At 46.0% G+C, this 114,469-nt stretch overlaps 6 protein-coding genes across 10 annotated transcripts in view; 5 read left to right on the forward strand and 1 right to left on the reverse strand.

Moving 5' to 3' along the window:
* The first annotated feature begins 17,864 nt into the window (after window positions 1-17,864).
* On the forward strand, window positions 17,865-19,989 carry RPP25 (ribonuclease P and MRP subunit p25). Its single transcript, XM_058156452.1, has one exon. It carries the CDS (start codon window positions 18,169-18,171, stop codon window positions 18,811-18,813), a length of 645 nt encoding a protein of 214 aa, XP_058012435.1. The 5' UTR covers window positions 17,865-18,168; the 3' UTR covers window positions 18,814-19,989.
* Window positions 19,990-31,898: 11,909 nt separating this feature from the next.
* LOC131184883 (cytochrome c oxidase subunit 5A, mitochondrial) lies at window positions 31,899-39,179 on the forward strand. Its single transcript, XM_058156704.1, has 5 exons — window positions 31,899-32,161; window positions 35,835-35,948; window positions 36,867-36,988; window positions 37,929-38,050; window positions 39,020-39,179. The coding sequence occupies exons 1-4, from the start codon at window positions 32,080-32,082 to the stop codon at window positions 38,040-38,042; spliced, it is 432 nt and encodes a 143-aa protein (XP_058012687.1). The 5' UTR covers window positions 31,899-32,079; the 3' UTR covers window positions 38,043-38,050; window positions 39,020-39,179.
* Window positions 39,180-40,496: 1,317 nt separating this feature from the next.
* Window positions 40,497-49,436, forward strand: FAM219B (family with sequence similarity 219 member B). Its single transcript, XM_058156310.1, has 6 exons — window positions 40,497-40,610; window positions 41,859-41,955; window positions 42,280-42,370; window positions 43,023-43,100; window positions 43,764-43,809; window positions 45,669-49,436. Exons 1-6 carry the CDS (start codon window positions 40,530-40,532, stop codon window positions 45,822-45,824), a joined length of 549 nt encoding a protein of 182 aa, XP_058012293.1. The 5' UTR covers window positions 40,497-40,529; the 3' UTR covers window positions 45,825-49,436.
* MPI (mannose phosphate isomerase) lies at window positions 49,293-58,527 on the reverse strand. 2 transcript variants are annotated; one of them, XM_058156308.1, is made up of 6 exons: window positions 58,299-58,527; window positions 57,746-57,887; window positions 56,712-56,894; window positions 54,757-54,930; window positions 53,930-54,138; window positions 49,293-52,471 (listed from the first exon to the last, which is right to left on the reverse strand). In XM_058156308.1, exons 1-6 carry the CDS (start codon window positions 58,491-58,493, stop codon window positions 52,253-52,255), a joined length of 1,122 nt encoding a protein of 373 aa, XP_058012291.1. In that variant the 5' UTR covers window positions 58,494-58,527; the 3' UTR covers window positions 49,293-52,252. The 2 variants fall into 2 exon arrangements, with proteins under 2 accessions (XP_058012291.1, XP_058012292.1); XM_058156309.1 differs by lacking the exon at window positions 56,712-56,894.
* Window positions 58,528-67,139: 8,612 nt separating this feature from the next.
* On the forward strand, window positions 67,140-93,634 carry SCAMP2 (secretory carrier membrane protein 2). The gene is made up of 9 exons (XM_058156399.1): window positions 67,140-67,293; window positions 78,142-78,222; window positions 78,907-78,996; window positions 82,297-82,414; window positions 83,847-83,975; window positions 85,662-85,821; window positions 86,726-86,827; window positions 90,365-90,479; window positions 91,700-93,634. Exons 1-9 carry the CDS (start codon window positions 67,237-67,239, stop codon window positions 91,844-91,846), a joined length of 999 nt encoding a protein of 332 aa, XP_058012382.1. The 5' UTR covers window positions 67,140-67,236; the 3' UTR covers window positions 91,847-93,634.
* Window positions 93,635-95,544: 1,910 nt separating this feature from the next.
* Window positions 95,545-114,469, forward strand: part of ULK3 (unc-51 like kinase 3) — a 24,571-nt gene continuing 5,646 nt past the window's right edge. The window contains exons 1-11 of one of the 4 annotated variants that reach the window (XM_058156611.1): window positions 95,546-95,779; window positions 97,506-97,646; window positions 99,122-99,242; window positions 99,545-99,652; window positions 100,791-100,934; window positions 103,256-103,338; window positions 104,456-104,611; window positions 106,969-107,074; window positions 108,162-108,202; window positions 109,214-109,316; window positions 112,446-112,510. In XM_058156611.1, the coding sequence (XP_058012594.1) occupies window positions 95,678-95,779; window positions 97,506-97,646; window positions 99,122-99,242; window positions 99,545-99,652; window positions 100,791-100,934; window positions 103,256-103,338; window positions 104,456-104,611; window positions 106,969-107,074; window positions 108,162-108,202; window positions 109,214-109,316; window positions 112,446-112,510 (1,170 nt within the window). In that variant the 5' untranslated portion in view covers window positions 95,546-95,677. Of the gene's footprint in view, window positions 95,780-97,505; window positions 97,647-99,121; window positions 99,243-99,544; window positions 99,653-100,790; window positions 100,935-103,255; window positions 103,339-104,455; window positions 104,612-106,968; window positions 107,075-108,161; window positions 108,203-109,213; window positions 109,317-112,445; window positions 112,511-114,469 lie in introns of all 4 variants that reach the window. The other 3 variants (XM_058156612.1, XM_058156613.1, XM_058156615.1) reach the window with 3 other exon arrangements.

Below are 114,469 nucleotides of genomic sequence, written 5' to 3' on the forward strand. Positions count from 1 at the left end.
ACAATGTGTGAGCCCAGGGCAGGAGTCAGCAACCTGCAGCTCTGGAGCCGCATGTAGCTCTTTTACCCCTCTGCAGTGGCTCCCTGTCGCTCAAAATAGGCGTCACAATCACCAATGTGCGACACCCGCCAGCACACAATTTATTGAGCTCTTCAACCCCCAATAGGCCAACCATGGATAAATCCAAGGAAAGAAAAGTTTCAGAAGAAAACAGAACGTTTAATTCAACTACATATGCTAGTTTTGTGGCCGCTCAAGAAACAGTCAGGCACAGGAAGGGTTTTGTGGCTCCCGGTGTTTTCTTTTCTGTGGGAAACAGGGTCCAAATGGCTCTTGAAGTGTTTAAGGTTGCAGACCCCTGGCCCAGGGAATGTAGCTTGCCTATTAGCAGTTGAAGTGGACCCTGGCAACCATGGCATATTTCAAATCAAACTTTTACTGCAGTCTTAAATCGTGAGTTATTTCACTCCCTTTTTACAACCCTGTGGTCCTTTAATTTGGTGTGGAGTCAGGGCAATAGGTTGGAGATACTCAATAGCTTAGGATGATCTCTAAACAGAGCCAAAGGCAGCTTTAGGCAGCTCTCACCCAACGTCATCCTGCATGGTTCATTTTCAACTGTGTTCTGCGCACTGTTTTGAAGGTCGGCTGCCCTATTCTCTGGAACAGGGGTCTCCAACCGTGGCAACTTTAAGACTTGTGGACTTCAACTTCCAGAATTCTGGGAGTTGAAGTCCACAAGTCTTAAAGTTGCCAAGGTTGAAGACCCCCGCTCTGGAAAACATCTAACAGGAGAGTCTCTGCACCGAAAATAACATATTTACACCCCTTCTTCACCAGCACTCTAAATTTAAATCTAAATATCTCAGGGAACTACATCCTCCCACCCTCCCCGGAGTTTACTAAATGCAGGTGATAAACACGCCATTGCCTGGGAGTAAAAAGGTGAGGCCAGCCAGGAGTGGAGCTCAACAGCACCTGCTGGCTAGGACGGTTCCCAATTTTACTCAGGCGTCCAAGGTGGGTTTGTGAGCATCCTTAGGTTCAGGAGCCTCCAATCTTGGCAACTCTTAAGACGGGTGGACTTCAACTCCGCTGGCAGAGAGGAATTCTGGGAGTTGAAGCCCCACCAGCCTTTTCAAGTTGCCAAGGTTGGAGACCCCCCCCCACCCTCCCTGTCCTAGGTGAAACCAGGCCTTCCTGAAGGAAATTGGCCCTTGGCTCTTCTCCGGCAGAGCCCAGTTAACCACCACCCCCGATGGGTGGTCTTTAGCAAGAGGTGAGACTCTGACGTTTTGGTTTCGCCACCTTTGCACCCACCAGCGAGGAAAATGGCAGAGAAGGAAGAGAGAAGAAAGGAGAGCTCCCCTTAATCCCGCTAGCCAGCCAGCCGAATCTTCTGCTTGCTAGTCTCTTCCGCTTCTGAATGAATGAATGAATGATCTTAGATCCTATCAGGGCTAAAAACTGCAGGGAGGAGGAGGAGGAGGAGGAGGAGGGAGCCTCCATCAACAATTTGCGGTTGTCGGGAAGGATAAAGGGGGGGGAATTCATCCCAGGGTTCCTAGGGAAGATGAGCCGATCTGCCGATCCGATGAGCCACTGGATCACTTCTGCTGGGGAGAGGATGCGGAGAGTGGGGGTGGGGAGAGGAGGGGAAAGACCCCTTTCCAAAGGCCCCTTCCCAAAGGCCTCTCTCCCAAAAGCCGGCCAGCAAAGGCTCCGCGATGCTCCCATCCTCCCCAGCCGCCTCCCGGCTCTCCAGTGCGGAGGAGGGCTGCTCTTCCCTGTCTCCCCCCCACCCTCCTCACCCAGCCGGCCCTATAAAAGACTCACCGCTGATGGCCGCTCTTGGATCCCGGTGTCCGCAGCCCTCGCCTGCCTGCCTCCCTCGCCCGCCCGTCCGCCCGCCCGCCGGCGCCTGCCCGCTACTGCACCGCCGTGGCTCTCGCGAGGAACGGCCGTTTTGCTTCCCCGCGCCGGCGGGCGGCTGTCTCCGGCGGCGGGGCGAGCGCAGGCGGAGCGGAGCGGAGCGATCGGCGCTGTCCAGGGTGCTGACGCGCTCTTGGAGGGGGGGGCTCGGAGGGGAGGGGCTTGCCAGGGGAAAGGGGCGGGGCTTGTGGGTTTGTTTACCGGATTTCCAATAACAAGGACAGGAGCAGGCTTGGGGGGTTGAGGTGGGGGGCGAGGGGTCGTCAAGTAGAAAGCTGGGGGAGGAATAAATGATCTATTTCCCAGCCTCCTGATTTCTCCCCCGCAAAAGCTTGAAGTCTTGGTTCTGCCGGTTGGCTTGGGTCCCTAGTGGGGGAATATCACCTCGGAGATATGCTATGCAATTTGGGATGAGCACCCTCTGAATAGAATAGAATAGAATAGAATAGAATAGAAGGGAATGAGAAGGGAATGAGAATAGAATAGAATAGAATAGAATAGAATAGAATAGAATAGAATAGAATAGAATAGAATAGAATAGAACTCTTTATTGGCCAAGTGTGATTGGACACACAAGGAATTTGTCTTTGGTGCACAGGCTCTCAGTGTACATAAAAAGATAAGATTCATTCCTCAAGAATCATAACGTACAACACTTAATGATAGTCATAGAATAGAATAGAATAGAATAGAATAGAATAGAATAGAATAGAATAGAATAGAATAGAATAGAATAGAATAGAATAGAACTCTTTATTGGCCAAGTGTGGTTGGACACACAAGGAATTTGTCTTTGGTGCACAGGCTCTCAGTGTACATAAAAAGATAAGATTCATTCCTCAAGAATCATAACGTACAACACTTAATGATAGTCATAGAATAGAATAGAATAGAATAGAATAGAATAGAATAGAATAGAATAGAACTCTTTATTGGCCAAGTGTGGTTGGACACACAAGGAATTTGTCTTTGGTGCACAGGCTCTCAGTGTACATAAAAAGACAAGGTTCATTCCTCAAGAATCATAAGGTACAACACTTAATGATAGTCATAGAATAGAATAGAATAGAATAGAATAGAATAGAATAGAATAGAATAGAATAGAATAGAATTCTTTATTGGCCAAGTGTGATTGGACAGACAAGGAATTTGTCTTCGGTGTACATAAGGAGAATAAAACACATTAATCAAGAATAAAAAGATACAACACTTAGTGATAGTCAAGCTTATTAATAAGCTATCAAATTGTACTAGGAAACAAATAAAAACAATATAAACTGAAAGATACAAGCAACACAGTTATAGTAATAAGTGGGAAGAGATAGATACCGGTAAGGAAGAGAAGAAACATAGTAATACAGTCTTAGTAAATTATTTGACAGTGTTGTGGGAATTAGTTGTTAAGTGAGAATAGGAATGGATTTCCAGAGGGAAAAAAATTGCAGACTACAGGAACCATTTGCACCACTCAGGTGACTCTGAGGACACAGATAAACCTCCAAGGGCTTCAAAGACCCTCTAAAAGGATGCAAATGACCAGCTGTCTGCAAGGAATATAAATCCTTCCATTCCCCACCTTCCAGTCAGATCTGAAGAAGCTTCTTAGATGAGAAGCGAAACATCTTCAAAAGAAAAACAAGGCAGTCCAGTTGCCTCTTGCAAAAAGTACCTTTGGGGCACATCAGAGGTGGCTTGTCAACTACCCCCTCCCCTAAATATTCTGCTTCCTTTTCTTCCCATCTTTAGCTATAGCATGTATTTTATGGCAATTTTAAGGTGATTCTATATATAGGGAGTCCTCGACTTACAACCACAATGGAGCCCCATGTGTCTGTCACTAACCGAGACATTCATTGAGTTTCCCCTAATTTTAAGGGCCTTTTCTTACCTACGGGGGTTAAGCGAATCACCAGCATTGTTAAATTGGTAACATGGTTGTTAAGAGAATCGGGCTTCCCGAAGGACTTTGCTCATCGGAAGGTCGCAAAAAGGGATCAAGTTACCCTCCACCCCCACCCGGGACTCTGCAACCGTCATGAGTCCGTTTCCAAGAGTTTGAATTTTGATCATGTGACCAGGGGGATGCTGCAAGTAAGTGTGAAAAAACGGGACATAAGTCACTTTTTTTCAGTGCAGTGGTAACTTGGGTCATTAAATGAACTGTTGTAAGTTAAGGATTACCTGTATGTATGTGTGTGTGTGTGTGTGTGTGTGTGTGTGTGTGTGTGTGTTTATGTGTAGGAGAGAGAGAGATGATAGATAGATAGATAGATAGATAGATAGATAGATAGATAGATAGACAGACAGACAGACAGACAGACAGACAGACAGACAGACAGACAGAGAGAGATTGGGATAAATCGATGCTTGATTAAGAGAGAGAGAGATGGTATATGGGATAGAGAGAGACAGACAGACAAACAGAGACAGAGACAGAGACAGACAGAGATAAGGATAGATCAATGATTGATTGATTAATTGAGAGAGAGATGGTATATAGATATATGGGATAGATAGACAGATAAGATAGATAGATAGATATAGACATAGACATAGACAGACAGAGATAGGGATAGATCGATGAGAGACAGAGAGAGAGGGAGGGAGGGAGGGATGGTATATATTTTATTTATTTTATTTATTTAATTTTGTCATAACAGTATACATAAACATTGTCATAAGTAAAAAACATATCATGAAATATATATATATATATATATATGTAAAGAATATGCATTAGCTATATTAATTAGATATAATAAATTTATTATTTATTTATTTATTTATTTATTTATTTATTTATTTATTATTCGAATTTATATACCGCCCTATCTCCCAAAGGACTCAGGGCGGTTCACAGGCATATAAAACATCAATATACAAATTAAAATAATCATTAAAAATCTTATTCTAATGCCCAATATTAAAATGGAAATATAAATATTAAAACCAATTTAAAACCCCTATAAATTTAAAATCTAAGCCAGTCCTGCACAGATGAATAAATGTGTCTTGAGCTCGCGACGGAAGGTTCGGAGGTCCGGAAGTTGACGGAGTCCTGGGGGGAGTTCGTGCCAGAGGGCGGGAGCCCCCACAGAGAAGGCCCTTCCCCTGGGCGTCGCCAGACGACACTGCCTAGCTGACGGCACCCTGAGGAGTCCCTCTCTGTGAGAGCGCACGGGTCGGTGAGAGGTATCTGGTCGCAGTAGGCGGTCCCGTAGATAAAGGGAACAATAGGACAGGAATGGTAGGCACTTTTGTGCTCTTATGCACGCCCCTTATAGTCCTCTTAGGAATGGGGTGAGGTCAATAGAAGACAGTTTTTGGTTGAAGATTTTGGGATTTTGAGTAGAGACTATGGAGTCAGGTAATGAGTTCCAAGCATTAACAACTCTGTTGAATATATGGGATAGATAGACAGACAGACAGACAGACAGACAGACAGACAGACAGACAGAGATAGTATATATAGATATAGACAGACAGATATAGGTATAGATATAGATAGATATGTTTATTGTAATGTCGTAAGGAGCCAGAGTTGCCTGATGAAGGTCTCCTTATGACCACTAGGTGGCAGATGTTACTTTCCGCGTTCACTTTCTTACTCTTTATTTTTATTTATTTATTTATTTATTTTGTCACAACAGTATATATAAGCATTAGCATGAAATAACTATATAATATATAAGCATATATATGAGCATAAGTATGTAATAACTATATTAATTGGAGATAATGAAGAGGAACAATAGGACAGGGAACGGTAGGCACGTTTGTGCTCTTATGCATGCCCCTTACAGGCCTCTTAGGAATGGGGTGAGGTCAATAGGGAAAGGTTCCCCTCGCACAGTTCCCGACTCTAGGGGGCGGTGCTCATCTCCGTTTCAAAGCCGAAGAGCCAGCGCTGTCCGAAGACGTCTCCGTGGTCATGTGGCCAGCATGACTCAATGCCAAAGGCGCACGGAACGCTGTTACCTTCCCACCAAAGGTGGTCCCTATTTTTTCTACTTGCATTTTTTACTTGCTTTCGAAACTGCTAGGTTGGGAGAAGCTGGGACAAGTCATGGGAGCTCACCCCGTTACGCGGCAGCACTAGGGATTCGAACCGCTGAGCTGCCGACCTTTTGATCGACAAGCTCAACGTCCTAGCCCCTGAGCCACCGCGTCAATAGTAGATAGTTTTTGGTAAAAGATTTGGGGATTTTGAGAAGAGACCACAGAGTCAGGTAATGTGTTGCAAGTGTTAATAACTCCGTTGCAGAAGTCATATTTTCTGCAATCAAGATTAAAGCGGTTAACATTAAGTTTAAATCTGTTGTTTGCTCTTGTATTGTTGTGATTGAAGCTGAAGAAGTTTTCAACAGGAAGAACATTGCAATAGATAATTCTGCATTAGTGTTACTCAATTATATATTCAAGAGGGAGAACATATAGTCCTCGACCAGAATTTCCATTGCTAAGCAAGGTAATGAGTTGCACTCAATTTTACAACCCTTTTCGCCACCGTTGTCAACCGAATCACATGATCGTCAGCCAATCCAGATTCTCCCATGGACTTTGCTGGTTGGAAACTGGCTGGGAAAATTGGAAAATAGGCAGGGGTGAAACCCAGCAGGTTCTGACAGGTTCTGGAAAACCGGTAGCGGAAATATTGAGTAGTTCAGAGAACTGGCAAATACCACTTCTGGCTGGCCCCAGAGTGGGGTGGGAATGGGGATTTTGCAGTATCCTTCCCCTGGAGTGGTCTCCTCCCCTACTTGCAGTGTGTTTTATAACACCGTTCTCAGTGGGGTTGGAACATAATTTCTCACATGCAAAATTTAGTATTGATGGCCTTTGGTGGGGTCTCCAAACTACAGCAATAGTTGATTCTCGGTGATTTCAGGCCAGGGTTGGCCTCGAAACTGCCCTAGATTATGTGGATGAAATTGTGCAACAGGATAGCAGCACCTCTGCTGCCAAGTTTTACACACAAATACACACACACACCAAAGAGACAGACACCGTTTATTTTTAAGACGGAAGCAGGAGGAACTTTGAGGCAAGCTTACTGCTCCCAATCTTAAAAGGGACTAAACTCATGAACTGAGATTCAGATATTTCAGACTGTTTTAACAAATTCCGTCACATCACTTAATAAATTTCATGGAATAGCAGTGTTTTCTTTTTATCTTTCTTATATTTAGAGGGGTTTTTAAACTTTTTCTTGCTGTGATCCTTTCCTTTCCTCCCCTCCCTTCCTCTCCTCCCCTCCCCTCCTTTGCTTTCCTCTTCTCTCCTCTTCTCCCCTCCCCCCCTCCTTTCCTTTCCTTTCCTCTCTTCTCCTCTCTTCTTTTCTCCTCCCCTCCCCTCCCCTCCTCCCGTCCCCTCCTTCCTTTCCTTTCCTTTCCTTTCCTCTCGTCCCTCCCTCCCTCCTTTGCTTTCCTCTCTCCTCTTCTCCCTCCCCTCCTTTCCTTTCCTTTCCTCTTCTCCTCTCTTCTTTCTCCTCCCTCCCTCCCTCCTCCCGTCCCTCCTTCCTTTCCTTTCCTCTCCTCTCCTCCCTCCCTCCTTTGCTTTCCTCTTCTCTCCTATCCTCCGCCCCTCCCTTCTCTCCTCTCCTCCTCCTCTCCTCCCTCCTTTCCTTTCCTTTCCTCTCCTCTCCTCTCCTTCCCTCCCTCCCTCCTCCTCTCCTCTCCTCCCTCCTCTCCTCTCCTCTCCTCTCCTCTCCTCCCTCCTCCTCCCTTCCTTTCCTTTCCTTTCCTTCCTCTTCCCTTCCCTTCCTTCCCTTCCCTTCCTCCCACCCTCCCTTCCCTGTTGCTATAATAACTAAGATTTTGCAGTATCCTTCCCCTGGAGTGGGGAGGGAATGGGGATTTTGCAGTATCCTTCCCCCAGGAGTGGAGCAGGAATGGGGATTTTGCAGTATCCTTCCCCTGGAGTGGGGCAGGAATGGGGATTTTGCAGTATCCTTCCCTTGGAGTTGGGAGGGAATGGGGATTTTGCAGTATCCTTCCCACAGGAGTGGGGCAGGAATGGGGATTTTGCAGTATCCTTCCCCCAGGAGTGGGGCAGGAATGGGGATTTTGCAGTATCCTTCCCCTGGAGTGGGGTGGGAATGGAGATTTTGCAGTATTCTTCCCCTGGAGTGAGGTGGGAATGAAGATCTTTCAGTATCCTTCCCCTGGAGTGGGGAGGGAATGGAGATCTTGCAGTATCCTTCCCTGAAGTGGGGAGGGAATGGGGATTGTGCAGTATCCTTCCCCTGGAGTGGGGAGGGAATGGAGATTTTGCAGTATCCTTCCCTGAAGTGGGGAGGGAATGGGGATTTTGCAGTATCCTTCCCCTGGAGTGGGGTGGGAATGGAGATTTTGCAGTATCCTTCCCCTGGAGTGGGGTGGGAATGGGGATTTTGCAGTATCCTTCCCCTGGAATGGGGTGGGAATGAAGATCTTGCAGTATCCTTCCCTGAAGTGGGGAGGGAATGGGGATTTTGCAGTATCCTTCCCCTGGAGTGGAGAGGGAATGGGGATTTTGCAGTATCCTTCCCCTGGAGTGGGGCAGGAATGGGGATTTTGCAGTATCCTTCCCCTGGAGTGGGGTGGGAATTGAGATTTTGCAGTATTCTTCCCCTGGAGTGGGGTGAGAATGGAGATCTTGCAGTATCCTTCCCCTGGAGTGGGGAGGGAATGGAGATCTTGCAGTATCCTTCCCCTGGAGTGGGGTGGGAATGGAGATTTTGCAATATCCTTCCCCTGCCATGCCCACTAAGCCATGGCCACAGAACCGGTAGTAAAAAAAATTAGATTTCACTACTGGTCCTGGAGCAGCTGGGCATATGGAGTGGAGTGTGAGGGTTATTTATACCCTCTCTTTTGCCTTGCTCTTGAGCTTCCTGTTCCTGTGGCAAGGACATGTATTCTACTGTTTGCTGTCAGAATCCCATGGGGCTATGCTGGGGTCGTAGCTAACTTTGTAGGTTTTCCTGAGTCAAGCTTGGTTGAACCTTGGGGCTGTGGCAATGCAGTTCCTATTGTGGCCGAATGGCTTTGCCCTGAAGGATAAACCCATCAACCCTTCAGCTGAAGGCCTTTTGTCTTGTAGATAGGTTGGCCCAGTCCTGCTGAGGCTATTAAGAAAGGCAGGAGGGGGGCTGCTTTCCAAGAGCATGTTCCTCCTTTAGGGCCTCTGGTGGCTCAGATTGCTGTTATTAACACAGCTGTTTGCAATTACTGCAAGTTCAAGTCTCACCAGGCCAAGGTTGACTCAGCCTTCCATCCTTTATAAGGTAGGTAAAATGAGGACCCAGATTGTTGGGGGCAATAAGTTGACTTTGTATATAATATACAAATGGATGAAGACTATTGCTTAACATAGTGTAAGCCGCCCTGAGTCTTCGGAGAAGAGCGGGATATAAATGCAAATTTTTAAAAAATCATATTTTATCATATTTCCCAAAATATTTCATTCTTCTAGGAGAGGGCTGGGTGCGAACTTTCTACAATACCATACAGCTTTTTAATTTTCTTTTAAAGCAAAGGTTCAACAAAGCTTAGGCAGGGGGTCAGGAAAGAAAATGTTGGAGAGCCAGATCGCTGAACCAAGAGAAAAATAAAAAAACCAAATTGTTCTCCATCCTCCATTTTAATCCCTCCCGTTTTTTTCCCTCCAGCCTCTCCTTGTTTAAATCAATCCAGCCATTCCCCCCATCTCCATTACTCCCCCCTTCCCTTGTCTGCCCATTTGCATCGCCCCAAATCCATCCCATTCCCCAATCTTGTCTAAGGTTTGGGGGATATTATTTTATTTTATTGTATGTTTGCTTGAGCTTCATTACGGCCTTTTTTTTGTTCAGTCTGGCGGATCAGGGAACCCTGGCTGTTGTCCTCCATCCAATAAGCTGACAGAGTAATGAATGGCTCCGGATGGCAATTAGAAGATGGCAAGGCTAATAATGAAATTCATTTACATTTTAAGCGCTGCTGCGGAGAGATAGAAGGGGAAGCAGACTGGAAAGCCAGGGCTGGGGGTCATTAGCGGCCCACCCCCCCCTTCTCCTCCTCCTCCTCCTCTTTCCTAAATTGCTGGCCTTATGGAGGGAAAAGCACCCAACCAATGGACTTCAGTGAGGTGGAAACTGTTTAACATGATTGCAGACAGTTGTTCTTGTTTAGCAGGCTGCAAAAAAGAAAGTGAGGTGGGGGGAAGAGAGAGTTTGTTAACCCAGGTGATGAAATGCCATCGTTGCCGTGGATTTGTGTATAGCCAATCAAGCCCCCTTGTTGGGGAAGAGAGTAGGTGGGAATTGCTATCCCGACAGCAGGGGGGGGCGGGCAACATGGGGATGAGAGTGAGTAGATTGCACCTGGCCGTGGGGGAGTGGGCGGAAGGTTAGGCACGGGGCCAACGGATTGGCTCGCCCGATGCTGGAATCAGGGAAACAATATTTTTCTCTGTGTCATATGATCTATTGTGGGTCAGCGCATAATTTTGTATTTATTTATTTTGTCAGGGTTATGTAGTGGATATTGGAGGGGATGACCCTTTGAGAGCGGTATGCAATGAAATTTCATTTTAATGTGTGCAGATTAGTGTACATTCAAGGTGACAACAAAGTTATTCTATCTATCTATCTATCTATCTATCTATCTATCTATTCATCCATCCATCCATCTATTTATCTATTCATCCATCTATCTATCTATCTATTCATCCATCCATCTATATTCATCTATCTATCTATCTATCTATCTATCTATCTATCTATCTATTCATCCATCCATCCATCTATCCATCTATCATTTATCTATATCCATCTAGATCTATTCATCTATCTATCTATCTATCTATCTATCTATCTATCTATCTATCTGTATCTATCTATCCATCTATCATTTATCTATATCTATATCCATCTAGATCTATTCATCCATCCATCCATCTATCTATCTATCTCTATATCTATCCATCCATCTATTTATCCATCCATCCATCCATCGGCTGAAGGGGTTGTAGAAAAAATGCTTTTAAAAGTAAACAAAAAAAGACGAATAACTTGGAAATTACTTCTTCTTTCAAAAGCAATTGCTTTATACATTCCTTTCTGCTATCACCCACCTAGCAATTTATTTCCATCAGCAGCACGGATGGAAACCACTTTACATTTCTTATTTAAGCTGACAGCTTCACGCTCTCCTTCCTCCCTCCCTCCCTCCCTCCTTCCCTCCCTTTTCTTTCTTTCCTTCCTTCCTTCCTTCCTTCCTTCCTTGATTGCGATGTATCAATGAGTTCATGATCTTCCTTTTATGTGAGCTCTGCATAATTATTTATTTAGCAAATTTAGAGAGCTCCCCTTTCCCAAGAAGGGATGCCCGGTGACTGGCAAGCACAATAACAATTAAAAGCAGAGTGCAATCAAGAAGCATCCAGCATACATGTGATCTATATTATTACAGTTTCTCTTTGCTCATTATCTCAACACGGACCGAAGGAGCATCTTTAAGGAAGAATGCACTAGCTGTGCATAAACTCCGCTCAGCTTAACAGCCGAGAAGCTGAGCCAATTTGCTGGCAACCGTACAAGACAATGGTATTGGCTAGTCTTAAAAATGGGGGATTAGCGGTAGCATTAGTAGTAGTAGTAAAATTTAGCAGTATCCCAAATAGATAGCTTAGAATACACACATACATAAAGACCCATTGGAGATGTTTAGTAAACAGCCATTCAGACGGATCCAAATGAAGCCAGAGATTCAGCTGCTAACTGAAATATAGGTCAAGCATATGATATAATTATGCTTTATCAAAACAAGCACTATGCCATTTTTATTTATTTGGATTGCCAATGCCTTGCATTGAAAGCTATTTCCATTGCAATTTGTTTACTCTTTGGATGGCATCGTACACTTTTGTTTGTTCTCTAATCCTGGGGTCACCAACCTTTCGGACCTCAGGGACCACTAAATTCATAATTTTAAATCCTGCGGACCACTAATATGATATGCCTAATGACCGGCTGGGTGGGCATGGCTGGGTGGGGGTGTGACTGGATGGGCATGGCCAACTCGATGGTCAACTTGATGTCACTCGTATCGAGGGGCGCACCTTGCTGGCCTCTACTTGCCCCTCCCCTCCCAGCCCCCACTTGCCTGCCCGCCCAGGCTCCTTAGTGCCCCAACAGGAAGCAGTTGTTGAAGCTAAGCAGCCACCAGGAGAAAGAGTTGGCAAAACAGCTCAGTTCAAATTGGATCTGACCGAGAAGGAGGCTCAGCAGAAGCACCTCACTGAGGACTAGCAGCATAGGCTTTCCAAGCAGAGGGAAGACCTGGGGGAGTGCAAGGCCAAGTACAGGCGCCTGAAGGCTCAGCGGGCTGAGATGGTCAGCCGGTTCCAGGCCATGATGCAGTCCTACTGGAACGAGGCCCTCTGGCTCTTTGCCACCAGCAGCGCTTCCCTCCAGCCTTCGCCCAAAGCCCTGCACAAGGAGGCTGAAGCAGACCCCGAGTCAGAATTTCTGCCCCCCTCCAACCCACACAAAAAGACCCCAAAGGGGGAGACTCTCTGCAGCAACACAAGCGTTCATTGCAAATATCAGGCCCAGGGGCTGTTGTTTGAGGACCCCTGATTTAGCGCAGTATAAAAAAACGCAAATAATTTTTCTGCAGACCACCAAAATTTTCTCATGGACCACCAAGTTGGTGACCGCTGCTCTAATCCATGTGCAATCCATCTTATAAGGTAAAGGTTCCCCTCTCACATACATGCTAGTCGTTGCCGACTCTAGGGGGCGGTGCTCATCTCCGTTTCAAAGCCGAAGAGCCAGCGCTGTCCGAAGACGTCTCCGTGGTCATGTGGCCGGTATGACTCAATGCCAAAGGCGCACGGAACGCTGTTACCTTCCCACCAAAGGTGGTCCCTATTTTTTCTACTTGCATTTTTACGTGCTTTCGAAACTGCTAGGTTGGCAGAAGCTGGGACAAGTAACAGGAGCTCACCCCGTTATACGGCAGCACTAGGGATTCGAACCGCCGAGCTGCCGACCTTTCGATGGACAAGCTCAACGTCCTAGCCCCTGAGCCACCGCGTCCCTAATCTTATACTTACTAGGGTATAAATGTATTTGTGTGTTCAAAAGGTTGATCAAACTGCCCAAATGGCATAACTGCATAATCACAAGTCTAGGCCATGTTCATGATAGTGGTCAAATTCTTCTCCAAAGCACCGGAGGGCAGGACAAGAAACAATGGTTGGAAACTAATCAAGGAGAGAAGCAACCTGGAATTAAGGAGAAACTTCCTGACAGTAAGGACAATTAACCAGGGGAACAGCCTGCCACCAGAAGTTGTGGGTGCTCCATCACTGGAGGTTTTTAAGAAGAGACTAGACAGCCACATGTTCGAGATGGTATAGGTGCACGATGGTGAACCTATGCCACAGGTGGCACATTGAGCCATATCTGTGGGCATGCAAGCCGTTGCCCTAGCTTAGCTCCAGCACACATGCGCACACTGGCCGGCTGATTTTCAGCTGGCCCCTCCCCTCCCAAGAGTCTCCACACAGCCCGTTTTGGATGCCAGGTAAGTACAGGGCTCACACGGAGGTTCTGGGAGGGCGTTTCCAGCCTCCGGAGGGCCTCCGGGTAGATGGGGGGGCTGTTTTCACCTTCCCCAGGCTCCAGGAAAGCTTCTAGAGGCTGGGGAGGGTGAGAAATGGGCCTACCGGGCCTGCCAGAAGTCTGGAAATGGGCCATTTCTGGCCTCTGGAGGCTTCAGGTAGGCCTGCTGGCGTGGGGAGGGGGGGAGGGGCATGGGGGGCATTGAAATATGGGTGTGGGCCCGCTCATGTGCAACCCTCCCCCACTCCTCCCACTTTTGGCACACGACAGCAAAAAGGTTAGACATCACTGGCATAGGTTCTCCAGCTTGAGCAGGGGACTGGACTAGCAGACCTCTAAGGTCCCTTCCAGCTCTTATTCGATTCAATTTGATTCAGTTCAATTCTTTATTCTATTCCATTCTATTCTATTCTATAAAGAATTCTATTTTGTAAAGAATTCTGTTCTATTCTATTCTATTCTATAAAGAATTCTATTCTATTCTATAAAGAATTCTATTCTGTAAATAATTCTGTTCTATTCTATTCTACTCTACTCTACTCTACTCTACTCTACTCTACTCTACTCCTATTCTATTCTATTCTATAAAGAATTCTATTCTATTCTATTCTATAAAGAATTCTATTCTGTAAAGAATTCTGTTCTATTCTATTCTGTAAAGAATTCTATTCTATTCTATTCTACTCTACTCTACTCTACTCTACTCTACTCCTATTCTATTCTATTCTATTGAGAATTCAATTCAATTCGATTCGATTCTTTATTCTATTCTATTCTAGTCTACTCTATTCTACTCTTCTCCTATTCTATTCTTTATTCTATTCCTCTATTCTATTCTATTCTTAATTCTATTCTATTCTGTTCTATTTTCATATATTCCATTCCATTCACAGTTCTGCTTGCTATATACAATGGGAGTTGTGAGCCATCATATTTCTCAAGCATCAGATTAGAGAAGGCCGTGGATAACAGAATAACAGAGTCAGAAGGGACATCAGAGGTCTTCTAGTCCAACCCCCCTGCACCATTTCAGACAAGTGGCTGTCCAGTCGCTTCTTAAAAACTTCCACTGCTGGAGCATTCACAACTTCTGGAGGCAAGTTGTTCCACTGATTAATTGTTCTCACTGTCAGGAAATTTCTCCTTAGTTCCAGGTTGCTTCTCTCCTTGATTTCTTGTTAGTTGTAAAGTCGTGTCCGGCCCATCGGGACCCCATGGACAATGTTCCTCCAGGCCTTCCTGTCCTCTATCATCCTCTGGAGTCCCTCTCCTTGATTAGTTGTGGTTAATCACGATTTACTGAATAAATCAGAACCCAACCAGAAACCGATTGCTTGCAAGGCTGAAAACTCAGAAAAATGCTAACCCAACAATTAAACCAAATCACATTACGGAGATGAAAGAAAGCATTGGGTTGCTTTGACGCTTATCTGAAAATTCCATCCAGGTTCTTGGCAGTCAAAGGGGGAGAGATTGACAATCTCCGAGAGAGGCATAAAAACAGTCCCGAGGGCTCCAGGCAGCTGATATCTCAATTGCAAATCAATAATCCTGCACAGTTTATCCATCTTTCAACTGTTTCTTCTTAGCCTGGAGTGCAGCAACATCCTCCAAGAAGCCTTAGATAAATTAAGTCACAGGAATGAATTTTGTTTCTTTCTTCTGGGATAGGAACCACCATGATAACCTTGCACAAATCTCTCAGTTGCCCAGGGAGAAGATAGATACCTTTGACAAAATGTTTATCACCATTTGCCTGGAACTTCACCATTACTATTTTGGCCTTTAGAAGTTTGGGATAGAAAAGAAAATATTTGTAGCTCAGGATGGAACTGTGGGAGTCCTGCGTGCTTTATGAGATGGGTTGTTTTTTTGCAAACATTTCACCCCCCAACTGGAGAACTTCATCAGCAGGGGTGAAATCCAGCAGGTTCTGACAGGTTCTGGAGAACTGGTAGTGGAAATTTTGAGTAGTTTGGAGAACCGGCAAATATTACCTCTGGCTGGTCTCACCCCAGAGTGGGACTGGGAATGGGGATTTTGCAGTATTCTTCCCCCAGGAGTGGGGAGGGAATGGGAATTTTGCAGTATCCTTCCCCCAGGAGTGGGATGGGAATGAGGATTTTGCAATATCTTTCCCCCAGGAGTGGGATGGGAATGAGGATTTTGCAATATCTTTCCCGCAGGAGTGGGAAGTGAATGGGGATTTTGCAATATCCTTCCCCCCAGGAGTGGGATGGGAATGGGGATTTTGCAGTATCCTTCCCCCAGGAGTGGGATGGGAATGGGGATTTTGCAGTATCCTTCCCCCAGGAGTGGGATGGGAATGGGGATTTTGCAGTATCCTTCCCCCAGGAGTGGGAAGGGAATGGAGATGTTGCAATATCCTTCCCGCAGGAGTGGGATGGGAATGGGGATTTTGCAGTATCCTTCCCCCAGGAGTGGGATGGGAATGGGGATTTTGCAGTATCCTTCCCCCAGGAGTGGGATGGGAATGGGGATTTTGCAATATCCTTCCCCCCAGGAGTGGGAAGGGAATGGAGGTTGCAATATCCTTCCCCCAGGAGTGGCAGGGGAATGGAGATTTCCCCTGCCATGCCCAAGCCCTGCCCACCAAGCCACACCACACCCACCAAGCCACACCCACAAAACCAGTAGTAAAAAAAAATTGGATTTCACCATTGCTCATCAGGGCTAGAAGAGAAAGGGGTTTGCAGAGGGGAGGAGGAGGAAAATGGGGTTCGTGGTTCCTTGTGATCTGGGTTGTTTTCTTGCAAACATTTCATGACCCAACTAGGTAACCTCATCAGGGCTAGAAAGGAGTGAAGTTTGTGGAGAGGAGGAGGAGGGGGAGGAGGATGAGGATGAGGATGAGGAGGATGATAACAACTCTGGGGGTCCTTGATGCTCCCTGAGCTTGTTTCTTTTCTTACAGACGTTTCATGACCAATCTAGGTAACATCATGAGTCTAGAAGGAGGTGATTTTTGTGGACAAGGAGAAATGAAGCAGGAGGAGGAGAGAAAAAGGAGGCAGAGGGATGGTGGAGAAGGAGGAGGAGTGAAGAGGAGGAGGAGGAGTGAATAGGAGGAGAGGAGGAGGATTGAAAAAGGAGGCAGAGGGGTGGTGGAGAAGGAGGAGGAGGAGGAGGAGGAGGAGGAGGAGGAGGAGGAGGAGGAGGAGGAGGAGGAGGAGGAAGAGAAGGAGTGGTGGAAAAGGAGAAGGAGTGAATAGGAGGAGAAGGGGAAGGGGAAGGAGTGATGGAGAAGGAGTGAATAGGAGGAGAAGTGGAGGGAAGGAGTGATGGAGGAGGAGGAGGAGGAGAAGGAGGAGGAGGAGGAGGAGGAGGATTGAAAAAGGAGGAGGAGGGGTGGTGAAAGGGTAGAAGGAGTGCTGGAGAAGGAGAAGGAATGCAGAGGAGAAGGAGGAGGAATATAGGAAGAAGAATTTTCTGTCAGTTGACCTCAGACGGTGAGAAGCTCTTGGCCCTACAGGGAACTCACTCAGCTCTTGGAGAGGGCCACCAAGACAGAGGACAAGTCCCACCTCCAAGCCCGAAGCAGAAGAAGGACTTCTCCTAAGGGCAGAAGATCCGACTTTCCAGACTCGGAGGGAAGGGCTCCAAAACGAGGGTTGGGCGGGGGGGGGTGTCCCCAAGGCTAAACAGGCACACACACACACACACACACACACACACACACCCTCGCCAAGCCCACAGCCCCTCTCCCCAAAGAACCAGGCACTTCCAGCCTTCCTGCCAGGTAGGTCATCAACGTCCACACACACACCCTGCCGCCTCTTCGCACCCGGCCCTCGTCCTACCCTGCCGGGCCGTCCGCTGGTAGGAAAGGTGCCTTTCTGGAGCGCTCACACACACACACACACCAGGCAGGGCTCGCTCTCTCTCTCTCTCCCGGGAGAGGCGGGGAGAGCGCGGCGGCGACGCCTCCGAGGCAGGGACCGCGGCCGCCTGCACTTTGCTGACACGGGCGATTCCCAGTTGCGCACACAGCCAGCCTGCCTGCACCCAGCTCAGCCCCAGCGCTCGTCCTTGAGCCGCTGAAAGACTCGGGCGCCGCCGAGCGAAGCGGCGAGAGCGCGCCGGGACTGTTTGCAGGGCACCGGACTCCGTGGAAGGGAGGGAAGGAAGGAAGCAAAGGAAGGAAAGGAAAGGAAAGGAAAGGAAAGGAAAGGAAAGGAAGGTTTGGCCGGGACCCCAGTCCTGGCGCTCAGCCGCGCCTCGACGGAGGCAGAGAAGTCGGACGGGCGGTGGTCGGACGGGCTCTGCCCTCCCCCCCCCCGGCCAGGAAAAGCTGAGCGGGACGTTGGAAGAGCTGGAAGATTGGCACTTCAAGTCGCGCGCTCTCTCCCTGGCTTCATCCGCGATCCCTTGCTTCTGTTCGTCGTCGGACGGTTCGAGAAACCCGAGGTCGGTCCCAGGATGAAGGCGAGAGGGCTGCGGAAGGCGCAACCGGCCGGGGAGACGCAGCGGGCGGAAAGTCGGGCTCCCCACCACCTTCCAGCCGGAGGAAAGCCGTGGAGATCTTCAGGGCTTCGGGACAATTGCCGGTGAGTCTCTCCCTCCAGAAGTCTTGGGTGGGTTGGGTCCTTAGCGAGACTGTCTTCTTCTCCCTGGGGTCTGAGATGCAGCTGGGAGACTCCGAGCCGGGGGGGACCTCGACCCTGACCGAGGGTCCTCCGACGACACAGAGGATGAGTTCTGAAGCAGCCGAGGCCGCCTCTGCCCTCCTCCCCGCTGGACCCCCAGCAGCCGTCGTCCAGTCCAGGATGGAGAACTTCAGGAAGGTGAAGACCTCCGAGCAAGGCAGCCCCTTGCCTTTCTCCGACTTGCAGCCCCACGTGGTGGAGATGAAGGTGAAGGAAGGCAGCAAAATCCGGAACTTGATGGGCTTCGCCATGGCCAGGATGGAGAAGGAGGAGATCCGTCAGATTGTCTTCAGTGGCTGCGGGCGGGCGGTGACCAAAACCATCACCTGCGTGGAGATCATGAAGAGGAAGCTGGGAGGTCTCCACCAGGTCACCAAGCTCCAATACCGGACCTTGGTGGAAGTGTGGGAGAACCAAGGACCCAGGTCGGAAGGACCTCCTGAACATCTCACGGTCCACAAGAACGTGCCCTCCATCTATATCCTCTTGTCCAAGGACTTGGTGGACCCCAACCAAATGGGCTACCAAGCTCCCAGCCCTCCTGGCAGCCTCTGGGCTGAGAGCAGGATCTCCCCGAAGGCAACCAAGAGAAGGTTGCTTGCGCCCCACGAAGAGGACTAGCCCAACCAAACAGCCCCAAAACCAAGAACTCTTGGTGGGGGGGGACGTGACTTGTGGATTTTGACTTGGTTGTAATACCTGTGAGGCCCTTCAGCCTTCGGGAAATGTGAAAAAATGTGAAAAAAATAATAATCCGAGCCATATGCCAGCCTTACCAGGACGATTGCTTGCGTTTGCAATTTGCCTTTAGAGACGCTTTTCAAAGAGAAGGTGGGCTGCTTGCAGTAGGGTTGATGTCACTTGTGTTTAACCCCTTCAGCTTGCACTGAGCTCACATACAGAATAACCCAGCTGGAAGGGACCTTGGAGGTTTTCCAGCCCATCTCCAAGTTCAAGGAAAACAGAGCTTGAGCCAGGGGTGAAATCCAGCAGGTTCTGACAGGTTCTGGAGAACCGGTAGTGGAAAAACCGGTTGAGTAGTTTGGAGAACCGGCCAATACCGCCCTTGGCTTGCCCCAGAGTGGGGTTGGAATGGAGATTTTGCAGCATCCTTCCCCTGGAGTGGGGTGGGAATGGAGATTTTGCAATATCCTTCCCCTGGAGTGGAGTGGGAATGGGGATTTTGCAGTATCCTTCCCCTGGAGTGGGGTGGGAATGGAGATTTTGCAGCATCCTTCCCCTGGAGTGGGGTGGGAATGGAGATTTTGCAGTATCCTTCCCCTGGAGTGGAGTGGGAATGGGGATTTTGCAGTATCCTTCCCCTGGAGTGGAGTGGGAATGGGGATTTTGCAGTATCCTTCCCCTGGAGTGGGGTGGGAATGGGGATTTTGCAGTATCCTTCCCCTGGAGTGGGGTGGGAATGGGGATTTTGCAGTATCCTTCCCCTGGAGTCGGGTGGGAATGGAAATTTTGCAATATCCTTCCCCTGGAGTGGGGTGGGAATGGAGATTTTGCAGTATCCGTCCCTTGCAGTGGGGTTGGAATGGAGGTTTTGCAGTATCCTTACACTGCCATGCTCACCAAGCCACACCCACCAAGCCACACCACGCCCACCAAGCCACGCCCACAGAACCGGTAGTGAAAAAAAATTGGATTTCACCGCTGGCTTGAGCCCAACTGTTATGTTTTCCCTTATGTTGACGTGGTGGCCTGAGTGATTTAGAAGCACATGGGACTTATACTACTTTGATTTGGATGGTGAAGAAAGCCAAGTGTAGGTGGACCTTGGATGTGAGATCGAATTGAGGTGAAGGGCGGGATAGGGGGGGATGGGTCGGGGGGGGAAACTATATTTTGTAGGTGCCCCCAGCAGAATGACAAACCGACTAAAGAAGGAGGCACTGGAGTTACCAGCTGCTCAAGAGCCATAGTAGCACATCTCCTAAGAGCTTATGCAGAGGAGCTTATTTTAATCGCACAGCTGTAAGAGGAGAAAACATTTTGCAGAATACGTGGAAATGCATTGCTTTTTTGTTCCAATGGAGAGTTGCATGAACACATTGTACTTGACGCAATACGATATATTGAACATGAATACAATGCTGTCTGAAGGACTTATTGGGTGTTTATCAGTAGTGGGAGGGGAGGGGGAAAAAACTCCTGGTTGACCCAAGAGTAGATTCACACATGGTGAGAAGTGGCTGTGTTTTCTTTGATTTCGGGCTCAGCGGGGTCTGTAAACCCTGGTTTGTAAAACAGGGCTTCAGATTTGAACTGTTTTGCACCCCCCACCAGTTGTGGTTGGTTCAATGAACTTTGATCGAACAAGCCATAGTTGAATGTAACTTATCAACGTTAATTGTTTTGGGGGGGCTATTTCCTTGTTTGGGGGATGGCTAAAGGATGAAAAGGGCCTGATCATTATGTCAGTTGTAGCGGAAACGATCAGGGAGGTTCCCCATCCGTTTTTTTTCATCGTGCAGTTCCATCTTCTTTAGATGTTTACTGTAGTTTCCATTAAACCTTCCCGTTGATGGTCGTGGCGTGTTTATCCTGGAAGAGCTTTCCCAGACGTCAAATCTTCTAGAGATGTTGGACGTTCAAGCAGAGCTCAGTGAAGGACGAATCTCCAGGTCACTTAATGATGATGGTGTTATCCATTCAGCCGTGTCCGACTCCTGATAACACTATGGACCACAGCTTCCGATCTTGCACTGCTTCTTTGAGTTGTTCTATGCTCTGGCTGAGATAGCAAGAGCACTTAGACTTCTATACCGCTTCACAGTGCTTTATAGCCCTCTCTAAGTGGTTTACAGAGTCAGCATATTTGCCCCCAACAATCTGGGTCCTCATTTTATTCACCTCGGGAGGATGGAAGGCTGAGTCAACCTTGAGCCGGTCAGGATCAAACTCCAGACTGTGGGCACAGTTAGCCTGTAATACTGCACTCTAACTGCAGGGAAGGGAAGGGAAGGGAAGGGAAGGGAAGGGAAGGGAAGGAAGGAAGGAAGGAAGGAAGGAAGGAAGGAAGGAAGGAAGGAAGGAAGGAAGGAAGGAAGGAAGGAAAATAGCAATAGCATTTAGACTTGTATACCACTTCCTGGTGTTTTGCAGCCCTCTCTAAGCAGTTTACAGAGTCAGCCTATTGCCCCCAACAATCTGGGTCCTCATTTTATTCACCTTGGGAGGATGGATGGAAGGCTGAGTCAACCTTGAGCTGGTCAGGATCAAACTCCTGGCTTTGGGCAGAATTAACCTGCAATTCTGCACTCTAACCACAGGGAAGGGAAGGGAAGGGAAGGGAAGGGAAGGGAAGGGAAGGGAAGGGAAGGGAGGAAGGAAGGAAGGAAGGAAGGAAGGAAGGAAGGAAGGAAGGAAGGAAGGAAGGAAGGAAAATAGCAATAGCACTTAGACTTGTATACCACTTCCTGGTGTTTTACAGCCCTCTCTAAGCAGTTTACAGAGTCAGCCTCTTGCCCCCAACAATCTGGGTCTTCCTTTTACCCACCTCAGAAAGATGGAAGGCTGAGTCAACCTTGAGCTTGGTTGAGCTCAGCTTTGATGGGGTCCACCCAGCCATTGTCCTTTGATGTCACTTAATACCTGACCCCAAAATGCAGGCAGGAAACCTCCCCAAAGTCCCCCCCCCTCCACCACCACCCCTGTTGAAGGCCAGTTCTCAGCCTGCAGAGTGATAGGGAGCTGAGAATCCTACATTAAGATGTTTGGGTTGTCAGTAAGAGCAGAGGTCCTGTTGAAGTCACACGCCTCCATTACCAGCTGTCGGGTTTATTAATGGCCAGCTCCAAGGCTACAGCCCAATGATTTTTCTTTTGAGTGAAGTCCAGAAAGAGACAGATGGACCTGTTTTGCTCTTCTCTGCCATCTGAGGCCTCGGATTAGAAAGATGCAAATCAGGGACAGGAAGCTATTAAATATTTGAAGCTTTTGAGCTATTCGTAGGTTCCATCCCTGCGCCTAGGGGGGGCTTGTTTGATTGTAGGACTGCAGCTTAGCTTTGCGCGGTGCAAAGGAGTCCTACTAGATCAGAGGTCTTCAGACTTGGCAGCTTTAAGGCGTGTGGTCTTCAACTCCCAGAATTCCTCAGCCAGCAAAACTCTGGGAGTTGAAATCCATAAATCTTAAAGTTGCCAAGGTTGGAGACCCCTGGTGTAGGAGGATCAACCTGGACTTGTGTTCCTGAAATCACCATTCTTGATAGCTCCGGTCAATCTGACCTAAATCCTAAGCTAAAGAAAGCTGAGTTATATAGTCACCTCTGGGCGTTTCAGTGGTTCCAAGTTTGGTGTCAGGGTTCTGACCGATGCCCTAATTAAATCATGAGCCTCACGCCAAACTTCAAAAGAAATCCAGTTATTTATTAGGAAGCTTCATATCGGCCCGATCCAAGCAAAGCCAACTCTGACCTCAACTTAATTCGTGCCTTGGCTATGACCCTGTTCCCCCGCCCCCAAGGAGTGTCATCAGTCACATTCCCCAACAAAGCAATTTCACGGGTTGTAGAAGTCACTCCCTCCGGCCACTGCGGGTCTGCATGGAGATGACCTTGACATTGCCGGCTGGAATGCTATTAGCCATAATCATTTGTGTGTCCCAGGATGGGAACTTAGCTTAGAGGAGAGCTCTCCAAACTTGCTGGCTGGAGAATTCTGGGATTTGAAGTCCACAAGTCTTAAAGCTGCCAAGTTTGAAGACCCCTGTACTAGATGGTCAAAATGATTAATGGTGTGCCACTGATGGGCTGATTTTGCAAACAGATGCTCTCCTTAGGAGCTCCGTAGGGTACAAAGATATGGATACTGTGAAACCATCGATCAGGAATGACTTGGGAGCTGATGGGTTGAAGAAACTCCTCCATTTCTCTCTCCTTTTTTTCCTTCTTTTTGTTTTTAAAACAAAATGTGAAATGGGCACCCAAAGTGTCTTGGTCTATGGAATGAGTTATTTTGACTTATTGGGCCCTTCCACAACACCAGGAGAAAACCATGCCGGTATTATTAGCGTTTTCACTCTTTACGTTTAGCAAAGTAACCCTAAGACAATGATGGCTTATCTTTTGGCCCTCACGTGCCAAAAGCGGGGGAAGTGCGAGGAGGTCGTGCGCATGTGTGCCCACACCCATAATTTAATGCATCCCACCCCCCACACATACATGTGCCCCTGCGCTTCCCCTGTTTTTGGCACACGATGGCACGGTATGCTCGTTTTTCACCCTCCTCAGGCTCCGGAGCCTTTCTAGGAGCCTGGGGAGGGTGAAAACAGCCTTTCCCACTCCTACCCCCCTCGGAGGCCCTCCGGAGGCTAGAAGTAGCTTGTTTCCTGACCTCCAGTGGACTCTGATGGCCCAGATATCAGCTGGCTGGCATGCACATGCGCGCTGGAGCTGAGCTAGGGCAATGCTCGCATGCCCACAGATATGGCTCCGCATGCGTGCCATAGGTTCGCCATCACAGTCCTAGGGATTGGGTAGCGGGCCAGGGTTATCTCCTCGGGCCCCGAACCTAAAGGAGAGGAGAGATCTGATTCTGCTTTATTCCTTAAATCTTGTTTTTATTCAAAAGTCTTTATTTTTCTTTTGGTGGGGGTTTCTCTCCCTCTTCCTGATGTGTTGACGGTGCTTCTGTTTTAAAAAGCTTTTAAAGCTATCCAGACCTTGAGCGAATCTTATAAAGGTGACACAATACCAGAGGACCAAGACTTTTCTAAGGTTATGTGAGCATTTCAGAAGCGGATGAAGGAAGGGGAAAAAAAAGCCATCAAAAGCCATCTTTCTGGGAGACAAATAATGTGTCAGTTGGGATATTAAAAATGTGCTGGGTTCACCGCTTACAGAAATGAGAAGAAATATTTACTCGCTCCAGAGAAGAGGGTGGCCTTTGAAAGACTCCATACACCGGCTGGGTCTGTACAAATAGAATAGAATAGAATAGAATAGAATAGAATAGAATAGAATAGAATAGAATAGAATAGAATAGAATAGAATTCTTTATTGGCCAAGTGTGATTGGATACACAAGGAATTTGTCTTCATGCATATGTTCTCAGTGTACATAAAAGAAAAGATACCTTCATCAAGGTACAACACTTACAACACTTAATGATAGTCATAGGGTACAAATTTAACACTTAATGATACAACACTTAATGATTGTCATAAAGTACAAATAAGCAATCAGGAAACAATATCAGTATAAATCGTAAGGATACAAGCAACAAAGTTACAGTCATACAGTCATAAGTGGAAGGAGATGGGTGATGGGAACGATGAGAAGATTAATAGTAGTGCAGATTTAGTAAATAGTTTGACAGTGTTGAGGGAATAGAATAGAATGGAATAGAATAGAATAGAATTCTTTATTGGCCAAGTTTGATTGGGTGCAGAAGGAATTTGTCTTTGGTATATATGCTCTCAGCGTACATAAGGAGAATAAAATACATTCATCCAGAATAAAAAGATACAACACTTAGTGATAGTCAAGGTTACTAATAAGCTACCAAATCATACTAGGAAACAAATAAAACAATATCAATTGTAAAGATACAAGCAACAAGCTTATAGTCATAAGTGGGAGGAGATAGGTAATAGGAAGGATGAGAAGATTAATAGTAATACAATCTTAGTAAATAGATTGACAGTGTTGAGGGAATTATTTGTTTAGCAGAGTGATGGCCTTCGGGAAAAAACTGTTCTTGTGTCTAGTTGTTCTGGTGTGCAGTGCTCTATAGCGTTGTTTTGAGGGTAGGAGTTGAAACAATTTATGTCCAGGATGTGAGTGGTTTGTAGATATTTTCACAACCCTCTTTTTGACTCTTATTTTTTATTTTAAATAAAAAAATATTTTATTTATTTTATTTTAACTTTTTGACATTATTTTTGACAAATAATGGGACTTGCTGGCTTTTGCCTTATTCTCAGGTACAAATGCAGTCAACGGTAGATTATTTTGCAGATCTTGGTTGAATCAAACCATGGATTATAGTCTTACATAAACTTCAATCACAGAAGAAATGAACGATGCCCTGAAGGGTTTGGTATAATCCTGACCACAGTTGAGTTTAAATAGTTGTGTGAAGCCAGACATTTTTTTATTACTTATTTATTATTTATATCCCACCCTTATTTTTATAAGTAACTCAAGGCAGTGAGCATACCTAATGCTCCTTCATCCTCCTATTTTCCCCATAATGACAAGGTGAGATGGGTTGGGCTGAGGGGGATTACTGGCCCAAGGTCACCCAGCCAGCTTTCATATCTAAGGCAGGATTAGAACTCACCGTCTCCTGGTGATTGATCCAAAGTCACCCGGTCAGCTTTCATACCTAAGGCAGGATTAGAACTCACCGTCTCCTGGTCATTGGTTCAAAGTCACCCAGTCAGCTTTCATACCTAAGGCAGGACTAGAAGTCACTGTCTCCTGGTCATTGGTCCGAAGTCACCTAGTCAGCTTTCATACCTAAGGCAGGACTAGAACTCACCGTCTCCTGGTCATTGGTCCAAAGTCACCCGGTCAGCTTTCATACCTAAGGCAGGACTAGAACTCACCATCTCCTGGTCATTGGTCCAAAGTCACCCGGTCAGCTTTCATACCTAAGGCAGGACTAGAACTCACCGTCTCCTGGTCATTGGTCCAAAGTCACCCGGTCAGCTTTCATACCTAAGGCAGGACTAGAACTCACCATCTCCTGGTCATTGGTCCAAAGTCACCCGGTCAGCTTTCATACCTAAGGCAGGACTAGAACTCACCGTCTCCTGGTCATTGGTCCAAAGTCACCCATTCAGTTTTCATAGCTAAGGCAGGACTAGAACTCACCATCTCCTGGTCATTGATCCAAAGTCACCCGGTCAGCTTTCATACCTAAGGCAGGACTAGAACTCACCGTCTCCTGGTCATTGATCCAAAGTCACCCATTCAGTTTTCATACCTAAGGCAGGACAAGAATTCACCGTCTCCTGGTCATTGATCCAAAGTCACCCGGTCAGCTTTCATACCTAAGGCAGGACTAGAACTCACCGTCTCCTGGTCATTGATCCAAAGTCACCCATTCAGTTTTCATAGCTAAGGCAGGACTAGAACTCACCATCCGCCCTCTCCCCAAATCCTTTTTTTTTTTAACGCTTTTTTGAACACTGTTCTGGGCTCGAATCAGAGGGATGGAGGCTTTTCACAAATGTACGAATTACCCAGACCAGATCATTACTAGCTTTAAAAGATGCCTTAATGCCCAATTTATTTGTTCCATTTCCATAAAATGTAGTTCGGCTGTAATTGCCTCTGATGTGAGTATTGTGGTTGGAATTTTAATGTTGGTGATCAATGGGCTGTGATCACGTTTGATTATAATGTGGTTTAATTGCGTGCACCTGATTGCTGAGGGCTACTTTTGAGGGAAGGGGGGCGATTAGCTTGAAAGTTGGCTGGAAACATACCGTGTGTTTAAAATCAACGCCTTAATATTTACACAGCAAAAAAAATATATATGCTGTAATTAAAACTGAGTGGTTTTTAGCACCATGGAGAGCGCCTATAAGGTAGCTCACTCCAAGGCTGGATTTGACCTTCCGGGAATGAGACTCGCAGCTGGGTTAACCCAGATTTGTAGTCGTGCTTTTTTGGAGTAAGACACAACGCACAAGCCAGCATGCTTTAGTGGTTATGGCACCAGGCTAGAGAGCAGATGATGGAGAGTTCTAGTCCCGGTTTAGGTATGAAAGAGGACTGAGAGACTTTGGACCAATTACCGGGAGACTGGGAGTTCTAGTACCACCTTAGGCATGAAAGCCAACTGGGGGACTTTGAACCAATCACCAGGAGACTGGGAGTTCTAGTCCCACCTTAGGCATGAAAGCCAACTGGGGGACTTTGAGCCAATCACCAGGAGACAGGGAGTTCTAGTCCCACCTTGGGCATGAAAGCCAGCAGACTGGGGAATTCTGGGAGTTGAAGTCCAATCATCTTAAAGTTGCCCAAGTTGGAAAACCTTGACCTTATGAATAATGTTCTCCCCTTGACCAACACCACAAAGACATAGGCATTGTTGTCCATCAGGAAGCTTGCAAAATTTCTGAGATATGCAGAGGGTCTGCTCTTCAAGCCAAGCATCGGTTTTCTATTCATCTGCAGCCACGTTCTTATCCTTCGTCTCTTGCTCTTCAGAAAGAGAGTAATGCCGTTTACCATGACCCTCTACAAAAGGTTGGCAAAGGTGGGGGGGGAGACACCCACCTTGGCTTTTGACAGACAGCATTTTGCATTCCCACCAGCTCCCATCGGCCACTGCAAGCTGTCAAACATGGGTCGTGGTTTCTCTAAGCCTCCAACCAATTTCTCTGTATCTTTCTGTTCATCAAGCCAACTTTGGATTCGAATCTGATGCCAGAGCAGCTGGGGGGGGGTTTTGCCAAAAATGAGAAATCTGGATATAAAAAAAAAATGACCCAAACCTTTGAAGTTTGGAGAGGGACCAAAAAAAATGACCTTCCCATTCTGGAATTCCACCATAGCTCTGTCTCCTATTGTTAAGGGCCATTTTCTTTGAAAACACCACCCCTGTTTTAATGCAGACAGGAATGAAAATAAGGAAAATAAGGCAGGATGTGCTGTAAAATCTACAAAAGAGAGAGAGAGAGAGAGGCAGGGAGGCTCCTAATAGGATCTGCTGTTAAACTGCCTTCTTATCTCCCAGCAAACAGCTGCTTCCTTGGAGCTATCGGTGGATGCTTATCTCTTTGCCGCACAGATCAATTCATTTTGCTCATCTTCCTGCTGCATGATTGAATATTAATTTTTCACTGTTGTCCTCCTTCGCTCCTTTTGTTGACTTTCTTCTCCCACGTCCTTCCCAATAAAACTGGGATCATATGTGGATGGTGTGGAGGGACTCAAACCACCAAGTCAGGTTGAACCTTGGGAATCATGGAATCGTAGGATAACAGAGTTGGAAGGGACCTTGGAGGTCTTCTAGTCCAACCCCCTGCTCAGGCAGGAAACTCTATACCATTTCAGACAAATGGTTATCCAATCTCTTCTTCTTAAAACTTCCAGTGTTGGAGCATTCAAAATTTCTGGAGGCAAGATGTTCCACTGATTAATTGTTCTCATTGCAAAGGGGATAGATAGATAGATAGATAGATAGATAGATAGATAGATAGATAGATAGATAGATAGATAGATAGATAGATAGATAGATAGATAGATAGATAGATAGATAGGCAGGCAGGCAGGCAGGCAGGCAGACAGACAGACAGACAGACAGAGTGATGCCCCTACTGGAGTCTGCATCTGAAGGGGAAGAGGAAGAGGAACAGCTTAGAGAGAGCGAGAGAGTGGATCCGTTGGCTGTGGAAGAAACTGGGGAAAAGCAAAGTTAAGCTGGGCAGAGCAGGGGAGAGGTAGAACAAGGCAGAGGGCCCCAGTATTCTTTTTTCAAAAAATTCCTTTCCCAACAAACCTCTTTTGATCGTGCTGTTGAAATTAGATGGCCAATCATCAGCCTGAAGTGTGAGATTGGTAAGGATGGGTTGTTTTTTTTTTTTTAAGGAAACGTGGAGCAAAATGGATGCGTTTAATTCCACTCAATGTAATTGGCATTAATTAATTAATAATTGGTTTTTGTTTCAGGCAGCCTTGCGGATGAAAAGCACCAGGCCCATGACGCAGACTGGGGGCGGATCAGTCATTCTTTTTTTTTTTTACTTTAGAGGAACGGTGGGCAGGAACTGCTTACATTAATTCTACCAGCAATGTTTAAAATGTTATATATCCTCCCAGGACATTGCTCCACAGTGTCTCATCTGTCAGATTGTTACAGGCACTAAGAGCTTCAGCATTTCTTCTGGCACCTATAAAAGGTCTCCCCCCTGCCCCCCCCCCCCGAGCACCAGAAGATTCATGCATCGTGCCAAGGTGGCCCATGGCAGAACTGTCTGGTGAATTTTACCCTGTGATGGAGCTTTTAAAATGAACAAGGTGGCACCTTGAGCCCAATAAAACTGCTTGACACTCGGAATGGAATGGAATGGAAAGGAATGGAGTGGAATGGAGTAGAGTAGAGTAGGGTAGGGTAGGGTAGGGTAGGGTAGGGTAGGGTAGGGTAGGGTAGAATAGAATAGAATAGAATAGAATAGAATAGAATAGAATAGAATAGAATAGAATAGAATAGAATAGAATAGAATAGAATAGAAATATGGAATAGAAATACGGAATAGAAATACGGAATAGAATGGAATGGAAAGGAGTGGAGTGGAATGGAGTAGAGTAGGGAAGGGTAGGGTAGGGTAGGGTAGGGTAGGGTAGGGTAGGGTAGGGTAGGGTAGGGTAGAGTAGAGTAGAGTAGAGTAGAATAAAATAGAATAGAATAGAAATATGGAATGGAATGGAAAGGAGTGGAGTGGAATGGAGTAGAGTAGAGTAGGGTAGCATAGGGTAGGGTAGGGTAGAGTAGAGTAGAATAGAATAGAATAGAATAGAATAGAATAGAATAGAATAGAATAGAATAGAATAGAATAGAATAGAACAGAACAGAACAGAACAGAACAGAACAGAATAGAATAGAATAGAATAGAATAGAATAGAAAAATGGAATGGAATGGAATGGAATGGAATGGAATGGAGTAGAGTAGGGTAGGGTAGTGTAGGGTAGGGTAGGGTAGGGTAGGGTAGGGTAGGGTAGGGTAGAATAGAATAGAATAGAATAGAATAGAATAGAATAGAATAGAATAGAATAGAATAGAATAGAAATATGGAATAGAAATACGGAATAGAAATACGGAATAGAATGGAATGGAAAGGAGTGGAGTGGAATGGAGTAGAGTAGTGAAGGGTAGGGTAGGGTAGGGTAGGGTAGGGTAGGGTAGGGTAGAGTAGAGTAGAGTAGAGTAGAGTAGAGTAGAATAGAATAGAATAGAATAGAATAGAAATATGGAATGGAATGGAATGGAAAGGAGTGGAGTGGAATGGAGTAGAGTAGAGTAGGGTAGCATAGGGTAGGGTAGGGTAGAATAGAATAGAATAGAATAGAATAGAATAGAAAAGAATAGAATAGAACAGAACAGAACAGAACAGAACAGAACAGAATAGAATAGAAATATGGAATGGAATGGAAAGGAGTGGAGTGGAATGGAGTAGAGTAGGGTAGGGTAGAGTAGAGTAGAGTAGAACAGAACAGAACAGAACAGAACAGAACAGAACAGAACAGAACAGAATAGAATAGAATAGAATTATGGAATAGAAATAGGAAATAGAAATACGGAATGGAATGGAATGGAATGGAATGGAAAGGAGTGGAGTAGAATGGAGTAGAGTAGAGTAGGGTAGGGTAGGGTAGAATAGAATAGAATAGAATAGAATAGAATAGAATAGAATAGAATAGAATAGAATAGAATAGAATAGAATAGAATAGAATAGAAATACGGAATAGAAATACAGACTAGAAATAGGGAATAGAAATATGGAATGGAATGGAGTAGAATAGGGTAGGGTAGGGTAGGGTAGGGTAGAGTACAGTAGAGTAGAATAGAAGAATAGAATAGAATAGAATAGAATAGAATAGAATAGAATAGAATAGAATAGAATAGAATTTTATTGTCTCTTTAAATATACACTAATCAGTACACATTAAAATGAAATTTCGTTGCATTCAGCTCTCAAAAGATAACCATTATGCACCATAGGCTGTGATTCCTATCTGGTTTATTCCGCAGGCTGACAGAACTGCAGTGGTGCAAATCTATAACGGAGTGTTTTTAATGTGCTGCCACAAGCCAAGCCAACCATCCATCCATCGCAAAACCTAATTTATGACTCAAGGTTGAGGAGTAGAGAGGCGGCCTTGAAGAAGGCGGGCAAGCGAGATTACTTAAAACAGCAGTGTAGGCTTGGAAGGAAAGAAAGAGAGAGGAGGAAAAGGCCCGATTGCAGGGCAGAAGGCAGCCAGTTTGGGACATCAGCCACCCTCATCCCTAAATGTTTGAAAGTTTAGGAAAATCTCCAGGTGGACAGCAAAGCAGTAGATCTCACAACAGGGAGACAGCTAGGCAGCCAAGCCATGCTAAATAAATAAATAAATAAATTAAATTAAATTAAATAAATAAAACAAAATAAATAAATAAATAAATAATAAAACAAAACAAATAAATAATAAAACAAAATAAATAAATAAAACAAAACAAATAAAACAAAACAAATAAATAAATAAAACAAAATAAATAAATAAATAGATAAAATAAAACAAATAAAACAAAATAAATAAATAAATAAATAAATCCCACCATAACTTGATCTATTCATCATCCACCTTTCTGGTTTTATTACAATTAAAATTGCAGAATTGAACATTCCTGCAATCTGCCACTTTTATTTTATTTTCTTTCTTATAATTCTGCTCTGGAATTACTCCTCGCCCTCCTCTGATTGGCTGCCAGAGAGCCAGCCAGCAAGGCAGCCGGCCAAGTACAAGCCCCGCCCCGGTGCGCAAGCGGAAAACCCCGCCCTTCCTTTTTCCCCCCACCCCTTTGGAACGCTCCGCCCCGCGAGGCCGCCTGCGCGCGCATCCGCCCGCCCGCCTTGCTCCCTTCCCTCCTTGCCCCGCCCCCACGCGTGCCTGCGCGCGCATCCGCCCGCCTGCCTGGATCCTTTCCCGCCTATGCCCCGCCCTCCCGCGTGCCTGCGTAGGTGCGTGGCGTGGCGTGGCGTGCCGCCGCTTGTCCCTCGCGCGCCGCCGTAGCCCGGCTCGTCCCATTTTTGTCCTCCGCGCGCCGAAGGGTGACCGGGGTGGTGGGGGCCGCGCGAGGAGCCTCAGTCGCGCGCTCAACCGCCCGTCTCCTTCGCCTCCCTTCCGTCCGTCCGTCCGTTTTATTTTCTTTCCCGCCATGCTGGCCGCCGCCCGGCTCCTCCGCAGCTGCGCCGCTCCCGCCCTGCGCGGCCTGGCCCTGAGGACGCCCGCTGCGGCAGGTGAGCCCCCCGCCTCAGAATCCCCTCAGAGCCCCCTGACAGGAAAAGCGGCTTTCTCTTCTCCACAAGAGGGGGGGGACTACAACTCCCATCTTCCCCTGCGACCCTTTCATCCCCCTTTCCCCCCCACTCACATGTCTCCTGTCAAATTTGACGCTGGGGGGGGGGAGAAGAGGAAATCATCCTGCAAGGCGGTTACACACACACACACACACACATATGAGTGAGGGGGGAGGGGGTGTTGTCCCGGGTTGTCTCCCCCGCTTCCCTCCTCTTGAGTCCCCGGGCGAGAAGGTGACATTGAACCGGTTGGCCTGGCTGAGGAGAGAAGGCGAGGCCTGAGGGCGGAAGGGGGAGGCCCGTCGCTCTCTTTCTCTCCCCCAGGAGAGGAAACCGAGCTCGCTCCAGGAGAGGCTTTAAAGACAAAAGGGGGGTGGGTGGGGTTTTTTTTGTGGTGGTGGGGGAGGACTGTCCCAGTGAGTCTTTATCCCCCTCAAAGGTGGATTCCACACACACCCCTTTACACACAAACACACACACACACACACACTTCCTCTCTCCCCCAGGAGGAGATCCAGGCTCTCTGGGGTTAAAAGGCAAAAGGGTTGTGTGTTGGGGGGAGAGGACTGCCCCAGTGAGTCTTTATCCTCCTCAAAGGTGGATTCCCCCCACACACACACAAAAACACACACACACTTCCTCTCCCCCCCCCCCAGGAGATCCAGGCTCTCTGGGGTTAAAAGGCAAAAGGGTTGCGTGGGGAGGGGTTGTGGGTGGAGAGGGGAGAGGACTGCCCCAGTGAGACTTTATCCCCTCAAAGGTGGATTTCCCTCCCCGCCCCTTACACACACTTCCCCTCTCCCCCAGGAGGAGATCTGGCGCTCTCTGGGGTTAAAAGGCAAAAGGGTTGTGTGGGGGGGGGGAGAGGGGAGAGGATTGCCCCAGTGACCTTTTATCCCCTCAAAGGCGGATTGTCACCCACCCCCAAGGTCCCCTGCCTGGTGCTGGACAGCAAAAGGGCCTTTGAGTGCAAAGGGCTGCCCAGAAGGGTTTGTGTTGAGTGACACCCAAGGGAAGTGGTGGGGGGGGAGGGGTGGACTATTAGCTCAGGGAGTCTTGATTAGATTGTTTTTGATGGAATAAATGTTGGGGAGCATCTTTATGAAGGGGTCAATGAGATGAAGGTTGTGGGGACACCTGCTTTAAGGCCTTTTTAAAAGGCAGCAGGGTTAGAGCTGTATGGCCTTCCTTCCTTCCTTCCTTCCTTCCTTTCTTTTGTTATCACTTTTTATTTATTTATTTATTTAATCAAATTTTTATACCGCCCTATCTCCCGAAGGACTCAGGGCGGTTTACAGCCCGATAAAATACAAATATCATACAACTTTCCTTCCCCCCTCCCTCCATTTTTCATCTTCCTTCCTTCTTTCTTTCTCATTTTCCTTCCTCTTCCTCCCTTCTTTCTCATCTTCCTTCCTTACTCTTTTCCTTCCTTCCTTCCTTCTTTCCTTCCTTCCTTTTTCTCATTTTCCTTCCTTCATCTTTTTCTTTTTTTCTTCCTTTCTACCTTTCTTCCTCTTTCTCGTCTCCTTCCTTCCTTCCTTCCTTCCATCCATCCATCCATCCTTCCTTCCTTCCTTCCTCTTTCTCATCTCTCTCCCTCCCGCCCAGCTGTGACCTGGGCTTCTCTACCTCTGCATATACTGTATAATACTATATAATATGAACAAATATTACAGTAAATAGTGACATGGATGAGGTTATTTATCTAAAGTCCATCTATTTTTAACCCTATGTGATCGTATCTGGAGTTGGGTGTGTGTTTTTTTTGTTTGTTTCTTTGGAAGGCAATATATTCTCTCGCTATGAAAATGTATATTATGCTCTTGTTCTGCTCTGCTTGGGTGGATTAAAGCATAATCTCCCTTTTTCTCTGGTGTCATGATTGAAGACAATCATATGTGTTGCCTTTGGCTCTCCTGAAATGAGATTCAAACATCTGTCAGTGACATACGTTCTGATTTATACCTATTAATGACATTATTTAAAATGTAAGGTATAGCTTCTATTCTGAATAGGCCACATCCAGCAATGTACAGTGCAAGAAAAGTTTAATAACTTAAAAGGAAGTTGAAACGATATTCCTTTGTGTTTTTACTCCCTTTTATCAACAAGCTTTAGTTGAAGAGCCTGTTGGTTGTAGCCTCCCGGCCTCCCTTCCTCTCTCCTCATGGACTTTGTACCTTTAGGTCCACAGCCTTGTGTGACTGAATTTTACTTTAGATTTTACAGTGGTATTCCTTTTCAGCTTTTTTCCTATTTCAGAGTAGGAACAGGTCTTGGAGGCTGCTGCCTCAAGAATACGTTACTCCTATTTGCTGCGCTCAAGATTTTATTTCACGCAGTTCTGCCTTAAAGTTCTTTATATACCTAGCATCAAGGCACATTGGTATATGCTGAATAAATAATCAGGGCACATAAGATATTATTTTCAGAATTGCTATATTACGTTGATGATATTTTAATATCTCCAAAGGCCCATTTGCTTAACAGATGTTGAAAGTTTAATTCCTCAGTGTTGGGAGAATTGGGCAGATGAGGGAAATGAAACTGCACTTTAAATATTTAAGCAGTTTATATATGCTCATGAAGGCATGCGCCTTTTAATACGAATTTGTTACCAGGCACTTTTGTGTAAATAAGAATCGGCATTAATCAATCAACATTACAAGGAAGCGGGGGGGGGGGGGGAAGGGGTGTTTTTTTTTGGGGAGGGAGGGGGGAAAAGGGGGGAAAATGTTTTTGTTTTTTAAAACTCTTTCAATAAAAAAAAAAAAAACATTACAAGGTTTCCTCATTCACTCCTTAAAAGATTGTAATACTAAGATTAGCGAAGTGAAATTCCAAAAACGTCAAATAATTTCCCAACTTCTTTATTATTTATTAAATTTATATGCCACCCATTTCCCCGATAAGGCTACTCTGGGTGGCTTACAGATCACAAAAAGATAAATTAAAAAAGTAGTTAAAAATTAAAACTACCCAGAAGCCAACAACCAGGAGATGGACAGTACAGAGTTGAGGTCTTCTTATCCCATCAGCCACCTCCAGCAGTGAGCATCCCCTTTGGGCCCCCAAGCCAGAGGGCTAAACCAAGCTTTAATATTTTTCCAGAAGGCCAAAGGGTGAAAGAAGGTCTCGCCTCCAATGCTAAGAGTGTTCTACAGGATTTAAACCACAGACTTGTCTCCTATATTATTTCTCCTATATTATTACTATATATTATACTAATATACTATATTAATATAATATAGACTTAGGCTGTTCTCATGTTAGTATTTTCTTTCTATACCTTGAATAATCAACATTCTGAAGTAATCCAGTATTAAATGTCCCTAGTAACTTAGTATCTTTATGCTTATACGATATTTAATTGTTATACTGAGTTGAATTATTTAGAACAAGGAAACAAATATTCTCTGTGGAAGAATTCGAAAGACTCTGATGTCCAATGCTGGACTCATTTTACATCCATCACGGTTACAACCATGATGGAGCAGACTCATTACGGTCATAGCTCCAGGACCACCTGTCCTTGTAGTCTTGTAGCTTCACCCTTGAATGTTTCACATCTTTGTCTTCTGCTCCTTCCCATTTTTGTTCCCAAAATCAGCACTACCTCTGCGTTGCTATGGTCACAAAGCAGAGATCACAGATGAAGAACTGGACGCTCGCTGGGTGATGTTCTTCAACAAACCTGATATTGATGACTGGGAACTCAGGAAAGGTAACACATGTAGGAAACATCAGGGTGGGTAGGGGGCGGAGGCATTAGAGAAATTATATTTTCTAAAGGTTCGATTGATTTGTGCAATCCAATAGGAATTTTATAGTTAATTATATTAACTGCAGCCAGAATTGTGTTTGCACAAACAATTGAAGAATGAAGAGATCCCAACAGATGAGAGTGTAATTAAGAAAATATTACAATGTGCGGAAAAGGATAGACTAAAGCTTACTATTAAGGACAAAGAATAAAAAAAATATTCATTTTTTTATATGGGACTTATCAATGGTTAGATAACAGAAACAAATTATAAATGGAGAAACATAAAGAGGAAATGTTAAAATTGAGAGTTGTTAAAGTAGGTAATGTTAATATTATATTACCAACATTATTGTGATGAATACTATTGCAAACATTTGGATTATGACTGCTTAAAAATAATTGTACCCAGATCACACAGTGTTTGATGGAAATTGAATTTTTATATGTTATATAAATAAAATATATAAAACATAAGGGAAATAATGGAATTATATAGGTCCCTTTCCTGGAGCGAACACGATGATCTCAGAGCAAAAATCACAAAGATTTCCAGTTTATTTTTTCCCACTTTGAACAACTACATTGGAACTAACTATAGTATGTTATGATTAACAGTGTTAGACTTTGAGATTGAAATAAAGGTTAGAGAATTGAGATTTTAACCTGAAATTTTGTCTTAGATTTTGTATCTGGAGATAAGCAGAGTTACTACACTTGATATGCTCCAGGGCAAAATCCAAGATGATAGAATAGAGACACAGAGGGAGAAAAGAATTAAATTTTATGTTACAATTTTGTTAAGCACATCGCAAACGTGAGAAGGGGTGGACTAGAATAAATGGAGCACTCTCCTACAATGCTCGCTTCTTTTGATAGGTATTAACACCTTAGTCGATGCAGACATGGTTCCTGAACCAAAAATCGTTGATGCAGCTTTGAGGGCGTGCAGGCGGCTAAATGACTTTGCTACCACAATCCGCATCTTGGAAATGGTAAAGGTGAGTGAAGGCATCCTTCCGTTTACAATATAAAGCGTGGTGGTGAAATGTTCCCTTCCACACCTCAGTGGCATTCACTAACAAACCTCTGAGATTCTTCTCCACCCCACCCCTCCCCCAGTCCTTACATGGGAACGGCTTAAAGCGAAGCATTCGCCTCAATCAGAATGGACCTCGAGTGGGAGAGGCGGAAGAATCAGGCAGGAACCAGTGGACAGATCGTTTATATTCACTGACCTTGTCTCAGAGATAGGATAGGTAGCATGCTGGTTTAATATAAGGGGTTAAAGTGTCTACTTCTACATGTGCAGACTGCTCCGTCTAGTTCATTAACACTCATCCAGTGCCAAGAAAGCCAGTTTGGTCTAGTGCAGGGGTCTGCAAACTTGGCTCTTTTAAGACTTGTGGACTTCAACTCCCAGCTTTGCTGCCTGAGGAACTCTGGGAGTTGAAGTCCACAAGTCTTAAAGAGCCAAGTTTGCAGACCCCTGGTCTAGTGGTTAAGGCACCAGGCTAAAAACCAGAGGATGGTGGATCCTAGTCTCATTTTAGGCATAAAAGCTAGCTAGGTGATCTTGGGCCAGGATTGTTGTTCTAGGGAATGTATGTTCACTGCCTTGAGTTATCTATAAAATACTAATTTAAAAGGCAATTCAAGACGCTGAATGTAATAAGCATATGCTTCACCTATGTTTTATAGCTTCTCTGGACATGAACTTTTCAGAAATAAGATCAGTGGTCAGAAATAATGTTCAGTGAAACCACACAAGTGACAATTAATCGCAGCTTTCTGGCGGTTGAGATATTGGTTGCTTTTGAGTTATGCATATTTCTTGGATAAATTCAGGGCCATAGAAAAGTTAAGCTCTTGGGCTTAAGTATGTTTGTCTTGCCAAATCTACTTTTTAAATTCTGAAGTCTTGTGTTCTCTTTGAATTAGTACAAATCAGGCAGATACAAGGATATATATCCATACGTTATCCAGGAACTTAGACCAACTTTGAATGAATTGGGAATTTCAACTCCAGAAGAACTTGATATGGACAAAGCGTAAACTTAACAGTAAGAAAACAGATCTTTAATTTTTGCCTTGTGCACATGTTCTATTCTGTTTCATGTTAGAGAAGATAGAGAAGAAGAAAAAACATTGCTGTCTCTTTGCAGAAAATGTAGTATACTTGGTATGTTCTCAATAACTGGAATCCAATTTTCTGTAGAATACTTGGGCTCTAATACCTGTGAGATTTAAAGTATATTAAAAATGAAGAGATACCTCAGTCATCTTGTCATTTTACTCTTTTGTGTGGAGGGGCACTAGTTCAAAATGCAGCAATCCCTCAAATACAAAAAAAATTAAGCTCTGTATTTCTAAATAGCATTAACAATTAACACAAGCAAATTTATACTAAAATAAAACAGTTCTACGGAGACCGCATTCATAGTGGAAGCACATGTAGTGGAAATGCAGGAAAAACTCCCCATGTTACAGGACAAGAGGAGACTGGGGGGGGGGTCTCTTAACCTCTTATTGTTTGTGGGGCACATTGGGTGTCTTGAGAATACATTGCAGGCACTCCCGCAGAATGGATTGGGGCTTCCCCATTCATAAAATGGCTGTGATGTCAAGGTAAATACATATTTGCAAAGCCCCAGCCAATTAGAATGCTACGCTGCCCTTTCTATCTCTCTTCTTCCTCCATCCCTCCCTCTCCTGCCTACCATCTCTGTTTGTCTTTTCTACATCAGTTTTTCTCAGATCTATTTTTTAAAATGTAAAAAGAGCATGGAGCACAACAGAAATCAGGAGAGCTGTTTTTGTATACAAGTAGCAGCATCCAAAGGGTAGATAAGTGGCAATTAAATGCTACAAGTTCCTTAAATTGCTCTATGCAACCACCTATTCATCTGCTGCTAGTATTGAACATCTTTTCTTAAACTTTCTATCCACTTTCTCCTCAAGGGGCTTATGAATAAATACGGAACTTGAAAAGAGTACATCCAAACTAATTCCAGCTATCTGTTCTTTTCCAGATGGACTTCCCATGAGTATACTTCTAAGGTTCTGTGACTGTACAACAATTACCTGGATATAGACATTATAATTACTTATTTGAAATCACTTCTTCCTTTTATTGAGTCCTGGATATGTGTTGTGAAGTTGACCTAATAAAGAGGAAATGGTTTGAATTGACTTTAGTGCTTATAGCCTGTGATTATGGATTACATACATACATACATACATATTCATTCCAAGGCAAGGTTAAACAAACTTGGGATGCTATTCAGACATTGAATTCTGTACATTTCTGCACAAAAAATAGTTCTTCAGATTTCAAAAAATGAAAGAATCCAGCATTTTAACATGCTAAACCCAGTTACAAAATTATAATTTCATAAATATTAATTCATGTTAAGAACAGCATAGAATCTTACGTTGCTTTCATGGAATATAAATTGGACAAGAAGCTTGATTGACTTCAGCCGCTTACACAGATATTAGCATTTACTACATAAAAAGAAAAAGCTCCAGTCTCCACATTAAACAACGTAATATGTCAGATATATCACTTAAAAAACAAAGACGTTCCTAATCCTAATAGTTATAGAAGCTTTTGAAAATAAGTGGTAGTGCTTGATGAGATCTGTTACTTGCTGGCTGTAATTTCCTTTGATCCGATAAATGTTTCTTAAATCATTGAGTAAATACTAAAATGGAGACATATAAGAGAACATATATCAAGCTTTGATAATTCATAGTGGTAAATCTGAACGTATTTTGATAGGATAAGCACAGAGATGCACTACATCTTGACGTGAAACAGTTGTATCCCTGTGATCCAGGAAGGATGACTAAGATAGTTTAGGAAAAGCAGCTCATACGTTGTAAATTCAATTTACGTACTTTACAGAGGCAATTGCAGCTGCCCTTCATAGAAATTGGTTGATCTAATCCCTTGCCTCAATATTTATTAAATGTGTTAAATTTATATCTCATCAAGCAATGTTATGTAATTTACAACAAGATTTAAAACCACCATATAAAACAAAACAAAATATTGACATTAAAATTAACAAAAATAGCAATGGACGATGGCAGTATGATGGGAGTTGTAGTCCATCTGGACAGACTTGGAGAAAATCTTTTTTCACACAAATGAGATAAAATTCCACTTGGGTTTTTTTCTGCTTGTCCGTTTAACAAAATTTCAGCAATTGGAGGGCTGGTGACAGACGCCACGGAGCGCAAGTCCGCCAGCATCCTAGAGCGCCCCTTCTATTCGTCTGCTCTTCCCCAAAACAAACGAAGAGGCCGCTTCCCATTGGTCAGCTCCCTACCTCTTAACCCCGCCCAAAGGCGTTGCTCGCGCGCGAGAGAAAGAGCAAGGGCGGGGCTTTACAGAAGAGCGACCAATCCGGGAGAGCGTCGGAGGCTAATTTTGAACAAGGGGCGGCGCCGTCGCGTTTCCTATTGGCGGAGTGGCGCGATGACGGGGGAGGGCGTGGCTTCGGGGGAGGGGACCCCTCTCCGCCAGAAGCGGCGATGGCGACGGGAGATGGAGGCGAGGAGGAGCCGCCGCGGGGAAAGGAAGCCGGGCCGCACCTCGGGCCCAGCGGCGACCTGGTGAGGCTGGGCAAGCGAACGGCGGGGGCGAGGCTCTTCCTGGCCGGCCTGGTGATTCTGGGGCAGCCCGAGGAGCTCGGCTGGATCAGGCCTTGAGTGGGTGGGTGGGTGGGGTCTGGATGGGTTGGGGGGGGTCCCTGAATTCGGCCCTTCATGCCTCTGAGGAAGCTCCACCCCCCCGCCACCCCCAAAAAACCCCCCAGCTCCTCCTTCTGGTCTTCCTATTGGAGGAGACGGTGGGGGGGTAGAGTGCTCCTGGCTGGGGAGGCTCCATTCACAAGGGCCAAGATGTCAAAGCGAAGAGGGAGATCCAGGCTTTCCCAGCCTGGCCCAGTAACTCTATACCCGACCCTAATCCCCCCACCCCGTCCCACCCCTCAAGACTGGATGGGTTCGGGGGGGGGGTCCCTGAGTTCGGCCCTTCATGCCTCTGAGGAAGCTCCACCCCCCCCCCCCGCCACTCCCAAAAAATCCCCCAGCTCCTCCTTCTGGTCTTCCTATTGGAGGAGACGGTGGAGGGGGGGGTAGAGTGGTCCTGGCTGGGGAGGCTCCATTCACAAGGGCCAAGATGTCAAAGCGAAGAGGGAGATCCAGGCTTTCCCAGCCTGGCCCAGTAGGGGAGAGTAAACGCTATACCCGACCCTAACCCCCCCACCCCATCCCACCCCTCAAGATTGGTGTTTTGATGGGGAGAGGCTTCCTAACTCTTTGGAAAGTGGGCAGGGTGGGGGACGGGGTTGGGGAGGGGTCAGTAGTGTTTTACTCTGCTTTTCAGTACTCTGCTAAACAAATAATTCCCTCAACACTGTCAAACTATTCACTAAGTCTGCACTACTATTAATCTTCTCCTCGTTCCCATCACCCATCAATTGAAACAATCAATCACTTATGACTGTATGACTGTGTTGCTGGTATCCTTACGATTTACATTGATACTGATTGGTTCCTGATTGCTTATTTGTACCCTATGACTATCATTAAGTGTTGAACCTTATGATTCTTGATGAACGCATCTTTTCTTTTATGTACACTGAGAGCATATGCACCAAAGACAAATTCCTTGTGTGTCCAGTCACACTTGGCCAATAAAGAATTCTATTCTGTTCTGTTCTATTTTACTCTACTCTACTCTACTATCTACCAAAGAGATGTGATTGGATTTAGCATGTGTTTGGATTTAGTATTTCTTTGGTCAATGTCCAATGCAACGGCTCTTTCAACTTCTCACTCCCCTCTTTCCCTTTTCAGGGGCAAATGGACAAACGAAGGTTATGCCGAGACCCCCCGGTAGAGAAAAGAGGTCCCTACATTATGCACAAACCGTCTTCTATTCAGGATAAGCTACGTAAGTAAAAGAACATACGGCTTTTCTCCACCTCCCCAGAAATGTGCTAGTTTATAGCTAGTCCTCAACGACTGTAATGGAGCCTGCCCATTTTAAGATCATAAGTCATGACGGCCATAACGTGGATCACCTATGTGACCATTAGGTGAACCAGTTGTTCACAATGGGCCTGTTGTACCCAGAACCAAAAGGTCGATTTGGGGCAAACAGGTGAGATGCTACAAACAGCTGTAAAAGTTGGATATTTTACAGAAGCCCAAAGAGTACAAGCCAGTTGCTGAATTTCTCTTCATGTTTTTTTGTTTTTTTGGGGGGGTTTTGCAGAAAAACATCGCGAGATGGCGAAGGCAATGCTGCGGAAAAAGGGGGTGCTTTCAGGAGCTGTCCGGCAACAGCCCAAAGTAGGAGGCGTGAGGTCAGAGTTCGTGTCCTTGTTGAATGGCGGTGATAATTCTGGTTTTTCAGGATCTGCCAGGGATGTATGGTATCCCGGCTTGACAGCCACGGATAGAAAGACATTACAGAGGGTGGTGAGCACGGCACAAAATATTGTGGGCTGTCCCCCAATACCACTAGACCAGTGGTTCGTTTCAACTTTTTTTACTACTGGATCTGTGGGCGTGGCTTGGTGGGCGTGGCCTGGTGGGCGTGGCAGGGGAAGGATACTGTAAAATCTCCATTCCCTCCCCAATCCCGGGGAAGGTTACTGCAAAATCCCGATTTCCTCCCGATCAGCTGGGACTCGGGAGGCAGAGAATAGATGGGAGGGCGGGGCCAGTCAGAATTTTTACTACCGGTTCCCCGAACTACTCAAAATTTTTGCTACCGGTTCTCCAGAACTGGTCAGAACCTGCTGAAACCCACCTCTGCACTAGACGAGATCACCAGGACCGGCTTCGGGAAGGAGATATTAGAAGCATACAAACAGCCGTACAAACAGGCTGAAGAACAGTTTTTATCCGTGCGTTGTCAGACTCCTGAACGCAAAATAACATCGTAACTATGTAATATGATGGATTGCAGGGCTGGCGCAACGTGTAACATGTTCACATTTCTTCTTTTACCAGGACGGTGAAATTCAACAAGGGCTACACTGCGCTCAGCCAGACCTCAGATGAAACTTTGGTGGCCCTTGATTCCGACAGGTGAGAGGCATGTAAGCACTGTGTGACTTTTTGGGTCTGAAAAACCAAGGTTTGAGAGTCCTGTCCCTCAATTGAGTTAGCTCTACGGAGGTGGTCCTCCACTGAACGACTGATCGTTTACGACCCAAGCGCCAGCTGTATGACAAAAGAAGGAAATAATTTTCTCTGATTGTGACTAGAAGAGGGGGAAAGTTGGTTAGCTCTCAGCTCCAAGAATAAATACTTCCCCTAAGCAGCCTCTCCCAAATGTTTTGTTTTTTTTAATTTGCATTTATATCCCGCCCTTCTCCGAAGACTCAGGGCGGCTTACACTATGTCAAGCAATAGTCTTCATCCATTTGTATATTATATACAAAGTCAACTTATTGTCCCCAACAATCTGGGTCCTCATTTTACCTACCTTGTAAAGAATGGAAGGCTGAGTCAACCTTGGGCCTGGTGGGACTTGAACTGGCAGTAATTGCAAGCAGCTGCTGTTAATAACAGACTACATTAGTCTGTTGAGCCACCAGAGGCCCCTTATGTTGAGTGAAAAATGCGGATCAATCGCAGGGCAGTTTCTTACAATCTTGTGGGAGACCCGTTGATTTTTGCAGATGGGTTGGCGACTGAAAATGGGGCTTGCTGTATCCTTTCAACTTGTCCTTCATTTTTTTCTCTTAGTGATGACCTGGAATCAAGATGTTCTTCCGGTTACTCCTCAGCCGAGGTAAGTCTGCTATTTTATAATTTTATAATTGAATTTTAAGCAATTCAATAATTGTTTCCTGGGTTAGCTCCCCTATGAGCTTCTTTAAGACAGGCAAGTGTTTGTGTTGTGACCCAGCCCCAATTGGTGATGACTAAACGGTTCTCAACAAACTTATTTTATTAAAACAGCTGAGAATTCATTCATTCTCAGCTTCGTCCAAAAGAAATTCTTCATAACCAGTCTGTAGGCCTTATCACCAACCTTTAATGTCTTTGGCAACCTGACAAAGGCTTTTCTTGGCAAACCCCCCACAAAGTTCAAGAGATGCTGACAAGAAGCAATGGAATCAACGTTGCTTTTCCACAAAGAACCCAGCAGCTCGTTGCTGTTCTTTTAAGCCTTATGGGAGTGGCCAATCATCTTCTGGCCTTACTCCCAAGTCGTCCTTTCTTCTTCAGCTGCTCTTGCCTTCTGGCAGCTCTTCGCATGCATGCACTAGGAATAGGCTCCTCCTGTTCCTCTGCCTCTCTGCTATTCACCTCTGGAGCCTCTGGGGTCCGGAGTAGATGGGCCAGGGCAATCGCTTCCAGATTGCCCTGGCCCATCTCTGCCTCCGATGGAGAGCCCTCATCTGGGCCTTCTCCTGACTCCAGGACTGGCCCATCGTCCTCCCCAGCCTCCTCACTGTCTGACTCCATTGCCAGGTCCGTGAGCTGCTGGCGAACCATAAGAGTTTGCTTGATCTATCTGCTCTTTCGTCTGTTGTAATCACACACAAACACTTATCCTTGCTGTGCACGTTTGGGCTCCCAACCTCAGGAGACTTTCGAGAAGGAAACTGGAGCTGCAGCAGGAAGGTACAAGTTAGGATTCAAATGCTAATCCCCATTTGTGGAATTTGGGGCTAAATTTAATCTTGCGCATGCATTTTTGTGTGTGTGAAATGGAGCCGCTAAAAGTTCTAGAGACAGCCTTGAATGTTGTTATTGTTTTATTTATATTCTGCCTTTATTATTTTTATAAATAACTGAAGGCAGAGAACACACGCACGACTCCTTCCTCCTGTCCTGTCCCCCCCCCTCCCACCCCAACAGTCCTGAGAGGTGGCTTGTGATGAGAGAAAAGGACCAGCCCAAAGACATCCAGTCGGCTTTCATTCCTAAGGCAGGACTAGAACTGTCCATCTCCTGGTGATCGGCCCATAGTCACCCGGCCAACTTTCATGCCTAAGGTGGGACTAGAACTGATCGTTTCCTGGTGATTGGCCCAAAGTGATCCAGCCAATTTTCAAGTCTAACGTGGGACTTGAACTCTGGCTCCTGGTGATCACCCGGCCAACTTTCATGCCTAAGGCAGGACTAGAACTCACCATCTCCTGGTGATTGGCCCAAAGTGATCCAGCCAACTTTCATGCCTAAGGCAGGACTAGAACTCACCGTCTCCTGGTGATTGGCCCAAAGTGATCCAGCCAACTTTCATGCCTAAGGTGGGACTAGAACTCTCTGGCTCCTGGTGATTGGCCCAAAATCACCCGCCAACTTTCATGTCCAAGACAGCACTAGAACTCACCATCTCCTAGTGATCGGCCCCAAATCACCCAGCAGACTTTCATGCCTTAAGCCAGGGGTCTCCAACTTTGGTCCCTTGAAGACTTGTGGACTTCAACTCCCAGAGTCCCTCAGCCAGCTTTGCTGGCTGAGGAACTCTGGGAGTTGAAGTCTTCAAGGGACCAAGGTTGGAGACCCCTGGCTTAAGCCACAGCTACAACTCAACAGCCTCCTGGTTTCTAGGCCAGCACCTTAACCACCTGACCTATTTCTGCCAGGTAGGTTTGCAATGGAAGTTACTATTCCGTATTTTCCCCCCCCCCCCCCCAGGTCAACCAGGATCTCAGTCGGCAATTGCTGCAGGACGGCTACCGCTTGGATGAGATCCCCGACGACGAGGATCTCGACCTGATCCCCCCAAAGCCCATTTCGTCCTCGCTCTGCTCCTGTTGCTTTGGCGACTCTGCCTCCTGCTCCATCCAATAGGAAGAAGCCTCGGAGGGCTGCACTAACACGGGTCAAGGATTCAGCACTTTGCTTTTCCCAGTTCCTCTCTTTGTTTTGGATCCCTGCTGAGCCCAGCCCTGAACTTTAGGTCAAATCAGCGGGACTGGTGTGTGTGTTGGTGTGTGTGCGGGGGCAACCCTAGAGATTCGGCCCCTGGAAGGGCAAGGCACTGCACTGTTGGCACCTTGCTCAGCGCTCCAAGCGTCTTCTGGATGGTGCAATCTAGAAGTGTATTAAGTGTTAAGTGTTCAGGAGGCTGGTGGGGTTTACCCCATGCAAAAGATAGGTTGGTTCTCTGGACAGGTTCGGCACTCCTGAGGGACTAATCAGGAGGCAAGGGTCACTCCCCATAAAAGGTGAACAGAAAACCTGTGTGTGTGTATGTGCGTGTAAAAGTGAACAATAGCAATTCCGATGACTAGGCTTACAATACATTGGGGTTGCGGAGGTCAATACACAGAAGGAAAATAAACCCTCAGTGCTGCATAGAGACAAGAAGGAAGAGATTTATTCCCAGGTTGCTTTTTCTGACGAGAGCGAAGTTCTTGAGATGTTTTCTGCAGGACCCCTTTAGAATGGGGAGCTTGTCTTGCACAAGGTGGGCAGAGCAGGTTGCGCCAAGTTTTCTTGAGGACGGGGGCCTTTTCTTTGTCTCCAGCCAGCCTGTCGACGGCTTTAGTTCTACAACCATTGGGTCGCTCCCTCCGTTCCCTTTAGGAAGGAAGTAAAAGGGAAGGAGCTCAAAAGTTCTAATATTCAGCCTTGAATTGATCTCCTGAAAGAGTCTCAAGGCAACCTAACCTTAGCAATAGCTTATCCTTCTGTTTGAAGGTTGACCCTTTCAGACCTATGGGCAGTTGGGCAACGAAGCTGCCAATCTTCTGGAAAACTACTAGCCTTAATGTGTGGAGAGATGGCTGACAATTCTTGAACAAATTGAACTATTTGGTAGATGGGATTTTGTGGCGGGGGTCGCGTTGGACCCATTTCCTTTTTGGGGGAGGTTAAAGGGAATAACAGGGAAGCTAAATGGGGAGGACAAGGTTGAATCTTTTTAGATACCTGGCCTCATCAGCTTTGCAGGTCATATACAGCTCTTAACGTTCTCAAGCTATCCGTTACTATTAATGTTCTCTAAACTTGGGGATCCTTTAAATGTACTTAAATGTCTTATCATCCCCCTGCTTAGAAACAGCCTGTGAAGACCACCAAGGGTCTTCTGCATTAAAATAACCCATGGAAAAGGACCCTTGCATGCTCTTGGCCCATTTCATCCCTGGACCTTGTAGGAAAGGATGAGTTTTAGGCAGCTTGCAGAGATTGTGAAAGGGTGTAACTTGTGTGGCAAGGAGTTCTGGGGGAAGAAGAGTCAAGATCTAGTCTTCCGAGATCATCAGCACTGACTGACCCAGAAACGGTCCGTCCCTGACCATTTAAAATCAGTTGTTCTGAAGTAGCATGTCTCAACCGACATGTCGGAGATGTTGGTGGGACAGCCGGGATATCCATCTCTAATGACAAGGTGTGGTGGGGATTTCTGGATGTTGGATAGGATGTTCTGGATCTTGGATGGGAGATGTTGTACTCTATGAGGGTGTAGTGGAGTTCATCAACATGAAATTGTCCATCTTCATTGGTTGGGGGGGACGGACTCAATGTCATCTCCCAAGTTTGATCGTAGAAGTTCTTCCACTGCGTTCTTGCAATTTGAGAAGGGTGTCCCAGTGTCGACATCCTAAACATCTCGCTCCTGGTTGCAGCCCCCCCCCCCAAAAAAAAAATATTAAGGCCATTTGTTCCTCATACGCACAACTTGCTCTTGAGGCTTACGTCTTGTGGCTGCCAAATCACAATGGAATTAACTTGCCATGGCCAGCTTGGCAATTCCACTTCATTATTTGAAATAATTTTTAAAATTATTTTAATTTCGGTCATTCATATTTCATTTGGTCCCTCCTTTTGCATCCTTCCTTTAAGGATTCTGTTCCATCATTGCTTCGATATATTAGTGTAACTCTTGCCCCACGGCAAGTTGGCTGCGGTGAATTGTCATAGACCCTTCTCAAAGTCAACATCTTTTGACACGGTCCAGGGTGAAACACAAAGATGCCACTGGAAATTACGCAGAGCTTCCTAACGTGGACTGCAAAAGCTGTGGGTGGCCAGTAGATGGCAGCCAAAACACAGCATTACATTACGGCTGCTTCTAGGCTGCCTTCTACTGGTTTATCTGGATTTTTTCAGTCCCAAATCTGATTTCTCCAGGCATTTTTAATCAAAACTATCCAGTTACTAGCAGGTACATTAGTTTGGGTTTTATTTTTTATTTTTTTCCACTGCTGGGAAACCTCAGCAGCAAATTGATTTTTTAAAAAAGTGACCTTGTATGTACAACTCTTTGCACAATTGGCTTGGTAGAGCTATAAAATCAGCATTTCCCAATCTTTTCCATCCATCCGTGCCGTATTACAATCGGTAGAAATTCAGACTTGGAAGTCTTAACCACCGAAGAGGTGGCAAATGCTAGGTTAGAGGAAGTTGTACTGATAGTGGCGAATATTATAGTATACTGGCAAAAATTGTACTAAGCTAAACCAATATCTTTGGTTTCTCTATTTTTTTCAAAAAAGCTACAGTTCCTTTCCATTTATTAGGAAAAAAAGGCTGATTTGTTGGCCAGATCGCCACAGATGCTTTTTGTCCAGGACAGAAACTACAATGTTCACAACGGAGCCCATGTTACTCATGCACTGTTCGTTCAATGAACTTTAATGACGAGCATCTTCATAGACACTCAGAATTTAAGGGTTAGATGGGACCTTAAAGATCATCTAGTCCAGGGTTCTCCAAACTTGGCAACTCTGGGACTTGTGAAGACTTCCAACTCCCAGAATTCAGCTAGCATTGAAATCTTGGAGTTGAAGTCCAGAAGTCTTACAAGTCACCAAGTTTAAAAATTCCTGATCTAATCCAAAGCCTATATATATAAGATATATATATATATATACATATATATACATTTATATACATATATGGTCTTTGGTTGTTCGGGTTTTCTCCCGTGTAAAATTGGAAGTGTCTTGGCGACGTTTCGACGAAGTCTCATTCGTCATCTTCAGGCTTCAGCTTGTATAATAATATATATTATAATATATATTATTATATAATATATATTATGTGTACAATGTCACACATTGCTCCCAGAAGCACGAAGCTGAAGCCTGAAGGTGCTGAATGAGACTTCGTCGAAATTTTGCAAGGAAAAAATTAAGATACTAGCAGGCATTGTACAAACACATCTTCACTGGGCTCTTTGCTGCAAAGCTGAGTGAACGGATGATTCTACAGGCATTTTTAGAACAGACACCCATTAAATCTGCCCAGTAGACTTTATTTTTAAAGCTGCCTTAAAGCACTAAAATGCATTACATGAAGTTGTTTTAAAAAAAAAAAAAAAAACCTGAATAGCACAGAAGACAATCTTACGGGATATTTAATATTATTGTATACTCGGTTCATTGTGTATCTTTTTTTGTGTGTGTACAGTTTAACCAAGGAAAGCGTCCAACAAATAAAATACCTTCTACGCTACAGACTTTGTCTCTTTGTTTATCCGAAACGGATGTTCTCATCTTGGTAACCATGCCAACAAGACCTTTAGATCAGCGTACTCATCCATAAACTGGGTTTGTATAGCATGCTATTTTTTTTTAAAAAAAAAACAGCAACCCAGGAACATAGCTTGTCACGCCTGGGTAAACAAAAGCACTTATTTTTTTCTTTATTTGATTTTTATTCCGCCTATTATTGTTTTTAATCCCTTCCTCCTCCTCCTATTTTCCCCACAACAACAACCACCCTGTGAAGTGGGTTGGGCTGAGAGCGAGTGGCCCAAAGTCACCCAGCCGGCTTTCATGCCTGCGGCAGGACTAGAACTCGCAGCCACCTGGTGCCTTAACCTCTAGGCCAGTGATGGCGAACCTTTTCGGCACCGAGTGCCCAAACTGGAATGCACGTGCGTGTGGGTGCATATGCGCGTGCCGGAGCACTGGAAACCGGATAAAGGCCTGAAAAATGGCCTGGTTTTTGGCTGTTTTCAGTCCGTTTTCCGGTGCTCCAGCACTTGCGAAGACTAGCTGGCCAGTGTGTACATGCCTGTTTTTGGGGGCCTGAAAACGGCCCCGAAAAAGGCCTGAAATCTGCCCTGAAAATGTCTCGGGAAAAGGCCTGAAAAACAGCCCTGAAAAAGGCCTGAAAATAGCTCAGAAAAAAGCCTGAAAAACGGCTCGGAAAAAGGCCTGAAAATGGCTTGGAAAAAGGCCTGAAAAACGACCCTGTAAATGGCCTGAAAAACGGCCCCGAAAAAGGCCTGAAATCTGCCCTGAAAATGTCTCGGAAAAAAGGCCTGAAAAACAGCCCTGAAAAATGGCTCAGAAAATGTCTCTGGAAAAGGCCTGAAAAACAGCCCCCAAAACAGCCTGAAAATAGCTCAGAAAAAGGCCTGAAAAACGGCCCCGAAAAAGGCATGAAAACAGCTCGGAAAAAAGGCCTGAAAAACGGCCCCAAAAAGGCATGAAAACGGTTCAGAAAAAGGCCTGAAAACAGCTTGGGAAAAGCCCTGAAAAACAGCCTATTTTTTGGCTGTTTTCAGGCCGTTTTCCGGTGCTCCGCCACCTGCGAAGACTGGCTGGCCGGTGCGTGTATGCCTGTTTTTTGGCTGTTTTCTGGCCGTTCTTTGGGGCCAAAAACCAGCTTGAAAACAGCCCCAAAAAATGGCCGGAAAAAGACCGGAAACCTGAAGAGAGGCTGGCGATGACGTGTGTGCCCATCGAGAGGGCTCTGCATGCGATCTCTGGCACACGGGTCATAGGTTCGCCATCGCTGCTCTAGGCCAAACATCATGGGTTAAGGCGACGACTGGATTGGCACAATATTCAAGGCTCATTAAGATAAATAGCGCGTGGATCAAAAGGTCTACAGTTGTCAGGGTGCAGCCAGGGCCGGGGTCAGTGTGTGTATGTGTGTGTGTGTGTGTGTGTGAAAGAGGATAACACAGGGTCAACGTCTTGTCCAGTGAAAACATTTTGGGTTGTCCCAAAGGGGCTTTTATCAAGAGGCAACTGGACTTTCTGGTTTTTCTTAGAAGACGTTTTGCTTCTCACCCAAGGAGCTTCTTCAGCTCTGACTGAATGGTGAGGAATGGAGGGATTTATCTTCCTTGCAGACAGCTGGTCCTTTGCACCCTTGTAGAGAGTCGTTGAGGCCACCTGGAGGTTTGCCCTAAGGCAACCCTTCCATTCCCCACCATCCGGTCAGAGCTGAAGAAGCTTCTTGGATGAGAAGCAAAATGTCGTTAAGATAAAACATGGAATTATAAATCCTTCCATTCCCCACCATCCGGTCAGAGCTGAAGAAGCTTCTTGGATGAGAAGCGAAACGTCTTCAAAAGAAAAACCAGAAAGTCCAATTGTCTCTTGAGGGGAAAAAAAAGCACCTTTGAGACAACCATGACCTTGGATGACTTGAGAATCTCCATAGACATTTCAGGTCGTCCTTGGCTTAAAGACCGCAATTGGGATCCGAATTAGTGCAGTCATTAGGCAAGCCATCACATGACCGGGCCAATTTTTGGCCACTGTCGTTAACCAAATTAAATCATCATCGATGACTGTGTGACCCTCTTCCACCACCTCATTCATCTGCCAACCTCAACAATTTGGGAGGTTCCTGGGAGTTGAGGTCCATCCATCTTGGAAGTTGCCAGTTGGAAAAACACCGTTTGAGTCTTAAGTTACAGAGACCATCCACCAGTGGTGAAATTCAATTTTTTTTACTACCGGTTCTGTGGGCATGGCATGGCATGGCTTGGTGGGCGTGGTATGGCATGGCTTGGTGGGCGTGGCAGGGGAAGGATACTGCAAAATCTCCATTCCCTCCCTACTTTGGGGCCAGCCAGAGGTGGTATTTGCTGGTTTTCCGAACTACTCAAAATTTCTGCTACCGGTTCTTTGAACTGCTCAAAATTTCTGCTACCGGTTCTGCAGAACCTGCTGGATTTCACCCGTCGCCCACCCTACTAAAGGAAGCATGACACAGGAGAAGCATCTATGGAGAGACATCGTGTTCTTTTGGCAAGTCAGAATTAACAAAAGCATTGGCTGCCCACAGCCTCCGTGTGCCGCCTCCACTTAAGGGGCAGCAAGGCTACCAAAGCATTTCCAATCCTACATGCTTGGGCCAATGGAGCGTTGGCCAAAAGCCAACCCAAGAGAGAAGACTGTTAATATTCCTGGGTAGCCTGAACCTCGGTCCTTGAAGGATGAAACAAACTGGAGAGATGGAGACCAAGGGCAGCTGCTACTGATCTTGAGTTACTCTTAAGGAGGAAAATTGCTCGGTGTCCCTTATTACAAGAGGCAGCAAGCCCGGAAGAGGACCATCCCTTCGGGGGAATTAAAATGCAAAGAGAGGCTCTCGTTGGCAGAGATGAACAACACAGTGCCGGGACGTAGGATCATTTCAGATGCAGCTGCCGTGGAAGTGCCGACAGCCGATCCCTGGACCGTGAGCAAGATGCTTGCCGAGTCGATGGCCGAAATGAGGTACAGCTTAATGGCAGAAGGGATCTGTAAGAAAAAAGCAGAGGTGTTGCTCGACGCGGGAATTAAGAAAAAAGAAAAGTCCCCCTGCATTGGTGGAAAAGGAAGCAACTGAAACGAACAGGAAGCAACTGAAACGAACAGGAAGCAACTGAAACGAACAGGAAGCAACTGAAACGAACAGGAAGCAACTGAAGCTTGAACTGGAAGCAACAAGCTGTAACGGGAAGCAAGTGAAAAAGAAACAGGAAGCAACTGAACCTGGAACAGGAAGTTACTGAAGCTTGAACAGGAAGCAACAGGCTGTAACAGGAAGTAAGTGAAATTGAAACAGGAAGCAACTGAACCTGGAACAGGAAGTTACTAAAGCTTGAATAGGAAGCAACTGAGGTTGTAACAGGAAGCAAGTGAAATTGAAATAGGAAGCAACTGAACCTGGAACAGGAAGCTGCTGAAACTTGAACAGGAAGCAACTGCAGCTGTAACAGGAAGTAAGTGAAATTGAAACAGGAAGCAACTGAACCTGGAACAGGAAGTTACTAAAGCTTGAATAGGAAGCAACTGAGGTTGTAACAGGAAGCAAGTAAAATTGAAACAGGAAGCAACTGAACCTGGAACAGGAAGCTGCTGAAACTTGAACAGGAAGCAACTGCAGCTGTAACAGGAAGTAAGTGAAATTGAAACAGGAAGCAACTGAACCTGGAACAGGAAGTTACTGAAGCTTGAACAGGAAGCAACTGAGGCTGTAACAGGAAGCAAGTGAAATTGAAACAGGAAGCAACTGAACCTGGAAAAGGAAACTACTGAAGCTTGAACAGGAAGCAACTGAAGCTGTAACAGGAAGCAGGTGAAACTGAAACAGGAAGCAACTGAAGCTGGAAGAGGAAGCAACTGAAACTACGACAGAAACAAGGAAAACAAGCAGAAAGTAGCTGAAACTGGAACAGGAAGCTACTGAAGCTGTAACGGACCAAAACCAGAATTCCTCCTACACTTGCTAGCATCCCAAATAGGACAAAGGAGCTGAATTCCAGAAGAAAATGAACTGAAGGCACAGATTTATATCTCCCCACCCCACCCCAAAATTAGAATCACAACTCTTTCTTCATTCTCCCCCCAAAATTTTTTGGGATGCTACCAGTGATCATCCTTTTCTGCTCAGAGAAACTGGTCTACCCGTTATGTTAACCTCTTAGCCGGGTGATTTCTGGGTTAGCATCACATTTATGAAGCCACGGTTTACTTAATCATGAAACACAACTGGCCAAGTTCTCGTATTGTCTTATGTCCTAAAACCTGGATTACAATATGGCAACGGATGAAGCAAAAGCTGAATAAACTCGGTTATGTCTTAGCAGCAAGCAGGAACGCAGCCAAAGAGAGGGAGAAATTCTCTTACGACCCAAATGGAGCCTGCCAGTTACATTTGTAAATTGTCTTGGTGGGTCAGTCATCATGCGATTTCAGGAGAGTGGGAATCCTTACCTCTATCCTCATGACAGCAAAATCTGGAATGGGAGGGTCGTACAGGAAGACGCAAGGATCCAGGCGGCTTTGAATAGGGGCCAGCAACTTTGAGCTGGCAGGAGCTGGGGTGTAGTTCAACATTTCGCACAGGGTCAGAACGTCGATGTACTTGGGCGTCAGACCAGCGCGCACCGTGTTGTCGGAACAAGCCATACATTCGATGCAGTCTGGCAGAATAAGGACAGACACTCATTAGGTAGTGGTGCTCAAATCTGACACCGAGTCAGAAGTCACATTATGGCTGAAGTCACCTTGGCAACATTTAAGATGTGTGGACTTCAGCTTCCAGAATTCCCCAGCCAGCCATGTTGGCTGGGGAATTCTGGGAGTTGAAGTCCACACATCTTAAAAGTGACCAAGGTTGAATTCCGCGGGTTGAAGTCCGTGCATCTTAAAGTCACCAAAGTGATCGAATTCCCAAGAATTCTGGGAATTGAAATCCACACATCTTAAAGCGGCCGAAGTTGAGGAATGCTGGCTTAGATAATGTGGGAACTCAACCCTGGCTCCAGGAGTGAAATCTACTTACCTTCCTTACTGGTTCAGAAGTGCATGGCATGAGTGCATCACATGCGCGCACACACCCTGCGCATGCACAGAGGGTACAAAACACATTACTTCGCACCGCGATTGCTACCGGTTCTCCAAACCACCCGCCAAGATCACTACCGGATCGGACGATCCGGTCTGAACCAGGAGCATTTCACCCCTGCTTGGTTAAGAGTGATCCAAAATGCCAACTCTTTCCCACCCCATTCCACGCAGGTACTTGTGAAGAAACTCACCTCCGTAGAGGTAGGCATGAGGTTCATTTGCTCCCAGGAACATACATTGGCCAGGCTGCAGCTTCATCTGGTTCAAGAAGTAGATAACAAAGCAACCGATATCGCCTGGGTACTGAGAGTGTAGCTTGAGAAGGAGTTCTCCACAACTGGCTGTAATATCTTTTCCTGCAGCCGCTGGAGTATAAGACACAGGAAAGGGAATTGAGCAAGGGCTAGTCCAAGGTAGGCTTTTAGAATAGAATAGAATAGAATTTTTATTGGCCAAGTGTGATTGGACACACAAGGAATTGGTCTTGGTGCATATGCTCTCAGTGTCCATAAAAGAAAAGATACCTTCATCAAGGTACAACATTTACAACACAATTGATGGTCAATATATCAATATAAATCATAAGGATTGCCAGCAACAAGTTATAGTCATACAGTCATAAGTGGAAAGAGATTGGTGATGGGAACTATGAAACGATTAATAGTAGTGCAGATTCAGTAAATAGTCTGACAGTGTTGAGGGAATTATTTGTTTAGCAGAGTGATGGCCTTCGGGAAAAAACTGTTCTTGTGTCTAGTTGTTCTGGTGTGCAGTGCTCTATAGCGTCGTTTTGAGGGTAGGAGTTGAAACAGTTTATGTCCAGGATGCGAGGGATCTGCAAATATTCTCACGGCCCTCTTCTTGATTCGTGCAGTATACAGGTCCTCAATGGAAGGCAGGTTGGTAGCAATTATTTTTTCTGCAGTTCTAATTATTCTCTGAAGTCTGTGTTTTTCTTGTTGGGTTGCAGAACCGAACCAGACAGTTATAGAGGTGCAAGTGACAGACTCAATAATTCCTCTGTAGAATTGGATCAGCAGCTCCTTGGGCAGTTTGAGCTTACTGAGTTGGCGCAGAAAGAACATTCTTTGTTGTCCTTTTTTAATGATGTTTTTGATGTTAGCTGTCCATTTGAGATCTTGCGATATGATAGAACCCATCAACACCTTCACCCTGATACATGTCAAGTGTCTTCAGATTAGCCTTACAGAAGAGTCCCCAAAAGTGATCCTACAGAATAGCGAAGAATCTCCAGTCTCCTGTGGAAACAGGATGATGGGGATCTTGCTGAGGTTCACCAAAGCTCAAGTCCAGGGGAAGAGGGATCTTGAAGGACTTCAACCATAAAGGCTCCTTAAAGAAATCCATACCTTGGAAGGGAGCTCTCAATGGTGTACTCATTCTTTCCATAATCCCCAAGGTCAATTTTACATTCCTTCATAAAACCAAATGTCAATTCGCGAAGCATTCCTGACCTGCTCTCGACTTGCCATAGGTAGGGGGATGGGGAGTCGAGCCTAAAGATGCATCGAGGAACTTGCATTTCAGTTAAAACAAAGCACATTCCAGCCAGCGACGAAAAGGTCATCTCCACGCAGACCCACAGTGGCCGGAGGGAGTGACTTCTACAACCCGCAAAATTGCTTCGTTGGGGAATGTGACTGATGACACACCTTGGGGGGTGGGGAGAAAGAGGGTCATAGCCAAGGCACGAATTAAGTTGAGGTCAGAGTTGGCTTCGCTTGGATCGGGCCGATATGAAGCTTCCTAATAAATAACTGGATTTCTTTTGAAGTTTGGCGTGAGGCTCATGATTTAATTAGGGCATCGGTCAGAACTCTGACACCAAACTTGGAACCACTGAAACGCCCAGAGGTGACTACATAACCCAGCTTTCTTTAGCTTAGGATTCAGGTCAGATTGACCAGAGCTATCAAGAATGGTGACTTCAGGAACACGGATCCAGGTTGCAACTCTATATTAACTTCTCCTGATCCTCCTACACCAGGGGTCTCCAACCTTGGCAACTTTAAGACTTCTGGACTTCAACTCCCAGAGCTTTGCTGGCTGAGGAACTCTGGAAGTTGAAGTCCACAAATCTTAAAAGTTGCCAAGGTAGGAGACCTCTGTCCTACACACGACTAACCTTCCTGGGAAATCCGCTTGACCAGCTGATTGAGGTGATCAACAAAGACTTTCTTCTCGCTCTTCATCATCCTGGTGAAGCAGACCCTAAGGGCAGCTGACACGCCACGGGGGTCATCTCTCCCACTTCGCTCCAGTTGTTCCGCTGCTACGTTCCCGATCAGAGCTCGAAATTCAGGGACATCTGTGGAAAGGCCAGAGAGATAGTGGGAGTCCACCACACGCATGGCAAACGGGTGGCTGATCTTCCATTTAGTCTCTTGGATTATACAGAAGACAAGAGATGACCTTAGTGGAGATAGCCAATCTCCACCATCATCATCATCTTCTTTTAATAATCCTTGCAGAGTGGAGTCTGGGCAACTGATTGGAGCTGAGTGTTTACTGGCCGAATGCCTTTCCTGTCGCCAATGCAGGGTTTTGTTCAGCAGATATATTCTCACAGTGCCCAGAGAGAGAGAAATATCTGCCTCGACTAGGATCGACTCACAGCCTCCCGATTGTGAGGCGAGAGCTCCACCGCTAGGCTATTGTACCACGTAGCCAATCTCCATCAAAGTAGTTTTAGCCTTCCTGTGGAATGGACCTCATGATGTAGTCCACCTACCGAGGTTGACTCCAATTTTGGGGAAAACAAATCCCTTTCGAGAGATGGTGACTCTTAAGTTCTAAGAGTTCACCACTTATTCGTGTCTGGAATTCACAGCTTTTCTTCACTGAAACGTGAATATCTCTAGGATAGGCGTGAGATTATATTGCTCTACTATTACTTTAACTCCCCCCAAAAAAGTCATTAACTAATCACCCAGAGGGGTACCCAATGCAACGTTTCCCCAACGCAACGTTTTCCCAACGTTTCCCCAATGCTATGTTTTCCCAACGTTTCTCCAATGCAACGTTTTCCCAACGTTTCCCCAATGCAACTTTCTAAGTAAGAAACCTGTCCAAAACTCCAGGATTTACTTAACCAGATTATTTATCTTTCTAGGATTTGTGTCCAATGATCTTTTTTCCTCTTTCCCATCGCATACTTACGCTGGAGGAAACCTACAATCTCTTCCACGGGCCGGAAACCGCACAAGCCTTCAAAGGGGGTTAGGGCAATGGCCATCTCAGGCTTGTGATTGGTGTCTGGATAGTGTTCCGGATACTGAGCGTGAAGTTTCTCTGCCAGTTCCTAGGAGAGGAGAAACGAGGGCCCAAGTCAGCTTTGACCACGGAACATGACATGACACCTGCTCATTTTCTGATCGATGGATCGCAGAATCTGGGAGGGACCTCAGATGCGCAGACAGGTGGACTAGTGAAGGGCAGCAACCCAATCCCAAAAGATCAGAAATGACCCAGAAGTAATAAAATTTGGAGATGGATCCAAAAAGGTTCCTTCTGTTATAAGCAGCTGAGTTGGAACCCCAAAGAGATGGAAGTCAAATGAGCAGATGATGATCTATCCCTTGTATAAGGTTGATTGTAGGATCCAGCTATTAATGCTACCAAACCCAGCAAAAACCGTCTAATTTGACCCAAGAGAAATTGCAATTGGGAAATGGCAGAATATTCCCACGCATATCCAAGGAAAACCCCTTACCTTGGTAGGGTGGGCCTGAATGGACAAAGCTGTATTGACCGACAGCACTTTGAAGAGGAAAGGCAGCTGGCCTTGAAAGCTGTCCTTCACCTTTGACCCCAGGCAGGCGGGGTTATCCGCAATCCATTGGCTTAAAGTCTTTTGGGGTATGCGGTTATCCAGAATGACTGCATCGCCTTTGGGGTGAGCACCCATCCAGAGCTGGAAAGGAAGAGAAAAGAGGCATTGGGGATCCTAGAGCGTCTTGGGGTTATGCCAGTGGTGGGATTCAGGCAATTCGCACCACTTCAGGAGAACTGGTTGTTAGCTGTCTGAGAAGTTTGACAAACTGTTTGTTGGAAGAAATCATTAGAGCAGAGAACCAGTTGTTAAATGATTTGAATCCCACCACTGCTACAATCCTACCTCCTCTTCCTTCCTTCTTCTCAAATCCCAGCCCTTTCTAGCACTATTGATATTACGTTGTGCTTCAAGGTATTGGTTACCATCTTTAAAGCGCTCCATGGCTTAGGACCGGGCTACTTACGGGACCGCCTACTGCCAGCCTCTATCTCCCAGCGTCCGGTGCGTTCCCACAGAGAGGGACTCCTCAGGGTGCCGTCAGCCAAACAATGTCGACTGGCGGCCCCCAGGGGGAGGGCCTTCTCTGTGGGGGCTCCTACCCTGTGGAACGAGCTTCCCCTCGGGCTTCGACAACTACCTGACCTTAGGACCTTTCGCCGCGAACTTAAAACCTATTTATTTCATATGGCTGGCCTGGCCTGATTCTTAAATTTTTAAATTTTAATTGTGGGTTTTAAATTGTTGTAATTTGTATGGGGTGTAATGTTATTTTAAATTTTTGGCATATTTGAATCAGTTTTTTAAGGGATGTTTTAATTATGGTGTATATTTCTGTTTTGTATTTTACTTGCCTGTTCACCGCCCTGAGTCCTTCGGGAGAAGGGTGGTATACAAATTAAAACATTATTATTATTATTATTATTATTATTATTATTATTATTATTATTATTATTATTATTATTATTATTATTATTATTATTATTATTATTACCTAGTTGGGTAATGTAATGCCTCATCCCTCCTCCTCCTCCTTCCTTCTCCTTCGCAAATTCCAATCCTTTCTAGCACTGATGCTGTTACCTAGTTGATTAATGAAATGTCTTCATGAAAACAGCTAAGAAGGTTGATTCAGCCTTCCATCCTTTATAAGGTAGGTAAAATGAGGACCCAGATTGTTGGGGGGGCAATAAGTTGACTTTGTAAAAATATACAAATAGAATGAGACTATTGCCTTATACACTGTAAGCCGCCCTGAGTCTTCGGAGAAGGGCGGGGTATAAATGTAAACAAAAACAGAAACAAAAAATCTCCTTGACCATCTTATAACCGAGTACAGGTTGCACAGTCTGGGTTGAAAGACGATTCTGGAATGCTGTTTGTTTTCTCCCCAAGGTGATAGTTTCATACAAGGAAATAAACACGCCAAGTGCGGGGAAAATCAGGAGATTCGTGCAGTCCAAATGATGATAAAAGAGTTATTGCAAGCTGAAGTCCTCTAGAACAGGAGTGTCAAACTTAAAGCCCGTGGGCCGGATCTGGTCTGCAGGGGGCTTAGATATGGCCCAGGGGGCTTTCCTGGAAACAGCAAAGGACCGGTTCCTCTGCCAGCGAAAACAGAGCTCAGGAGGGCCATGTGTGGTCCTCGCGAGCTCCATTTTCACTGGGAGAGGGTTGCAGGAGACCATTGCAGCCAAAAACAAAGCCCAGGAGCCGATTTTTGCTGGCAAAGCGCTCGGGCCACCACAGGCACCCCTGAATACGAGTGATGTTGAACTGGCCATGCTCCCTGACCACGCCCTCCCTGGCACCCCTCGAGGTCAAACGCAAATTGATGTGGCTGTCAATGAACTCGAATTCGACACCCCTGCTCTAGAAGAATCTGTACCACTAATGGTCAAGGCAAATTAGAGGGAGTTAAGAAGGAAATTCAAGGTGAGCTGGGCTTAGTATCTCTGGTGGGCACACAGGGATTCATACAGTGGTGAAAACTGAATCGGTTTACTACTGGTTCGCTGGCTGCGTGTGCACGCATGCGCACCACACACCAAATGCGAGGTATGCACACATGCAGCGCACACCAAGTAAGTAGAACAGCGTGCGGGGTGTGTGTGATCAACTGTGGCACGCAATCTTTTTTTTTTTACTTTTAAAAGCATTTTTTACAACCTATTTGGCCGAATAGGTTGTAAAAAGATGCTTTTAAAAGTTTAAAAAAAAAAGGCTCCGACGATCGCGTGGCTCAGCTGTGATCGTCAGAGCCCTATTTTTACCTTTTAAAAGCATTTTTTACAAGCTATTCCTGCCATTCAGGCGGGAAAAGCGAGCGAGCCGGAAAGAAGCGGGCAAGCGGGTGATTGAGGGGGCATGAGCGGGGGTGGGGGCAGGGATTTTTGCTACCGGTTCTCCGAATCACCCGCTGCCATTGCTACCAGATCGGCTGATCCAGTCCGAACCGGGAGCATTTCACTCCTGGATTCATGACTGATGACACATTTGATTCCTCCTTCGGGCTCAGCCTGGCCACCTCCTGCCAAAAAAATTCTCAAGTGTTTAACTATCCTCCGCCTAGAGTTATTTAAATGCAGAGAGAAGTGAATCCAGGACATGACCTTGCAAAGAAGCATTAACGCGCTCTCTGCTCACTTCAACCTCCCAATTAAATTATAAAAGTGCGCCCTGAAAACCTCACCATTACGATTTTGTACGACCAGACTTCCTGTATGTCTTCGCTTTAGGAACCCAGCCAATTTTTGCCTCATCCCAAAAAGTAGGATTACAGATTAAATATTTTGCCGGGTTCCCGTCAGCCGGTTAATATATCATCAAGAGTTGATTTCGCTGCGAGACAACAAGCAGTGCAAACAAGGCGCAAAGCATCGTCTCCCCTTTGTTTTAATAATAAATTGGGCCGTTTTTATCCGTTTGTCCAGCGAAGGGATGAAGGAGGAGAAGGATTAAGATTAGAGCGACACTTGATTTGCTATAAACAGCTGCAGCAGCTCTAAACGGTGGTAGCATCGTTTGCACGTGCCTGACACGACCTGAGATAAATGGTTATTTTGGGAACATCTCAGGGCAGATGGAGAGTGAGACTCAACTCCGGATTTCTGCAGATTTTTCTGCATTCATCCATGCAAAAATTCAGAGAGGTTGGAGAGGAACCTGCCTCTTCAGAAAGAAATATTACGCGTCGGGCAATCTTGGATGGGGTTGATCTCTTTTAGCCAACGTAGCTCACGATTCCAGCACGCCGTTTCCTTGCCAAAGCCCCCCCTCCCCCCCGTTTCAGATCCAGCATCTGCAAGAAGGGCTGGGAAACCTCTCCCCCCACCCGAAGCCCCCCCCCAAAAAGACATAATCACACAACATAGTTAACCATAAAAGGTGGATGGTTTTCAGACAGACCCATGAAGGCGCTTTTTAGCCAAGATGCAGTGATTGAAAATGGTCACGTTGAGTTTTCTCTGGATTTTTTTTTTTTAAAAAAACTATTTATTATTTTGGAATACAATCCCTTTCACACACACACATACACACATACATCCCACAGGCTTAATGCAGCTTAGTGTCCAAGCCCGGGTGAGGTTGGCAAGAACTGGGGATTACTGCAAAGAGGAGTGAGGTGGGGTCTTCAGGCACCTTTCACCCAATATCCTGGTCTGACCTCCCTCGCTTTTTGAATTTCAGATCCTGGCCCATACGCTCCCTGCCATAAGGCTGGGGGGCGGGGGGAGGCAAGGAAGCCATGTGACCCCAAGATGCCTCTCTAAATCGGCAGCCAGGTAGGCAGGTTAGAGCAGAGACCAGAGGGGCGGGGCAGGGCTTGAAAAGCACATTCCCCCCACTCCACCTGGGCATCCAGTCAGGGGTGAAATGGTCCCGGTTTGGACCGGATCACCCGATCCAGTAGCGATAGCAGTGGGTGGTTCGGAGAACCGGTAGCAAAAATCCCTGCCCTCCCCCCACCAGCTGCGGGATCATCAGAGGTTTTTGGTTTTTTTACTTTTAAAAGCATTTTTTTCTTCGGCCAAAAAAATGCTTTTAAAAGGAAAAAAAAGAGCCTCTGACGATCGCGCGGCTCAGCTGGGATCGTCAAAACCCTTTAAAAGCATTTTTTTCTACAACCTCTTTGGCCGAAGAGGTTGTAGAAAAAAATGTTTTTAAAAGGTTCTGGCGATCAGGCAACTCAGCTGGGATCGTCAGAACCCTTTAAAAGCTTTCTTTCCTCTGGCGATCCCAGCTGAGTTGCCTGATCGTCACAGGCTTTTAAAAGCATGTTTTCTACAAGCTCTTCTTTTAAAATGCTTTTAAAAGTAAAAAAAAAAGCGCGCGGCTCAGCTGGGATCGTCAGACCCTTTTAAAAGCATTTTTTCTATAACCTCTTCGGCCAAAGAGGTTGTAGAAAAAATGCTTTTAAAAGTTAAAAAAAAAGTTGGCCACACCCACCCAGTCACATTACCCATCACCACCAAGCCACACCCACAGAACCGGTAGTAACAAATTTTACATTTCACCCTTGCATCCGGTACGATAACTCTCCCCGTGGGAGGAGAAGGGAAGCCCCACAAAACTCAAGGCTCGGATTCAGACAGCATGCTAATCCCCCACACAAACACACACACCTCACCAGGATACAGGTAGCCCTTGACTTACGACCACAATGGAGCCCCTCAAATTCCGTTACGAAGCAAGACAGTTAAATGAATTTTGGGCCCAATTTTAAGACTTCTCTTGCCACACACAGTGGCTGTGAATGACGGCAGTTGTTAAGTTAGCAACACGGTTGTTAAGTGAATATGGCTTCCCCCGTTGACCGTTGCTTGTTGGAAGGTCGCCAAAGGGGATCACGTGACCCCCAGGACACCGCAACGGTCATAAGTGTGAGTCAGTCGCCAAGCCTCGGAGTTTTGAACATGGGGATGGCCACAAAGGTCGTAAGCGTGAAAAACGGTCCTAAGTCGCTTTTTTTTCAGTGCCGGTTCAACTTCAAATGGTCACTAAACGAACTGCCATTAAGTCGAGGACTATCTGTATATAGCGCTTATGCAGGCAAAGGGCCACGAATACAATAACTTCTGGGCATCAGCGCTCTTCTCCAGGGCTCCAAGGGAGTTGTCCACAGCAGGAGCACCCCCATGTCCCCCAATTCCTCCCCCTATCTATCCAGACAGCCCCCTCCCCCAAGGCCCAACCTCCCCACCAAGTATTAAGCGCTTTAGAGAGGTGAAAGTCCATGAACTCCAGCATCAGCGCTCTTACGCCCAGTGGGGGGGATTGTTCTCGGCTGGAGCGTGCCCACTACCCCCAAATCCACCCACCCACCCCTGCAGTCAAGCAGCCACCCACCCACTCACCCAGCGCCCCCTCTATAGTCTCGCCAGATTATACAGTGCTTAGGCAGGCAAATAACCCTGAATGTAACATCTGCTGGGGCAGGAGTCTCCATCCTTTATATATTTACATCGATTTATATATTTATATATAATATAAATATATTTACTCATATATGTGTTTATATATTATATAATCTTTTTGTATGATACCTACATATATTGTTATGACAAATAAAAGCAAAGCTGGCTGAGGAATTCTGGGAATTGAAATTCACAAGTCTTCAAGTTGCCCCCGGGCATCAGGGCTCTTCCGCCCGGGGGTGGGTGGGTAGGATTGTTCTCCCACTGCCCCTAAGTCCCCACCCTGCAGCAGAGCCCCACACACCCAGCATTCTCTCTGCACTCTCCCCAGATTATACAGCGCTTAGGCAGGCAAAGGACCCTGAGTGCAGCTTCTACTAAGGCATCAGGGCTTTTCCACCCAGTTTGAAAGCAGTAGCGCGCCCACCGCCCCAAATTCCCCTCCTAGCCCACCACCCACCGCCCCACCAGAGTATACAGCACTTAGGCAGGCAAAGGACCCCGAATGCAGCGTCTGCTTTCCCGCCCCGTTTGCATGCAGAAGCCAGCCCACCGCCCCAAATTCCAGTCCACCACCCACCACCCACCAAAGTATGCAGCGCTTAGGCAGGCAAAGGACCCCGAATGCAGCGTCTGCTGGGGGCATCGGGGCTTTCCCGCCCCGTTTGCATGCAGAAGCCAGCCCACCGCCCCAAATTCCAGTCCACCACCCACCAAAGTATGCAGCGCTTAAGCAGGCAAAGGACCCTGAATGCAGCGTCTGCTAAGGCATCGAGGCTTTCCCGCCCCGTTTGCAGGCCAGAAGCGCGCCCACCGCCCCAAATTCCCCTCCCAGCCCATCACCCCCCCCACCCCCATCAAAGAATACAGCGCTTAGGCAGGCTAAGGACCCCGAATGCAGCATCTGCTGGGGGGCATCGGGGCTTTCCCGCCCTGTTTGCAGGCAGAAGCGCGCCCACCGCCCCAAATCCCAGCCCACCACCCACCACCCACCGAAGTATTAAAGCGCTTCGGCAGGCGAAAAATCCACGCTTTGCTTGGGCATCAGGATTTTTCCGGCCGGTGCAAAGGGGGCTTCTCCTCCTCCTCCTCCCCCCTCCCCCCTCCCCACCACTCCCAAGACCCTCCCCAAAAAAGACAGCCCCCACCCCCCACCCCCCCCTCCAGCTTGCAACCTCGGGCAGCCCTTTCCCAGCCGAGATTCATTCATTTTTTTTTGCAAAGCGATCCCGGCTCGCCTTTCTTTTCCTTTTTTTTCCCTTTTCCATTTTTTTTGGGGGGGTGGGTGGGGGGGCGGCATTTTTGCAACCTGCCCGGCCGCTTTTTTTGCAAACTCCTCACCTCTTAACTCGTTGGCCATGCTGAGAATTCCGATCCTTTTTTTTTTTCCTTCTTCGTCTTTTTTTTCCCCCAAGCCGAAGCGGAAAAAAAAAAGAAAGAGTGAAAGAGACCCTCCCTCGCCACGCCTCTTCCAGGCAAACCAAGGCTGAGCAAGCTGGGTAATGTAGTTCTTCAATCCGGAGGGGCTCCCGGTAGAATCGCTGCAAAGCTGGAGGAAGGGGAGCAGGCTGAGGAACTCTGGGAGTTGAAGTCCACAAGTCTTAAAGGGACCAAGGTTGGAGACCCCTGGTTTAAAGTATTGGAGCAATTATATCAATGGTTAGAGAAGAGATAGAATAGAATAGAATAGAATTTTATTGGCCAAGTGTGATTGGACACACAAGGAATTTGTCTTGGTGCATATGCTCTCAGGGTACATAAAAGAAAAGATACGACGCTATAGAGCACTGCACACCAGAACAACTAGACACAAGAACAGTTTTTTCCCGGAAGGCCATCACTCTGCTAAACAAATAATTCCCTCAACACTGTCAGACTATTTACTGAATCTGCACTACTATTAATCTTCTCATCGTTCCCATCACCAATCTCTTTCCACTTATGACTGTATGACTATAACTTGTTGCTGGCAATCCTTATGATTTACATTGATATATTGATCATCAATTGTGTTGTAAATGTTGTACCTTGATGAACGTATCTTTTCTTTTACGTACACTGAGAGCATATGCACCAAGACAAATTCCTTGTGTGTCCAATCACACTTGGCCAATAAAAATTCTATTCTATTCTATTCTATTCTATACGTTCATATATATATATGTATGTAGGTCTTTGGTTATTCGGGTTTTCTCATATATATGTTTAGATAATTGATGAATTAATAAAAAGTAATTTGGGGGAAATGATGTAACAATCTAAAGGAAAATATAAAGGTCTGATAGAAATCTAATACAAAAGCCACAGCCATTGTGATATTTCAACTCTGTTATATGGCTTGTTGTATCCCTGTGGTTAGTTTCTCCTTTGGCATGGAAATCGAATTAGTTAGTTATTGTCCAGCCAACTCTGAATTCTCGCTTTTAAATTGGTTTTAATTTTTATATTAATTGTTTTATTCTGACTGTAAACCGCCCTGAGTCCTTTGGGAGAAGGGCGGTATAGAAATTTAAATAAATAAATAAATAAATAAAATAAAATCAATCAATCAATCAATCAATCAATCTGGCTATTTTATCATTTACGTCTTGAATGTTTATTGACCATTTGATTAAAAGGAAGATGATACTTTCCTGTCCTCCAAAACCTATGGGGTGGAAGCATATATTTGCTTCAAATAAATAAAACAATGACAGAAAGGAGGTTAGGGATTAAAATGCATTATTATTGAAAAGAATTATTATTGAAAAGAATTATTATTGAAAAGAATAATGGCCAAATGGCTGTTCTAAACAATTTGAAATCTCTTGCAGTACAAGCCTAATTTATTTTATTTCTATTTCATTAATTTATTTTTCTTATAACACAGAATTGTTTTTCAAATAATCTGAACAATACGATTATTAGGGACTATAATTCAAATCAGAGCTCCTCATTTCAACGAAAACAAACAGCCGAGCTATTACACCATAAAATACGGTACCCGAACTAGACCTTTCTGCCGTGCGCATGCTCACAAAGCTCGCGCATGCTCACTGTGTATCTTCTTTTTTCCCCCCCCCTTCAACTTCAGCAACTCCCTCCTTCCTTGTGTACGCCCCCGGAAGTCAAGCGGAGACCAAAACACACTTTTTTTTTTAAACAAGGAAAAACGTTTCACGCATGCGCGCCCTTCTCACCTCGCTGCTCCTCCTCCTCCTCCTCCGGCCGGCCGATGAGATCACAAGGTGTGAGGGGGCGGAGCTTACCCTTGTCACATGCAGAAAGAACGGCGCCTCGCCCTCCGGGCGGCACTGCGCAGGCGCAGCCGGAGCAAGAAGCGAAGCGGGGGGCGGAAACCAGGCCTTCCTCCCGGAAGTGTGTGGTTTCTGAGGGGGCAGGGAGCGGACCGGGGTGAGAACAGGTGCGGCGGGGGTCTTCGATCCCGGGTGGCGGGCGAGGAAAAAAGGAAAAAAGGGGCCATGTCGGCCTTCGACGCGAACCCCTTCGCGGATCCCGTGGACGTCAATCCCTTCCAGGTAAACCAGGCCGAGCTTCGGGTCTCCCCCCCCCCCACACACACACACTTTGGGGGCGAGTGGGGAGAGGGTAGGTAGGCCTCACTATAATTGTGGGCGGGGGAGGAGGTATATATACTTCATGTGAGGGGGGCAATGAAGTAACCTGACCCCCCCCCCATGGGGTCTGGCAAGGCACCCACCCCATGCCCCACCCCACCTGCTACTCCCCGCCCCATGAGTTGGTTAGGACTACAACTCCCATCGTTCCCAACCGCCCCTGGGCTGGGAATTCTGGGTAGGGGGAGGTTGTTCCAGAGGGATTCGTGGGTCTGGGTCAGAGGAGGAATGAGGGGGATGGTTTTTTGTTTTTTTTTGCTACCTGGCACCCCAATTTTGTGGCCCTTTTTTCAGCTGCTGAGCTTTTTCCTTCGACTTTAGATTTTGCTTTTTTTTTTTCCCTTGTAGAGGAAAAATTAGCCCTAGGAATAGTGGCCGAGCAAAGGTTTCCCCGTCCTGCCCAGGCACATCCAATGCCCCACCTGGTACTCCCCGCCCTGTGAGGAGGTTAGGACTACAACTCCCATCGTTCCCAACCACCCATGGGCTGGAAATTCTGGTTGGGGGAGAAGGGGTTCCAGAGGGATTCGTGGATCTGGGTCAGAGGAGGGGGGCTGGGTTGTTGTTTTTTGCCACCTGGCACCCCAATTTTCTTTTTCAGCTTCTGAGCTTTTTTCTTCGCCTTTAGATTTCGCTTTTTTTTTCCCTTGTGGAGGAAAAATTAGTCCTAGGAATAGTGGCCGAGCAAAGGTTTCCCCGTCCTGCCCAGGCACACCCAATGCCCCACCTGGTACTCCCCGCCCCGTGAGGAGGTTAGGACTACAACTCACATCGTTCCCAACCACCCCTGGGCTGGAAATTCTGGTTGGGGGAGAAGGGGTTCCAGAGGGATTCGTGGATCTGGGTCAGAGGAGGGGGGCTGGGTGGTTGTTTTTTGCCACCTGGCACCCCAATTTTCTTTTTCAGCTTCTGAGCTTTTTCCTTCCGCCTTTAGATTTCGCTTTTTTTTCCCCTTGTGGAGGAAAAATTAGCCCTAGGAATAGTGGCCGACCAAAGGTCAGCTGGGTTAAACCTGGATCTGAACCTTGGTTTCCTTGTCCTGCCCCAGGAAACTCCCAAGCTGCCATCCACAGGGGCCAAAGTAGAGGCGAAACAGGATTTATGCCTGTTGTAAGCCACTCAAAGTTACTCAACAGTGAGATGGGCAGCTTACGCCTTTCAGAAATAAATACAAGGAAATAAATAACTTTTTCCCCTCCTTTCCCCTCCCCTCCCCTCCCTCTCAGGAAAAAGATGAAATGTGCTGATTTTTAGTGAATCTGATTTCTAAGGAAAGTGTGATGATCTGTTTCCTTAACCCAGGGAGGGGACTCCATGTCTTGGCCACTTTTACGACTTGTGAAGCTTCCAATTCCCAGAATTCCTCAGCCAACATAACCGGTTGAAGAATTCTGGGAATGATTGAAGTCCAGGTTTCCGAGTTTGAAAGACCCCGCCTTCATTGATGTCTCCAAAGAAGTAGCCGTGACAGTCCCTTACAGCCAAAACAGCATTTAAGGGTTTTGTGGTATTTTAAGAGCCAGGAGGAAAGCTTTTTTCTTCTGTAATCCCCACCCTGTTGAAACTTCATTTCCCCCCAAGCTGAGGCTGGTCCCAACCCCGTTAACCTGAATTAAATGTCCTGAAAACATTTGTCAACAAATTTGGGGATCCCATGATAGTGAGAAGCTAGTGAGACAGTTGTATGTTGGTTCTCCATTGCACACTGTACATTTGCCGTCATTTGTCTTCTTTTTTTCTTTAAAGTGTGGTTTAAATGGTTTTTTTACATATGTGTTTTTGTTATGTACGCATACATTTTGTTATGTATGCTGCCCAGACTCTCTATGTGAGATACACATGTGACATATAAATAAATTGCAGTCAACTCAATTTAAGTAAGAAATGTGGTTGCCCCTAACGTTCATTGCGGTTTCAGCTAATTTGGACAGCTTCCTGCTTTCTTTCTAAAAAATTCCTATCTTTTAGCTGGGTGAATGCTTAACATTGGCCCTAGGAATAAGAACAACAGTTGCTTCTGTTCGCGTAGCAAATAAGCCATTTTGTGCTTTAACGTGATAGCTTGGTTCCTGTATTACTGCAAGCCACAAACTACCCATCTCTGTTTTAGCATACAGTAGTGTAGTGTGTTGCATTTAAAACCAATGGGGGTGTTGAAGTTGAAGCCTTAAAAGGAAGAGGGTTTAAACTGCACTGCCTGTCTTGAGCTTCTTGACGAAAGATGGAGAGGGGGAAAAAAAGATAAAATGTAAACGTGATTGTGCTTAATAGATTGGTCAGATTTGTTTCAAGTAGCTCATTTCTCCAGTATGGAAATGCTGTTTCCTTTGTTGGATGTATAGATAATATAACAACGCAGAAATGATACTTGTTCTTGGAGGTGGATACTAAACAAGGATTGTAGAGGAGGCTCCGGATCTGCTGTTTGAGGTTCCCTAATCGGAGTAAATAACTGTTCAGCAAGTTATGTAGGAGCAGACCCACGATTACATGATTTTCTTGAAATATTAGCTAGGTTTTTGGGATTGCACTGCTGAATCTCAGCAAGCTTTTGCTGCTGTTTTGTTCCACTTTGCTAAGATATTTCCTGCCCTATTTTTCAAAGTGTTTTCTTCATCTTTTTTAATGCCCTGCTTGTGACCTTTTAAATGCAAGCTATATGTTGTGGTTGTTAGTTGCGAAGTCGTGTCCGACCCATCGCGACCCCATGGACAACGTTCTTCCAGGCACAATGTTTGCTAAATATCGTTGAAACTGCTGTAAGGAGTGTTGTTATTCGTAATCTGGCACAGATTTCATCATCTCTTTTATTTGATTTTACAGCTTTTAAGACATATTTCCTGTCGCTTTCCTCATAATTCTGTTGAAAAGCATGGATTTCTGCTGCAAAGGCTTTGAAGTTTGCCGTTCCAAGTCTCTAACAATGGAACAGAACCTGCGCCAGATACTTATTTTTTAGAAGTTTTTACCCTTCGTTGTAAATTGATTTAGACATAAGAGGAGTAGGGATTTCCTTTTTTGAAGATCAGTTTGTAATACCTTTTTTTCCCAGAGGTTAGCTTAATTTATGGATTTGGGATGAGGGTGGAACAAAATTACTCCCATTTTGGAACTGTGAAGAAAGTGGAACGTGAACGTAAGGTTTATGATGATCTGGGAGCGATAGATAGCGTGATTGTCTCTGTGCATCTGGGCAGCTGTTTGAGGTAGGCCAGCTCAAGAAATGGAGACAGCGGTGATGCCAAGAATTCTACTCAATTGTTGTAGGATCCTATATACAGGTAGTCCTCAACTTAAGACCTCAATTGAGATCAAGATTTCTTGTTAAAGTGAGACATTCGTTAAGTGACTTTCATCTCATTTTACGACCTTTCTTGCCACAGTTGTTAAGTGAATCACAGCTGGTGTTACGTTAGTCACCCGGCTGTTAAGTGAATCCGGCTTCCCCATTGACTTCGCTGGTCAGAAGGTCGCAAAAAAGGGATCACGTGACTCCCGGGACAGTGCAAAACCGTCATAAATGCGAGTCAGTGGCCAAGCGTCTGAATTTTGATCACGTGACCATGGGTGTGTGTGTGTGTGTGTTGCTACAACAGTCACGTCAAGTGTGACATGAGTCACAGTCAAGTGTGAAAAAGTCATAAGTCACTTTTTTTTCCATCAGTGTGAAAAGCAAGTCGCTTTTACCAGTGACATTGTAACTTTGAACGGTCACTAAACAAGCTGTTGTAAGTTGGGGATTACCTATATTTCAGAATCTTGAAGGCGTCTTCAAACTTCTCTCTGCCTCGCTCCATGTTTCTCAGCCTTGCCCACATGGAGATCTGTGGGCTTCCATCTTCCAGAATTCTTTGTTTGGAAGTCCACGGCGTGATGGCAAGATTGAGGAAAAGCGATCTCATCTGACGCTAAATCAAGGCAGGATCCTTTTTGTCTCCTTTCTCACAATTCCATCACTTTCTGGACCGTGTAGCCTCTTCTCCGTTGTCCTTCCTCAACGATTGCTCTTTCCTATCTTTTCCGAGGTCAGCTCTAAATTCCTTTATCCGCACATTAGATCAGGGGCAGTGGTGGGATTCAATTTTTTTTTTACTACCGGTTCTGTGGGTGTGGCTTGGTGGGCGTGGCATGGCTTGGTGGGTGTGGCTTGGTGGGCGTGGCAGGGGAAGGATACTGTGAAATCTCCATTTCTTCCCAATCAGCTGGGACTCAGGAGGCAGAGAATTACATGAGGGTGGGGCCAGTCAGAGGCGGTATTTACCGGTTCTCCAAACTACTCATAATTTCCACTACCGGTTCTCCGGAACTGGTCAGAACCTGCTAAATATCAGGGGTCTCCAAACTTGGGAACTTTAAGACTTGTTGGACTTCAACTCCCAGAATTGGGAATTCTGGGAGTTGAAGTCCAACAAGTCTTAAAGTTTCCAAGTTTGGAGACCCCTGGATTAGATAGCATAGGGTGGTTCCCTTGTCTTCCTACTTCCGCTTAACGCCGTCTTGGAAAGTTACTTCCAACCTTGGAAGAAAGAAGTTTATAGTTTTATTGTTTTTTTGGGGGGGGGAAGATTCTTTTGTTCTAACGTCACTTTCAAAGAGTCAGCTTTTTGTCCTGCAGAATTTTTTGTAACGCTTTTCTTAATCTAGGGGAGACATGATAGCTGTGTTCCAATATCTCAGGGGTTGCCACAAAGAAGAGGGAGTCGGGCTGTTCTCCAAAGCACCTGAGGGTAGAACAAGAAGCAATGGGTGGAAACTGATCAAAGAAAGAAGCAACTTAGAACTAAGGAGAAATTTCCTGACAGTTAGAACAATTAATAAGTGGAACGACTTGCCTGCAGAAGTTGTGAATGCTCCAACACTGGAAATTTTTAAGAAAATGTTGGATAACCATCTGACTGAGATGGTGTAGGGTTCCTGCCTAGGCAGGGGGTTGGACTAGAAGGCCTCCAAGGTCCCTTCCAACTCTGTTGTTATGTTATGTTATGTTAATCCATTAACTTCTCTTTCCTCGTGACAAGACACGAGAATTGTTAACTTAAGGCACCCGAGTCGACTTGCCCTTCCTTTCCTTTACTGAGGGCTCGTCGGAAGGAATTTTTACTAATATAACTAATGTTATCTCCCGCAGATATTTTCATGCTTGCGAAATGTAGCATCTCCACTCGGAAAATACTGTGCCTTTTATTCCAGATTGCAAGCTTGGTAGGAAGATAACTATTGTAACTTTTGGTGCAAGGCTTAGGAACTTTTAGGTATGGCTTTTGTTAAAATAAATAAATAAAAACAAACATGAATTTATGACATTGGGAAACCTTGTATCTAATGAAATGGACTTCAGCAGGGATTTTTACCATTGGAAAGTTTAGTGATTCTTTGAAACCAGCGATCTACTTGAATTTCTTAAATAATAGATTAATCTTTTCATGTTGTTTTACTTCTGAGATTAGCCTGTAGGGTTTTAACTATTGCTTGGTCCAGTTATTCCTGCACAATTCGTAACTCATGACACCTGTTTTTACAAAAAATAGAACTTATTGTTGTTGTTAGTTGGAAGTCATGTCTGACCCATTGCGACCCCATGGACAAGGTTCCTCCAGGCCTTCCTGTCCTCTACCATCCTCTGAAGTCCATTTAATCTCCCGTCAACTGCTTCAGTGACGCCATCCAGCCACCTCGTTCTCTGTCGTCCCCTTCTTCTTTTGCCCTCAATCTTTCCCAGCGTTAAGCTCTTCTCCAGGGAGTCCTTCCTTCTCATTTGGTGGCCAAAGGATTTGAGTTTCCTCTTCAGGATCTGGCTTTCTAAAGAGCAGCCAGGATTGATCTCCTCTAGGACTGACTGGTTGGATGGCCTTGCAGTCCAAGGGACTCGCAGGAGTCTTCTCCAGCACCAGAGTTCAAAGGCCTCCATTCTTTGATGCTCAGCCTTTCTTGTGGTCCAACTTTCACAGCCATACATTGCAACTGGGAACACCATAGCCTTGACTATACACACTTTAGTTGGCACGGTGATGTCTCTGCTTTATAGCATGCTAATCTTTACATAATTAATAGCAAAGCTTTCGATGCAAACTAAAAATAGGAATTCCCTATTCGTGCCTACGCAAGGGATATAAATCTCTAAACTTTTAACAAGTTGGTTCCTTGACAATTAAAATTCTTCGAATTCTGTCAAGAGGGCAGGAAGAATTTCAGCTGGGCTGGCTGGTTGTTAGCCTTGCATTATACTAACCCCGCCTGCTAAGCCCAGATCCTCATATTGGCAATTCAGAGCGGGCGAGAAAAAGTTGATTTCAGTTAGGGTTCTATGGTTCTAACCCCAAAGAAAGCTGCTTAACCCAACATCCAGCCGCCGTGTGATTGCATCCAACACATTTCTGTACTCTCACAAAGGCAACTTGACTCTGGGCCAGAGACACACATGCCCTCCATTTGCACAATCCCCAGTGACTGATACAGCCTTTTTCTCTGAACAGTTCCTCTTTTTTTTTTTTTTTTGGCAACGCCAATCGGCTGATTGACAGAAGATATCCCTATCCTCAGGAAGCAAGCCGTTGGGCTGAGCCAGCTATTGCAGCCGTGTCTGGCAGAGCCCATCTAGTCTCAAAACAAAATGTCTCAGTGCACTTAGCTGGCTTCACACTGTTGACTGATGTGTTGTCGCCTCCTTATATTGCCACGTGTCCTTTTTCTCCCTCACTTTTGAAATTCTGAAGTTGTTAAGTCCTTGTTGCCTCAAGAGCTGTTTGGTGGTGAGTAATTCCCCTTGGGGAGTTTCTCCCATTTCTAGAAGAGAACCTGAATCTAAATTTTATTTTTATATAGGTACATATACATATATATAATCATATACATATACATATGTGTATATATATGTGTGTGTGTTGTGTGTTTGTGTGTCATCTTGGAAAGGTATCTTTGTTTGCCAAAGGAGTTGGCAGCCGGAATCTTAAGGTTTGTTTTCTTGAACTGGGCGTGGGAATGTGGAGCAGAGGCTAAATTACTCTGCTGCTGCACATAGGTTTTGTAATACATAGCGGAATAATTCCCAAGCCTTATAGGGAAAGTCTCTGTGGCACACAACATGGCTAGATAACTGTCTAGATTGGGGTGTCCAACTGCGGCCACTTTAAGATTTGTGGACTTCAACTCCCAGAATTCCCCCACCAGCCATGGAATTCTGAGAGTTGAAGTCCACAAGTCTTAAAAGTTGCCTAGGGTGGACACCTGTGGTCTAGAGTTTAGAGAGGGTGTTGTAGAGACCTTTACAACATAGTTGTTGTGGAAGACACACTCACTCTCTCACAGACAGACAGACAGACAGAGGCAAAAAGATATCAAGATGTGACGGAAGCCTCCAGAAAGTGAGCTAGAATCTCTCTTAAGGGGCCTTTGTGAAGCCTTGAGGGCACATTTACAAATTAAAACAACGCTGATTTGCAGCCTAGCTTCCTTTTAATGTTTTGTTCTTTCTTTTTTAAATTGGAATGTATGTATGTATCAGGGGTGAAATGCTCCTGGTTCAGACCAGATCGCCTGATCCAGTAGCAATGGTGACGGGTGGTTCGGAGAACTGGTAGCAAAAATCCCTGCCCGCCCCCCCTGCCCAGCTGAGCCGCGCGATCATCAGAGGGTTGTTTTTTTTACTTTTAAAAGCATTTTTTCTTCCAACGAAAAAATTCTTTTAAAAGTAAAAAAAAAAGCCTCTGATGATTACATGGCTCAGCTGGGATCGTCAGAGCCTTTTAAAAGCATTTTTTCTACATCATCTTTGGCCAAAGAGTTTGTAAAAAAAATGATTTTAAAAGGCTCTGACAATCCCAGCTGAATTGCCTGATCGTCAGAGGCTTTTTTTTTCTCTTTTAAAGGCAAAAAAAGAAAAAGCTTTTAAAAGAAAAGAAAAGCCTCTGACGATCAGGCAACTCAGCTGGGATCCTCAGAGGAGCCTTTTAAAAGCATTTTTTCTACAACCTCTTTGGCCGAAGGGGTTGTAGAAAAAAATGCTTGTAAAAAGTTTTTTTAAAAAAAGTTGACCATGCCCACCCAGTCACATTATTCCCCTCACCAAGCCACACCCACAGAACTGGTAGTAACAAATTTTAGATTTCACCACTGGTATGTATGTATATATAGATATAAATATATAGATGTAGGTCTTTGGTTATTTGGGTTTTCTCCCGCGTAAAATTGGAAGTGTCTTGGTGATGTTTTGACGAAGTCTCATTCGTCATCTTCAGGCTTCAGCTTCGTGCTTCTGGGAGCACGAAGCTGAAGCCTGAAGATGACGAATGAGACTTCGTCGAAACGTCGCCAAGACACTTCTAATTTTACGTGGGAGAAAACCCGAATAACCAAAGACCTACATACAAACACCCGCGAAAACCTCAGAAAACAAATATGTAGATATATAGATATCTCCAAACTTGTTCTGGTCTCTTAAGAAAATGGTCTGGAGTGTTTTGGTGTCCATGCACTAGGCTTCTTCCCCTATTCCACCCTGTTCAGGAAGTTCAACTTCCACACTTAGGCGAACTCTGGGTGACAAAACGAAGTGATGCAATTCGCGAGCCGCCTCTCTTCCTCTCTATAAAGCGTAATTTCAGTAAAGCTGCCAATCACTCAGCAGACTTTCAAGTTTGTTCAGCCTGTTCTATGAGGTCTTTTTCAGGATGCTGCTTCTCCCATGATATTAAATTTTGTGGCTATTTAAAGCAGAATCTATGTGTCTAATTGCTGTGCTTTGTTTTTATTTTAAAAATTCCATTAGGTGGGTTCAAGTCGTGAAATCCGTGTTCCGGTACTATTGGGTTCTTTCCCTTTCTAATTTTTTTAATTCTGAAGCAAACTTTTCTTTAACTTTCTCGAAAGGAAACTGTTATCTTCTTGGTCCTAGAAATCAAATATCATCAAATAAAAATATGATCCTTTAAAACGGAGTGTTTCGGGGGACAGGTAGTCCTCGACTTATGACCACAATGGAGGCCAAAATTTCTGTTGCTAAGGGAGACACTTGTTAAGTGAGTTTTGCCCCATTTTGTGACCTTTCTGGCCACGGTTGTTAAGCGAATCCCTGCCGTTGATAAGTTGGTCACACGGTCGTTAAGCAAATCTAGTTTCCCTGTTGACTTTGCAGAAGCCAGGTTCACTTAACCGAGTTACTCATTTAACAACTGCATTGATTCCCTTAACAACGGTGGCAAGAAAGGTCGTACAACGGAGCAAAATTCCTTGAACAAATGTCTCACTTAGCAACCTAAACTTTAGGCTCCATTGTGGTCGTAAGTGGAGGACTACCTGTACTGGTTTTCAGGCCTCTTTATCTGCCGTGTGTACCCGTTTCCCTCCCTGGGGTGATTCACAAAGCTGTATAACAACATTGCTTAAGATGGGAGTGTCAGGACTTGGGCTTTTTGCCCAAAGTTATCCATTAAACAGAGTTTGCAAAGTTCACTTATCCAGGCTAAGTTGTAATAGAGGCTTTTTATGTTGTTTTTGCACAGGGAGATGCAACATTTTGGTGGCCAAGGGCCCCCTTTGCAGTGGGAGGGTTGGGGGCCACAAAGTAGGTGTGGCTACGCTTGGTGGAACTCAGATTTGGAATTTGAAATTAAGAATTTTCTTCATTTTGGGACTAACCTGCCTGTTTTAGGGTTTATAGCAGGAGTGAAATGCTCCCGGTTCAGACCGGATCGCCCAATCCGGTAGCGATGGCAGGTGGTTTGGAGAACTGGTAGCAAAAATTCCTCCCCCTCTCCCCCCATGCCCAGCTGAGTTGCCTGATTGTCAGAGGCTTTTGTTTTTTTTTAAAAGCATTTTTTTGCTTTTAAAAGATTAAAAAAAAGCCTCTGATGATCGCACGGTTCAGCTGGGATTGTCAGAGCCTTTTAAAAGCATTTTTTCTACAACCTCTTTGGCCGAAGAAGTTGTAAAAAAATGCTCTTCAAAGGCTGTGCCAATCCCAGCTGAGTTGCCTGATCATCGGGCCGAAGAGGTTGTAGAAAAAATGCTTTTAAAAGTAAAAAAAAAAAAAGTTGACCATGCCCACTCAGTCACATTGCCCCCCTCCTCCACCAAGCCACACCCACAGAACCGGTAGTAACAAATTTTACATGGTTTATAGTTGCCCACTTGGGAGCACCGGAAACTACCATTGGTTCTTAGCCATCATAGTTAGCGGGAGGGGTGGGGTTTCTTGACATTTTAAATGTTAAAAGGCTGGGTTGGAGTAAAAAGGCTGGGTCTGCAGACTGCCTGGCTGCTTTCAAGGAAATGTTTTCCAAACTCGGCAACTTTAAGATGTGTGGACTTCCACTCCCAGAATTCCCAGCCATCTTAAAATCCACAGAGTTGAGAAACACTAGTTTAGACTGTTTTTTGTTCTTTTTTTTGCATTTTTATCCCACCCTTATCCGAAGACTCAGGGCAGCTTACACTATGTCAAGCAATAGTCTTCATCCTATTTGTATATTTATATACAAAGTCAACTTTTATTGCCCCCAACAATCTGGGTCCTCATTTTACGTACCTTATAAAGGGTGGAAGGCTGAGTCAACCTTGGGCCTGGTGGGACTAGAACCTGCAGTAATTGCAGGCAGCTGTGTTAATAACAGACTGTCTTAGCAGCCTGAGCCACAGAGCCACACAGACTGTAAACAGAACGCATCCAAGAACCTCATCTAAAATTATATATACACCCCTGGCATGTTCCAGGAAACCTATTAATATTCTCCTCCTCCTCTTTTTCTCCTCCAGGATCCTTCGGTCACTCAGCTGAGCAACGCGAACCAAGGTACCCTGGATGAATTCAATCCCTTCTCGGAGAATTCTCGGCAAGTAAGTTCAAGGGGTAGAGTCAGCCTTGAACGGCCCACGATGGTGGCATCCCTGCGGGGGAGGGGGATATTTCTTTGATTCTCTACATCTATGACACATAGTTAGCAGTGGTTTTATATGTGCTTTTAAACGATTGGATGGGGAGTTGCCCAAAGCTGGTTGAAATAGTAATTGCAAGTAGACTTATATACCGTCCTTTTACAGCCCTCTCTAAGCGGTTTACAGAGTCAGCCTCTTGCCCACAGCAATCTGGCTCCTCATTTTACCCACCACGGAAGGATGGAAAGCTGAGTCAACCTTGAGCCAGTCAAGTTCGAACTCCAGACTCTGGGCAGAGTTTGCCTGCAGCGCTGCATTCTAAGAGGGAGGGGAGGGAAGGGAAGGGAAGGGAAGGGAAGAATAGCACTTACAGAGTCAGCCTCTTGCCCACAACAATCTGAGTCTTAGGTGGCCACATAAATATTTTTTAAATAAATAATTAGGAGCCGGTTGTCTTATCTGTTATCTCCCACTTTCTGATATCTGCTCCCTTCCTTCCCATCTTTTAGGTTTTAGTTATAACCTGTATTTTTACATGCATGCTTACATTCATTTTTATTTTGAAGTTGCAAGCCGCCTAGAGAGATACCTTGCGGGGTGACAGACAAATTGCATAAATAATAATATTTTGCTCTCATCCTTTAGGCAAATGCAGCTCAGACCATCCCAACAACACAGCCTGCTGGCGCCTCTCAACCGGCGGTGCTACAGACTTCTGTGGAGCCCACCCCACAGGTGTGTCCCCTCTTCCCCCAATTTATTCCTTGCATTATTAGAGTCGGTCTCTGCAGGACTTCATCCCATATCCTAGAGCTATCCCATAATAGACAGGCCCATGTAGTGCTGATCAAGGTGGTAATCCTCTGGAAAAGGTACCTTAATATCTTTTTTTGGTGCATTTTGGGGTTGTTTTTTTGCCTCTGTTCATAAGGAATAGGAAACAAGCTTGTGTTCTGGATATTTTAATCTGGAACACTCCTTGCCACTCCCCTCGTCCAGTTAGGTTGGGATTCCAACTCCAACTCCCCAAGTTCATAGCTAGCTAGCTTGCTTGATGAAAAGATTCTGGGAGATGTGGTCTCTGCACATTTGGAGGAGGGCCAAGAGGAAGAAGGCTAATGCGACATGTGACCAGGGTGGATTAAATCAATCACCTGCCATTGTCACTTCTATTTCACTCGGGTAAACTGGAATATTTCCTGCCAAACCCCTCTCTAATTTTAGAACGGCGCTGGCCACCGAAGGAGTTCTGCTGAAATTTTCTTCGTCTCCCTTTGTTCATTTTTCGCTTCTCTCTTTTGCCTCTGGGGTCCTCGGTGCTCTCTGAGCTTGGTAGTTTCATCCCCAAACTGGATAACATGACTTTGCTTAAATCCCTTCCTCCAAAGAACACAAAATCAAAGAATATTTAATTTTCTACCTACCTTTGAATGAGGAAAGAGGTGCGTTAAGTAGATTCCCGGTGGTCGTATTTTCCACGTGCAGTTTTTCCTCTTCTTCTCTTGCCTGATTTGTCTAACCTGTTTTGAGTGCCACTTACTCAGTTGCAGAAGCTAGTGGATCAGGCCCGTCCCGTAAGCTTAGAACAAGCCTAGTTGTGTGTTGCAGCTGCTGCTTAGACAGGCCAGCAAGTACCTGACTCCTAAATTCATCACAGCAAGTTCAGAAGGTTCAGAGAGGCAGAAGTTGCTAGAGGACAGCAGCGGTCAGAGTCAACGGCAGGTAAAACGCAAAGGGTAGCAGATGCCACCAGCAAAGAATCTTGCATCACTTCCTCTAGGACAGGGGTCTCCAACCTTGGCAACTTTAAGCCTGGGGGACTTCAACTCCCAGAATTCCCCAGCCAGTTTGGGGAATTCTGGAGGTTGAAGTCCGCCAGGCTTAAAGTTGGCAAGGAAGTTGGCTGGGGAATTCTGGGAGTTGAAGTCCACCAGGCTTAAAGTTGGCAAGGAAGTTGGCTGGGGAATTCTGGGAGTTGCAGTCCGCCAGGCTCAAAGCTGACAAGGAAGCTGGCTGGGGAATTCTGGGAGTTGCAGTCCGCCAGGCTCAAAGCTGGCAAGGAAGTTGGCTGGGGAATTCTGGGAGTTGCAGTCCGCCAGGCTCAAAGCTGGCAAGGAAGCTGGCTGGGGAATTCTGGGAATTGCAGTCCGCCAGGCTCAAAGCTGACAAGGAAGCTGGCTGGGGAATTCTGGGAATTGCAGTCCGCCAGGCTCAAAGCTGACAAGGAAGCTGGCTGGGGAATTCTGGGAGTTGCAGTCCGCCAGGCTCAAAGCTGGCAAGGAAGCTGGCTGGGGAATTCTGGGAATTGCAGTCCGCCAGGCTCAAAGCTGGCAAGGAAGCTGGCTGGGGAATTCTGGGAATTGCAGTCCGCCAGGCTTAAAGTTGCCAAGGAAGCTGGCTGGGGAATTCTGGGAGTTGCAGTCCACCAGGCTCAAAGCTGGCAAGGAAGCTGGCTGGGGAATTCTGGGAATTGCAGTCCGCCAGGCTCAAAGCTGACAAGGAAGCTGGCTGGGGAATTCTGGGAGTTGCAGTCCGCCAGGCTCAAAGCTGGCAAGGAAGCTGGCTGGGGAATTCTGGGAATTGCAGTCCGCCAGGCTCAAAGCTGGCAAGGAAGCTGGCTGGGGAATTCTGGGAATTGCAGTCCGCCAGGCTTAAAGTTGCCAAGGAAGCTGGCTGGGGAATTCTGGGAGTGGAAGTCCGCCAGGCTTAAAGTTGCCACGGTTGGAGACCCCTGCTCTAGGAAGTTACAGGCCCTCCTTGACTTACGACCTCAAAAAGTTCCGTGGTTCAGTGAGACATTTATTCAGTGAATTTTGCCCCGTTTGAGTGAACATGCCACGCTTGTTAAGTGAATCGCGGCAGTTGTTGGGTTAGTCGCATGGCCGTTAAGCGAATCAGGCTTCCCCCTTGACTTTGCTCTCCAGAAGGTTGCAGAAGGGGATCACGTGACCCCCCCCCCCCCCGGGGCACCCGTCATAAATACGAGTCACTTGCCGAGTCTCCAAACTTTGATCATGCGATCACAGGAACTCTGCAGTGGTCGTGAGGGATGAAAACATGTTTTCAGTGCCGTCGTAACTTCCAACAGTCTCTCTAAACAAATGGTTGTAAGTCCAGGACTACCTGTAATCACTTCCCCCCCCCCTGCCCACCCCCAAGGGATCCTGCTTTACGTCTTTATTCCTCCTGATGGTAAAACCCATTTCTCTTCTGAGATCTTAGTCCTTCCCTGATGCTGTTTTTGGAATTACGTTTGGAACAAGGACCTGGGAAAGTAGAAAGGGAGAGTCGGCAATATTTGCCCCTGGAGGGAGAAAGCTCAAGAAGTTCTTCTATCAGCACTTCTGAAATTCTTTTTTATTTCGTATGCACAATTTTCTAGAAAGCCGATCACGAAACATTGGCTGGCAAATACATTTTGAGAGCCTGGAGTGGGGTTGTTTGTTTCTTTTTTTTTCTTTTTTTAAAAGATTGGCTCCTTGGAAAAACCTAGAAACAGATAACCAAATTCTTCCAAAATCCTAAAATTTAAGTATTTAACGATGCGAACTATTTATTTCTTAATTCGTAGATACCACCCATGTCCCCTCACACAGTTAGCTCCCGGTGGAAAACCTAAAGGCCTAAAAGCCTCATAAAATTGCGATACATCAATCAGAAGAGCCCAATAAAACCAAGAATAAGAATAAATTATACGTTTAAAAGGCTGGGTTGGAGTGAAAATGCTGGATCTGTAGAACGCCTGTATGCTTTTTTAAGGCAGCACTTTCCAAACATGGCAATTTTAAAGATGTATGGACTTCCACTCCCAGAATTCCTCAGCCAGGAGAATTCTGGGAGTTGAAGTCCACACATCTTTAAAATTGCCAAATTCGGGGGGGAAAGCTGTTTTAAGGACTGGAAAGCAAAACCTCCACTCCAAAACGATTATAGGTACAGGTTCTTTCACTAGCACCCCTGCCCATCCCCTAGAATTTTCTTTAACCCTTCCCTCTCCTTTTCTAATAATCTTTTATTGCTTCTCCCGGCCTTTAGTCTGTGGCCTCCGCAGCACAGGCCGGGCTTCTGAGACAGCAAGAAGAATTGGAAAGGAAAGCTGCGGAATTGGACAGAAAGGAGCGCGAACTGCAGAACAGCGCAGCCGGTTTCGACGGTGAGTAATAACAAGAATAACAGAGCTGGAAGGGACCTTGGAGGTCTTCTAGTCCAACCCCCTGCTCAAGCAGGAGACCTTATATCATTTCACACAACTGGTTATCCAACATCTTCTTAAAAACATCCAGTGTTGGAGCATTCACAACTTCTGGAGGAAAGTTGTTCCACTGAATAATTGTTCTCAGTATCAAGAAATTTCTCCTTAGTTCTAAGTTCCTTCTCTCCTTGATTAGTTTCCACCAATTGCTTCTTGTTCTACCCTCAGGTGCTTTGGAGAATAAGTTGACTCCCTCTGGTCTGTGGCAACCCCTGAGATATCCAAACACTGCTATCCTGTCACCCCACATTCCCCTTTTCATTAAGCTAGACCAGGGGTCTGCAACCTTAAACACTCAAAAGAGCCATTTGGACCCCGTTTCCCACAGAAAAGAAAACACCGGGAGCCACAAAACCCTTCCCGGTGCCTGACTATTTCTTGAGCAGCCACAAAATTAGGATATGTAGTTGAATTAAATGTTCTGTTTTCTTCTGAAACTTTTCTTTTCTTGGATTTATCCATGGTTGGCCTACCGGGGGTTGAAAAGTTCAATAAATCGCGTGCTGGCAGTTGTGGCACATATTTTGAGTGACAGGGAGCCGCAGCAGAGTGGTGAAAGAGCCGCAGGTTGCTGACCCCTAAGCTAGACATACCCAGTTCCTGCAACCGTTCTTCATATATTTTAGCCTCCGGTCCCCCTAATCGTCTTTGCTGCTCTTCTCTGCACTCTTTAATGCTCAACCCCTCCCCATCCCAAATAAATAAACGAGCAAGAGGTCTACTTCAACACCCTCAGTGTTCTGTCCCCCCTCGCCTCCGTCCGAGCGATGGCTTAATTAGCCGGCACTATCAGCTCTGGCAGCAAACTGGCGAGTGTCTGCCAAGTGACTCTGTTATCTCCCTTGATGCCGATGAGTCACCCAGGAACAAACAGCACTTCAGCTCTTAGTTAATCAGTTGATTTTGCCTGCTACGAAGAGGCATAGCAGCCCTCGCTGGTTTTATATCCTGTGGGGTGTGGCTCCATGACTCAGCACTTCCTAGGCCTGCCCCACCCCTGCCTCTGTTGTTCCCGCCTCTCCTGCCTACGAACCTAGGGTCTAGCCAGGCCTGATTGCCATCAGCTGGGTCTGGAGGCGTGGCCTTAGGGGGAAAGAGTCAGGGGACGGAGGCCTCGTTATCTCTTCCACCTGGCCTACCTCTGGCGCCTGGAGCTGAGCCAGGGAAGCCAGTGCTCCCGAGGTAAGTCCTGACGGTCCTTCCCCCTCACTTTCCAAGTCACTTTCTGGCAGGGGGCCCAGCTCGGGGGGCGCAGACACAACACTCAGGTTTCCAGATTCTGACTCCGTGGTGGAAGCCCTTCCCGAAACGTGTTCTCTTTTCTCCACTCCAGCAAAACAGAACAACTGGCCCCCGCTTCCGAAGATCTGCCCCATCAAGCCTTGCTTCTATCAAGATTTCTCCGCGGAGATCCCAGCTGACTATCAGCACATTTGCAAAATGATGTATTACCTGTGGATGTGTGAGTAAAAACGGTGAAGCGAAAGAGGCCACGAAGCTTTCTCCGTTGATAACAAAAACATTGGGTAGTTGTGACCGGCAAGAGACGGTCCCTCAGATAAATTTGGTCCCAACCCATAAAAGGGCTTTAATCAAGATTTAACCAACAAGAGTTTAGAAAGCATTTTGCAGAGTGAGGTCCCAAGTATTTTGGATAACCTGGTTCATCAAACGGAGCAGGGGTGAAATGCTCCCGGTTCTGACCGGATCCAGTAGCGATTATGGCCGGTGGTTCGGAGATCCAGTAGTGATAGCAGAATAAAGCTCCACCCACCTGCCTGGGTGTCATTACTTCCTGGTTTTAACTAGGAAATAATATAGTTTTTTTCACACGCATATGATGCGTGGGCACATGGCGTGTGCACTTTCAAACCGGTAAGGGAGGTAAGTAGATTTCACCCCTGAAACGGAGGTATGATTGAAGGAACTTGGCTGAGACTCCCTGTCGTGTCCCCCTCCCCGTCCGACGACCGGGTCTAGGAAGTCCGTATCAGGCGTGGCAACGAAGCCTCTGCAGCTTTGCCAAATTCCTTCCAGATTTCTCAGGGCAGGCAGGAATCCAAGTTGTGACTTCAGCAAACTAGATGAGACTTTGCTTGACTCAAAGTTGGAATGCCAAAAGCAGGTCCTTTATATAGGCTGTGGGGTGTGGCTCCATGACTCAGCATTTATCCAGGCCTGCCCCTCCCTTTCTTCTGCTGGCATCGCCTCTCAGATTCCGAAAGCGAGGATCCTCCCACTTTGAATTGTCCTCTGCTGTTTGAGAAAGGGAGGGGTCAGAAGGAGTATGCCCGAGTAATTCCAATCCGTGGCTGACTTCCTCTGATGGCTGAGCCAAAGGAACACACACAGTATGAGTGAGGTTTGTTTGTTCATTGCTGACATCCTGTCTGGGCATGGGGCCAGGGCCGGGGGCTGAAGGCATGACAGGCCGTTCATCTTCATTATCAGACTCAGAGTCTGATAGCAGGCCCGGGAGGAGATGGGAGGGGCCTGGCTGAGGAGAGGAGGGAGGACGAGGCACAACACTCCCTCTTCAGATAAAACAGTCTCTGAATCACGTCTTTGCAATGCACGGAGGCGTTGGAAAGCAGAAAAAAAATACCCCTGGAAGGAGAAATGATTAAAAAAAAAATTTAGACTGTGCAAAAATGAATAGATTAACTATGATGATTAAAGAAAGAGAGGATTCAGAATATTTTAAGATACGGGACCAATTTTACCATTGGTTAGAGAAAAGACATAGATAAGCAATGGATAATTATGTAAGAAAATGGTATAATTAGCCTATTTGTGAAAAAATGGTAATCGATTAAACTGAAGTGAAGAAAGAAGAAGAACAAAAAGAGGGAGCCAGGAAGGAAACACGAGATGTCACACGGAAGGAAGGAATGATGTACTAAATTTTTGTTTGTTGATAAAATAAATAAACTTTTTTTATAAAAAAAAAATGAAATAAAAGAGCCCTTGAACCACGTCCTTGCAATGCACAGAGGCGTGTGACCGCTCCAGATCTTAAAATCCTTTGCAGTGACAAGAGCATCCGTATTTGTCGTCCCCATGGGCCTCGAAGAAATCCTTTTGCATTTTGGTTCTTTAGCCAAGCTTTTTCGCTCATTTTTCTTTTTTCTTTTTTTCTCCTGGCCAGTTCACTCGGTCACCCTGCTGTTAAACCTCCTCGCCTGCCTGGCGGAGTTCATGGTCGAACCCTCCAAGGGTTCGGATTTCGGCCTGTCCATCTTATGGCTCGTCCTGTTCACCCCCTGCGCTTTCCTGTGTTGGTATCGGCCGGTATACAAGGCTTTCAGGCAAGTACCACTTCCATCCCACCCGCAGGGCACCTAAGGTTTAAAAGCAGGGGTGAAAATGCTCCCGGTTCGGACCGGATCGCTTGATCCGGTAGCGATGGCGGCGGGTGGTTCGGAGAACTGGTAGCAAAAATCCCTGCCCCCCCCCCATGCCCAGCTGAGCCATGCGATCATCAGAGGTTTTTTGGTTTTTTTTACTTTTAAAATCATTTTTTCTTCAGCCGAAAAAATGCTTTTAAAAGTAAAAAAAAAAAAAAAAGCCTCTGACGATTGCACGGCTCAGCTGGGATCGTCAGAACTCTTTAAAAGCTTTTGTTCCTCTGGCGATCCCAGCTGAGTTGCCTGATCGTCAGAACCCTTTAAAAGCATTTTTTTACAACCTCTTTGGCCGAAGAGGTTGTAAAAAAAAAACCTCTGACGATTGCACGGCTCAGCTGGGATCGTCAGAACTCTTTAAAAGCTTTTGTTCCTCTGGCGATCCCAGCTGAGTTGCCTGATCGTCAGAACCCTTTAAAAGCATTTTTTCTACAACCTCTTTGGCCGAAGAGGTTGTAAAAAAAAAAAAAACGTTTTTAAAAGGTTCTGGCAATCAGGCAACTCAGCTGGGATCGTCAGAACCCTTTAAAAGCTTTTTTTTCCTCTGGCGATCCCAGCTGAGTTGCCTGTTCGTCACAGGCTTTTAAAAGCATGTTTTCTACAAGCTCTTCTTTTAAAATGCTTTTAAAAGTTTAAAAAAAAAAAGTTGGCCATGCCCACCCAGTCACACACACCCCTCCACCAAGCCACAGAACTAGTAGTAACAAATTTTACATTTCGCCCCGTTTAAAAGGGCCCGTACTTGGGACAATCCGGCGGGACAGACCCTGGCTTGACTCTCTCTCTCTCTCCCTGTCTCTTTCCGCAGGTCCGACAGCTCCTTCAGTTTCTTTGTCTTCTTCTTCATATTCTTCGGCCAAGTAATTGCCCACATCGTCCAGGCTGTGGGTATCCCTGGCTGGGGGAGCAGGTAAGCCCCGTGGCAATCCCGAAGCCCTGATGGACAGAGCGGGCTCTTCCACTGGCAGACGAGGAGGGCTTGCTGCCTTGGGGGTCGTCGTCCCCCCACCCACTGACCCCTTTTCTAAAGCCTCTTCTGTGTTTTTTTTGTGTGTGTTTTTTTCCCTCCTGGTCTGCGGCTTCCACAGATCCCAGCTGAAGCACCTCTAACTCCATGCTTCCTGCCCTCAGTCCTCGCCCGGAAGGCCTGTATTTCTTCTAACCTTTTCGAACGCATTCGCCCCCCCCCCCGTGCTTGTGCTCATCTCCTCCTCCTCCTCCTCCCCCTCCTCCCCCCTTGCATGTTTTCTGATCCGTGAATGGTGTGCGTGCTTCTCTCCCTCTCTCACCGTCTCCTTCACTCACCCTCTCCCTCTCTCCTTCTTTCTTTCTCTCTCCCTCTCTCCCTCCCTCTCTCTTCCCCTCTCTCTTTCTTTCTCCCTTTCTCCTCCTCCTCTCTTCCTCCCTCTTTCCCTCTCTTCCTTCCTTTTCTTTCTCTTTCTCCCCCCTTTCTCCCTCTGTACCTCTCCCACTCCCTCCCTCTTTCTTCTCTCCCTCCCTCCCTCTTTCTCCCTCTCTCTTTCTCTCTCCCTCTCCCTCTCTCCCCTTCTCCTCTCCCTTTCCCTCTCTCCTCCTCTCTTTCTTTCTCCCTTTCTCCTCCTCTCCCTCCCTCTTTCCATCTCTCCTTCCTTCTCTTTCTCTTTCTCCCCTTTCTCCCTGTCCTCTCCTCCTCTTTCTTCTCTCCTCCCTCCCTCTTTCTCCCTTTCTCCCTCTCTCTTTCTCTCTCCTCTCCCCTTTCTCCCTCTCACTTTCCCTCCCTCCTCTCTCCCACTCTTCTTCTCCTCCTCTCCACCTTCTTCTCCCATTCTCTCCCCACTTCCTCCCTCTTTTCTCTCCCTCTTTAGCTCTCTACCTTTCTCCCCTTTGCTCCTTTCTCTCTCCCCCTCCCTCTCTCCCTCCCTCTTTCCCTCTCCCCTGTCTCTTTCTTTTTCCCCTTCTCCCTCTCTCCCTCTCTCCCCTTCGCCCTCTCCCTTTCCCTCCGTCTCCTTCTCCCACTCTCTCTCCCCAGCCCCCTCCCTCTTTCCCTCCCCCTTTCTCCCCCTTTGCTCCTTTCTCGCTCTTCCCCTCCCGCTCTCTCTCCCCCTCTCCCTTTCTCTCATTCATTTTCCATCCCTAGCCGTGTTTTCATTTCTCACTCACTTAGCAGTCCTCAGCCTTCATCCCTGTCACCCTCCACCTTCTTCTTCCTCATGAAAACCGAGTCAAATCTGGGGCAGGAGGTAGTTTGTACGTCCTGAAATCATTGGACTTGAAGAAGTCAACCAGGGAGGGAGAGAACGATGGAGAGGCCCCGAGCAGTCCAGATTTCACGCAAAGTGGACTTTGCAAATTGAATTGGTTGTATAAGTTCTGGCTTTCATCAGGAGGCAACCCGCCCCCCCCCCTCTCCATAAAAGCTCTTAGACTATCTTTACAGAGGTTTCTGATTGTGCAAGGAGGATTTTGCCCAGAACTGACAGCTAGTCTGGTATTTCTGGATCTTGGGTGTGTCAGTTACACGTGCAAAACTTACCAGCGGTATCTGTAGACTTACCGTGACGCTGCAGTTTATGGGACAAGAAACCCAACTGCATCTGCGAACCAAGTTGGATATGTTCAGTGGGTCTGGCTTGATAGAAGGCCGTTTTATTTTTATTTATTACATTTATTTCCTGTATCAATTAGCAAAGCATCTTGGACTCAAAAGCAGAAACCCTCTTCCTTGGTTATCCAATTATGGACAGTTCTTGGATTAAAGACTTGGAATTTGGTTAATTACTGACTGTCTCAAAAGTGCCTTTTCAAAAGGCAACTGATTTTTCCTTGGAAGATGTTTCGCTTCTCATCCGTGAACCTGCCAGAACTGATGAAGCTTCTTGGACGAGAAGCTAAATGTCTTCGAGGAAAAACCAAGAAAAGTCCAATCGCCTTTTGAAAAAAGCACTTTTGAGAAAACCGTGACCTGGATGACTGAGGATCTCCATAGACAGAATAACGGAAGGGACTTCGGAGGTCTTCTAATCCAACTGCTAAGGCAGTCTGTTATTAACAGCAGCTGCTTGCAATTACTGCAGGTTCAAGCCCCACCAGGCCCAAGGTTGACTCAGCCTTCCATCCTTTATAAGGTAGGTAAAATGAGGACCCAGATTGTTGGGGGCGATAAGTTGACTTTGTATATAATATACAAATGGATGAAGACTATTGCTTGACATAGTGTAAGCCGCCCTGAGTCTTCGGAGAAGGGCGGGATATAAATGCAAATAAATAAATAAAAAAAAAACCCGGCTCAGGCATACCATTGCAAACAAATGGTTGTCCAGTCTCTTCTTAAGCACCTTCAGTGTTGGAGCAATTTCACAATTTCTAGACATTTATTCCTAGCTACTACCCGAAGTGAAAGCATGACACTTTTTAGACCAAACAGGCCTCTCTAAGAGAAAATTCTGCAGCACAAGAGTTATTTGTTCACTTGTTCAGGTAGCTTCTTAGAGGAACCTGGTTTTTTTTTTATTTGCATTTATATCCCGCCCTTCTCCGAAGACTCAGGGCGGCTTACACTGTGTTAAGCAATAGTCTTCATCCATTTGTATATTATATACAAAGTCAACTTATTGCCCCCAACAATCTGGGTCCTCATTTTACCTACCTTATAAAGGATGGAAGGCTGAGTCAACCTTGGGCCTGGTGAGACTTGAACTTGCAGTAATTGCAAGCAGCTGTGTTAATAACAGACAGACTTAGTCTGCTGAGCCACCAGAGGCCCAATAATTAAGGGGCTTTGATACCACTGGCCTCCAGGCTTTGCGGTTTGTTGTGGCCCACCGGCAGCCAGCAGAGCTGGCAGCAGAGTCGGGCAGAGAGGAGGTTGGGGAGGAACTTGGGCCAGTCCTGGGGGCTGGGGAAAGCTTGGACGAGGGCTCTGCATCGGAGGCAGAGAGGGAGCTAGACAGCAGTGAGGCAGAGGAACACCTGGAGCCCAGTGTGTGCATGCGCAGAGCTGCCAGAAGAAAAGAGCAACTCAGAAAGCAGGGTCGACTCAGGAGTAAAAGCCACACCTTGGAGGTGATTGGCCCCTCCCATAGGAAACAAAAGAGGAGCGAACGGGGAGGGGGCTTTTTCAGGAAACAATTTGTTTGTTCCATGACTCTGAGAGGCTCTGTGCCAAGTTTTGCCTTGTACTGCAGTTGGAAACAAGTTACGTGGCAGCTCGCCAGGCGAGATAAGGTGTGTTGAGAAATATTCCTTTGCAAAAATGTTTGGACAAACCTTGCTGACTGTGAATGAACGTAATTCACAGTCGTGTAAATAGGAATTGATTGCCGGGATCAATTCCTGCCTCCTTGTTTAAGGGAGCCTCAGTCAGAACACAGTCTCTTGATTCTCCATTCCCAGTGCAATCTGAATTCCTACTCATTCGGTATTTCCCCCCCCACATCTTCCTTTTTTTTTTTTTTCCTTCTTCTTCCAGTGGCTGGATTGTGGCCATCACCGCAACCCAAAACTGGGCCGTGAAGATTATCATGATGGTGGTTGCCATGTTCTTCACAGCCTGTGCCGCTCTCTCCCTTTTCCTGCTGAAACGAGTGAGTTGGGAAGACGGTTGATTGACAGGGGTCTAGAACCCTGCAGTCATTTCCACAGCAGTCCCCAAGTAGCCTTCCTTTCTTCTCCTTTTCCCATGGGCGTGGGGTGGTGGGGTGGAGCGGCTAAGCACATATTTATCTGTGCGGCAATTGGAGATCAACATCCCCCTGCCCTTTCTTCTTGCCGAGTGGGTCTGAATGGATTCCCCCGGTGCCGAATATCCGAACGGAGCCTAGTTGTCTACCCCACTGATAACAGGTAGTCCTCGACTTACGGGCACACTTGAGCCCAACAGTTCTGCTCCTAAGCGAGACGTTGAGTTTGGGCCCCGTTTTACAACTTTTCTCACCCTGGTGGTTAAGTGATATCACTGTAGCTGTGAAGTTAGTAACACGGCCGTTAAAATATGAGCCTGGCTTCCCCATTGACTCTGCTTTGTCAGAAGGTCGCAAACCGTCGTAAGTATGAGCCGTTTGCCAAGCATCTGAATTTTTGATCACATGACGCTGCAACGGTCATAAACGTGAAAAACACTCATAAGTCAGGTTTTTTTTAACCGCCGTTGTAACTTCAAACGGTCATTAAATGGACTGTTGTAAGTTGAGGACTACTTGTATGCTTCTAGAACACTTGGAGCTTAATGCTTTTCTTGAAGACATTTCTGTTGTGTCTGCTTCCCCGAGCCTTACGCAGCTAGGTAACATCATCAGTCCTAGAAGGGAGGTGGGTTTTTAGAGGACGAGGAAGAAGAATAGGACTGTGGGATCCTTGGTGCTGTCTGAGTTTGGTGCTTTTCTTGCAGATGTTTCATTACCCAACTAGATAACATCATCAGTTCTAGAAGGGAGGTGGGTTTTTAGAGGAAGAGGAGGAAAAATAGAACTGTGGGATCCTTGGTTCTCTCTGACCTTGCTTTTTTTCAGGCAGACATCTCATGACCCAGCTAGGTAACATCATCAGTGCTAGTCCATGGGTTTATTGAACAAAATTGGCCATGGGGATGCTGCCACAGCTGTCAGACATGAGGAGCACCATAACTCTTGCTCAATGAAGGGTCATAATTCGACCTGGACAACATTTGCGTAAACGGCCGGCGTGCCGCCACCCTCCCGCTGTGCTGGTCTCCTCCAGCAGAACAAGGGATGGACGGTTGCCGGCTCCGGACCTGCCGGGCGGGGCTTTTATTGACCTTCTCGCCTTGCTTTCTCCCCTTCCAAAGGTCCACTCGCTCTATCGCCGGACAGGCGCCAGCTTCCAGAGAGCACAGGAAGAATTCTCCCAAGGCATCCTCAGCAACAGGAACTTTCAGACGGCCGCTAGCGGGGCAGCATCCACGGTGGCTCAGAACGCTTTCCGGGGAAACTGAACTTCCCCAGCGACGTTCCCGCTTCCGTTCCTCACGGTAGCTGATCGCTCACGTTCAGGCCATTCTCTCCCCACGGGCGCAGCCACGCCTTAACTCCCAAGAGGTTCGCGGGGAGTTTTCCCTCCAACTTTGCTCTGTCTCCATCCGCGTCTTGTTGGAAAGGGCAAAATTCGGGGTGCCTAACCTTCGGTTTGATTCCCCCCCACCTTTTCCTCCTTCCTTCCCTTCCGATATACTTTCTTTTCTTTTCTTTTTTTACTTAAAAACATGTATATTTCCTGCACTTTTCCCTTTCTTCCATTGCCGGCGTTTTGGGGAGAGGGGAGCGATTTTTTTGCACTCTTGACTCTCCCGCTGGAAGCATCACTGAACAATCCCCTTCCCCTTCCCAGCTGCTGCCTTGGATGTTGTTTTTTTTTTTAATTAGCCGAAGATCGTTAACCGCCAGCATAGAATGAACGTACCGCCCGTTTTTTCCCCCCTTGTGTATGTTTTCTGGGAGATGCGAAAAGATAACGATTTGTGGAAGACACTCCTTGCTCCTCCCCCCCTCTCCCCGACTTTCCCCCCCCCCCCCAAGCCAACAAAACAAACCAGGTTTCCTATCTGGGATTGAAATTTTGGAGGATGAAGTTTTTATTCACCAGCAACATTGGCCCCTGAGACGTTAGCAACCCGGATTTCAAAAGGAGGTGATGGGGTTTCAAATTAAACACTGGAGCAAATATTGAGTTGAAGGGGGCAACTATTTCTAATATGAGTGATCCTGGGTTGATTTTACTCAATGCCGTCACATCTGCTTTGGTGTCTCTTGCCCTCCTCGCCCAGCCTCCATACAACCGCCAAAGCAAAACAATTCTTCAAAAAGAGCACCTTAGCAAAAGCTCCTATTTCTCAATAACAATAAATAAAAAAATAAGCCTATGGAAACACCACCTCTGATTTTTACCAGATCTATTTCCCCCCCCCCCCCCCCCGGTTGCCAGCACCTCTGGTTTCAAAATAAAGTTTGGAGAGAAAGACGATGGGTTTTTAGCCAAGGCTGTTTTGGGGACAGAATGGATGACAGGCGGCTGCGTCCAAAATCTTAATTCTCTTTTTTATTCAACCCCCGAAGCTTGAATGACAGCCTTCAAAAAAAACATTCGGGCTCCCCTCAAGAGGCCCGTTTTGAGTCCTCTGAAAACGAATCAGTGTAAAAGGAAAACGTTAGAAGATCCCTCCTCACCCGATAGGCTTGATCGACCCGAAATTGGGGATATAGCTCTCAAAAACACTAAACGCTCTTTTTTGTTACTTCCGCCGACCTAATTCAAGTGATCCAAGATGCACATCTAAGGCTTATAAATATCTCTTAATAAATCTGATGAAGGAGGAGCGTTTCAGAGAACTTGCAATCTCGCTAACCAATTTTTTCCCCCCTTGCTTTTTACTCATTTAGGTAAACTTGGTGTCTTTCTCTCTAGTCCCCCAAAATACGTAGGTGTTTGTTGGGGTTTGTTTTTCCCCCCCATCACCGATGTTTCCAAAATCCTTGTGAGATTGGATGTACCCTGGTGCATCCCCAGGGAAGTATCTCTTGGTTTCTGTCTCTCTTTTTTATTATTATTCTTCGGAGATACGTAATGATGGCAGAAATGAGATTTTTTAAAAGAATAAAATAATCTTCCGCTCTCGGATGTATTTTTCACCTCTAATTTTTTTTTTCTGGTTGTAAAAAAAAATTGTATATGTCAAACTTTTGTGGTTAAATGCAGAATAAAAATATCAAGACTTAGTAGAAACGTGTTTTGTGTATGTGTGTATGTTTCTTTGAATGCTATTAAGCATTGGAACACTTGCTTTGTCCTCTTATATTTTGTTGCCGAAGAACTTGATGGCGGCCTTCAAAAGATAAAACGGGAGCAATGGAAACTGATTTCTGGAGGCAGCTGCCAACGGAAAAGTTTCATGGGATCATTTTCAGGCTCATCCTGTGCCAGGCTGAATCTTAGTGGCTGTTTGCACACCGTCCCAATTTTCTGACTTTACAAGACACAAGAAGTCACAACAAGAGGCTGGGTTGGCACATCATGAGAGACATACAGAAGCAGAGAGAGAGAAAGGGAGCGGGAAGAGAGAAAGGGTTTGTATCTCACTTTCATTGTTGTTTTTAACAATAATTCAAGGTGGCAAACATGGTATCTCGTGCTCCTCCCTCCCTCTTATTTTCCCCGCAAATATAATCCTGCAAGATGGGCTGGATACCCAGCTGGCTTTCATGCCTAACATGGAACCAGAACTCTTCCTCTCCCGGTGTTTGGGCCAGACTCACCCAGCTGGCTAAGGTGGAACTATAACTCACCGTCTCCGGGTAAATGGCCCAAATTTACCTAGCCGGGTTTCTTATCTAAGATAGGACTGGAACTATCTCCTGGTGATTGGCCCAAATTCACCCAACCAGGCTCTCATGCCTAAGGTGGAACTAGAACTCACCATCTCCTGGTAAGTGACCCAGCTGGCTTTTGTACCTAACCCAAGACCTCACCATCTCCTGGTGATTGGCTCAAACTCACCCAACCGCACTGTCATGCCTAAGGTGGAACTAAAACTCACTGTCTCCTGGTAAATGGCCCAAATTCACCCAATTGGCTTTTGTACCTAAAGCAAAACTAGAATTCACTGTCTCCTGCTGATCAAAGCTGCCCAACCACGCCCTCATGCCTAAGGTGGAACTAGAACTCCCTGTCCCCTCGTAAATGGCCCAAAAACTCATCCAGCTGGCTGTCATGCTTAAAGGTGGAACTACAACTCACCGTCTCCCGGTCATTGGCCCATAGTCGCCCAGCTGGCTTTTGTAGCCAAAGGCAAGAAGACTAGAACTCGCCATCTCACAGTCACCCAACCAAATGAAACTAGAACTCACCGTCTCCTGGTAAATGGCCCAAATTCACCCAACTAGAATTCACTGTTTATTATTTATTTATTTTATTTATTTAAATTTTTATGCCGCCTTTCTCCCGAAGGACTCGGGGCGGTATACAGCCAAGGTTAAAACAATTAAATATACAAAATTAAAATATCAATTAAAATACATATTCAATAATGGCCAAATTAAAACCGTCAAATTGACCCAGCCTAAAATACCCCATATAAAATTACTAAAAATTTGAAAATTTAAAAATCAAGCCAGTCCCACTTGGATAAATAAATAAGTTTTTAATTCACGGGGAAAGGTCCGAAGGTCAGATAGTTGGCGCAAACTGTCTCCTGCTGATCGGCTCAAAGCCGCCCAATCACGCCCTTGTGCCTAAGGTGGAACTAAAAACTCCCTGTCCCCTCCTAAATGGCCCAAAAACTCATCCAGCTGACTTGTCATGCTTTACCTAGAACTACAATTCACCGTCTCCCGGTCATTGGCCCATAGTCGTCCAGCTGGCTTTTGTAGCCAAAGGCAAGAAGACTAGAACTCGCCATCACACAGTCACCTAACCAAGTGGAACTAGAACTCCCCGTCTCGGTGGCTTCTAACCTGGTGCCTTCACTCCTGGGTCAAACAAGGGGCTTTCTGTCCATCTTTCCCCCTCCCCTCCCCTCCCCTCCTCTCTCCCCGCTCCCTCCCCCTCCAGGGATTTCCTCCCCCGGTGCAGCGCATCGTTGCAGCGGCGCCCAGCTGCCAGCCGGTTGCGCGCAGCGGCTGCGCTTCTCGGCTTGCTTTGCCAACCAGGAAGCGGAGCAGGAGGAGCCTCCAGCCGCCTCCGCCTCTGCCTGCAAGCGGGGACCCGGAGGAGCCTTGCCCGGCTCGGCCCGGCCGCCTCTCCTGCCCGGCGGTGGGTAGGTGGGTGCGTGGAGATGGCCGGGTCCGGCTGGGCACCTCCGCAGCTGGAAGATTTCTTGCTAACCGAGCGGCTGGGCAGCGGCACCTACGCCACCGTCTTCAAAGCCTACAGGAAGGTAACGCGGGGTTGGCATGGAGGGATATCTGGGAGAGAGCCCCCTTTGCCCTGGCCTGCCAAAAAGTGGAGCCTCCCCTGCGCGAGGAAGTCTACCTGGAAGGGTCCTACCTGGGCGCAGCAGCTCCTTGGGTTGGGGACGCGCGTGCAAAAGCAAAAAAAAAAAGGGGGGGGGAGGGAGGCAGCCGGACAGGAGTCTGGGAGGGGGGTGATTGACACACTCACAACACACAGTCACACACACACACAGACAAGACACCTTGCCTGCAGAAGTTGTGAATGCTCCAACACTGGAAGTTTTTAAGAATCTGTTGGATAGCCATTTGTCTGAAATGATGTAGGGTTTCCTGCCTAAGCAAGGGGGTTGGACTAGAAGACCTCCAAGGTCCCTTCCAACTCTGTTGTTGTTGTTGTTATCTTTATTCATTAAACATGAAACTTAGCTGAACATTCAAAAAGGCATCACAAATACCATTGACTGGTGCTAATGGTTGAAAGGGGTTGCTGCCAGCATCCTAGGTATCAGCCAAGTAGTTTCTTAAGATGTACGATGTTCCGAGTAGCGCAGTTTTTTGCAGTTCTGCTGGTGTTATTGCAGGAAGCTGGAATTTCTTGATGTATGTTGTTGTTGTTGTTGTTGTTATTATTATTATCATCATCATCATCTACTCTGGGGTTTCCTAATGGTTGTGGTCCTGAAACTCCTTCCCACTTTGGAAAAATTAGGGTGGATTTCCTCTCCTCCCCTCCCCCATCTCCCTCCCCCCCACAAAAGAATTTTGGGGGTGCACGGATTATCTGTGGATAGCGTTAAAAATGAAAGGGGTAGCATCTCTAGAACCCTGATGGATTGGATGGCCTCGAAAATGACCGAAAGCAATGAAATATTAAGAAGGATGGGATATATTTTTCATGAAAAACAACCCCCACCTCTCATATTTTGTGAGCAGGGTAAAAGAAATAATGAGCAACAGAGGGGCTGTTTTTATGTATTCAATGTATTTGTTTCTTGCGTTTTTTTCTTCCCACCCATCTCCCCTACAAGTATCCAGAATTAAAAAAAACCAAACATTCTTAAAAGCTAAAAAATAGACAATAGAAAACAATTAGTCCCTTTTAATAATTTAAACGATACAGCCAAAAGACAAACAGAGGTAGATGCAAGCATTTTGTATTGACTCATGAGTACCTACATTACAATAACATGGTTAAAATCACCCTCAAATATAAGATCTATATTCGTCTTTTGGCTCTATTGTTTAAAATATAAAATACCCAAGGTTGAAAAACATTCTAAAAAGCTAAACAACCTAAAATATGCAAGGTTAAAAAACATTTTTAAAAACTAAACAATATAAAATACCCAAAGTTAAAAAAACATTTTAAAAAGCTAAACAATATAAAATACCCAAAGTTAAAAAAACATTTAAAAAAACTAAACAATATAAAATACCCAAAGTTAAAAAAAACATTTTAAAAAGCTAAACAATATAAAATACCCAAGGTTAAAAAATGTTTTAAAAAGCTACAAAAAATATAAAATACCCAAGGTTAATTTTTTTTAAAAAAAACTAAAAAGTATAAAATACGCAAGGTTAAAAAACATTTTAAAAAGCTAAAAAAAATATAAAATACCCAAGGTTATTTTTTTATTTAAAAAAGCTAAAAAATATAAAATAAACACCTCACTAGAAAATTCCAAACTCTTTTCTTTTCTGTCTTGTTAGAAGAACACCCGGGAAGTGGTAGCCATCAAATGCGTGAGTAAGAAAAATCTGAACAAGGCCTCTGTCGAAAACCTGCTGACCGAAATTGAGATCCTGAAGAATGTCCGGCACCCTCACATTGTGGAGTTAAAGGACTTCCAGGTGCAAATAAGGGGGAGGGGTTGTCCTTTGACTGAGGTTGAGGTGTGAGTACTGGTCTTAAGTCCCTTCGTTCTGTGCCGTTGTAACTTGGAACGCTCGCTCAACAAATGGTTGTAAATCAAGGACCAATTGCAAAGGAGCTGCAGCAGGGTGAAATGTAAAATTCGTTACTACTGGTTCTGTGGCCGTGGCTTGGTGGGGGGGGGCAATGTGACTAGGTGGGCGTGGCCAACTTTTTAAAAAAAAAACTTTTAAAAGCATTTTTTCTACATTTTAAAAGCATTTTTTTAAAAAATGCTTTTAAAAGCCTGTGATGATCAGGCAATTCAGCTGGGATCGCCAGAGGAAAAAAAGCTTTTAAAGGGTTCTGACGATCCCAGCTGAGTTGCCTGATCGCCAGAACCTTTTAAAAACATTTTTTTTTACAACCTCTTCGGCCGAAGAGCTTGTAGAAAACATGCTTTTAAAGGGTTCTGACGATCAGGCAACTCAGCTGGGATCGCCAGAGGAACACCTATCCTGCGCAGACTGCACTGGCTACCTGTTGTTTTCCGGGTGCGCTTCAAGGTATTGGTTACCATCTTTAAAGCGCTCCATGGCTTAGGACCGGGCTACTTACGGGACCGTCTACTGCCGGCCTCTATCTCTCAGCGTCCGGTGCGTTCCCACAGAGAGGGACTCCTCAGGGTGCCGTCAGCCAAACAATGTCGACTGGCGGCCCTTAAAACCTATTTATTCCGTTTGGCTGGACTGGCCTGATTTTAAATTCTAAATTTTAAATTTTAATTGTGGGTTTTAAATTTCTGTAATTTTTATGGGGTGTAATGTTATTTTAAATTTTCTGGCAAATTTTTTTAAGGGTTGTTTTAATTATGGTGTATGTTTCTGTTTGTATTTTATTTGCCTGTTCACCGCCCTGAGTCCTTTGGGAGAAGGGCGATATACAAATTAAAACATTATTATTATTACTATAACAAAAGCTTTTAAAGAGTTCTGACGATCCCAGCTGAGCCACGCGATCATCAGAGTCTTTTTTTTTTTACTTTTAAAAACATTTTTTCAGCCAAAGAAAAAATGCTTTTAAAAGTAGTAAAAAAAACAAAAAACTGATGATCGCGCGGCTCAGCTGGGCATGGGGGTGGGGAGGGATTTTTGCTACCGGTTCTCCGAACCACCCGTCACCATTGCTACCGGATCGAGTGATCCGGTCCGAACCGGGAGCATTTCACTCCTGAGCTGCAGCTATTTCGTTGACTAAGCTACTTAGAGCACCGCATCCTAAGACTGACAATGAAAAAAATATGTGCAATTCTCCACACATTTATTCAGCAATAACTCCCACTGGGGCTGGGTATTGCCTTCATAAGGACTAGAAACTTGCGGGTGGGGGGAAGGTTGGCTTGATGGGAATAGGAAAGTAGATGTGCTTCTGATCAACTTGATGGAGGTTTTTTTTCCCCCTCTCTCTGTTTTAGTGGGACAAGGAATATATCTACTTAATCATGGAATATTGTGCGGGAGGTGATCTGTCCCGTTTCATTCATAGCCGGAGGATTCTTCCAGAAAAGGTGGCTTGTATATTTCTACAACAACTGGGTGAGGAATAAGGAGAGAAACTTGTGGACTTCAACTCCCAGAATTCTCCAGCCAGCTATGCTATCCTCGCTGGGGAATTCTGGGAGCTGAAGTCCACAAATCTTAAAAGTTGCCAAAGTTGAATATTCCTGGTTCAGAGCAGTGTTTCTTTAAGAGGGTTGAACTTCAACTTGCAGGCTGGGGGATTCTGGGAGTTGAAGTCCACCCTTCTGAAAGTCGCTGAGGTTGAGAAACGCTGACTTAGGGATCTAGTCCTCAAGAATACGGGCTGTTTCTGAGTGCGTTTTTCTTTTTTTTCAAAGCAGCTTGTGCCTTGAAGTTTCTTCACGATAAGAATATCTCCCATCTGGACCTCAAACCCCAAAATATCCTACTGAGTTCCTTGGAGAAACCTCATCTCAAGCTGGCAGGTAAGGAAAGAACCGGAATTTCAGGCAAAGGCTGGCTGGACTCATTGAAATCCCTTCAAGTGGATTTAGCTCACAAGTAGACACAATCAGTAGGGTTTGACTTTACTATGTTGGCCGTAAATCATCACCATTTTTTAACGAACCCATAATCCAAGGGGTGGAGTCTGGTGAATCAGCGGTGAAATCCAAATTTTTTTACTACCGGTTCGGTGGGCGTGACATGGCTTGGTGGGCGTGGCTTGGTGGGCGTGGCAGGGGAAGGATACTGCAAAATCTCCATTCCCTCCCCGCTCCAGGGGAAGGATACTGCAAAATCCCCATTCCCACCCCACTCCAGGGGAAGGATACTGCAAAATCCCCATTCCCTCCCCACTCCTGGGGGAAGGATACTGCAAAATCTCCATTCCCACCCCACTCCAGGGGAAGGATACTGCAAAATCTCCATTCCTTCCCCACTCTGGGGCCAGCCAGAGATGGTATTTGCCAGTTCTCCGAACTACTCAAAATTTCCGCTTGCCGGTTCTCTGAACTGCTCAAAATTCACGCTAGCGGTTCTCCAGAACCTGTCAGAACCTACTGGATTTCAACCCTGAACTGAATGGAGCTGAGTGTTTACCGGCCGGATGCCCTTCCTGTCGCCAATATGGAGTTCTGTTCAGCAGATATATTCTCATTGTGCCCAGAGAGAGAAATATCTGCCTCTACCGAGGATCGAACTCACAGCCTCCTGATTGTGAGGCGAGAGCTGCACCTCTAGGCCACCGCATTACTCCGGTTAAATGAAGACCGATAAAGGAGAAGATTTGCAGCTCAGGGTTGGAATGAGGAGGTCCTTGATGCTCTCTGAGCTTGGTGGTTTTCTTGCAGATTATTTCACGACCTAAATTAGGTAACATCATCAATGCTAGAAAAGAGAGGGGTTTGTGGAGAGGGGGAGGGGAGGATGAGGATGAATGCGAGGACAAATCCTAGAGCACTTTTCAGAGGACCCCCAAATAATTGGTAAATGAATGGTTGCGACAGTTAGGGTTGCAAAACCTTAATCGTCACCCTAACCTGTACATCATGATTTCCCTGGGATGCAGGGATGAACAACTCCTGTGAAGGTTTTTAATCGATGCTCCTTCTTTCCCCTTAGATTTTGGGTTCGCACAACACATGTCCCCCAGGGATGAGAAGCACGTGCTGAGAGGTTCTCCACTTTACATGGCACCAGAAATGGTGTGCAGTCGGCAATACGATGCTCGCGTAGATTTGTGGTCGGTGGGCGTGATTCTCTATGGTAAGAGAAGATGAGATCAAACCTCAAAAATGCACTTTTAATAATAATAATAATAATAACAGAGTTGGAAGGGACCTTGGAGGCCTTCTAGTCCAACCCCCTGCCCAGGCAGGGAACCCTACACCATTTCAGACAAATGGCTATCCAACATTTTCTTAAAAACTTCCAGTGTTGGAGCATTCACAACTTCTGGAGGCAAGTTGTTCCACTGATTAATTGTTCTCACTGTCAGGAAATTTCTCCTTAGTTCTAGGTTGCTTCTCTCCTTGATTAGTTTCCACCCATTGCATAGATAGATAGATAGATAGATAGATAGATAGATAGATAGAGAGAGAGAGAGAGAGAGAGAGAGAGAGAGAGAGAGAGAGAGAGAGAGATACAGAGATAGATAGACAGATAGAGAGAGAGAGAGTTAGAGAGAGAGAGTTAGAGAGAGAGAGAGAGAGAGAGAGAGAGAGAGAGAGAGAGTTAGAGAGAGAGAGTTAGAGAGAGAGAGAGAGAGAGAGAGAGAGAGAGAGAGATAATATATATAGATTTATATAGATATAGATATATAGATATACTGTAGATATAGATAGATAGATAAAGATACAGATATATAGATAGAATAGAATAGAATAGAATAGAATAGAATAGAATAGAATAGAATAGAATAGAATAGAATAGAATAGAAGAATAGAATAGAATAGAATAGAATAGAATAGAATAGAATAGAATAGAATAGAATAGAATAGAATAGAATAGAACAGAACAGAACAGAATAGAATTAGAATTAGAATTAGAATTAGAATTAGAATGAATAGAATAGAATAGAATAGAACAGAACAACAGAGTTGGAAGGGACCTTGGAGGTCCTCTAGTCCAACCCGCTGCTTAGACAGGAAACCCTACACCACTTCAGACAAATGGTTATCCAACATCTTCTTAAAAACATCCAGTGTTGCAGCATTTACAACTTCTGGAGGCAAGTTGTTCCACTGGTTAATTATTCTCACTGCCAGGAAATTTCTCCTTAGTTCTAGGTTGCTTCTCTCCTTGATTTGTTTCCACCCATTGCTTCTTGTCCTGCCCTCAGGTGCTTTGGAGAATAGCTTGACTCCCTCTTCTGTGTGGCAGCCACTCAAATATTGGAACACAGCTATCATGTCTCCCCTTTTCCCAAAAGGTTTCCACAATTTTGGCCACTACTGAAAAAAAAAACAGCCCTGAGAAAAGCGACCTATGACCGTTTTTCACACTTACGACCGTTGCAGCATCCCCGTGGCCACATGATCGAATTTCAAATCCTCGGCAACTGATTCATATTTATGACGGTTGCAGTGCCCCGGGGGTCACGTGATTCCCCTTTTGTGACATATTTCATTTAACAACCAGGTGACTAACTGAAATAACTGCAGGGATTCAGTTAGAGACTGTGGCAAGGGTTAGGGTTAGTTTCCCAAAAGGTTTCCGCAATTTTGGCCACTACTGTACACACACACACACACACAAACACACAGATGCATACATACAAACACACACACGCACATACACACATACACACACATAGACATCTCAGTGGTCTACGTCAGGGTTCTGCAACCTTAAAGGGCCTCTGTGGCTCAGACTGGTAAGACAGTCTGTTATTAACACAGCTGCCTGCAATTACTGCAGGTTCGAGTCCCACCAGGCCCAAGGTTGACTCAGCCTTCCATCCTTTATAAGGTAGGTAAAATGAGGACCCAGATTGTTGGGGGCAATAAGTTGACTTTGTATATAATATACAAATGGATGAAGACTATTGCTTGACATAGTGTAAGCCGCCCTGAGTCTTCGGAGAAGGGCGGGATATAAATGCAAATTAAACAAAAAAAACCACTCAGAGAGCCATTTGGACCCGTTTCCAACAGAAAAGAAAACACTGGGAGCCACAAAACCCTTCGGGTGCCTGACTGTTTCTTGAGCAGCCACAAAACTAGGATATGTAGTTGAATTAAACCTTCTGTTTTCTTCTGAAACTTTTCTTTTCTCGGATTTATCTATGGTTGGCCTACCGGGGGATCGAAAAGCTCAATAAATTGCGTGCCGGCAGATGTGGCACATATTTTGAGTGACAGGGAGCCGCAGCAGACGGGTGAAAGAGCCACATGCGGCTCTGGAGCCGCAGGTTGCTGACTCCTGGTCTAGGTTGATGTCTTTTGAAATTTTTGCCGGGTCAAGAGATTTGAACGCCGTGATTGTGACTTCCCTCTCTGCAGCTTCCTCGGAATTCTTTCTGACGTCTTTGCAAGGCATCCGATCCTTAACTAGGTTATCTTTTTTTTTTTATTTTCCCCTTCTAGAGGCCCTCTTTGGCCGACCCCCTTTTGCCTCCAAATCTTTTGCTGAGCTGGAGGAGAAGATCCGGAGCAGCCAACCCGTTGAGGTAACCCTGCAAGGCTGCAGGTGGGGGTTGCCTTGGTTGGTTGTGATGTGAGTTTTACAGCCAGGGCGGGGTGTGTGTGTGTGTGTGTGTTCACATGGCTTTTAACTTCTGTTGCTTTTGGTTAAGAAATTAATTACAACTAACTCTTCCCCTTGCAAAAAAATGTTAAAATTGTAAAAAAAAAATCAGGACTGCTCCCCTTTGAACTGAGGGAATGGGCAGGGGTGGGAATGGAGCACTTTTACAATTTCCTTTTCTTCCTTTCTAAATCTTGAATGGGATCAGAGGTGGGTTTCAGCAGGTTCTGACCGATTCCGGAGAGCCGGTAGCGGAAATTTTGAGTAGTTTGGAGAACCGGTAGTAAAAATTCTGACTGGCCATGTATTCTCTGCCTCCTGAGTCCTAGCTGATCGGGAGGAAATGGGGATTTTGAAGTATCCTTTCCCCTGCCACGCCCATCAAACCACGCCCGCCAAGCCAAGCCACGCCCGCCAAGCCACGCCCACAGAACCGGTAGTAAAAAAATTTGAAACCCATCACTGAATGGGATGTTTGCCAACATCTCCCTTCTTTTTTTTGGGGTGGGGATGTGAATCAGTGCTGTAAATTATTTATTGTCATTAGTTATCGATGTGGATATCTGGCCTGAAAAGGGTTCTTCCTTCTCTCGGGGGGGGAAAAAAAAGCCAGAGGTGGAAGTCCATCCCCCCACTTCTCCCACCTTCTCCCTCCCATTTCACCAAGTGTTCTGTCCCCCTCCCCACTTCACAACACTCTCCGGGGGCGGAGTTACAACACCAAGGCTGTTCCTTCCTTCCTTCCCCCTGTGGCTGTTTCGTTGGCCCCTAACTATCCCAGGTGTCAAAAAATCCAGGACAAAAACTCCTTCTGTGTATGGGCTACAGAGAAGCGCGTGGGAGGGAGTGGCTGTGGCCAATGTGCCAGGACGAAAGGCTGGGGGAGGGCCAGCCGAGGAGAAAGGCTTTGTGGCTAATAATGCAGAGGCGAAACCCTTGAGGAGAAACAGGCAAGGCGAAGGGTTCGAGCCGAAAAGTCCCATTCCAACAGTGGGGTACCTTTAAGCTTTCACCTGCTTCTCCCACCTTTCCTGCCACAGCTTCCCAGCCGCCCCCGTCTCTCCCCGGAATGCCGGGATCTCCTGCAACGTCTTTTGCAAAGAGACCCCCAGCAGCGCATCTCCTTCCAGGCGTTCTTCGCGCACCCCTTTGTGGATATGGAGCACATGCCCAGTGCGGAAAGTTTGGGGAATGCAGTGAGTATCAGCAAACAGGGGAGAGAGGGAGGGAGAATGAATGAGGGTTGGAGGGAGGGAAGGAAGGAAGCAAGACAGATCATAGGAAGAAAGGAAAATGGAGGGAGGGAGGAAGGAAGGAAGACAGATGAAGAGAGGAAGGAAGGAAGACAGATGAAGAAGTAACAGATGAAGAAGTAAAAAAGGAAGAGAGAGGAAGAAAGGAAGATAGAGGGAGGGAAGGAAGGAAGGAAGGAAGGAAGGAAGGAAGGACGACAGATTTATTTATTTATTTATTTATTTATCAAACTTATATACCGCACCATCTCCCGTAGGACTCAGGGCGGTTCACAGGCATATTAAAACAATATAAAACAATATAATAAATAAACATTTAAAACCCAGATTAAAACTAAATATTATCAAAGCCTGATCACTAAAACAGTAAGAACCAATAAAACCCCCATTAAAATTTGGTTAAAACATTTTGTTCTTAGGCTAGTCCCGCGCGCTGAAATAATAGAGTCTTCAGTTCACGTCTGAAGGTCCAGAGGTCAGGGAGTTGTCGTAATCCAGGAGGAAGCTCATTCCACAGGGCTGGTGCCGCCACAGAGAAGGCCCTCCCCCTGGGGGTCGCCAACCTACATTGTTTGGTCGACGGCACCCTGAGGAGGGCCACTCTGTGGGAGCGCACAGGTCGTTGGGAGGCAATCGTGGCAGAAGGCGGTCTCAAGGTATCCCGTCCTAAGCCATGGAGCGCTTTAAAGATGGTAACCAAAACCTTGAATTGCACCCGAAGACTACCGTAGCCAGTGCAGGCCGCGAGGATAGGTGTTATATGGGAGCAACGCGGTGCTCCTCTATCACCCGCGCCGCATTCTGACTAACTGAGCCTCCGGTGCTCTTCAAGGAGCCCCATGTAGAGCATTGCAATAGTCCAGGTGGGAAGTGACGAGGCGTGAGTGACCGTGCGTAAGATGATAGGAAGGTAGGAAGAAAGGAAGAGGGAGGGAGGAGGAGGAAGATGATGAGAAGGAGGAAGGAAGGAAGGAAAGAAAAAGGAAGGAAGGAAGGAAAGAAGGAAGGAAGGACGACAGATTTATTTATTTATTTATTTATTTATCAAACTTATATACCGCACCATCTCCCGTAGGACTCAGGGCGGTTCACAGGCATATTAAAACAATATAAAACAATATAATATATAAACATTTAAAACCCAAATTAAAACTAAATATAATCAAAGCCTGATCACTAAAACAGTAAGAACCAATAAAACCCCCATTAAAATTTGGTTAAAACATTTTGTTCTTAGGCTAGTCCCACACGCTGAAATAATAGGGTCTTCAGTTCACATCTGAAGGTCCGGAGGTCAGGGAGTTGTCGTAATCCTGGAGGAAGCTCATTCCACAGGGCTGGTGCCACCACAGAGAAGGCCTTCCCCCTGGGGGTCGCCAAACTACATTGTTTGGTCGACGGCACCCTGAGGAGGGCCACTCTGTGGTAGTGCACAGGTCGTTGGGAGGCAATCGGTGGCAGAAGGCTGTCTCGAAGGTATCCCGGTCCTAAGCCATGGAGCGCTTTAAAGATGGTAACCAAAACCTTGAATTGCACCCGGAAGACTACCGGTAGCCAGTGCAGGCCGCGCAGGATAGGTGTTATATGGGAGCAACGCGGTGCTCCCTCTATCACCCGCGCGGCCGCATTCTGGACTAACTGGAGCCTCCGGGTGCTCTTCAAGGGGAGCCCCATGTAGAGAGCATTGCAATAGTCCAGGTGGGAAGTGACGAGGGCGTGAGTGACCGTGCGTAAGATGATAGGAAGGTAGGAAGAAAGGAAGAGGGAGGGAGGGAGGGAGGAAGATGATGAGAAGGGAGGGAAGGGGAAGGAAAGTGATAAGAATGGGGAAGGAAGGAAGGAAGGAAGGAAGGAAGGAAGGAAGGAAGGAAGGAAGGAAGGAAGGAAGGAAGGAAAGAAGGAGAGGTTTTGTAGTTCAGCATTGGTGGAGAACTTACTATTACAGTAGAATCTACTTGGTCTCTATTTGCTAGCCCCCACTAGATAGATCACACCAAATCCACTCCACAGGAAAAACCAAAACTATTTTTATTGAAAGTGGATCTAATAACAAACCTGATTATAAATCCATAAATATACAAATAATTATGTTCCTCCTCCTCTTCCTCACAGTTAATTGAATTTCAGAGGTATATCTCTGAGCCACCTCCAGATGTTATCTGGCTGGTAGATTCTGGGAGTTGAAGTCCACACCTCTTAAAGTTGCTAAGTTTTGGGCAGGCAAACCTGTTTTTGAGGACAGACTCCCTCGGCCCAGAGTCTCTTCTTCTTTAACATCTTCTTATGTTGCTTCATTGCAGACCAAACTTGTCATGGAGGCCGTCAAGAAGGACCAAGAAGGTGACATGGCCACCGCCCTGTCACTCTACTCCAAAGCTCTGGAGTACTTTGTTCCTGCCTTACGCTGTGAGTAGCCCAGCTGCTCTTTGCTTTTCCCTTCCTTCTTTCTTCTAGAGCAGGGCTCTCCAATCTTGGCAACTTTTAAGACTTGTGGATTTTAACAAAGCTGGCTGAGGAATTCTGGGAGTTGAAGTCCACAAGTCTTAAAAGTTGCCATGATTGGAGATCCCTGTTCTAGAGCAGGGGTCACCAACTGGTGGTCCTTGGGCCACTGATGGTCCACGAGAAAATTTTGGCAGTCCGCAGAAAATTTTTTTGCATTTTTAATATTGCACTAAATCAGGGGTCCTCAGACTAAGGCCCCTGGGCCGGATATGTGCAATGAACGGTTGTGTTGCTGCAGAGAGTCTCCCCCCTTGGGGTCCTTTTGTGTGGGTCAAAGCAGGGCAGAAATTCTGACTTGGGGTCTGCTTCAGCCGCCTAGTGTGGGGCTTTGGGCAAAGGCTGGAGGGAAGAGCCGCTGGTGGCAAAGAGCCGGAGGACCTTGTTCCAGTGGGACTGCCTCATGGCCTGGAACTGGCTGACCATCTCAGCCCGCTGAGCCTCCAGGTGCTGGTACCTGGCCTTGCACTCCCCCAGGTCTTCCCTCTGCTTGGAAAGCCTATGCTCCTAGTCCTCAGTGAGGTGCTTTTATCATCTGCATCTGCTTAATGACTTGGGAGCTACCTGCAACCGTGATTCAAAGTTCTGCCTGTTGCGCGCACCCCTGGGAGTCACGTGAATCAAATTTTGGGTGATTGGCAACCGGGCCGCATTGATGTCCATTTGGCAGCATCCCATGGTCATAGTGATGGTGTTTTACAAACGGTTTTGCCCAAAAGCGTCATCGACCTCCAGCTTTCAAGCAAACCGCCTCCCGTAGCAATGGCTCGCTTAATGAGCACTCCAAAAAGAAAAAGAAAAAAAAGGTTACAAAATCAAGTCTCTTGCATGACCGACCCATTTTGCAACCGTCACGATGTCCAAAGCTGCATTACGGTCGCAAGTCGAGGAGTACCTGCCTTCCAGTTCTGACAGTCTCCACTGATTTTGCCTCTGTGTCTAACACACAGCCTTGCCCAGCTCACTTCCTCCTCTCTCTTGTTGCCTTCAGTTGAACGGGACGCCCAACGGAAGGAAGCCATCCGAGCCAAGGTTAGTCAATTGTCCGCTTTCCAACTGACCCACAGAAGGCCCGAAAATCAGCTGGCGCACCGGAGCTGAGCTCCTGTGCCCACTGATATGGCTCTGCGTGACACCTATGGCATGGGTCCCATAAGTTCGCTATTACAGGTCTATCTATTAGCAGTGTTTTACACCGAGAGCCCTTTGGCTGTTCTGAGCCCCAATTGATTGATTGATTTTTGAGAAGAAGAAGTTGTTGTTAGTTGCGAAGTCGTGTCCGACCCATCGCAACCCCATGAACAACATTCCTCCAGGCCTTCCTGTCCTCTACCATCCTCTGGAGTCCATTTAAACTCATGCCTACTGCTTCAGTGACTCCGTCCAGCCACCTCGTTCTCTGTCGTCCCTTTCTTCTTTTGCCCTCCATCGTTCCCAGCATTAGGCTCTTCTCCAGGGAGTCCTTCCTTCTCATTAGGTGGCCAGAGTATTTCAGTTTCATCTTCAGGATCTGGCCTTCTAAAGAGCAGTCAGGGTTGATCTCCTCTAGGACTGACCGGTTGGATGGCCTTGCAGTCCATGGGACTCGCAGGAGTCTTCTCCAGCACCAGAGTTCAAAGGCCTCAATTCTTTGGCGCTCAGCCTTTCTTATGGTCCAACCTTCACAGCCATCCATTGCAACTGGGAACACCATAGCCGTGACTATTATGCACTTTTGTTGGCAGGGTGATGTCTCTGCTTTTGAGTACGCTGTCTAGATTTGCCATAGCTTTCCTCCCCAGGAGCAAGCGTCTTTTAATTTCTTGGCTGCAGTCCCCATCTGCGGTGATGTAATTAAGAAGTAGGCACCTTACAAATTAAGAAGTAGGCACCTTAATTTGCAAGGTGCCTATTTCGGTATAAAATCATAGAAGCTCTTTTTTTATTATTATTTTATTTTTGACATTCTGCTTCTGCTTCCTGGTCAGTGTCAGATGGGGCGATGTCTTCCCACTTTTAAGCCTGATGTTTTCTGGTTCATGTCCTGTTTCTCCTCTTGCCCAGGTGAGCGATTATATCTCACGTGCAGAGCAGCTCAAGGCGCTGGTGGCATCGGACAACAAAGCCCTTTTGCAAAAAGGCTGCTCTGAACGGGACATTTTAAAAGGTAAATTTCTAAGGGAGGGAAGCTGAACGAGATAGCATCATCAAACCCTTGCTCGAAACAGTGTCTTGTTGGTAAGATCCAGTGCTGGAGAATTCTGGGAGTTGAAGTCCACCTATCTTAAAGTTGGCTGAGGAATTCTGGGAGTTGAAGTCCATCTGTCTGAAAGTTGGCTGAGGAATTCTGGGAGTTGACGTCCACCTATCTTAAAGTTGGCTGGGGAAATTCTGGGAGTTGAAGTCCATCTGTTTTAAAGTTGACTGGGGAATTCTGGGAATTGAAGTCCACCTATCTTAAAGTTGGCTGAGGAATTCTGGGAATTGAAGTCCACCTATCTTAAAGTTGGCTGAGGAATTCTGAGAGTTGACGTCCAGCTATCTTAAAGTTGGCTGGGGAATTCTGGGAGTTGAAGTCCACCTGTCTTAAAGTTGGCTGAGGAATTCTGGGAGTTGAAGTCCACCTGTCTTAAAGTTGGCATAGGAATTCTGGGAGTTGAAGTCCACCTATCTTAAAGTTGGCTGGGGAATTCTGGGAGTTGAAGTCCACCTGTCTTAAAGTTGGCTGAGGAATTCTGGGAGTTGAAGTCCACCTGTCTTAAAGTTGGCATAGGAATTCTGGGAGTTGAAGTCCACCTATCTTAAAGTTGGCTGGGGAATTCTGGGAGTTGAAGTCCACCTTTCTTAAAGTTGGCTGGGGAATTCTGGGAATTGAAGTCCACCTATCTTAAAGTTGGCTGAGGAATTCTGGGAATTGAAGTCCACCTATCTTAAAGTTGGCTGAGGAATTCTGAGAGTTGACGTCCAGCTATCTTAAAGTTGGCTGGGGAATTCTGGGAGTTGAAGTCCACCTGTCTTAAAGTTGGCTGAGGAATTCTGGGAGTTGAAGTCCACCTGTCTTAAAGTTGGCATAGGAATTCTGGGAGTTGAAGTCCACCTATCTTAAAGTTGGCTGGGGAATTCTGGGAGTTGAAGTCCACCTGTCTTAAAGTTGGCTGAGGAATTCTGGGAGTTGAAGTCCACCTGTCTTAAAGTTGGCATAGGAATTCTGGGAGTTGAAGTCCACCTATCTTAAAGTTGGCTGGGGAATTCTGGGAGTTGAAGTCCACCTTTCTTAAAGTTGGCTGGGGAATTCTGGGAGTTGAAGTCCACCTGTCTTAAAGTTGGCTGGGGAATTCTGGGAGTTGAAGTCCACCTGTCTTAAAGTTGGCTGGGGAATTCTGGGAGTTGAAGTCCACCTGTCTTAAAGTTGGCTGGGGAATTCTGGGAGTTGAAGTCTACCGATCTTAAAGTTGGCTGAGGAATTCTGGGAGTTGAAGTCCACCTGTCTTAAAGTTGGCTGGGGAATTCTGGGAGTTGAAGTCTACCGATCTAAAAGTTGGCTGAGGAATTCTGGGAGTTGAAGTCCACCTATCTTAAAGTTGGCTGGAGAATTCTGGGAGTTGAAGTCCACCTATCTTAAAGTTGGCTGGGGAATTCTGGGAGTTGAAGTCCACCTGTCTTAAAGTTGGCTGGGGAATTCTGGGAGTTGAAGTCCACCTGTCTTAAAGTTGGCTGAGGAATTCTGGGAGTTGAAGTCCACCTGTCTTAAAGTTGGCTGAGGAATTCTGGGAGTTGAAGTCCACCTGTCTTAAAGTTGGCTGAGGAATTCTGGGAGTTGAAGTCCACCTATCTTAAAGTTGGCTGGGGAATTCTGGGAGTTGAAGTCCACCTTTCTTAAAGTTGGCTGGGGAATTCTGGGAGTTGAAGTCCATCTGTCTTAAAATGGCCCAAGGTTGGACTCCTCTGGACCAGAAGACCTCCAAGGTCCCTTCCGGCCCCATGATTCTATGATAAATAAGGATCTGTTGCAAAATGATGGCGGGTGTCCATCCTGCAGGAGGGTTGAGGGCCACCAGAGGGCACTCTTCCACAGCCTCCCTTTCTCCAAAATCAAGCTATTTCCCCTGAGCTCTATTTACTATTTCAGGACAGAGCCTGCAAAAGGAATTGCATGTTGTGTTTGCCGTTGTTGTAGGTTTGCAAGATAGACAATCAATTTCTGGGGAGGGCTGCGGTTGACCCAAGAAACTTTTCTTTGGCAAAAAAGGTTGCAAAATCAAGCATGGGGTGTTTTTAACCATGGAAATCCTGGTCTTAACTATGGTTGTAAGTCAAGGACTACCTGTATATGAAAAACAGCCCCTAATCTCTTCCCACACACATCTCTGGCAACATTAGCTTACATTTATTTGGTTCTTTGATTAGAATGCAGTACTGCAGGCTACTTCTGCTGTCTGCCGACTGCCAGCAGTTTGGCAGTTCGATTCTTTCCGGTTCAAGGTTGACTCAGCCTTCCATCCTTCTGAGGTGGGTAAAATGAGGACCCAGATTGTTGGGGGTAAATATGCTGACTCTGTAAACTGCTTAGAGAGGGCTGTGGAGCACTGTGAAGCGGTATATAAGTCTGAGTGCTATTGCAATCTTCCTTCCTTCCTTCCATCCACCCCTCCCTCCCACTGGTTAGAATGCAGTATTGCAGGCTAACTCTGCCCACATAGTCAGGAGTTTGATTCTGACTGGCTCAAGGTTGACTCAACCTTCCATCCTTCTGAGCTGGGTAAAATGAGGACCCAGATTGTTGGGGGCAAGAGGCTGATTCTGTAAACCACTTAGAGAGGGCTGTAAAAGCACTGTGAAGTGGAATATAAGTCTAAGTGTTATTGCTAAATGGAAAGGAAAGAAGGAAGGAAGGAAGGAAGGAAGGAAGGAAGGAAGGAAGGAAGGAAGGAAGGAAGGAAAGAAGGAAGGAAGGAAGGAAGGAAGGAAGGAAGGAAGGAAGGAAGGAAGGAAGGAAGGAAGGAAGGAAGGAAGGAAGGAAGGAAGGAAGGAACAGACCGACCGTGGTGGCACAGTGATTAGACTGCAGTATTGCAGGCTACTTCTGCTGACTGCCAGCAGTTCAATCCTGACTAGCTCAAGGTTGACTCAGCCTTCCATCCTTCTAAGGTCCGTAAAATGAGGACAGAGATTGTTGGGGGGCAATAGGCTAGCTCTGTAAACCTCTTAGAGAGGGCTATAAAGCGGTATATAAGTCTAAGTGATATTGCTATTGCTATTGCTCATCTGCAAACTATTTTTTCCCCTTTTGTTTCAGAGATGTCCAAAAACAAACCTCGCCTTTACGCTGCTCTGGATGTGGCATCTGCTGCTGTGGCAAAGGTGAGCTGCCAGGGGAGACCGGAAGGGTTGCCTCGGTTGAACCCGGGAGAGTTGGAAGGGACCTTGGAGGTCTTCTAGTCCAACCCGCTGCTCAAGCAGGAAATCCTGATGCCCTTTCACACAGATGGCTGTCCAAACTATTGTTAAAAACCTCCAGTGATGTTAAAAACCTTCCAGGAAAGGGAGGGAAGGAAGGAAAGAAGGAAGGGAGGGAGGGAAGGAAGGGGAAAAAAAGAGAGGGAGGGAAGGAAGGAAGGAAGGAAGGAAGGAAGGAAGGAAGGAAGGAAGGAAGGAAGGAAGGGACCTTGCAGATCAAATGGTTATCCAATCGCTTCTTAAAAATCTCCAGTGATGGAGCACCTACAACCTCTGGAGGCAAGCCCTTTCACCGATTCATTATTTTCACTGTCAGGAAATTTCTCCTTAATTGCTTCTTGTCCTGCTTTGGAGAATAGGGTGCCTTAAACTCCTTAAGTTTAAGCTTGCTCCTGGGGAGGAAAGCTATGGCAAATCTAGACAGCGTACCAAAAAGCAGAAACATCACCCTGCCAACAAAAGTGCGTCTAGTCAAGGCTCTGGTTTTCCCAGTTGCAATGGGATGGCTGTGAAAGTTGGACCATAAGGAAGGCTGAGCGCCAAAGAATGGAGGCCTTTGAACTCTGGTGCTGGAGAAGACTCCTGCGAGTCCCTTGGCGAAGAAGCAAGTCAGTTCTAGAGGGGATCAACCCTGACTGCTCTTTAGAAGGCCAGATCCTGAAGGTGAAACTCAAATACTTTGGCCACCTCATGAGAAGGAAGGACTCCCTGGAGAAGAGCCTAATACTGGGAATGATGGAGGGCAAAAGAAGAAGGGGACAGCAGAGAACGAAGTGGCTGGATGGAGTCACTGAAGCAGCCGGTGTGAGTTTAAATGGACTCCAGAGGATGGTAGAGGACAGGAAGGCCAGGTGGAACGTGGTCCATGAGGTCGCGATGGGTCAAACACAACTTCGCAACTAACAACAACAACAAACTCCTTGACCTGTCCTGCAGTCCAAAAAGGCACAATAAAAGCCAGATGTTGTAAGGCAGGGGTGAAATCCAGCAGGTTCTAGAAAACTGGTAACAGAAATTTTGAGTAGTTTGGAGAACTGGCAAATGCCACCTCTGGCTGGCCCCAGAGTGGGGTGGGAATGGGATTTTGCAGTAACCTTCCCCCGGAGTGGGTTGGGAATGGGGATTTTGCAATATCCTTCCCCTGCCATACCCACCAAGCCACACTCACAGAACCGGTAGTAAAAAAAAATTGGACTTCACCACTGTTGTAAGGATGTGCTAAGGCACACATGGAATGGGAGAGTTGTTCAGTGGGACTTTTTTTTTTTTTTTTTGCCCTAAATCCTCTCCAGCCAAGACCTTGCACACACAAACACACACACACACAAACACACAGAGCCTGCTTGCCTTTGCAGTCCGCTCGAGTGCGAATGTATTCAATTGCATTCGGAAATGAATTGATGTATCAGCGTCCTCTCCTTGAACTCAGCACGGCATGAAGAGATCCGATCTTTTCTGCTTCCTGAAATCCTCTGGCTTTAATTTTATCCAAATGACTCTACACGTTGCCAGGGGGCGAAGGGGCGAGGAAAACTTCTTCTTTCTCCCCGTGCGGCTCATTTTCTGGCCCCCTGTTTGATTCCAAGCGTGGGGGGGTTGATTCATAGAAAGATCGAAGAGAATATTTCTAGCTCAGGACTTAAATCAGGTGCTCTCTGAAATGGGTTGTTTCCTTGCTGACGTTTCAGGACCCAACTAGGTGCCATCATCAGTGCTAAAAGAGAATGGAGCTTATGGGGGCTTTGGTGATCTCTGAGCTGGGTTGTTTGCATGCAGACCCAGCTACGTAACATCATCAGCACTAGAAAGGAGTGCTCACTGTTAATAAACAGTGGCCGCGGTGTGGCTCAGGCTGTAAGAAGC

This window comes from Ahaetulla prasina, chromosome 13 (genome assembly GCF_028640845.1).
Source record: "Ahaetulla prasina isolate Xishuangbanna chromosome 13, ASM2864084v1, whole genome shotgun sequence".
In the NCBI taxonomy this organism is placed as follows: Eukaryota; Metazoa; Chordata; class Lepidosauria; order Squamata; family Colubridae; genus Ahaetulla; species Ahaetulla prasina.

Excerpts from the sequence above, each read along its gene's own strand:
- SCAMP2 (XM_058156399.1), top strand. The coding sequence starts at position 67,237 with ATGTCGGCCTTCGACGCGAACCCCTTCGCGGATCCCGTGGACGTCAAT. Across the intron at positions 78,223-78,906 it reads TCTCGGAGAATTCTCGGCAA|GCAAATGCAGCTCAGACCAT; the intron begins GTAAGTTCAAGG and ends CTCATCCTTTAG. Across the intron at positions 82,415-83,846 it reads CAGCGCAGCCGGTTTCGACG|CAAAACAGAACAACTGGCCC; the intron begins GTGAGTAATAAC and ends TCTCCACTCCAG.
- MPI (XM_058156308.1), bottom strand. The coding sequence starts at position 58,493 with ATGGGTGCTCACCCCAAAGGCGATGCAGTCATTCTGGATAACCGCATA. Across the intron at positions 54,139-54,756 it reads TCATGCCTACCTCTACGGAG|ACTGCATCGAATGTATGGCT; the intron begins GTGAGTTTCTTC and ends TTATTCTGCCAG. Across the intron at positions 52,472-53,929 it reads TTGCTGTCATGAGGATAGAG|ATCCCTTCTGCCATTAAGCT; the intron begins GTAAGGATTCCC and ends TTTTTCTTACAG.
- LOC131184883 (XM_058156704.1), top strand. The coding sequence starts at position 32,080 with ATGCTGGCCGCCGCCCGGCTCCTCCGCAGCTGCGCCGCTCCCGCCCTG. Across the intron at positions 35,949-36,866 it reads TGACTGGGAACTCAGGAAAG|GTATTAACACCTTAGTCGAT; the intron begins GTAACACATGTA and ends TTCTTTTGATAG. Across the intron at positions 36,989-37,928 it reads GCATCTTGGAAATGGTAAAG|TACAAATCAGGCAGATACAA; the intron begins GTGAGTGAAGGC and ends TCTTTGAATTAG.
- RPP25 (XM_058156452.1), top strand. The coding sequence starts at position 18,169 with ATGCAGCTGGGAGACTCCGAGCCGGGGGGGACCTCGACCCTGACCGAG.
- FAM219B (XM_058156310.1), top strand. The coding sequence starts at position 40,530 with ATGGCGACGGGAGATGGAGGCGAGGAGGAGCCGCCGCGGGGAAAGGAA. Across the intron at positions 42,371-43,022 it reads CCCAAAGTAGGAGGCGTGAG|GACGGTGAAATTCAACAAGG; the intron begins GTCAGAGTTCGT and ends TTCTTTTACCAG. Across the intron at positions 43,810-45,668 it reads CCGGTTACTCCTCAGCCGAG|GTCAACCAGGATCTCAGTCG; the intron begins GTAAGTCTGCTA and ends CCCCCCCCCCAG.